At 41.9% G+C, this 144,179-nt stretch overlaps 4 protein-coding genes across 5 annotated transcripts; 1 reads left to right on the top strand and 3 right to left on the bottom strand.

Moving 5' to 3' along the window:
• Positions 1–49,438: 49,438 nt before the first annotated feature.
• On the bottom strand, positions 49,439–122,546 carry LOC308392619 (septin-7-like). 2 transcript variants are annotated; one of them, XM_080875712.1, is made up of 13 exons: positions 122,245–122,546; positions 114,827–114,926; positions 83,088–83,194; positions 75,272–75,372; positions 75,032–75,166; positions 67,000–67,117; positions 66,650–66,742; positions 64,276–64,372; positions 57,029–57,080; positions 55,891–56,016; positions 54,192–54,327; positions 53,687–53,832; positions 49,439–53,207 (listed from the first exon to the last, which is right to left on the bottom strand). In XM_080875712.1, the coding sequence occupies exons 1-13, from the start codon at positions 122,281–122,283 to the stop codon at positions 53,168–53,170; spliced, it is 1,290 nt and encodes a 429-aa protein (XP_080731838.1). In that variant the 5' UTR covers positions 122,284–122,546; the 3' UTR covers positions 49,439–53,167. The 2 variants fall into 2 exon arrangements, with proteins under 2 accessions (XP_080731838.1, XP_080731839.1); XM_080875713.1 differs by having other exon boundaries at positions 114,827–114,923.
• A 6,145-nt stretch (positions 122,547–128,691) lies between these two features.
• Positions 128,692–129,706, bottom strand: LOC308391852 (monocyte chemotactic protein 1B-like). Its single transcript, XM_080874607.1, has 3 exons — positions 129,577–129,706; positions 128,930–129,047; positions 128,692–128,840 (listed from the first exon to the last, which is right to left on the bottom strand). The coding sequence occupies exons 1-3, from the start codon at positions 129,641–129,643 to the stop codon at positions 128,726–128,728; spliced, it is 300 nt and encodes a 99-aa protein (XP_080730733.1). The 5' UTR covers positions 129,644–129,706; the 3' UTR covers positions 128,692–128,725.
• Positions 129,707–136,541: 6,835 nt separating this feature from the next.
• LOC308392500 (monocyte chemotactic protein 1B-like) lies at positions 136,542–137,714 on the top strand. The gene is made up of 3 exons (XM_080875569.1): positions 136,542–136,674; positions 137,341–137,458; positions 137,548–137,714. Exons 1-3 carry the CDS (start codon positions 136,608–136,610, stop codon positions 137,660–137,662), a joined length of 300 nt encoding a protein of 99 aa, XP_080731695.1. The 5' UTR covers positions 136,542–136,607; the 3' UTR covers positions 137,663–137,714.
• A 5,490-nt stretch (positions 137,715–143,204) lies between these two features.
• On the bottom strand, positions 143,205–144,045 carry LOC308392068 (monocyte chemotactic protein 1B-like; the record flags this gene model as incomplete). Its single annotated transcript, XM_080874914.1, has 3 exons — positions 143,205–143,319; positions 143,409–143,526; positions 143,979–144,045. The coding sequence occupies 3 exons, from the start codon at positions 144,043–144,045 to the stop codon at positions 143,205–143,207; spliced, it is 300 nt and encodes a 99-aa protein (XP_080731040.1).
• Between the last annotated feature and the right edge of the window lie 134 nt (positions 144,046–144,179).

Here is a 144,179-nt window from a genome sequence, read left to right as displayed (position 1 = left end):
CCTAGTCCACTGCTTAACTCAGGTTACTGATTGGCTATCTAGCAATTAACTTGTTTTAAACACAACAAGCCTGAGACCATGATCATAGCTCCTCCTGAACTATATGCTAAAATCAATCAGGTTCTTGCTTCTTTCTGTCCAACTGTTAAGTCAAATATTTGGAGTAATATTTGATTCTTCTCTGGGCCTTGACTCGCATGTAAAATCTTTGTTTTGTTCCTGTTTCTTTTATTTAATGAACATCTCTATCATATGGTCTTCTCAGCTGAACTAGAAAAAAATCTTCATGCATTTGTGTCATCACGTTTAGGTTATTGTAATGTCCTGTTTACCAGCTGGGACAAATCATCTCTTTCTCTCCTGAAGCTATACAAAATGCTGCGACCAGTCTTGTCACACATTCTAGCAAGCAAGCTCACATCACTCCTATTTTATATTCTTTACATTTGCTCCCAATATATTTTTTAATTCAATTTAAAATTCTTGTTTTAAGATACAGAGCAGTAAATGTCCAGACCCCAGATGATTTATCTCGGCTTAAAATACACTACTGCTCGTTGTCTCCATTCCCAGATTCAGAGTTTAGTGGTTGTTCCCCGTACGGGACTAAAGACTAGAGCAGACAGAGCGTTTCAGTCTGTGGCACCAAGAACAGTGGAACAGTCTACCACCACAACTACTTAAAAACTTTTCTGTTTAAACAGGATTTTTTGTTGTTGTTTGTTTTTATTTTATTTTAAAACGACCTATTAACCTTACCGTATTTTATTTAATCTTTTGTATTGTCTATTTAAGCTACTAATGTTCTTGTTTATTTTAGCCGTTTGTGTAAAGCGATTTGTGACCGCCTGTTTGTGAAAAGCGCTTAATAAATAAACTTTGAACACTTACTTTACTTACTCTGTCAGATTCATAATTAACAACAATTAAAACTTATTAATAACAATTAGTAAGTGTTTAAAATATTTTTCTTACTCAGGATTTCTTATTTATGTGTTCTGTTTTGCACTCGTGTTGGATTTTTCCCAGTTTTTACAGGATAGGAATATTTTTCAACATGTTATTATAACACGAGAAATTGTAGGTTTTTTATTTTACATGTTGGAGAAGTCATTAGAAGCAGATGCAGCACTGAGTAATCCTTGTTTCTCTGTTACAGCTAAGGCAGTGAATTCACCTGAGGTTTGCTGTTTTGAATTCTTTGACAAACGGATCCCAAAGGCGAACATCGTCTCTATCAACAAAACTCACAGTCAGTGCTCCACACCAGCATTTGTGTAAGTTTGTTTTTCATTGTCTCTTAGATACGATCACTAATATTTGCCAAGTAAGTCATGTATGATTATCCACATCAAAACTGTACCTCTGCTATTGACAGTAAAATATGTGAATATGAGAGCAAAATAATGATACTGATTTTTCTGCAGGATCAAGACACCCAAAAGGCTTTTCTGTGTGAAACAGGATGAGGATTGGGCAGTGAGAGAATTTGTCAAAAGAGCACAATAAATGCATCAAAAATCTGCCATGGCTCCAATAAATGTCACAAGCCAGAAATCATCGGTCACTGCATAAAACTGCTTTGTAGACTCGAGGCAATGCTGCAGTTTCAAACCTCTGCATAACTTACTCGCTTAAATACTGTAACTTTTAATGAAGGGAGAATGAATTTATTTTTTCTGTGTTTTCAAATGTTTACAAATCACAAATTCAGTTTAACTATTTGGGTAAAATTTTAAACCTCAGATAAATAAATTTCAGTATTTAGTATATGGACAAAAGTATTGGGACTATTGGGTGTTTTCAGTCTTTTTGCCACAGGTGAATGAAATCAAACATACTTAACAACGGGTCATTCTAAAGCACTCCGTGAGCTCGACTGTGGCACTTCATGACATTTCTTCCATCCTTGATCATCTGTAAATGATATTACAGCAAAGTGAAAGTGCTTAAGAACCACAGAAATACAAAACCACCTCCAGACTTAAAGTCTCCTTGCAGGTTTGATCCACTGTGGTTTCACTTCCTCTGCTATTTATCTCTTTACACACTCATTTTCCTGGCACTAATCTCTAATGCAGAGTTAAAAACAGTTTTAAATGGTTTTGATTCCTCAGACTTTCAGATTATTTCCAGATTCAAACGAAAATCGTGCACAAATTAGAGATGTTCTCATACTTTTGGATCCAGCTGTATATATAACAAGTAGTAAATCATTTTTCATCATTTTCATTTTTTTCACTGTCTTCATTGTTATGCAGCTACAGTATATCTGAAGCATTTATACATCACTCTGTATCGCTCTGCTTTATTCTTCATTAAAGTTGAATTTCATAAAACTAAACGACTCTGACTGTGAATGTAAAAGTGTGTTTTAATGGCCTAATTTTTTAAATTGATCTGAATGCTGGTTATAAAAGTTTTGTCAGTAGAGTTTGTACAGGTGAAGGTGAATGTGCACTATGGGACTAAGAAGACATTTTACAAACCCATTATCTGAAAAGGGAAAACTTTCCTGAGCTGCTCGAAAGTTAAACTTGTTTATCTGCACAAATGCTTTCTTACACAAGTGCAGTGTGAAAACTGAACAGACTATGTGGTGCTGCTAAGTGTGTTTTATTTAGCAGGTCAGATTTTTTTAAAGGTGTTATTTTCATATTCATAAATGAATAGGAGGAGTGGAGATTACTTTTGAAAAGAAAACCATGTTAGATGCTGATGCTATTTAAGTTATTTTGCAGACTTTGACAATCATCTACTTGTGCTTATTTATGTTAATAATTTATCTTACCTTTTATCATGATTATTTTGGATGTTAAATGTACTTTTTGCAGCAGTTCATTGTATGTAGACGTGATTAAGACAAAGTGTTGAAGTTCAAAGTGAGCATCAGAATGTGTTAGTGCCAGAGAGGCTGGTCTGAGTATTTCAGGCACATCAGATCTGCTGGGATTTTCCTCACACAACCATCTCTATGGTTTACAGGGAATGGTCTAAAAAAAGAGAAAATATCCAGTGCAGCTCTCAGGGGAAAAATGCTGCCTTGATGTCAGAGGTTGGAGTGTGTTTTTCAGGCTTTGCATATTTAAGCAGGACAATGTTAAACTGCTCACTGGATCTGTTACAACAACATGGCTTCATAACAGAAGAGTCAGAGTGCTGAACTTTCCTGCAGTCCAGACATTTCACCAGCTGAAACATTTAATCCCTCATGAAACAAAATATAAGACAAAGAAGAAGAGCTGAGCAGCTAGAATCCTCTCAGACAAGGATGGGACAACATTGCTCTCCCAAAACTCCAGCAGCTGCTCTCTTCAGCTCCCAGATGTTTGCAGACTGTTATTAAAGTAAAGCAGATGCTCAGAGTAGCAAACGTGGGCCTGTGATCTTGAAATCATTGCTTCTTTTTTTGTTTATATTTTTTTTGTTTACACAGCATTCCACATTTTACAAAATTTGGGTTGTAGTTGACCTTTGACCTTTCGGTGAAAAAAAAAAAAATCAAAAATACATAATTTCATTGCATACAGTTTTTGTGTATAGTCAGAATTAGTCAAAGCAACCTATAAAATAAAACACCACAAATAATTAGTTCATCCTTGAGTCCATGTTTGTCATATCTGAGGAAACTGGAGTATGTGACCCTGCCTGGAGCCGACAACAAAACATAAAAAGGTTACCTATTTCCCCTCAGCTGGCATCTGTAGGAAAATATACCCTTTTTTCAGATTTTCAGTCTTTTTCTAAGTAACACACACTAGTGGAAGAATGTGATTTTTAAATTATTTACAAAGGTCTATATGTTGTGGGGCAAGAAAACATCAAATAAAAAAAGATGATCAGGGTCACAGTTAATCAGAATCAGAATCAGAAATACTTTATTAATCTCGAAGGAAATTATGGGTTACAGCACGCTAAATGGCACATGCACACTTACAACGGAACCCTCTGACCAAACATACTTTACACATGCATCACATTGGGGAAACATGTCAGAGAGGTAGGCTGATAGGAAAAAAAAACTACGAAAATACACAACATGAGGTGAGAGGAGGAGAAAAAAAAACTCCACTCAGACTGAGCTCCTAATGGGAGAACAGTTTGATAACAAAAAAACCCACTCCCCACAGAAACACAAGACAAGCAACAGGGGTGGGTAAAGGGTGAGAGAGAGCCGGTGTAGTAAGCGCATCCGGTCCTGCAGCATATCTGCACTGGTCCAGTCGACCCGCCATCTTCCCGGGGTGGGGACAAGTATCGAAGGCGTTTGGAAAGGGAGGGGGGGTGAGTGTGTATCAGTGTATGTGTATGTGTTTGTGTGTGTCCTGAGTTACCTGAATAGTTACCAAATAGACTGAGCAAAGATGAAAGTTCATCAAACTAGATATTGTTTATTGCAATAAATTCACACTAATTATCTTCAAACTACCTGCAACCACGACTATATTACCGGAGAGCTGAAGTTAAGCTTGTTTGCTGTGGTCACAGGCTGACTTTTGTGTGTTTCAGACCAGTGATGATCTCAGTACAGTTGAGGTCAGAAGTCATGTGCATGAACATCATGGTTATTGAACCGTTCTTTTTCCAGAGTGATTTTACACCTTCAAATATTAACATACATCCACTTAAATCTTTTATTAGTGGTGCTGAAGGTTCTTCAGCGTCTTTCAACTACATAAGGCCTATTATCAACTGATTATGGTTGATTACATGATAGAAAACAGCACTCAGTAGATTCACCAATACTCAGAACAAAGTCCAAGGAGCTAAGAGCTGTTTGGCTACAATGACGGTATATTTGCAGAAATAAAGGTGAGGCTTTCTAACCAAAGAGCACTGGGTCAACTGCCACACATGGAGGTGCTAGCATCAGCTTTTAACCATAAGAAACCAAACAATTTAAATGAACTCTATCATTTCTGACAAAAAGTGGTCATATATTTGGCCAGAATTGTATCAGAAGCTTGATGGCTAATAAAAATGTGTGGTCGAGGTGCATCTTGGAGAGGATCGAATATTAGTGGCGTTTGGACTGCACCCAGTTCTTGTTTTTAAGCCATTCAAGATAATACGATGTACAATCATTCCAGCAAAGGAAAAGACCAGTTCAAAGAAATCATTAAAGTCCAAGTCCAGGATTACCATGATATTCATGCCTGTGATGAGTGTCTGCAAAACTTCTGACCACGACTGCATGTCTGCAGGGGACTGCACGGTCTTCAGATCAGGTTCACAGAGAGCACTGTGATGCTAGCTTGTCTATGAGAGGAATGAGAAAAATGTCAGTGTACACCTGTGAGGTAATGACTGTTATGTCTTCTGAACTTTTACCTGACGTGTCTCCCAAATCATAAAAAATCTGGGAAATTAGCTTATTTTCTTATATATGTGTTTCATCATCACTGACCATCAGCTTCAGCCCACTGCAAACGTATCTTCATCTGTTCAGGTTTCAGTGCTGGTTTTAATCGACCTGTCTGTGTGTAATTCCATTTCCTTCAGCACATTTGTTACAGCTCTGTCACACGCACTGAAACAATGACTCCTGTTTCTTTATTTTCTGTGTTTTCTTGTTTATTTTCTGTTTTCAGTGCTTTGAGTTTTCTGTGTAACCTACATGAAATCCAGTCATGTTCCAGAAATGACTGAGCATGCAGCTCGCGGTCCCCCTAGTGGTTGTGAGGGTTATCTGCATCCTTGTCCGCATGGAGGAAGAAACAGCTCTTCAGACCATGTGAACGGATGTCGGTGAGTTAGGATGAATTACGGTGCGCTCACAGTGTTCTTAAGTTTGAGCTGCCTGTTATTTGTACTCATTAACATGTAAACCAGCGGAGACACTGAAAATTTGTAAGATGGATTTTTTTTCTTGCTTCTTACTTTAAGCCAGAGCTGACTTCATGAAGAAGTTAATCCCGAGGACTCACAAGCCCTGCGTGTGATCTGCTAACCTGGCGCGTACAAATGTAATACCAGGGTCGTGCCAAAAAGCGTTTTCTAGCATTTGCCATCAAATATTAGGGGAATTTAAACTTCCATAAATGACTTGATAACAATCTAAGTCAAAAATATTTCTCATGAATGATATGAAGTCATTTTGAGTCAGAAACAACTTCCCTAACACAAACTAGACTACAACTGGACTTTTTTATAGTCTTTATTTATTTGGGTCATTTGGGTTTCATTGACATTAAAATGTGTTTTCAAGAGAGATCTACTCAAGAGGGACACAGAAAGTTTAAGAAATATATCATTGCAGTTCCATAAACATACTTTAAGTGACCAAAATGGACTGGATCGATTATAATCTAAAGTCATAAAGATACTACAAAAACAGGTCATTTCTTTATTTTATACATAACCCCTTTATTCTATTTACTGATATAAGTAAAAAAAATATCAGATGTAAAACACACAAACAAACCAAATAAACTCATTGAACCATCTGAAATCACTTTCTGGCACAGCACCAGCTGCTGCTGTTGACATGACAGGTAACATCCTTTTGACTTGCTCTCACCAGGATCTGCAGTTGTGCTGTAAACAAACAACGAAGCCCAATTTGAGCAGAATATCAACTGAAATGTTTAACAAACTAAAATAATAAAGTAGATCAGCCCCTTGGCTGGCAGCTGCCAGCAGACTAACGGCTCTGAAAGGTAAAATTAGCTGATAATCTCAAATGATCCAGCCTTAACACAGTCACAGCATTTTGTTTCAGGTAAAGTGTATTTAAAAACCTTCATGAAATGAGCTCTTTGTCTTCTTTCTGTCACAGCAACACAAGTCTCATTTTTGTTAATGACGAGCTGCGTTGTTGGAGCAGCTGTGTGTGAGTGTGTGTGTGAGTGCACTGTAACATCACAACATCAAGAACACTGTGCAGTTAAGCCTGTTTTTATTCTGTCCTGTCTCCAGTAGAAGAGTTGGCAAAATATAACATTAGAAAACAATGTCAGAAAATAATACTAAATGACACTGTTATCAACCCTTTTTATAAAGATACTGTTAAGGGTGCTATCACGAACTTTTTAGGTGCTTGACGGCCCCTAAAAACCTCTAAACTTGCCTGTGCTTGATATTTCCAGTCTGACCTACTTTGAGTATTCGTGATGTAAAACCAGTGCGTGCATGCAGAGTAAAGAGTTTGTGGAACGCTGGGCGGTTTGTTTGAGCTCGTTTTGTCAGATATTCCCAGCGATGTCGAGTCCCTCGAGCTTCCTGTTGTCTCGTGTTGCAGTAGTACCCACTCACCTAACCACCTACTGGGTTTTTGAACACTTTTCCACTTTGAATGTGCAGATAAGAACATGTGAGCAGACTTAAAGTGAGGTAATAGGACAGATCACCTCAGACATCTTCTGAAACATCTGCATCATCAGGTCTACAGAGGAGTCAACATGAGGACTCTCAGCTTCACAGTGGGACTGCTGCTCGTGCTGTTCGCTGCTGTGATGCCTCGTGTAAGTCTGTCAGCCTACTCTCTGCTCCAGACTCGAGGGAAATTCTACTGTAACCGCCAAACTCTGCATTTTTCCTCTAATTAAGTGAATAAAACAAACAACCAATCAAATCAAGAAATACTTTCAATTTCATGTATTTTCACTCCTGTGTCCCCACAGCAGGAAATGCAGTGCTCTGTATTAACCCTTTCATCCATCAATTATGGCAACCTCAATCAGGGTTTTTTTTTCTTAAGTATTTTTATTTATCTTTAGGCATGAAAAAAATCTTGTATCTGAACTTGTATGTGCATTTTTTTAAATGTGTACTTTTTTCATTTTTTAAAACATGGCAGGGTATGGAGTGACACATCAGTGTCCAGTGTAGTGGTTTATGTGCAAGTATACCATCAACACTGACACAAATACAATAAAACAGCCTTTGAATAGCTGTCCACTGTAGTGACCACTATGTGTGACAGGGTTAAAGTAAAAAACAAAAAACTTCACTGTAATCTTCACACATGCAAAGCAAAATGTGGGCATATTTTGGGCACCCTTGATTATAAAATCAGATTTAAGTGTTTTTTCCCTTAGTGTCTCTGTCTGGAAAAAGAAAACTATGTTTCTGTTGCCCCATTAGCTTTAATTATTTAAAACATATGAAAGTGTTTGTGATGTGTTGGATGTCTCCACGTACAGACACAGCCCTCAATCTGTTTTCCTCTCACAGCTCGTTTAGTTTGCTGTTATAAGTTCTTTGAAAACAGGATCCCAAAGTCACATATCCTCTCCGTCAGCAAAACCTACAGCCTTTGCTTAACACCGGCATTTGTGTAAGTCTGTGATTTACTGTCTTTTTGATACAGACACTAATATTTGCCAAAGTGATGTGTTATCCTCCACAGCGAAGCATTCAGTCAAATCTGTGACTTTGATCCAGAGTAATGATACAGATTTTTCTGCAGGATCGAGACACCCAGAGGGGAGTACTGTGTGAGGCAGACTGGGAAGTGGGCAAAGACTGAATTTATCAAACAAGAGATAAAGAAACAATTAACACATCAAGCACCTGCTGCAGCATCGATGAATAACTCGAGCAGAAATACATCAGCCACTCCATAAAGTCTCTTTGTAAACATGAAGAGCTGCTGAACCTCTGCATACTTTACCTGCTTAAATACTGTTAATATTACTGAAGAGAGGACACATTTATTGAGCACTGATTTCAGATCTTTCCATTAAAAATCACAATATTAAATTAATAATTTGGTTAAGATGTTAAATGTCAATATCGACATGTATGTCAGTAATAAAATTGATTAACAAATTGTACCTGATTCTTGTTTAAAATCATTAAAGATGCACCATTAAAGGTACAATCATTCCACCCTGGGAAAAGACTAGTTCAAAGAAGTCATTAAAGTCCAAAATGACCATGATATTCAGGATGATACTTCTGACCACACTCGTTGCAGTGACTCCCGGGCTAGGCGAGTAGCTTCTGCAGATCCTAGGAACAACATCCAATATCTCTGTCCAGAAGAGTGCAGTCCAAGGAACGGCTAAGATAACAGCCATTATTTCCTACAAAGTTTCACAATAAAAGCCCCGTTAAAAGAATAAAATGTTTGCAGGGCCACAGGGCTTTTAATTTGAAATCATCCAGGAAATCCAGATCCAGCGATTGTAAAAGAGCCGTGATGTTTAAGAGTGAATCAGGAGCTCTAAACTGAACTGTTTCCAGCTGTTTCGGCACAGCCTACAAACACAAGCTTCCCTGTCGCCAGAGTTTAATTGTATTTATGTTCTATATTTAGTTTTTAAACATTTAAGTTCATAACACTAAACACACAAATCTACACAAATGAGGTGATTTTAATTCTCTCCAACTGAGACTGAGCTTGTAGCTAGAGGTCCCCCTAGTGGCTGCGAGGGTTATCTGCATCCGTACAGTCTGCAGCTCTTCAGCAGACGATGTGAATAAACGTCAGTGAGTTAAGATGAATGACGGTGCTTTGACAATGTTGACAAATTAGACAAAATGTGAGGATGAAATTCCTGCTTACCAGGACCTAGGATCAAAGCAATAACAGACCATAACAGAACGTATCAAATGCCACGATTATGACATCAGGAAATGACTGTGATCCTGCTGAATGCCACAGGCAGAAATGCTTCAGGTTCTCCATGAAGCTACTTTATAAACCAGAATCGTTGCTGGAGTTTGAACCTTTTCATTCTTTACCTGCAGTCTTTTCATGTTTTCATGCTCCCTCTTAAAGGCTCTCACTTATTTTTGAGAGCTCTCCTGTTTCCTCTCTTCTCTTTATTCTCACTCTGATGTTGCCTCTGAGCTCATGCTGCTGGAGCTCTCTTCCTTCACTGTTGCCAAGTATTCCTCACAAGCTATCATCTGATTGTTGTGTTTTCCCTTTAATGTTATAGAGCTTGCAATGAAGTTTGCAATGAAGTTTGAGGAGTTTCTTGTCCCTGTCATGGTCCTGGGTCGGTGACCCAGCGCTTTTAGTTTGTTATCATTTTCTAGATGATGATTGTTTAAGTTCTGTGTTATTTTCGATCTGCCTCTAAGTCTGCGTCTGTACCTGTCTGTCTATGGTGTCTCCCCATCTGTTTGTGAATCTGTCTGTTTAGTTCAATGTCTTGTCTGGTTCCATGTATCTGAGTTTCCTGTTTTATTGTGAAGGTCCGTGTCATATGTGAGTGTGAAGCCTCGCAGTTTTGAACAAAGTGAAGCAATTCCTTGATAAAGATGCACTTCGTACTCTGTACTGTACTCTGGTTCTTCCATATCTTACATATTGTGTGGAAGTGTGGGGAAACACATATAAAAATACAACTAATCCATTAGTCACAGTACAGAAACAAGCACTGCGTATTATTCACAAGGCTGGTTATCTAGATCATACTCACAAATTCTTTCTTCAGGCAAAGTTACTTAAATTCCAGGATCTGGTTAATTACAATACATCCATAATTTTGTATAAAGCTTTTACTAAACTTTTACCGGCAAATTTACAAACTAGATTTGAAATTCGAGAAAAGGTTTATAATGTGAGAGGCTTTGGAGAATTCAAATTACCCAGAACTCGAACAACCCGTAAAGGTTTTTGTGTGTCTGTATGTGGTGTGAAAATCTGGAACAGTCTGAGTTTACAATTGAAACGATGCAAAAATATTCATAGATTTAAATTTCTCTACAAACAGTTGGTCTGGTCACAGTATACTCAATGATGCTTTTAGTGTGCTCTGTAATGTCTGTTCTCTTACCATTGCTGGTATGGATTCCAAAAAAAAAAAAGTGTGCGTATGTATGTACATATATGTACATGTGTGTGCAGATATATATGTATGTATATGTATGTGTGTTTGTTACTTGTAGTTATTACTGCCTGTTACCTGTGGTAATGCAATTTATAATTTATATATTCTGTATTCAGTTATGAAGGCTCTAATTGTTGTTTGCGAGCTGCCGCTTAGATGCTTGTATCTGCCCGGGGCTGTTGATGGGTCTGTATGCAATGATGGGCGTAGCTGCGGGAAGTTTGTTTTTTTTGTTGATGAGTGAGTATAGGGGTGGGATTTAATAAGTTTTCTTCGTCTCACTCCTTTTTCAGGCAATTTTTGTTTTTTGTTTTGTGCATTTTATGTTCAATATAGGTATTTGTTGTGCCTGAAAATGAACAAATAAATGAATGAAATGAATGAAATGAATGTGATCAGTTTACGTTTCCCCTGTCCCGTCAGCCCAGATTCCTCCCAGCTGTGTTGCCCTCCTGTCTCTCATCCCCTGATTACTGGTGTGTGTATTTAAGCTCTGTGTGTTCTCCTACCTGTTGCCGGTTCGTCTGTATTACTCAGTGTCAGTCTGTGTATCCACCGTGTCGTCTCCCTGTTGTTCATCGTCATCCTCCTCTGCTCGTTTTCATTCAGGTTTGTGCTCTGTAGTTTAGTTGTTTCCCAGTTTAGTTTAGTTCGTGCCCCGTTTGCTGTTTGTCCACATTCTTTTGTGTTCAATAAATCACCTTCACTCCTCTACGACTGCCTGCGCTTGGATCCTCATTTATTCCACACGGCTCGCCTCGGCAGCCGTGACAGTACGAACCGGCCACTATGGACCCAGCAGCAGTCAACCCGCCCGAGGAGCTCCAGGAGGACATTATTTACTCGGTGGACAGATTAATTAACTTATGGCTCGAGCATGAGGGGAGAGAATTCCGCCAAGGCATAGCTGTTCGGCTACAGCGCTTAGTTTCTGGTCTCCCCTGGTTGCTCAGCTCACTTCACCCGCTCACACAGAATTTCGTTCTGAACGAGCTTCATCTTCTCCCCCCTGCTACCACCCACTCTGCAACTCATGCTTCACTCCCTGACCCGACGGAGAGTGTCCTGCCCGGCCCGTCGGTCCAGCCTTCAAATGGGAAACGGCACTCACGCCGTCGACGCCCCTCGCCACAGTCGGACCCCAGGATATCAGAGCGGCCGACTGTGGTGAGTAAAAAGGATAACGGCTCCAATCTGAACTGTAAGACTTTTTCTTTTGGGGTTGTTCGGGGTGTGTCAGTGGGAGCTAATTCACAAAGCTTACCTACCTTCGTGATAACCGATCTCTCCCAGGTTGGCATTTTTAAGACTTCAGCGAAAGCAAAGGGCTGTTGTTCTTCTGAACCTGTTAAACCCATGTCAGCTAACCCAGGGTCTGCTAAAACTGTGGCATATATCCCAGAGACAATTAACACCAGCTCTGATAATACCAGGACTGTTTATTCTTTTGAACTGCAACCGGATGCTCAGTTAGCCGCCCGGCCTCAAGCTCAGTTAGCCGCCCGGCCTCAAGCTCAGTTAGCCGCCCGGCCTCAAGCTCAGTTAGCCGCCCGGCCTCAAGCTCAGTTAGCCGCCCGGCCTCAAGCTCAGTCTCCAATTCCACCACCGCCGTCACCCCAACCATTGTTTCAGTCACCCTCAGTTCAGCCTCCTGTTCAGCAGCCACTAGCCCTGCACCCTGTGTCACTTGCTACTCCGGTACAACAAGCCCAGTCAAATCAATCTAAAAGGAACTGGGTTTCATCCGTTTGTTCTAAGCAGAGCGTCAAACCTAATGATAATGTCAACATTCCTCAAAGGCTGGCCAGTTCTGAGACTGAGATGCACTCCAGGGCCTCCCCAGAGGCTGGGTTTCAGCCCCCATCAGACTCTGGACCCCTGGAGTTTAAGAAGCCAGCTGAGGACTGCACCCGGCTGTCGCTGCCTGAGCAGGGTCAATGCTCTGCGCAGCTGCAGGCCGCTATGTGTTTGCCAGAGGCCCGTGCGCCCGCTGGTCCTGTTCTGTCCCTGCCAGAGGCCAGAGGCCAGCCATCAGCTGCAGCCTCATCACCGGCTGCAGCCTCCGCCTCGCCTGGTCCGGCTGCAGCCTCCGCCTCGCCTGGTCCGGCTGCAGCCTCCGCCTCGCCTGGTCCGGCTGCAGCCTCCGCCTCGCCTGGTCCGGCTCCAGCTTCCGCCTCGCCTGGGGCTGCAGGGGCCACGCAGCCTTCAGGTCCCCTACTACCACCTCCACATCGTCGGTCATCTGCCAGGCCGCTTGTTGGGCATCTCCGCCACCGTGGACTCCCTCCTGAACGCCGACGTTGCCGCCCGCACGGTCGGCCCCCAGAACTGTTTCCACGCCACTGCCTACTGCGTGGCCGGCATCCGGACCTGCCCCGTTGCCATTCGCATGGTCGGCCTCCTGAACTTGACCATCTGGGCCCTTTTGGACTCTGTCCCTCCGTCCTGGGCCCCCTCCGCCCACCCTGGTCGGGTTGTTTTCTGTTTTATTTTGGTCCGTTTTTTCGTTTCTGCTGGGCTGTCTGGTGCCAGCCCTTGAGGGGGGGGGGTACTGTCATGGTCCTGGGTCGGTGACCCAGCGTTTTTAGTTTGTTATCATTTTCTAGATGATGATTGTTTAAGTTCTGTGTTATTTTCGATCTGCCTCTAAGTCTGCGTCTGTACCTGTCTGTCTATGGTGTCTCTCCATCTGTTTGTGAATCTGTCTGTTTAGTTCAATGTCTTGTCTGGTTCCATGTATCTGAGTTTCCTGTTTTATTGTGAAGGTCCGTGTCGTATGTGAGTGTGATCAGTTTACGTTTCCCCTGTCCCGTCAGCCCAGATTCCTCCCAGCTGTGTTGCCCTCCTGTCTCTCATCCCCTGATTACTGGTGTGTGTATTTAAGCTCTGTGTGTTCTCCTACCTGTTGCCGGTTTGTCTGTATTACTCAGTGTCAGTCTGTGTATCCACAGTGTCTTCTCCCTGCTGTTCATCGTCATCCTCCTCTGCTCGTTTTCATTCAGGTTTGTGCTCTGTAGTTTAGTTGTTTCCCAGTTTAGTTTAGTTCGTGCCCCGTTTGCTGTTTGTCCACATTCTTTTGTGTTCAATAAATGTCTATGGTGAATGTAGAACTATGTACAGGTGTTGACTTTACTAACAGCTGTAAATTAAAATCTTTTATAGCATTTAATATAGTAACAGGGCTACTTTAAAGACAAACTTGAGTCCAACCTGTATTTATGCAAATGAATCAAATTAAAACAAGAGAACTTTGATAAAGTTTGAAAACATAAAGCCTAACAGATTTAGAGTTAAAAAAAAAAAAAAGGTAAAATAAAATGAAGTAAAATAAAAAAATTTTTTTAGAAGATCAAACACAGAGCAGAGCTAGCAGCCTTGCTGTTGAAATAACTATTGTTCATTTAAATATTCATGTGCCTCTATATTTATTTGATTGAAAGAGCCACGTGTGTTTCTTCCTTGAGGTAACCGTTGCTGTGAATTAGGGCTACATACCTGATGAGACTTTATTTTGTTTTTCAAATGTCCCTTTGTTCTAAACTGGTGAGGTTTCTAAATATTTTCCATGAATACTGAAATATCCACTCGCTGCTGACTGTCTGTGCCTCAGATTCAACACGGTGCTTTAAGCATTCCTCTTATTTGGTCCATGTTGATGCGGCAGCATCACATACATCGCTGCAGATTTATCAGCTGCACATCCATGATATATATTTCCTGCTCCACCACATCTCAAAGATGCTCTACTGAACTGAGATGTGATGACTGTGGAAGCCATCTGAGTACAGTGAACAAACTTTCATGAAAACTTTCCAGAAAGATCATTTGAGCTTTATCCTGCTGAAAGCAGTCAAGGTCATAAAGGGATGGACACGATAGGCTGTGGTGTTTACATGATGCTCAGTTGGTGCTAAGAGGCCCAAAGTGTGTCAAGAAAATGTCCAGCAGTTTACACCACCTTGTGAGCCTACCATCCAAATAACACAGCAGAAAAAAAAAGCACCTTGAGGCGACTGGTGCTGTGATTTGGCGCTGTGTAAATTGAATTGAATTGAAATCAGACAGACTTACTCATACCAAGCTGATAGCAAGCAAGCTACTTACCAACTATCATAAACTTTAATAATAATTCAAACAAACTTGTTTCTCCCCTTTCTTTCTGACAGAAACACACAGACACGTAACACAGATCCCACTGACAGAGTCCTCTCAGAGAGGCAGACACTCAGGTAGCTCATATATAACTGAGTTAGTTTGCCAAACAGAATAGCAGTAGTTTCTATCTCTTAGGCCTAGAAAATAGAATAAAACAGCCTTTTATTGTCATTGTACATGCACAACAAAATTGTGGGTGCGCTGCACCAACTGTGCACAAGTAAAATATAAATAGTAGGACAGCAAGAATAAACAATAGACAAGAGTAATATATAAAGGTTAGAGTTACAGCATACAAAACAAGAAAAAAGTACAAATAGAACAGTTTTCAAACTGCTTGGAAGTAGTGCAAAGGACTTGGTCTGAGCAGAGTCTGTGTGTGGGTAGCCTGAGTGATAACAGGTACACAGACCATGGCTCACATTAGTGGGTCAAACAGGTGGTGAGCAGAGTGCAAGGGTCAAACAGTGCTGGGATAGCCCTGGTTTACCTGAGATAGGAGGAGCTAGTGATTGCCTCATGGGGTGGCAGAGGGCAGCCAATGATTTTTTGGGCAGTGTTAACTACCCTTATTGTTCTCAGTTTTGGCTTCTGCGTATCAAACACACAGGCAGTAGGAGAGCACGCTCTCCTCTGAGGAGTGGTAGCAGCATATGATGTTATGGTTAAGTACCTTTACAGTTCTCAAACTTTTCACAGTTAGTACCACCTAACCAAATATATGGCTATTAAGTACCACCATTATGACCGACATTAAAGTGCAGTAGTATGGGCGTATTTAACACCATGTACAGTTTACACAAGACAATCTAATTTCTTATATGAATGTTATTTATTTTAACTGTCATAAACAGGATGTGACAAGTGACAATAAAATCAGATTTAAGTATAACAAATGTACTGCATTAAAACATTCACAGCAGGTGGGATATCCAATCTTTGAATGATGACCTGATGAATCCTGCTTCTGGGTCCAAACTACTCTGTGTATATTAAGGCTATTGTGTTTTTAACATGTTTTAATGCTTCTGTATCTTGTTTTATTTAATCTGAACAAGCCCCTGAAACAAGGCAGTGATCACCGTCGGTCTCTCTCTGTTTTTATTACCATTATTCATTTTAAAGCTCAGTTTTTAAAACCATATCATGTAACTACAGCCCACCCCATGCAGCAGTATATTAATGACTAACCTTGATTATCTCAGTTGTTCTGACTGAAGTTTAGTCTGTTTATATCATCCCGACATGCGAAAAGGTTAGTGTTCATCCTCCAGCTTCACTGTGCTAATGTGTTTATATTATGCTAACCATAGCCATGTAGCTAGCCACCATGTAGCACATCATTATATACCAGGTAGCCCAACTTCAGTAACCCTAAAAACATCATTATTGACATTTATGTCGGAAGTGATAGCAGAACTGTTTAATTGTTTAGAAATCTCTCAATCAGAACATGGTATATTATTTAATCTTAAAAATTTTGGGGGCGACTTCCCGCATACCACTATAGGGAGCCCGCGTATCACCAGTAGTATGCGTACCACAGTTTGAGAACCACTGCTTTAGAGAAAATACACTATATTGCTAAAAGTATTTACTTTTCTGCCACCACATATGAACTTGAGTGACATCCCATTCTTCCACAATATTTGGTGCGCTGAAGCATTACGAGTTCCTTTCACTGGAACTAAGAGGCCGAGCACAGTGGATGAAAAACAACCCCACATCATAATGCTCTAGAGTCCAGTGCTGTCATGCTTTACACCACTACATCTGATGGTCAACATGGAAACTCATCAATCAAGCTCTCTACACACTGTTCTTGAAATAATCTTAAGGTCACAAGAAGTTTGGAAGTCTGTAGCGACTGAACGTCTCTAGATTATGCAGCTCAGTGCTGACTCCATGATATTACGTGGTCGTACTGTTTTGTGGCTGAGTTGCTCTGATTCGCTTCCACTTAGTTATAGTACCGCTACCAGCTGCCTGTGGAATATTCAACTAACTGTGATCTCAAGCAGGCAACTGTTTTCTTACAACACCTCCAAATGTATCATTCTGTGCAGTCTGAAATATGTCTATAATATGATCACATCAGGTGATTAACAGCACTCACAATTTTTAGCAACTGCTGTGATTATTATTTTAAAAAAAGAAAAGAGTTTGAGCCTTATGTGAGCTGGTCTGACATCTCTGACTGAGATGGTTTTTCTTCTTTAAATGATCCTTTAAATCTTAATCTTTTCTGCAGGATCAACACAGCCAGAGGGCTTTTCAGTGTGAGACAGACTGAGGAGTGGGCAATGAGAGTGGGGTGGGGTTGAGTTTCCATGACTGAGCAGCTCCTGCAGGTGTAATGCATGTGTGGCCCGGTACCTTTGTTATGCATTTTTACAGTTTTAGTTTCAGTCTAAAGTCCTGATGTAGGTCAAGCACATCGGAGAGCCAGCAGCCTTTGTATTTAAAGCCAAACGCTCCCAGAATAACTGCTGATCAGAGTCACATGTGCCAAAACTTGTGGTTGCTGTGAATTTGTGTTGCATAAATAAAACTGACCTGAGCTGAATATTACTTTGATGTGTTTTTGATGTGAAACTTGAAGTTTGCTCTTTAATGGGACAAAAACGTGTAAAAGAGAGTTTGTTTAGTTTTTTCACTTATAATGGTACTCTGTTTTAAACTGGGGAGGTGTTTGAATATTTTCCATGAAAACTGAATCATACAGGCCACTTTATTAGGTACAGATTGCTAGTACTCGGTTTAACACCATGTTCCTTCAGAGCTGTCATAATTCTTGGTGTCATAGATTCAACAAAGTGCTGAAAACTTTCCTCAGATTTTGGTCCATGTTGACATGACAGCATCACACACTTGCTGCAGCTGTATCTGCTGCACATTTGTGCTTGAATGCATTGCAGTTTTGTATGTTGCCATGTGACTGGCTGATTATTTGAGATAACGAGATTTTGAACAGGTGTACCTAATAAAGAGGCCAGTGAGTGTATATAAGAATGTAATTGATGATTAAGGAGGAGTACCGGTGACAAATATGTAATGAGAGGAGAGATTTAACAGGGGAAACAGGAGGACTGAATAATATGTATTAAAACATTAGTAAATCTGGATATTTGCAGCTTGACTTGATCTCAACGTCTGCAGTGCAAAGACGTCACCGAACACTGAGCGGTTTGTTTCAGCTTGTTTTATCAGAGGATCAGAGCTGTGGTGAGTCCCTGAATCTTCCTGTTATTGAAGCTTACAAGCACAGTTTGGTCAGTGCTGCAGTTTTCTCACAGTTAAACCTGCAGATAAGAACATACAGAGCTTTAAGCTGTGGGTGATGAGGACAGTGTTGGGTCTGTGTTTCCACAAACCCCGCTAATTCTAGAGACTTATTCATCATGAAGAAAACAAGACAGTCGATCGATCGATTATTTGCGCAAGGGAGGCCTCGTCTGTGTCCACCACGAAAATGACCCCCAGATCTGACCTCCTCCTGCTACCTTTTATTGAGAGACAGTTTACACAAAACACGTCAGAACAAAGCCACACCCCCTTGGTTCTAAGACAAAGCATTTTATGTATATGTGTGAACTTCTGTAAGAATGTGTGTGTGTGTGTGTGTGTGTGTATGTGTGTGTGTGTGTGTGTGTGTGTGTGTGTGTGTGTGTGTGTGTGTGTGTGTGTGTTAGACCTCCTGCTGACCAAAGGGTCGTAAACGTAGGAAGCCTACATCAAAAGAAGCAGATCTTCCAGATAGGATGTATCTGCAATAAAACATTACAGACCCCGACCAGAACCTCGAGAATCTGGGGGGAAGGACAGTGGAGTTTCATCAGTTAAAACACTGTACAAATGGTAAACATAAAAATGACAAACATCTAACAATTCAACTCTAACAGACAGATCACCTCAGACATCATCAGATCTACAGTGAAGTAAACATGAAGAGTCTCAGCGTCACAGTGGGACTGCTGCTCAGTGTTTACTCCTGCAATGCTGATTGTAAGTCTGTTAGCCTGCTTCCTGCTCCATGAGGAAAATGCCACTATTTAAAAAATAATAATAATTTCATCATTCAAATTGCAAATGGCTTCAGATATACTGTCTATATAATCAATATCTTCATTAAACTGGATAAATGTAAGTGTGTCTGTGTTTATTACCACGTTTATAATAAATATATTATAAATATGATCTCTGCCATCCAAATAACATCACAGCAATATTAGTAAGCTTGTTAGGTAGATAACACAGAAATAATCTTTAGTTGTGTTAATTAAATAAAAACTGCAGTTTCAGATTTTGCCAACTTCAATATTATATTGATCAGAAACACCAAAAAAGTGTGTTTTATACATATATATTTAAAACTCCCCCATCCTTCATGCTCCGGTCCTCTACCAGAGGCCTGGGAGCTTGAGGGTCCTGCGCAGTATCTTAGCTGTTCCCAGGACTGCGCTCTTCTGGACAGAGATCTCCGATGTTGTTCCCGGGATCTGCTGGAGCCACTCGCCTAGCTTGGGAGTCACCGCACCTAGTGCTCCGATTACCACGGGGACCACCGTTACCTTCACCCTCCACATCCTCTCGAGCTCTTCTCTGAGCCCTTGGCACTTCTCCAGCTTCTTGTGTTCTTTCTTCCTGATGTTGCTGTCTTTTGGTATCGCTACATCTGTCCCTACGTCACTACATCTGTCATTCTCCACCACCCTTGGGAAATGGTGGAGAATGACCTTGGAACTTTCAGGCCATTCGGATGTTCCTGTACACTATGCCGGCCACTTGGTTATGGCGTTCCCTGTATGCCTTGCCTGCTAGCATCTTGCACCCTGCTGTTATGTGCTGGATTGTCTCAGGGGCATCTTTACACAGCCTGCATCTGGGGTCCTACATGGTGTGATAGACCCCAGCCTCTATCTGCCATGACTAGTACCTCTGTGCTGTCTTTCAGTCCAGCTTTGTCCAGCCACTGGGAGGATTTCTGGAAGTCAGCCACCTCAGCTATCTGTCGGTGGTACATACCGTGCAGAGACCTGTCCTTCCATGATGGTTCCTCCTCTTCCTCCATTTTCTTGGGTTTCTGCTGAGGTATTCGATGACCACGCAGTCAGTTGAGGCCATCTTCCTGATGTCTTCGTGGATGTGTGCTGTCGATTGACGATTGATGGTTGTCGTAGTCAGTATCTCTAGACAGTCTTGTTAATGATCTCACTGGGGGGTTCAGGCCTATGCAGAACAGCAGTGGGGACAGAGCATCTCCTTGGTACATCCCGCATTTGATGGTGACTTCTGCTATTGGCTTAAAGTTGGCCTCTTGTGTTGTACACCACATCCCCATGACCCTAATGAAGGCTCTTAGGGTCCTGCTTTCTTGGATATCTGCCACTGTGATGACTACTGGACCCTTTTAAGGAGGTTGCTGTAGTCTCGTAGATCCACTAGACAATGAGCATTGCCGTTTTGGGTTGCGTCCTTCTCCTACATATGCTCTTCCAGTATTGCTCCGTGTGTGGGGGTGATGATATCTCCCCTCTGACCTGTCGTCCTGGATCCCCCTTGCTGTAGCATGTGTGTTGTGCCTCGTCAATCCCTAGCTTTGAGAGCAGACCCTTCTTCCGAATGTTGAAAAACTGAGCTACTAGCTGTTTCGCCATCAGTGCAGATGCTGGGTATTGAAGATTCCATAGGTCCCTCATCCTATTCATGTAGGATGCACTCAACTGGCCTTCCCAGCTGTTCTAATCCAGAGGGAAGTCACTATGAATCAAAGTTAAATAACTGTAATGGATCCACAGGTCAGGGAGGAAAAGATCCACCAGAGAGAGGAGACAATGTTAAATCCTTGTCCAAAGGAAAACAGCGTTTGAAATCCAAGTAAGTGTTAACACTGGAGTGTGAGCAGCTGAGGAAGGTAATCCAGGTTCAGTTGACGGATGAAGCAGCTTGCTTGTATGGGGATGAGGACTGAAGACAGGAGGTTCTTCAGCAGGCAGAATCAGACTCAAGGTGGGCGTCCAGCTGGCCACAACCTCAGCATTTTAAACCTTTTATTGCAGTTCCTTGGTTAAAGGTTGGCGTGATTGTGGCCTTTTGTAACACACACACACACACACACACACACACACACACACACACACACACACACACACACACACACACACACACACACATGCAGGCACACAAAGACAATGAATTTGTTTACATTTAATCAAAGCCAAAGACTTTCTCTAACTCTAACTGGAGTAATTTTGTAACTGACTCCAATCCAGCCTAGAAATATGGTGCATGCTAACATAATACATCCATAATACATATTATTGTGTGGAAAACCTGACTATGGCTATGCAAATACACTTTAATATTTTGTGTGCAGTAAATGATTTGAATAACCTGAACTGATGCACATCAGACATGTGCAGTTGTCTTATGAGTTGCCTTGTGATTCCTCTGCAGCCCAAATAAAGAAAAGTTATGTAGAAAATGATGATTTCTGAGTATTACTAAAGATTATGAAATGACAAGAAACAGGTAATGAAGGAAATTAATCAATGAGTGAAGCACAAAAATATCCGAATTGAATTGATCATCATCAGAGGCGGAGCCAGACATTTGAAACACCCGGGGCTTAGCCCAAAAGGGTAGTATGCATGTGGGATTATTTTTATTTTATTTTTTTTTTTGGTGCCATTTGCAATTTAATTAATTGCAAATGGCACCAAATTGTATTCAAAATTAAGCCACACTTATGGAGCTCCACAATTCTTTTCCTGGTGTTTTGGTTGACATCTCTTGATTTTCCCATGTCAAAGAAACAGGCTCTGTGTTTTGCCTTATATGCATCCACAGGTGTGCCACCAGTTTACTCACATGGACTCTACTAACCTATCGGAAGCTTCTTCAGCTCAGAATGGAATCATCTGGAGTTTCTTATTAATTAACAATAAACTTAGTGTACATGTACTCCTACATTTGATGAAAGTGATAAAAAATAGAAGCTCTGTCTCTCTTTATTCTGACATTTAACTAATTCAAAATATATTTCAATATTTATCTAAAACAAAAGTTTACTCTAAATTGATGTTGTACAGTAAAAATGTTTTATGTTTTCTCCCTAAAGTGTATGTAAATATCTGGTTACAAATGTGAATATCCTGCTGTGTACTGAAATCCCTCTTGTTTTGCATAGAAATATACTGAACAACATACAAAGCATAATATATAAAATAACATTTACCTGAGTTTTTTCTTTGAAAGAAGCCTCTAATGTCCATTCTTATATTTCAGTGCATTACTGAAACCGATTTAGTCGGGGAGGGTAAGAACTGAAAATATGAAATAAACACACGTAAGCTAAGACTCTAAAAAAAATAGCATTTGTTCGGCTTTTCATTTCGCCATTTGTTGATTCACTTGAAGAGCAAGTAACGTAATATTGGTCAAGTGATCAGTTTGATATCAATCTTTCGTGATGCACCGTCATATTTACATTATTTGTACGGTACGAATGATTTGCTTTGGTACCTGGTCAAACTTAAGCTCTCCTTAGTATGGCTGGCTCCGTTTCTCCAACAGCGCACTCACAGGCAGCAGCTGCCCCGCCCCCTCGCTCAGTCGCTTAGTGCCTGAGCTCGGATCATACCAATATCAGGGGGGGGGATTCACGCACAGTCGTAAATTCCCACAGTGTGCACTATGTGCTTCGAATATTGTGTGTACTTTTTGTTTTATACAGTTGTCAGCCAAGCATCTAACTATGAAAAAATTACACTCCGAAAGACCCCGGGCTTCTGACAAAACAACCTGGGCTTAAGCCCAGTAAGCCACCCCCACGCTCCGCCCCTGATCATCATAAGACCTTGATATTTGCAACTTGATCTACAAATTTGAGTGTATGTTATCAGATATATTGAGACCCTGAAACTTCCTGTTGTCTCATGGTACAGAAAAACCCCCCAATCTATTAACCACCTTTGACGTTGTTGATCATTTTTCCAGTTTCTTAGAATTAGTTTCAATATGCAGATGAGAACGAGACTTAAAGCAGGGTGATCGGAACGATCATTCAGACTGAAACATCAGCATCATCGGGTCTACAGTGAAGTCAGCATGAAGACTCTCAGCCTGACAGTGGGACTGCTGCTCGTGCTGTTCACCGTTTACCACAGCGATGCCTGTAAGTCTGCTTCTTGTACTTGTGTTAGATCAGTTTTTGAATTTCTGTCTTTCTCTTCATTCAGACACAGAGTGAGACAGAGCGAGGACATCAAACTCATATAAGTTCATGGTCATGAAGACCAGTGTTGATTTTAAGTGGGCTGGAAGTTCTTACCTGTCATTTTCTCATTCTTCAAAATCAGTTTGATTCCTTGCAGAAAAAGTGTGGTCACATGTCCGGCATGTCCTTTATTGAGACAGATTTTTTTCCTTAAATTTGTTTTTGTATCTTCTATCTATTTCTATCTTTCATGTCTTTGCTCAATGATCTGCCTCCAAGACATAAAATGAGAGCCTTCAAATGGTATCTTTCATTAAGATATAACAAATTGTATTTTGTTACCCGATGAGCATTAATCTTAATTATATCTGATATGTTGGAGAAGTCATTAAAAGCAAAAACAGCACAGAGTAATCCCTGTTTTTCTGTTACAGCTAAGGCAGGGAATTCACCCGACTTTTGCTGTTATGAATTCTTTGACAAACGCATCCCAAAGGCGAACATCGTCTCCATCGTGAAAACTCACAGTCAGTGCGCCACACCAGCATTTGTGTAAGTTTGTCTTTCACTGTCTCTTTGATACAATCACTAATGTTTGCCAAGAAATCATCTATAAGTAATGTAAGATCGTCCACATTGATGCCGTAACTCTGCTATTAGCCGTAAAATATGTGAATATGAGAGCAAAATAATGATACTGATTTTTCTGCAGGATCGAGACACCCAAAAGGCTTTTCTGTGTGAAACAGGATGAGGATTGGGCAGTGAGAGAATTTGTCAAAAGAGCACAATAAATGCATCAAAAATCTGCCATGGCTCCAATAAATGTCACAAGCCAGAAATCATCGGTCACTGCATAAAACTGCTTTGGAGACTCGAGGCAATGCTGCAGTTTCAAACCTCTGCATAACTTACTCGCTTAAATACTGTAACTTTTAATGAAGGGAGAATGAATTTATTTTTTCTGTGTTTTCAAATGTTTGCAAATCACAAATTCAGTTCAACTATTTGGGTAAAATTTTAAACCTCAGATAAATAAATTTCAGTATTTAGTATATGGACAAAAGTATTGGGACTCTTTGAATTCAGGTGTTTTCAGTGTTGTTGCGACAGGTGAATGAAATCAAACATACTTAACAACGGGTCATTCTAAAGCACTTCGTGAGCTCGACTGTGGCACTTCATGACATTTCTTCCATCCTTGATCATCTGTAAATGATATTACAGCAAAGTGAAAGTGCTTAAGAACCACAGAAATACAAAACCACCTCCAGACTTAAAGTCTCCTTGCAGGTTTGATCCACTGTGGTTTCACTTCCTCTGCTATTTATCTCCTTACACACTCATTTTCCTGGCACTAATCTCTAACACAAAATTAAAGACAGTTTTAAATGGTTTTGATTCCTCAGACTTTCAGATTATTTCCAGATTCAGATGAAAATTGTGCACAAATTAGAGATGTTCTCATACTTTTGGATCCAGCTGTATATATAACAAGTAGTAAATCATTTTTCATCATTTTCATTTTTTTCACTGTCTTCATTGTTATGCAGCTACAGTATATCTGAAGCATTTATACATCACTCTGTATCGCTCTGCTTTATTCTTCATTAAAGTTGCATTTCATAAAACTAAACGACTCTGACTGTGAATGTAAAAGTGTGTTTTAATGGCCTAATTTTTGAAATTGATCTGAATGCTGGTTATAAAAGTTTTGTCAGTAGAGTTTGTACAGGTGAAGGTGAATGTGCACTATGGGACTAAGAAGACATTTTACAAACCCATTATCTGAAAAGGGAAAACTTTCCTGAGCTGCTCGAAAGTTAAACTTGTTTATCTGCACAAATGCTTTCTTACACAAGTGCAGTGTGAAAACTGAACAGACTATGTGGTGCTGCTAAGTGTGTTTTATTTAGCAGGTGTTAAGGACAGTGGCAGTCCTAGCCTGTTTGGCAGGAAACAGGAAGTTAGTGTAGAGCTGTACAAGCATATTAATAAATACAGGAAACCAGACAGAAAAAGCGGAACTAGTAACATATAAGGAGTTGTTTATATCGAAACTATGTGTGACATGTAAAGTACCAAAATAACACCTATATGAGACACATTTTTAGCTTCTAATGTTAGAGATTCTGCAACTGGCTTTGGGCTGTGCAGGGCTCTCTCTTCCGGAAGATGATTGAATAAAGAATTATAAATGGTTTGACCACTGCTGAGTCGGGTTTTCTCTGTGCTATCATAGGGATCAAAGAATTGGGTTTAATACAGGTCAGATTTTTTAAAGGTTTTATTTTCATATTCATAAATGAATAGAAGGAGTGGTCCAGACCATTCATCAGTTGAAACATTTAACCCTTCATGAAACAAAATATAAGACAAAGAAGAAGAGTTGAGCAGCTAGAATCCTCTCAGACAAGGATGGGACAACATTGCTCTCCCAAAACTCCAGCAGCTGCTCTCTTCAGCTCCCAGATGTTAACACGCTATTATTAAAGTAAAGCAGATGCTCAGAGTAGCAATCGTGGCCTGTCACAGTTGTGAAAAACAGTTTGTTGATCTTGAAATCATTGCTTCCTTCTTTGTTTAGTTTTTTTGTTTACACACATTTTACAAAATTTGGGTTGTAGTTGACCTTTGACCTCTAGGATAAAAACCCCCAATAATACATACATTTTCATTGCATACAGTTTGTGTATAGTCAGAATTAGTCAAAGCAACCTATAAGTAAAAACTGGAGATTTAATATATCACTACTTAAAGATGAAGACTTTATTAAATACTTTAAAAAGGAATGGACTTCATATTTAGACTTTAATGACACTCCCGGAATATCTGCTTCTGTTCTATGGGAAGCAGGGAAAGCTGTGATGAGAGGTAAAATAATTTCTTTCTCATCACACAAAAAGAAAGAAGAAAACAAAAATATTCAGGAATTAGAAAAAAACATCAAATCACTAGAAGAAGCCTACGCGTCCCACCAAGATCAGGAAACATTGAACAAAATATGCAAAACAAAACTAGAATTAAATGAAACTATTAATAAAAAAACACAATTCCTTATACAAAGACTTCGCTTGCAGAATTTTGAACACAGTAACAAATCAGGTCGATTTCTAGCTAACCAGCTAAAAATAAATAAAGAAAAAACAACTATATGTGCTGCTAAAGATTTATCGGGGAACATAATATATGATCCTGGAAGAATAAACAACATTTTTAGGGATTTCTATGAAACTTTATACTCACCACAAATAAACCCATCTAAAAATGAAATTGATCTGTTTCTTGACAACGTAACTCTTCCAAAATTACTAGACAGTCAAGCAATGGAACTGGATTCGCCACTGACGCCAAGTGAACTCCAGGAAGCCCTGATAAGTATGCACAATAATAAGGCTCCAGGTCCAGACGGCTTCCCTGCAGAATTCTACAAAGAATTCTGGACAATTCTGGCACCAGTATTCCACGGAATGTTGCAGGAAATCGAGGAAAATGGCAGACTACCACCAAATATGAATTCTGCCAACATTAGTCTCCTGCTAAAACCAGGCAAAGACCCTTTATTTCCCTCAAGCTATCGTCCAATTTCTCTTTTAAATGTAGACCTTAAAATAATCTGCAAAGCTCTCTCAAAGAGATTAGAGAAAATAACCCCCCTCTTAATTCATCCTGACCAAACTGGTTTCATAAAAGGTCGGCACTCCTCAACAAACACTCGTAGATTACTTAATTTAATAGACTACTCATACGATAAAAACATCGAAGCCATAATATTATCTCTAGATGCAGAAAAAGCATTTGACAGAGTTAATTGGAAATTTTTATTCGCAACTTTACACAAATTTGGTTTTGGAAACTCTTTCATAAACTGGATAAGAATATTATACAATTCCCCAACGGCTCGTATCAGAACAAATGACCAGACATCCTCCAGTTTCTGTCTCCTGAGGGGCACCAGACAGGGATGCCCACTCTCCCGTTCACTTTTTGCAATTTTTATCGAACCTCTAGCAGCAGCATTTAGACAGGCTACAACAATTAAGGGCATAAAATGTAAGAACATAGAACATAAAATCAGTCTCTATGCGGATGATGTGTTGCTTTTTCTGCAAAACACACAAACCAACCTCTCTGAGGTAATTACTTTAATAAACTGGTTTTCAAGAGTTTCAGATTATTCAATTAACTGGCCAAAATCTACAGTTCTCCCCATTAACTGCTCCTTCCATAATTCTTCCTCTGCCCCACTGCAATCCGGAAATATTAAATATTTAGGTATTAATATCTCTCCTAAGCTTTCAGACTTAACTAAACTAAACCACATCCCACTTCTAAAGAAAGTAGAAGGCGATCTGACTAGATGGAAATCTTTACCCATATCACTCATGGGAAGGGTCGCCACTATAAAAATGATGATCTTGCCAAAAATAAATTACTTATTTTTGATGATCCCTAACAAACCATCACAAGATTGGTTCAGATCTCTGGATTCATATATTTCCAAATTCCTTTGGAAAGATAAACCCCCGCGTATTAGCTTAAAAACGCTACAAAGAACCAAGGAGGAGGATTAGATCTGCCTAATTTTCACCAATACTTCTTAGCCAACAGGCTTCAGTTCATCTCAGAATGGTCAAAACATACCTTCTTAGTTGAGCCCTGGCTAGATGTTGAACAGGCACTATGCAAGGATCTAGAGATTTCAGACCTACCATTTATTAGCTCAAACATCAAAAGACATGAATGCTTTAAAAGTATCAACATCAGCTTTTCTCTAACAGCATGGTGGGAGTTTCTAAAAATAACGGAGTCTTCATTAATCCCATGCAAACGTACACCTATCTGGAATAACCCTGACATATTACAAAACAATAATATGATTAATTTCCCAGAATGGAGTTGTAAAGGAATTAAATACTTAGAACATATATTAGAGGGAACAGAATTTATTCCATTTGACAGACTAGTTGAACAATATGGGATCAACAAGACAAGGTTTTTAGAATATCAACAAATTAAATCCATAGTAAAAAAGAAATTTAACCTCAGTCAAGTTGAATTACAAACACCACTAAGTGCGGCACATTTTCTTACTCTTAAATCCCCCAAATTATTATCTAAAATATACAGAACACTTTCTAAATTAGATGAATCAATATCCCTTCCTACTGCAAAGTGGGAAGCAGATTTATCAGTCAACCTAGACCAAAACTTCTGGTCTCAGATTTGCTTAAAAACTTTTAAATTAATTAAAAATCCCAGTCTGCAATTAATACAATACAAAATACTTCATAGAGTGCACTATACAGGTCATCGGATGTTCAAGATGGGCTTTACATCTTCCAACAACTGCTCACACTGTCAAGGCAATACACCAGACAATTACATCCACGCTCTTTGGTTCTGTCCACCAGTGCAAAAGTTTTGGCGCGAGATATGTGAAGACTTATCAAAATGTCTGAAATGTAACATTCCAACCTCCCCCTTAGTGTGTTTGTTGGGCAGCTTAGATAATGTCACTTCAGAAAAGAATATAGCCCATATGATCTTCACTGCCCTATGCATAGCCAAGAAAACAGTCCTCATGAACTGGAAAAATAAAAATAATCTTAATTCTAACCAATATAGAAATTATCTATTAGATTACATTAGTCTTGACACAGCCTCTGCCACCACATTAGATCAATTGCTCTGGGCCCCTTTTATCAGCTCCATCACCTAGTGGGGGTGGGGGGGTCATAGTTTGGTCCCGCCTTCACTGTTGTGATTGGTGAGGGGGTAGGGACAGGCTTAGGGCGTCGGGGGGTTCCCCGGAGGCATCTTCCTTGGGGGGCTCAACCCGGGGTAGCGGTCACGTCCGGTTGAGGGCTCTGTTGGCTCTCAGGTGACTGTTTCCTCGCGGCTGCGTGCAGCGGGGCTAGGGGAGGGTCTGTGCTGACGGACGTGGGTTACTGACCTGGCAACCTGGCTGCCCCTGGGTGGGTCCGGGATGGGCGTGAGGTTTTGGGGGCGCTCCGTCTCTGGGCTGGGGCCCGGGCCGGGCCTCGGGGGCTCGGGTCCTGGTTGGTGTGTTGCCGGGGTTGTGGGCGGGTGGGTGCATGGGGGCCCGGCCCTGGAGCAGGGTGCCGCCGGTGCATCGAGCCGCCTGGGGGGCTCTTCAACTGGTGGGGGGGATGGTCACATCTTGCAGGAGCTTTCTTCTCTCAGGAACTCTCTGCAGGAGGGGGAGATACAGGAGAGGTGGAGGAAGATCTCAGCCTGGGCGTTTACCGTCTTATGTAGTCTGGAAGATGTGTGGTTGGTGGGGTGGGTGCAGTTTTCTCTGTGGTGGGGTTGGGTGGACTGTCCAGGGCTCTGTGGAGCCGGGGGGCGCTACTGCACTGGGCCCCGGTCTGATGGGCCTGGGCCCCCCTTTCCCTGGCGGGTCGCGGAGGGTGGGAGTGCCTACTGGGGTCAGCGGGGGAGCTGGCCCCAGGGAGGGGTTACCTGCCCCTCCCTTCCTTCCCTCCCCATCTCCAGCTGCCTCCCTCTTCCCGCTCCTCCACAACCACCCACACATGCAGGGCCTTGGAGTAGGGGTATGTCACCAGGGTGCAGAGGAGGCTACCCCCCCCCCCCCCCCCCCCCCCCCGTCCCCCCCGTCCCCTTCTGGCTGCCTCTGCCTCAATTTTATCCCACAACTTAGACATTCACATTATTCACACTCTCATTACACATACATATAGGATCTTGGGGGTGGGCACAATCACGGAGTCCAAATCACCATCAGGGTGTACACCTCACCCCTGACGTCGTTGCCCACCTCTCAATTTTAAATACACTTAGTCATTGAGGGTTAGCAGGAGGGACTATGCGCTTACCTGCTGCTCCTTGGCAGGTAGCTCCATGCCCTCCTGGGTTTTAATTGCACCTTAGAACACATATGCATCAACACTACAATGAGCGGGTGGAGGGAGGTTTGGAGTCTTCTCCCACCCCCATTCTCTGCGGCCTGCTGGAGCGGGAGGGCTAGTAGGAGGAGTTGGCCGTCCGACTGCGGTCTGGGGTGTGGGGCCTCCCTGCTGCTGCGGAGTCGGGGGGGTCTGCCTCTCCCCACCGCAGGGAAAAGGGTAACACCACCTGGGTCTGGGTGCAATTCCCCCCTCCAGGGGCAAGGGTACCTAGACCCGGTTTGTAGAGTACGCTTGGGGAGTGTGATTGTGTGTACAGCGTCTCTTTATGTCTGTCTCCACGTTGGTTGAGTGTGGAGTGAGTGCATATGAGAGCATGAGGGTGGGAATGGATGTTTGTGTCTGTGTGTGCCTGTATGTCTGTGTCTATATGTCAGGTTGGGTATCAGACGCCACCTCTCTGGGGACACCTCAGGCCCTCCAAGGTTTGGAGGCCTATCTCCACCCACCACCACTTCCCCTGCCGGTGGCGGACTCCCTCAGGTGTCGGTGTGTTGGTGGTTCTTTGTGTCTGGGGGTGGGCGTCCGGGTGCACACCGGCTCACTCCTTGGCGGCCGCTTGTCGGGGCCTGGGGCCTGGGGCTCGCTCGGGCCCCTTTGGAGGTGGGGTGCCCCCGGCCTCTCGGCCTAGGGCTCGGTCACTCAGGCGCAGCTGGGGGCCGGCGGAGCTCACGGGCGCGTCACTGCAACTCCCCCTGACTTCTGCTCCGCGGCTGCTGGGCGAGCCCTCATCTGGGACTCTCCTCAGCTCTTATTGGGACAGTGGCGCGGCTGCCCCTCTGTTGGTCTTCCATGGTCTCTTGTGTTCTGGGGGCCTCTGGATGTCTGGAGTTTTGATCTCCTCCATACCCGCTTCACACCCTGGAGGACGGGGCTGTGGCTCCCCACACTCCCTAGCAGATCATTACATGGAGAAACCTTTGGAATGCAAGCATGCTGATCCACACAGGTATGCACACATGGGTATTCACAGACGCGGACTAAAGCTTTCTTGGCTGCTGCCTCAAAGCACACTGTGCGCTGTCTATCTTGCGTGCTGCACAATATCGTTTATTACTTAGTAAATACTGATATCTATGACTAGCTAGTTTATTGTGATGGTGCTTTGTTTTCTCTATTATTATGTTACTCTTTGTTGTTTGCTGTCTCCTCTGTTTGTTTTTTTTGTTTGTTTGTTTTTTTTTCTCCATACAGGTGACCCAGGAGTTTGTTTTTTTTTTTTCTCTCTCTTCCCCCCCCTTCTCACCGTCTCTTCTCCCCTTTGGTTTTCTTTCTTTCTCTCCCCCTCTCTCTCTCATTCATTCCCCCTGTCCTATTTATTAAAAAAAAAAAAAAAAAAATGACAAAGGATGAACTGAAGCTCTGCCATCACGTAATGTCGCATACTGCTGTTTCTGATGTCATTTAGAAAAAAAAAAAAAAAAAAAAAAAAAAAAGCAACCTATAAAATGAAACACCACAAATAATTAGTTCATCCTTGTGTCCATGTTTGTCACATCCTAGTGGGAGAACAGTTTGAGAACAGAAAAAAACACCCCAGCACAAAAAGCACATGACAGTCAATACACCACAGAAACACAAGACAAGCAACAGGGGTGGGTAAGTGTAAGAGAGAGCTGGTGTAGACAGCACATCCGGTCCTGCAGCATGTCTGCACTGGTCCAGTCGACCCGCCATCTGCCCCGGGAGGGGACAAGCATCGAAGGCGTTTGAAAAGGGAGGGGGGGTGAGTGTGTATCAGTGTATGTGTGTGTGTGTGTGTGTGTGTGTGTGTGTGTGTGTGTGTGTGTGTCCTGAGTTAGCTGATAGAGTGTCCTTCGCCCAGCCAGGCTAAGTAAACAGTCTTCCAGCCGACCCAGGTGGCCTTGCGTAGGATAGGAAGGAACAGTCTAAACACCGTCTGTTATCAGGGTGAGAATTTGTTATGTTCAGCTCCAACCTTGAGACCACAGCTGGCGCCAATATGGTAGCTGCATGAAATGATGGTGGTATTCCTTTAGTGCGAACAACTGCATGTCAATTTCACAGCCGATCTGGCAGGCCATCAGGTCTCTTAATCTCCTGTTGGAGAGCCGTGAGCTTCTCTGAGATCTTATCCATGCTGCGTTCAATGAGCCCATTTTGAGAAGTCACGACCCGTCCCATTGCTTCAATCACAGCATGCAGCCTTGTGGGGTTTTGAACAGCTAATTCTGCTTTCTTTAATCTTTGATAAGCCACCTCTGATCAGCAAGTTATCATGGTTCCGAAAAGGTAGATGTCTTTAATGTCCTTGATCGACAGTCCCGCCAGGCACACGACCCTCCAGTTATGCCAACCGTCCATGGTGTATCCGGCAGGGAACGTCCCTCCAGGACACTCGGGCTCTCCCGAGCCCAGGCTTCTCGTTGAGAAGTGGGTGTCAATTGCATTCAGGGACCAGTTGATCAAATCCATAATTCCTCTTTTAGGTTTTAGAGAACAGACTGTGAGAGTGTTGAGTCGTAGAGCAGTGAGCAGATGAATGCTTTAGCTTGGACAAGCAAATAGACTGAGCAAAAATGAAAGTTCATCAAACTTCTGTCATATTAGATATTGTTTATTGCAATAAATTCACACGAATTATCTTCAAACTACCAGCAGAGATCCCGGAGAGCTGAAGTTAAGCTTGTTTGCTGTGGTCACAGGCTGACTTTTGCGTGTTTCAGACCAGTGATGATCTCAGTAACTTCAGTACAGGTGTGGTCAGGATTCATGTGCATGAACATCATGGTTATTGAACCGTTCTTTTTCCAGAGTGATTTTACACCTTCAAATATTAACATACATCCACTTAAATCTTTTATTAGTGGTGCTGAAGGTTCTTCAGCGTCTTTCAACTACACAAGTGTGTTATCCTCCACAGTGAAGCATTCAGTCAAATCTGTGACTTTGATCCAGAGTAATGATACAGATTTTTCTGCAGGATTGAGACACTCAGAGGGGAGTACTGTGTGAGGCAGACTGTGAAATGACTCAATTTATCAAACAAGAGACAAAGAAGCAATTAACACTTCAAGCATCTGCTGCAGCATCGATGAATAACTCCAGCAGAAATACATCAGCCACTCCATAAAGTGTCTTTGTAAACATGAAGAGCTGCTGAACCTCTGCATACTTTACCTGCTTAAATACTGTTAATATTACTGAAGAGAGGTGCACTGATTTCAGATGTTTCCATTAAAAGTCATAATATTAGAGTCCCAATTTGGTTAAAACATTAAATGTCAGTGTTAACATGTATATCAGTATACATGTATATCTGTATATCTGTGTGTAATTCCCATTTCATTCAGCACGTCTTCCAGCTCTGTTGCACACACTGAAACACTGACTCCTCTTTCTTTATTTTTTGTTTGCTTTGTTGTCCATTTTCTGTTTTCAGTGCTTTGAGTTTTCTGTGTAACCTACATGAAATCCAGTCATGTTTTCAGAAATGCTCGATAAAAAAACAACAGGTGATTTTAATTCTCTCCAACTGAGACTGAGCTTGTAGCTAGAGGTCCCTCTATGGCTGCGAGGGTTATCTGCATCTGTACAGTCAGCAGCTCTTCAGCAGATGATGTGAATAAATGTCAGTGAGTTAAGATGAATGACGGTGCTTTGACAATGTTCCCCAGTTTGACAAATTAGACAAAATGTGAGGATGAAATTCCTGCTGACCAGGACCTAGGATCAAAGCACTGTGTCAACTGTGAAGTAGACAATAAAATAACTTATCAAATGCCACAATTAGGACATCATGAAGTTACTGGGATCCTGCTGAATGCCAACGACAGAAATGCTTCAGGCTCCTTATGAGGCTGCTTTTTAAAGCTAGAATAGTTGCTGGAGTTTGAACCTTTTCATTCTCTACCTGCAGTGTTTTCATGTTTTCATTCTCCCGCTTCAGGGCTCTGTCTTGTCTTTAAGAGCTCTCCTGTTTCCTCTCTTCTCTTTACCCTCACCCTGACATTGCCTCTGAGCTCATGCTTCTGGAGCTGTCTTCCTGTTAAAAGAGGTTTCTTTCTTCTGCATTTCACTGTTCACTGTTAGGACTCTTTACAGGTGTTGATTTTACTAACAAGTGTAAATTAAAATCTTTTAGAGCGTGTGAGCGGGTGGATTATTGTATGGCATTTAATAAATTGACAGGGCTACTATAAAGACAACCTTGAGTTCAACCTGTGTTTGTGCAAGTGAATCAAATTACAAGATGAGACTTTGTTTTGTTTTTCAAATTTCAAATGTCCCTTTGTTCTAAACTGGTCAGGTTTATGAATATTTTCCATTAATACTGAAATATACACTCACTGCTCACTCTCTGTGACTCAGGTATAACAAGGTGATTTAACATTCCTCTTATTCTTTGGTCCATGTTGATGCGGCAGCATCACATACATTACTGCAGATTTATCAGCTGCACATTCATGATATATATTTCCTGCTCCACCACATCTCAAAGATGCTCTATTGAACTGAGATGTGATGACTGTGGAGGCCATTTGAGTACAGTGAACAAACTTTCATGTCCCAGAAACCAGTTTAAGATCATTTGAGTTTTATGGCAAGGTGTGTTATCCTGCTGAAAGCAGTCATTACAAGGTCATAAAGGGATGGACATGATAGGCTGTGGTGTTTAGATGATGCTCAGTTGGTGCTAAGAGGCCCAAAGTGATTGGGGTACAAAGGTCAAACAGGGCTGTGATGGCCCTGGTTTTCCTGAGATAGGAGGAGCTAGTGATTGCCTCCGGGGGTGGCAGAGGGCAGCCCATGATTTTTTGGGCAGTGGTAATTACCCTCTGTGCAGCCTTCCTGTTCTCAGTTGTGGCCTCTGCGTACCAAACACCCACGCTCTCCACTGAGGAGCGGTAGCACCTTTACACAGAATAAACTATATTGCCAAGACAATTCACTCGTCTGCCATCATACACATATGAACTTAAGTGACTTCTCATTCTTAATTCATAGGGTTTAATATAATACCGGCCACCCTGTGCAGCTATAACAGATTCAACTTTTTGGAAGGCTTTTCGCAAGGTGATTTTATACACCTGATTTGGATTGGTGAGTCAATACTTTTGGCAAAATAGTGTATTTGATTACTAAAAATTTAATGCTGACCTGTCCAGGGTGTGCCCTGCCTCTCCCCCTAAGACTGCTGGGATAGACCCTCGACCCTGACAAGAATAAGCGGAAGAGAATGGATAGATGAAAATTTAATGTCAAAAGCTTGTCTGTATGTTTAAGTGGATGGAAATTTTGAAGAAGACATACGTTATTAGCAGCAGTAATTGTTTGAAATTTTTGTGTGTTTCTCCTCATTCAAACATGGAGAGCAAAGTAAGTAAGTAAAATTTTATTTGGACTGCACCTTTCAAGATAAAAATCACAAAGTGCTTCACAGAAAAGCTAAAACAGAAAAACAGAAATCAACCAAAAGCAAGTTTAAAAAGATGAGTTTTTAGCTGTTTTTTAAATGAAACCACTGAGGTGTAACGTGGGAGTATTTAGAAGACTTGGTCAGAAGCTTTGCGGCAGCATTCTGAACATCTTGCAGACGATCCACAGAGGCTTTACATAAACACGTGAACAAAGAATTACAATAATCCAAACGAGATGAGACAAATGCATGGATGACCATTTCTAGTTCTGAGCGTGACACAATGGGACTCAGCTTAGCAATATTTTATAAATGATAAAAACAGGAGCAAACCAATAAATTAGCATGAGTGTCCAAAGTCAGAGCAGAGTCAAAAGTTACACCAAGGTTCCTGATAGACGGTTTGGCAAATGTAGCAAGAGGGCCTAAGTTTTCCATAACCATAGGTACCAATTTTTTGGGAGCACAAACAAGGACTTCAGTTTTCTCCTCATTTAGCTGAAGAAAGTTATCAGCCATCCATCCCCTAATGGAATCTAAGCACCTATGAAAAATCTGTAGTTTGAAAACATCTTGGGGCTTAAAGGAGATATACAACTGAATATCATCTGCATAGCAGTGTTAAGAAATATCTTTAAAAGTGCTCAATAAGTGCTGAAGAGGGAGTATGTACAGCAAAAACAATAAAGGCCCCAAAACAGAGCCTTGTGGCACACCATATTCAAGAGAAGTAGAAGAGGAACTGTACTTAGAGGTAGGTTCAGAAAAATATCGTTCACACAGATAGGATGCCAACCAGTCCAAAGCAGACCCTGATATACCCAGCCAATGTCTCAGCCTATATCAGCAAGGCAGAGCATTCTCCTGCATCATAATTCATCAGGATGTCACTGGAGACCCTAATAAGTGCAGTTTCAGTAGAATAAGCTCTACAAAAACCAGACTGGAATTTATCCAGAATGCTGTATTCATCTAGAACAGCTATAAGCTGCTTAGCCTCAACCTTTTCTAAAATCTTAGCAATGAACGGTAATTTTGAAATCGGTCTGTAGCTACTAGAAGCGTCAAGCTTTGGGTTTTTTTTTAACAGTGGGTGAATAACAGCATTCTTACAATAACCGTGGACCTGACCAGAAACCAATGAAGTTACAGATGTTTATCAAATCGTCTCAGAGCAACACAAAGTCTGAAAACTCTCCATAGAAAGTCAATGGAGAGTTTGTTCAAAATCACAGCTGGAACTCTCTAATGAGAGGCATTTTCAAATCGTCATATCTCCTTAACAAAGCAAAGTTAAGGCATGAGGCTTGTGCCAATTCATCTTCAGACAGTGCTGACACTCACAGTCAGAGCAGTTTTTACAGTCATCTTACCGTTGAGCCATAAATTACGTTTGTTTGAGGGGTGGAAATCTGTCCTCCTCTCAGTTTTCAAACTCCGAAAATTAAGCCGTTTCTTCTCTCGTCATATCTCGGCGACGGTGGTACAAAGTCAAAGTACACCAAAGTCCACTGATTCACCCAGTAAAAGAATTATGCTTCTATGCCACCTAGTTTTTGAGTTACACAATGTTTTGTAACTTCAAAAAACGGCGTTCTTCGCCTCTCACCGCGATCTAATTCTGACTGCTCATCAATCTGTTTCCCAGGCACCCGCTCTCTTTCCAGGTGGCGCAATTGGTAATGACACGGCTCTGCAGCCTAAAGGTCGTGTGTTCAATTCCACCTTGTTCAACATTTTTTTTTCACTACAAATTTATACACTATCACAGACCTGTCATTTATATTGCTAATTTATTACAATTCTGCAAAGTTTTAAGATTTTAGCAGCTTTTCTAATATGGACCTCAGATTCTTGTTAACGCTCCATGGCAATTCTGCTTATTCACCTCTTCTGCAAAATTTTCAGCCTTTTCACCTCTTATCAGCACAAATCTCAGCTGTTTTCAGAAAAAATCTCTTTTGAGCAGAAATTCTGCTCATTCACATCTTTTCAGCAGTTTTCACCTGTTTTCAGCAGAAATTCTGCTGATTCACCTCTTTTCTGCAAAGTTTTCAGCCTTTTCACCTCTTATCAGCACAATTCTCAGCAGCTCCTGCTCATTTCAGCAAAATTGTCAGTCGCTCCACCTTTTCTGTATGAGAATAAGTTTGGCTCAGTGAGATGAGTAGCTGCCTTGAGACCAGGAGGGCCAGGTTCGAATCCTGCTCATGGCAAAAAAAATTTTCACCACTTTTCAGCAAAGATTTCTCCGTCTTTACCCCTTTCAGTAGAATTTTTGGCTTTTCACCACTTTTCAGCAAAAAATTTTTGCTTCTTCACCTGTTTTCAGCAGAATTTTCAGTTTCTTCACCACCATATAACTGTTTGCAAGTTTTAAACTTTTTCAGCTTTTTCAGCAGGCAACTTCAGCGTTAAGGCATCCACACAGCATTTTCGCAGGAAATGCAAATTTTTCTAGTTGAGCATTGCATGGCACATCCGACATACTGTTTTACTTTTGTCTTTCAGGGTCATGCTTCACATGAAATCCAAAATAGGTCTAGCTTGCGATGCGCTCAGTGGATCTGCACTCGACAGTGCAGCCTAGGTGGAGTAATCGAACGCAGATCCACCGACCACTCAACACAGACAGCATCGTCAGAAGAAAAGTTGATAAAATAAATAAAAAAATTTGTATTGTTCGATACATATGCGTACTGCACTGTATCGAACGGTTCAATATCGATACGAGTATTGTTGCACCCCTAATAAATATATATATATATAGCTGGATAGCATAGTGGTTAGACTACACGCCTTTGGAACAGAGGATCGCAAGTTCGATTCCTGCCTGGGGCGTCTGTATCCAGTAAGGGTCCTAAGGCTAGACCCCCTATGCTAAGCAAGCCTACCGCAGACATGAGCGAGACAAATAAATATGAAGGCATGCCGGCTCGGACGTCGCCCGGATCAACAAGGTCCGCGTCAGGTGTTGAGGAACCAGGGCACCCTGACGAAAAGTGGGCTACTGGACCTATGGATTCTTCGATACTCAACATCCACAATGACGGCGAAACAACTAGTAGCTCAGTGTTCCAACATTCGAAAGAAGGGACTGCTCTCACAGCTAGAGATTGACGAGGTACAACACAAATGCTACGGCAAGGAGGGGTCAGGGCGGCGATATCATCCCCCCCACCCGAGATTGGGTACATAGCCCCAAGTACGATAGGAGAAGGATCGTTGAGTGCGAGAGGAACTGACCTGAAAAATAGGATCATGGCCAAGCTTGAAACCTGCATCCCCCGTAGCCGGTTACCAAGATTACGTGAAGTACCCTCAGAAGGTCTGCTAGATGATGTTAATGCAGCACTACGGGCAATACCTACGACCACGATTACCGACACTAACAAGCTGATCTACAATACGGGATCAGTGAGATGCTTGGCTACAAGTTGAACAGCGACAAGGGGCAGTACCCTCCATGGAGAAGGAGGCTAGAGGGCAAGATCAAAGTAGCACGGAGGGAGGTTAGCCAACTAACGGAGTTGCAGCAAGGTGCGACAAATAAGGTGCCTAAGAAATACAGCAACCTGTCCATACCTGAGGCCTTGGAAACTGCCAAGCAAAGACTCACAGCCTTGGCCAGCCACTTGAGGAGGTACACCAGAGAGATAGAAGGCAGGAGAATAAACCAGCTGTTCTCCACAGAACCAGCAAAGGTGTACTCTCAGTGGCAAGGGAACAATAAGAGAACAGCACCACCAAGGCTGGAGACGGAGCAATACTGGAAGAGCATATGGGAGAAGGACGCAACCCATAACGGCAATGCTAGAGGATCTGAGGGCAGACCACAGCGACCTCCCTGAACAGGGTCCAGTAACCATCACAGTGGCAGATATCCAAGAAAGGGTCTCCAGTATGAAGAGTTGGACAGCACCAGGGCCCGACATGGTTCACGCCTACTGGCTGAAGAAGCTGACTGCACTCCACGAGCGTCTGGCAGCACAAATGAACCAGCTGCTAGTTAACGAGAGACACCCGGAATGGCTAACTGAAGGCCGGACGGTCCTGATCCCCAAGGACCCCAAGAAGGGACCGGTCCCCTCCAACTACCGACCAATAACCTGCCTCAGTACTACATGGAAGCTCCTGTCAGGCATCATATCGGCTAAGATGAACAGGCACATGGGTCAATACATGAGCGGGACACAGAAAGGAATTGGCAAGAATACCAGAGGCGCAAAACACCAGCTACTGGTAGACAGAACAATCAGCCGAGACTGCAAGACCAGACTGACCAACCTGTGCACTGCCTGGATTGATTACAAGAAGGCCTATGACTCAATGCCCCACAGCTGGATACTGGAATGCCTAGAATTGTACAAGATCAATGGGACCCTAAGAGCCTTCATCAGGAACTCAATGGGGATGTGGCGTACAACACTAGAGGCCAACTCCAAGCCCATAGCACAAGTTACCATCAAGTGCGGGATCTACCAAGGAGATGCTCTGTCCCCACTGCTGTTCTGCATAGGCCTGAACCCCCTCAGTGAGATCATTAACAAGACTGGCTACGGATACCGACTACGGAACGGAGCAGTTGTCAGCCACCTCCTGTACATGGATGACATCAAGCTGTATGCCAAGAGTGAACGAGACATCGATTCACTGATCCACACTACCAGGCTATACAGCAATGACATTGGAATGTCGTTCGGACTGGAGAAGTGTAGTCGGATGGTATCAAAGAGAGGGAAGGTAGTCAGAACTGAGGGGATTGAACTACCAGAAGGCAACACTGCAGACATAGAGGACAGTTACAAGTACCTGGGGATCCCGCAGGCAAATGGGAACCATGAAGAGGCCGCTAGAAAGGCTGCAACCACCAAGTACCTGCAGAGGGTCAGGCAAGTCCTGAGAAGTCAGCTGAATGGTAAGAACAAGATCCGGGCCATCAACACGTACGCCCTGCCCGTGATCAGGTACCCTGCTGGGGTAATAGGCTGGCCAAAGGAGGAGATAGAAGCTACTGACATAAAGACAAGAAAGCTCCTTACCATGCATGGAGGGTTTCACCCCAAGTCCAGCACCCTGAGGCTGTACGCTAAGCGGAAGGAAGGGGGCCGGGGACTGGTGAGTGTCAGCACCACAGTCCAGGATGAGACAAGGAACATCCAAGAATACATTGGGAAGATGGCCCCAACTGACCGAGTGCTCAGTGAATACCTCAGACAGCAGAAACCCAAGAAAGAGGAGGGAGACGAGGAACCATCATGGAAGGACAGGCCCCTGCACGGTATGTACCACCGGCAGATAGAGGAGGTGGCTGATATCCAGAAATCCTACCAGTGGCTGGACAAAGCTGGACTGAAAGACAGCACAGAGGCACTAATCATGGCAGCACAAGAACAAGCTCTGAGCACAAGATCCATAGAGGCTGGGGTCTATCACACCAGGCAAGACCCCAGGTGTAGGCTGTGTAAAGATGCCCCAGAGACAATCCAGCACATAACAGCAGGGTGCAAGATGCTAGCAGGCAAGGCATACATGGAATGCCATAACCAAGTGGCCGGCATAGTGTACAGGAACATCTGTGCCGAGTATAACCTGGAAGTCCCGAGGTCAAAATGGGAGATGCCCCCAAGGGTGGTGGAGAATGACCGAGCTAACATCCTGTGGGACTTCCAGATACAGACAGACAAAATGGTGGTGGCTAACCAACCGGACATAGTGGTGGTAGACAAACAGAAGAAGACGGCCGTAGTGATTGATGTAGCGGTTCCGAATGACAGCAATATCAGGAAGAAGGAACACGAGAAGCTGGAGAAATACCAAGGGCTCAGAGAAGAGCTCGAGAGGATGTGGAGGGTGAAGGTAACAGTGGTCCCCGTGGTAATCGGAGCACTAGGTGCGGTGACTCCCAAGCTAGGCGAGTGGCTCCAGCAGATCCCGGGAACAACATCGGAGATCTCTGTCCAGAAGAGCGCAGTCCTGGGAACAGCTAAGATACTGCGCAGGACCCTCAAGCTCCCAGGCCTCTGGTAGAGGACCTGAGCTTGAAGGATAAACCGCCCGCAGGGGCGTGCTGGGTGTTTTTATATATACGTATATATGGGTTGCCATTATGGGCAACTTTACACATGTATGTATATATATAATATTAAGCTTTCCCTAGCTAGGGATGGCTTAGTTGGGGCAGGCAGGCATAGCTCAGTGGGTAGAGTAGTCGCCCCATGGTCAGGTGATCGAATCCACCAAACGGCTACCCAGAGGTACCCCTGAGCAAGGTACCGTCCCTACACACTGCTCCCTGGGCACCTGATTAGTGGCTACCCACTGCTTCACTGAGTGAATGGGTCAAATGCAGAGAGAGTAATTTCCCCATGAGCATCAATGAAGTATTCATTATTATATATATAATACACTTTTTTGGTGTTTCTGATCGATATCATATTAAGGTTGTCAAAATATGAAACTGCAGTTTTTATTTAACACAAATGAAGATTATTTCGATGTCTACTTAATGAGGTTACTAATATTGGGTGATTTTATTTAGATGGTAACAATTATGTTTATAATATTTTTATCATAAATGTGGTAATACACACAGACACACATTTATGCTGTTTAATGAAGATATTGATAATACAGACAATATATCTGAAGCCATTTGCAATTTAAATAATGAAATTATTTAAAAAAAAAACTTTAGTGTCATTTTCATCATGTCTGAACAGACTTACAATCAGCATTGCAGGAGTAAACACTGAGCAGCAGTCCCACTGTGAAGCTGAGACTCTTCATGTTTACTTCACTGTAGATCTGATGATGTCTGAGGTGATCTGTCCTCATCACCCACAGCTTAAAGCTCTGTATGTTCTTATGTGCAGGTTTAACTGTGAGAAAACTGCAGCACCGACCAAACTGTGCTTGTAAGCTTCAATAACAGGAAGATTCAGGGACTCACCACAGCTCTGATCCTCTGATAAAACAAGCTGAAACAAACCGCTCAGTGTTCGGTGACGTCTTTGCACTGCAGACTTTCAGATCAAGTCAAGCTGCAAATATCCAGATTTACTAATGTTTTAATACATATTATTCAGTCCTCCTGAAAAAAATAACTCCCCCCAGACTGAGCTCCAACAGGTCAGTTTGAGAACAGAAAAAAACACCTCTGCACATAGCACATGAAAAACTCTTAATACACCAAAGAAACACATGACAAGCAACAGGGGTGGGTAAAGGGTGAGAGACAGCCCATTTAGACAGTACATCCAGGCCTGCAGCCTGTGCGCTGGTCTCCTTGATCCACCGTCAGCATCGGAAGGGAATAAGCATCGAAGGCGTTTGGAAAGGGAGGGGGGATGAGTGTGTGCATATCAGTGTATATGTATGTGTGTGCGTGTCCAGAGTTCAGCTGAGACAGTGTCCTTCGCCCTGCTAGGCTAAGTAAACAGTCTTCCAGCCAACCCAGGTGGCCTTGCATGGAATGGGAAGGAACAGACTAAACACAGTCGTTATCAGGGAGTTTTTGTTCGGCTCCAGCCTTGAGACTGCAGGTGGCGCCAAAGGGATATCCGCATGAAGTGATGGTGGTTTTTACTTTAGTACGAACAGCTCATATGAATTTCAAAGCAGTTCTACAGTCCAACACTGGTCTCTCAATCTCCCGTTGGAGAGCCACGAGCTTCGCCATACTTGCGTTCTGTGATGTTGTCATTTCTTGTGCTCAAGGAGCCGATTCTGAGAACTCACGGCAGTGTGCCTCCCCGAGATGTCATCCAATTTGCGCCCAGAGATGTTATTCTGAGCTAGCCCTTCCGAGATGTATCCAGTCTGCAGTCAGAGATCATATTCTGAGTATTCACAGCAGCCGTAGCCTCTCCAAGATCTTATCCATGCTGACTCAATGAGCCCATTTTGAGAAACTCACGCCTCTCCCATCGTTCCAATCCCAGCAGGCAGCCTTGTGGGGGTTTGAACAGCCGGTTCCGCTTTCTTAATTCTTCGATAAGTCAGGGCCAAGCCAGCTCCGAACAGCCAGAACCCTGTTACCATGGTTCCAAATAGGTAGATATCTTCAGCACTCAGGCTCACCCAAGCCCAAACTTCTCGTTGAGAAAGGGGTGTCAATTGCATTTAGGGACCAGTTGAGTACTTCCGCTCCTGGCCGCCACCCAACTCACATTGCACCCGACCGCTACAGTGCCTCCTGCGGGTGGTGGGCCTGCAGGAAGATGGACCCATGTCCCTTTTTCGGGCTGTGCCCGGCCTCTTTATTAGGTTAGCCGCTGCTCCTCCACATCGAAAGGAGCCAGTTGAGGTGGTTCGGGCATCTGACAAGGATGCCCCTGTGGTGGCTACCGCGGTCCACGCTTGTACTGGTTTTACAGATGGTTTTTGTCTTTGAATTAGAGGTTTATAAGCAGGGATCAGGGACAGAGAGAGATGGTCAGAGAGTCCAAGATGAGCTGTTTATTAATTGAGCGCTGGAGTAGCTCCATGGCTGACTTAGCATTAGCTTGCGGCGGAACATAAACTGCTATTATTGTGACCGCTGTGAGCTCTCTCGGCAAGTAGAAGGGTCTACACCGAACTATCATGTACTCTATGTCTGGGCAGCAGTGGACGACTTTAACTGTGGTGTTGGTACACCAGTTATTGTTCACATACACTAGCAGAAGAGGTTAAAACTTCTGAAATACTTTCTGCAGCTTTATGGAGTGACCCATTCTTTCATTCATCTGTGTCACGATAGATTTTCATGTGTTAATCACAACAGTGGTTTCATTTTCTCTCTCCTGTTTATCAGATGCCCACTCCTTAGTCTTTCTCACACAGAAAAGCCCTCTGGATGTTTGATCCTGCAGAAAAGATTAAGATTAAAGGATCATTTAAAGAAGAAAAACCATCTCAGTCAGACCAGCTCACACAAGGCTCCAGTTCTTTTCTTTTTAACCTTGCATAGTGGTGTTAAGTCAGTCAACTCTTGTCAGCTTTTACCAGTCCAGTCAGTTCCTAATTTTTCATTCATTACTGATAGTAGAATCTCCTGTCGCATTAGGTTTCCACCGTCAGCAATATGACGCCATTTCAAAAAGAAAAAGAAGAATTTAGACTGGATTACCTTAATTTAATTTTGAAAAAAATTCACTTTGTGACCGTTCCCAACAACATATTGTGTAGCGCTTTCTGTTCAAATCGTTCAGATCTGCTTAAATGACAGAGATGTTATTTCACTGCAGGGCAACCTGCAAGTGGCAAATAAAGCTTTGATTGATTGATTGATTAACAGTGCATATTACACCGAGTGGTTTGTTTGAGCGTTTTATCAGATATATTGAGTCCCCGAAACTTCCTGTTGTCTCATGGTACAGAAAAACCCCAATCTATTAACCACCTTTAGGGTTGTTGATCATTTTTCCACTTTCTTAGAATTCGTTTCAATATGCAGATGAGAACGAGACTTAAAGCAGGGTGATTGGAACGATCATTCAGACATCTTCTGAAACATCAGGATCATCAGGTCTACAGTGAAGTCAGCATGAAGACTCTCAGCCTGACAGTGGGACTGCTGCTCGTGCTGTTCACCGTTTACCACAGCGATGCCTGTAAGTCTGCTTCTTGTACTTGTGTTAGATCAGTTTTTGAATTTCTGTCTTTCTCTTCATTCAGACACAGAGTGAGACAGAGCGAGGACATCAAACTCATATAAGTTCATGGTCATGAAGACCAGTGTTGATCTCAAGTGGGCTGGAAGTTCTTACCTGTAATTTTCTCACTCTTCAAAGTCAGATTGAATCCTTGCGGAAGAAGTGTGGTCACATGTCCGGCATGTCCTTTATTGAGACAGATTTTTTTTTCCTTAAATTTGTTTTTCTATTTTCTGTCTATTTCTCTTTTATTTCTTTGCTTAATAATCTTGGTCCAAGAAATAAAATAGGAGCCTTTAAACTGTATCTTTCATCAAGATAAAACAGATTGTATTTAGTTGCCTGAAGGAGCATTAACCTTAATTATATCTGGTATGTTGGAGAAGTCATTAGAAGCAGACGCAGCACTGAGTAATCCCTGTTTTTCTGTTACAGCTAAGAAAGTGAATACTCCTGACTCTTGCTGTTTTCGCTTCTTTGACAAACGGATCCCAAAGGCGAACATCGTGTCCATCGTGAAAACTCACAGACAATGCCCCACACCAGCATTTGTGTAAGTTTGTCTTTCACTGTCTCTTTGATACAATCACTAATGTTTGCCAAGTCATTTATGATCGTCCACACTGAAGGTGTAACTCTTTTATTAACAGTAAAATCTGTAAAAATAAGAGCAAAATAATGATACTGATTTTTCTACAGGATCAAGACACCCAGAGGGCTTTTCTGTGTGAAACAGACTGCAGAGTGGGCAATGGAACAATTTGTGAAACAAGAGAGAGAGTACATTCCCCCTGTACCTCAAGAGCCAACTGGGCGTCCCAGCTCTCTTAACACAGAGGGGAGTCACCATGAATCAAAGTTAAGTAATAATAAAGGATCAACAGTGACTGAAGAACATCAAGACAAACTAACAAGTTTTTGTTAGATCTGCTTGAAATGACAGGATGTGTGCTGTAAAACACACAGACAATCTAAAGTATAGTGATTACTCATCACACAAACATTTAAATAGAAATTAAAATTTTAAACAATTCATTTTCTTGTCATTGATAAGTGATTGCAGCTTTACTGTTTGTTTTTATTGCTCTATAAAACTCTGAAATCATCCAGAAATGCTGCAAATATTTGACTTATTACAGTTTTTCTCGATTGCTAAAACACATTTCTTGAAACTATGCCTCATATTCTCACAACAGTAAACACAAATCCATAACATCTCACTCAATTTCCCAAACATCCTATTTCCAGGTCAAAATGAAGCTCTACACTCAAAACTATTCACTCTTGCTGAAAAACCAAACTTTGCCCTCAGACATCAAACACAAGCCCTCAAAAACACACACACACTACAACAGAGTTTTGCACACTGGTACAATTAATTCAAAACAATAGTTCCAAAACAATTAGGTTGCTTATGGTTCTCCCCTTCAAAAACCTTTTCACATGATAGACACAAAAGACGCAACCAATGTATGTACAGTGGCACATTTTTATTCATGTACTATACAGTACAACACACACCAAAAAACATTATTCCACCTCAGCATCTTGTCTTTGGTCTGGGTCAGGCCAGAGAATCTCATCCACATCACAGGCTATATTGGCCCCAGCCAGGCAGCGGGGGTAAAATCCTCTTGCATGCCTGATCCACCCCTGGCATGCATCTACTGATATGTCTAGGCAGGCCTCTTCCATGGCCTGAAGGAGGTGAACACGGACATAAGGTTCTCGGTCATACACTTTCCACCGCCATGCCGAAAATAACTCCTCTATCGGGTTTAGAAAGGGAGAGTATGCAGGCAGAAAGATATTAGAAAACCTTGGGTTATTGGTAAACCAGTCACGAACCAGAGCAGCGCGATGGAAGCTGACGTTATCCCACACAACAACGTAGTGAGGCTGCTCTGGCTGTGCTGGTTCCCTGTAGTCCAGCTGGAACATATGTTGTCTTAAACCATCAAGAAAAGCAAGGAGAAGCATAGTGTTATAGGGTCCTAGTACGGCATGGCGGTGGAGTACCCCTCGTTGGCTGATGGCTGCGCACATAGTGACATTCCCCCCACGCTGACCAGGGACATTTACAATAGCCCGATGGCCAATTATGTTCCTCCCCCTTTTCCTTCTTTTGGTCAGGTTAAAACCTGCCTCATCCACAAAGATTATTTCATGGGGAACAGGCCGTCCTTCAATCTCAAAGATTCTCTGCAAAACACATAACACAGTAGAGTCAATCGGTACCCTGAACCACAGTTCAAGAGTGCTGAAATGGCAGCATAAACTGCCATGCTATGATGGTACACAATACTTTATACAATATCCAAACTCATACCTGAACATATTCCACACGTTGGTTTTTCACTCTGTCAGAGTTTCGTTCGAAAGGGACTCGGTATGCCTGTTTCATCCGGAATTGATTCTTTCGGAGGATGCGGTCAATTGTGGAGAGGCTGATGGCATTTATGCCTCGAAAAAGATGATCATCCTCAATCACTCTCCTTTGAATCTCTTGCAGGCGGATTACATTATTTGCAATTACCATGTTTACAAGTTCCCTCTCTTGCCCCTCCGACAAAAGCCTTAACCTGCCTCCACCAGGTGGTCGTCTCTGTGTCCTACAAAAATAGAAGCACTCATTACTGTAACTGTCACACATTCGAAGGTTCTGATTGGTGTGTGATAAATTTTGACTCCTAGTGTTTCCACCTGGTTAATTGTGTGCTAATTGAGCTCAAGCTATGCTGACTTAAGTTAACATTATTGAATGCTAGTGCTTTCTAAATGACTACATGGTGTAAGCACTGAAAAATGTAGGGATTTGTGTGTAGAGTTTTGCAGTAACAGTTCACCAAATTTGACTCATGTGTCAAAGCAGGGAATAGTGTTTATAGTTCAGGGAAATGGGTGAGCTTTTTGAAAAATAGCGTTACGGTTTTGAAATTTTAGTTTAAAAGCCTGGTTATAGTGTTTAAGCAATCGAGAAAAACTGTAAAATATCATGTGTTTTCTGACTGTATAAAAAGAAGTGCACACATTGGGACTTATAGCACAACTTTTCAACTGTAATATTAACCACGGGTCACTGAGCAGCCTCCAGTATGTACACAATATATATGCATTACTATCATAAACAAATCCATACAGGTAGTATGCCATATGATGAAGACGTAAGCTTTGTGTCCTTTGCTATAAATGCAGTCTGAAAAACTAAAACATTTAAGAAAACTACAAGGGAATTAAAGAGTCTTTCTTCAGGTGTACATAGAGCATTATTAATACAATCATTATAATATGAAAAAGAAACAAGTCTGGAAAATTTTCAATTCAGAATTTTTATCAGTGAATTTGTAGCAATGAGCAGCAGAAAGCTGTCTGGACACTTTAACTCTGAAGGTTTGAAATCCAAAATGGAAAAAGTAGCTCATGCTATAAGGTGTAAACAGATTTTAGGTTTCCTGTCACAAATGTGGGCACGTCTAACATTCAGACCGATAAACACACTCAGAGAGCAACTGTGAGTTCAGCATATTTCCCGAGGAAACTTTGGCATGCAGCCTGGAGCAGCCAGGGACCTGTTTGTCTCTGAGATACAGACAGGTAAACCCAACTGTTTAATAAATGGATCAGTGGTACCAGCAGTCTGCATGGCTACATGATTTATTGTGGGCCGATCTGACAGTTCTCAATGAGATGGTTTTTCTTCGGCCCCCCCGTTTCAGCACATCCTATTCCTCCTTTACTGCTTCTTTAATACAAAAACTAATGCAGTGGTGTCCAAACCCAGGCCTGAAGGGCCGGTATCCTGCAGGTTTTAGATGTGTCCTTGATCCAAAACAGCTGATTTAAATGGGTAAATTACCTTCTCAACATGTCTTGAAGTTCTCCAGAGGCCTGCTAATGAACTAATCATTTGGTTCAGGTGCGCTGACCCAGGGTGAAATTTAAAACCTGCAGGACACTGGCCATTGAAGCCTGGAGTTGGCCAAGCCTGCACTGTTTGCCACAGTAATGTGTTATCCTCCACAGTGAAGCTGTAACTCCTCTATTAACAGAAAAATATATGAATGAAGTCAGGATATTTATTTTATTTTTTGCACCAATTTCATTTTTTGAGTTTACAATCATAATATCAGTTTGATAACTTGGGTATAATGTTGAATGAAAAATTTCAGTAGTAATCCATCCATTCGTTCTCTTCTCTTCATCCATTCAGTGCTGGGGGGAGGGGCTGCCTTTAGTTATTATGGACAAAAGTATTGGGACATACTGGTCCTCTATGATTAATACTTCAAAAGAAATCCATACACACGATGGGAGTTCTAGCATAACTTTTTCAACTTTAATTTTAACCATGTACAGTTAGAGACAGAACACATGAGGAAACAAAGAGGAGAAGCAGAAAACTGTTTGTATATGTAAATATATATAAAGAAAATATTACAAAACATAAGAAGAAAAAAGTATCTAACATGTTGTTATTGGATGGGTGAGTCGTTCCCAAGCATTTCAAAGTAAAATTCCATCACTTTCTTGAACTTGTAGGACCAGAGAATTCAACAGAAGGGCCCTGAGAAGGCGCGCTCATTGGCAAAGATGCAAACAGTTTATATGCGATCATATAGATGTATGGAAATGTTTCTAGGGCGAGTTTTACGCTCCAAGTTCTGTTCTAAGTACAAATTGTGGTTCATTCCAGACATATATTTATATATAAAAAAGAATAACCAAATACAAACAAAGAGGAAAAAAGAGCCACCGAGCAGCCTCCAGTATGTACACAATATATAAGCATTACCATCATAAACAAATCAATATGGTAATATGAAATATGCTTAAGTATAAGCTTCGTCCCTTTTGCTCTAAATGCAGTTGGAGAAACTACCATATTTTTCGGACCAAAAGGTGAACTGTCGACGAACGGTAAGGCGCACCGGATTATAAGGCGCTTCTTCTCCTGACTGAAGTTTGGTCTGTTTACAGCATCCTGCCATGCCATTGCATTTATTCCTAACCATCGGGAACCCTCAAGTTAACTTATCGAGTGGAAAAAAGTTAACGTTCATCCTCCAGCTTCACTGTTTATGTTACGCTAACATAGCTCACTAGCAATCACGTAGCACATCATTATATACCAGCTAGTCCAACTTCAGTAACCCTACAAACGTCACTGCTGTTTAGTTTTCTCTCTTTGTTTATGTTGGGAGTGTAAGCAGAGCTGTAGGTTTTAATTTCCTCAGAAATCTCTCAGTCAGAACATGGTTCCTGCTAACATCTAACTACGGTAAATTTAATAAATTGTTTTCATGGATGCCTGGATGTTAAACTTAATTGTTACACGTGGTAAAGCAACAACGCTGATCATTAATTTATTAAAGATGAAATAATTTAGGCTGTTTTAACTCTCAGTGATCTCGCAGTGTTCGTTTGACTTTGGGACCTGAAGTGGACGGAGTTTAGGACCCAGATTACTCCGTGAGGCTCCTGACTATGGTAGCTGTAATGCTCTGACAATCCATTAAAGGTGCGGGTTCCTAGCTTACCAAAGTCGTACTAAAACATATTTTGACAGATATTTGAGCGCCGTCTACCACATAAAATCAGCTCGAGGTCAGTGAGCACAACCAGAATTCACCGGATTATAAGGTGCATTGTTGATTTTTGATAAAAATTAAACATTAAAGGATTTTAAGTGTGCCTTATAGTGCGAAAAATACGGTAATCTAAATGTAGATGACCACGGCAATACCGACGACATGAACATGCTTTGCAGCATACTTTATTTTATTACTTCTCAAACGCATGGTTGCTGTTACAAAGACACAGCTGCAGCTCTCCTGCTGCCAGATCAACATACCAAGAACCCCAATCACAGGAACCAGTACAGATTTTAAGTGGACGGGGAATGACTGCGGATGCCGTGCAGGTGTCCACCCTCCCTGCACGGCACCGCAAACCACGCCTAGCCACACTAAAACATTTAAGAAAACTACAAGGGAATTAAAGAGTCTTTCTTCAACTGTATATAGAGTATTAATATAATCGTCATATGAAAATAAAACATGACAACTCTGGGAAAGCTCCTGAACATGTCATCTATATAACCTGTTTAACAGAGGGCTGGCGTTTTGTTGCGTGCACAAGCTGTTTGGAACATATACATATATAATAATCTAAAATAAAGCCAAACACAAAGTTTTGGCTGTTTTTGGCAAACGTCTTCGTAAAAGGAAGGTGAAAGGAAGATTTCAGCTTTCTGATGAGTCGTCCCTTTGGTGGTTGGACCCAAAAGGAAAAATGTCACAGAATCGTGAACATCAGGGTTTCGGGTCTAAGACAACATCCATCACTCACGTTACAATATAAAACATCTTTATTAGCACTGTAACCTGTAAAGTTTTCAGACACCGATCAGGCTTTTTGCATATTGTCGTTTATTCAAAAATAGTTAACACACACTGCAATGACGATATCTTGGCTGCTGTGACACACATGACTTCCTCCCCTCCAGACTGCAAGCTTTAGATCCGAACACATCCTCAGACAAAACATTTAGTAAAGAAACTCTTACAGCAGCATCCAATCTGAAGGCCCGGTCCACCGACAGCCACAAATCTGGCAAATCTTTCAAAATAAATCTCTGTATTTGTACCTGGACACTAAAATTTTGAAGGTACAGAGTCCAAAATAGAGAGTAGTTTTTGCTAGGAAGCTGTTAACAGATATTTAAGTTTTCTGTCACAAAGGAGAGCGGCCTTTATGTTTGTAGATCACTGAATATATAATAACACTGCTAAATGACCTCAAAATGACTTTTTTTGGGTGACTTAAAAGAAAACAAGAAGTATTAAAAGATGCATTTGGAACAGGAGAAAAGTGTATTTACTAATAAAGCTATTCAAAGTACAGGAGGCAAATTTTAATAGATTCGTTTTAATTTGTAATTTCTATATTACTCAGATGCATTTGCTCATGTTAAAAATGTGTTTTGCTTGTTTTGTGTGTCTGACGAGATAAAGTTCTTTAACTTAAAACATGTAATTGCTAACACGTGAACGAGCTCTGGAATGTAAACCAACTCTGCATCGTTTTATTTTTACTTAAAAGCTAAAAAACTACACTTTTATTCTAAGATTTTTTTTAATTGGACAAAGTAATTTTATTGCAGGGCTGAATTTGCTAATGAGAAAAGTCTGAGAAGCACTTTTACTAAAATATTATTTAAAACATGTATTTAGTGATGGGAGATGTGTTGTGATCACGCTCCATTTCAAACAGCTACTAATGTTAACAGGTACCTAACAATCACAGTTCACCTTCACACTGTCTTTATTGAACGGCACACGGGAACGAGCCAGTATTTCAGTAAAATGCTGCCGGGACGTTTTCAGGCAGTCAAGCATGTTAGCTTGAACGCTATGCTAGCGTGACCAGTTTAGTTTTTGGCAGTTTGCGGTGAGACCGGGCCTCCGCTCCACCTGACCTCTCTCCTCAGACCCAGAATCATTCTGTTGCCTTCCCTCACGTACACTTTACCTTCTCCTCACAGCTTTAGTGTGCACACGCCTGTTAAATCTTTAGAACAGTAAAAGAAAGAGTTGGTATATCTGCAGATCTATGAATACTTAGCGAACATACAACTACTACTTGTGAACGATGGCTATGCATGGTCCCTGCCATGTGTTAACGCCGCACTGAAAACTCAGAGGAACTCAAACTTCTCCTTGTCAGGAAATATAGGAAAATAGAATTTCACAAACACATGCATTCCCCATGGAAACAGACAGGTTTAAAGAGATACAGTAAAACCCTGCAGAGAGACGAGCGTGTGAGCTGTTTTGTGTGTGTGTGTGTGTGTGTGTGTGTGTGTGTGTGTGTGTGTGTGTGTGTGTGTGTACATATATATGTGTGTGTGTAAATGGCTTCCACAGAGAGTTGTTATGCCATGTGTTATGTTCTGTTGTGTGTTCTGAGGACCACGTTACAATGTGAACTTCAGACAGGATCAAAGGAAACAAGTTTGGAGCGAGCAGTCGCGTCTCTCTTCAGAAGATCTTTCCTTTCTTCTTGTTCTTCTCCATCGTCCTGTGAGCAGAGAATGAGAACACGAGATCAAGTCAACAGAAACAAAAACGCAAGCTTCAGACTTTATTAGTGAAATGTGGATATGCCATATTTAATTATTATTTCTCTCCATTTTCCATTTTGTTTGATTTTTATTTTAAAATGTCTGAATAATGAAGAGGCCTAAAACTAGTAAAACTAACTCCACATTTGTTCTAATGAATTTGTCTGTGTCCAGCATTAAAAAAAATTAAAAGCCTCAATACTTTTATATAACACTGAACTAAAAAACTTGAGCTTTAAAGTTCAAGTGCTGCTTTTTTCGAGTAAGAATCCATAAATTAAATAAGCAAGATTTCAAGTGTGGTTCAATAATCAAATACACAATCTGTAATGTTGCAAGACCAGAACACATGATCTGTGATCGCTGGACTAAAAAGACGTGGCTCAGAGCGTTAACCTTCGGTGACAGTGTCGGGTCAGATGTGAGTGTTACTCACTTGGATGCGTCCAGCTTCTGCTGCTCGAGGATTCTCTGCTGAGCCTCCCAGTTGGCCTTCTCCTCCTCAAACACTCGCCTCTTCTCCTCCAGCTCTTTGTACTGCGCCTCCAGGTTCCTCTTCATCTGTTCGTGGCGTCGCTCCAGCTGAAGGTCGAAACATTTGACAGAGACGGGAAAGGAAAATGAGCGACGGTAGCTTCTAAAGCTCCAGGATGGAAAGAGTCGATCACAGCTGTCACAGGAGGCTCAAGTAAAAGATCCAAGTGAGCTGCAGAGCACTGAGCTCTCAGCACTAGTGTAGTAAACACCCCGGTAATAACAATTTACAACGGTCAGCTAATCGCAATCAAGAATGCTAATTGGTCATGTTATAAATAAAAATATAAACCTACTAGAAAGTTTTAAGAATACAAGTAATAATAATAATAATAATAATAATAATAATAATAATAATAATAATATTACAATTATGTAGTTATGTGTACATGGTTTCTCAAACTAACCTCAGCCTCTGAGTCCTTCAGTTTCTGCTTCTTCTCCTTAACCTTCATCTCAAACACCTGTTCCATTTCTGCCTCCATCTTCTTCATTTTCATCACATGCTCCCTGCGCTCCTCCTCCATCTGAGCCAGGGGACTCCTGCAGAAACAGAAAGAGGTTAGAGGCTTGATGTTGTTTAATGTTGTTCCTCAGCCCTTAGAGCGGTAAACTCCTCCACTCGCAGAGAAGCTGCTGCACTTCTGTGCATGACTAATGAATTTTTATGAAACAAAGAGCAAAGACAAATGAAGCCAATTTAGTTTCTCTTGAGTTGTAGCCTGAGACTCTTTTTATGCTGGAGTAATAATGATAAAAGGTAAAGATATACTTTCTTTCTGTTCCTATCATATACAGAATTACTGTGACAACAGCTGCTTCCACATCTGTAGCAGTTTGCTCTGTGCCCTTACCAGTGTTGGGTAAGTTACTTTAAATTAGTAACTTAGTTACATTACTAGTTACTTCTATCAAAAGTAACTCAGTTAATTCAAGTTACTCGTTACTTTCAAAGTAACTAGTTACTAGGGAAAGTAACTTTGGTTTTACTCAGAATTCTCTTGTTAATGTGTTGCTTCCATAACTTTGCCAGTCTTCTAGCTTGCTTACTTGCCACAAGTGCACTGTGCCACCTACCAATAGCAAGGAAAAGATAATGTGCACATTTCCACGAGGCAAATCCCACGCCTGGACCGCCACCATGATTCTAGCCTAAGTCACAGCGTCATGTGCGCCTTTTACATCCAACACAAAAACTGCAGTCGTGGTGCTTTCGATTGTACTCAGAACTCGGAAATTCTGCCTTCTGAATAGGAAGATGTAGGTAACACCAGACTGCAGATGAGCTGCATACAGGGCTGGACTGGGACAAAAAAAAAAAAAAAATCAGCCTGGGCATTTTGACTAGAGACTGGCCCACCATTATAGTAAAAATCATAAAGCCTTTGAATGAAAATAAACGCTGTTCTGACAGTGATGTACACTGTTCTGATGGTATATATGCATCAATCTATCAATCATTTGTTGTAAGACTCAGATAATTATTTTTTAAAAGCTAGATATTTTAAATGAGAATAAGAAAGAAAAGTATTTCTTTGTGCCCCCCTTTCCCTGTTAATGCCCTACATGCCCCCCTGGCAACACTTTGCTAGACCCGCCCCTGCACAGTTACCAGCTGTCAGCTACATAAAAAAGGATCCTGGTGTTATTTGTCTCTCAGAAACAGTTCATAACTTCCCTTCAACTCATTCATGTCACCTAAAAGGTAAACCTGTTTCTCCATCACCTGTTCAGCTCTGATGAACAGCTGTATAGAAACTCCGTCATGGTAGCTAGTACGCAGTACGAAAAAGTCAGCATAACGAAAATAAACTCCACCTATATCTGACCCATATAGACTGCAGGTCATAACTTTTTACCTGAAGTTCAGTTCACCTGACACTCGGGTCTCTCCTCCACTTGCTAATGTTACTGAATCTGTGGAAGCTCTGCGATAGCCACCAATCTAAATCCCAGTAACAACGTGTTCCTGATTTTGGCATAATAACTAGTTACCGTGCTCGTTACCACAATAATAACGTAGTTACTGTAACGCGTTACTTAATAAAGCGTTAGTCCCAACACTGGCCCTTACAGACTGATGGTCTATTTCTGGCTGGGCCTTACTTGGTGAGCTGTCCCTTGGTCTTGGAGGTGTCCACACCATTACACGTGACAGCAGCAAGTTTCTTACTGCGGTAGTTCTCGTAGTGGACATTGTTGGTGACGTCCTTCAGATCCTGCATATGGGTCCTATGGAAGGGGGAGAAAAGAAGAAGAGACGTCTTAAATATAAAGAGATCAAACTGAAAAAACTTTTTCACAGGACTATATCATCCTGTGCTTTGAACCACTATAGCATTCTGTTGTAGATTTGCTGCTGTACTTGGGATCATTTCCTGATATATGACTCAATTTAGGCCAAGCTTCAGCTGTCAGGCAGACTCTGGAACACTTTGGTATACAAATCATCGACAACTCGATGAAGCCCAAATCATCAGCCCTCCACCACCGTGCTGATGGTTGTATGAGGCGTTTGGGCCGACACACCGTTTGGTTTTTGCTAAAGGTGTCGCTGTGAATTATACAGAAGTCTAAGCCGTACTGCCACACTCTTTCTAGAGCAAAAAGGTTGTCTCCTGACAACCCTTAGACACAAATCGTACTTGTTCGGTCTTTTCCCCAATTGTACTGTAATGAACTTTAATGTTTAACTTTCTAACTGAGGCCTGTATATTGAGATAGCACTCCTGTTTCTCTAGTTTCTCTGAGTATTGCACAGTCTGAGCTTGGGCTGAATTTGCTGGGACGTCGACTCGCGAGAAGACTGTGGCATTATTCAGTACACGCGAATTCTCAAGACCAGCAACCTACCAAAACTTCTGCTTTTATAGAGGTGCTCACACTTGCTGATGACTTAATTAAGTGCATTTGAGTACCAGCACCTGGCTGTAAAAAACTTTTTATTTTTTATTTTAAATGGCTTTAAATTTGACATGTACATACTCTGGTTAAGGTGTAATGAAAAATTAGATCACCGAATAAGTTTCAAATTTACACAAACTGCAGATCTCTTCATTCACACACCAGGAGGAGCTGCAGAAAGATATTTAAACAGTTGCTACATCCACACAGCTGATCCAGTCTATATCCAGTCTAAAGTAGAGTCAGAGGATAATTCTGGCTTCTAGTGGCCACTGTGGATCTTACAAACTCTATATAACATTGCATTTGTCAAAGTGAATCTGGGGAGTAAATTGTGCACCTGATCAGCATGTTGCGCAGCACAGTGAAGTCGCAGTGTTCCCCATTCTCGACTGAAACACACAGGAAGTGAGAGGAAAACAGAGGGAGAGAGAGACAAAGATCAGAATCATTACAAATGAAGAGTTCTCACTGTAACAATCACAGTAATTATCACTATGTCTTAAGCTAGAAATGAATCTCAAGCATCATTATCTACATATTTTTACACTCCATGGCTGTCTAACTGCTGAGTAACTGAGTAATCAGCTGTCACCCTGATATGATGATACAGAAGCAGTCCCAGCAGAATGTCATCAAATTAAGTGTGTTATTATATCAAACATATTCAGTACAGTGATACAGTGAAAAAAAGATTAAAACTATTAATACAAATACACACAAACAGATGCAACATGTTGTAAAGTTCATTCACCCAGCGGTTACAGAGGGAGGGGTACACGGACAGCGAGGCATTTTCAGGCGTACTCGGTTTAAAAGGGGGAGAAATAAAGGTGTGGTAAAGTATCAGTAGAAGTGGCAGACTGATTTAAAAAAACAAAACAAAACAAAAAACAAAGGGTGGGAAGATATCAGGCCATGATCACATAGGATGTAGATGCTCCAACTACAGATACTTCCACATCACATACTCTGTATTGCAAATTTAATGCCTGAAAATTTTGCTTTTACATTTTTTTCCCCACTATTAACTACCTAGCAGTGGGTAGGTGCTACCGCCTCGTACTGACTGCTACTTTGTCCCTTTCTGCTCCGTACTGAAGACGGCAAGCACGGAGGATGGAAAGTGTGGAGAAACCTCTGAACGTTATGAGCCCACCATCCTGGGACCTGTAGTGGGCTTTATCTGAGACACAGACACTCTGTTTAACCCTAAAGTCTTACATCTAAGTGATTAGCAAATCATCAGCACTCAAAGCTTCATCTCTGCTGCTGCGGCTGGAAGTGAGATGGGCTATGAGAGCGAACTGCAAGAGTAATCCTGCAAACCAAAGAAATAATCTGAAAGACGCCAAATATGCAGGATTTAGTGTTAACTCTCTGTGGGTACATCACTACGAACAGGCATCTTCACATTTAGTCTGCCTCCTATCTGACCACAGCCTTTTACAAACGGACCCAGAGACACCACGCAGCTAGAACAAACTACAGCTCCTGGTCAAAAACAGCAAACATAAGTGATGTCATTTCGACATGGTACAGTTAGATGACTGTGAGTTTCAGCTCAACAACAAAAGACAAGGTTACGAGGTCAGATGGGATTCTGGAAAAGAACTGCAGATAAACTGCTGCTGAAGATGTATATGGTAGATCTCCAAGCCTCCTCTTCATCAAACGTGCTGCTCCTTTATTGGCTCGCCTTCACCCCACTTCGCAGTCAATCATCATCAGGGGAGTGAACAAGGAGGACACCTTACCATTGATGAAACTTAAGCAGTCCCGCCTCTTGGCCTCCCAAGCCAGCCATTGACCTCCTGTCTCTTCTAGAGGAGGGAGCTCTGACGGAGGGGAGGGGTACGGTTTTTCAGTTACTGTCTGCGCCCAGCAGGGGGCTAAATCTGGGTCTGGAGCAGCTGGGTTTACGGCTCACACTTGGCCCATAACAGGCCTGCTTTTTGGCCCAGATTCAGCCCAGATTTGGCCCTGATCAACACCAAAACCTGCATGTGTCCAAGCTGACTGGCTAAAGAGCGCAGGGCTTGTAGAGGGAGTGTGGCGGTTGAAAGGAGCAGGGTGTTATATGAAGTTCTCTGCATGACCAGTTGGGGGCGAAAGTCTCAGAGAGGGGACAAGTAGAGGAGCTACGTGGGATCAAAGGTCATAGGAAAAAAATAAAACAATTGCAATTGATTCGTTTTATTATTGATGAATGGCAGAAAACACCTGATGCATATTGTAGATTTTTATGATAATTCGTGTGATTTTTGTTCTTTATTAGTCAATCAGAATATGATGGATGTTAACAGTGCATCAGGTATTTTGAGCCTGAGTGCTCTGTCTAATTGGAGTGTTTATTTAGGCCATGATGATGAACTGCATTGGCTTAATGAAACAAGAGCAAACAACCTTTAATCTCCAACATGCATTAAGTGTGTGTGCAAACACGTTCACAGCCTTAGATTAAAATTCCAAGTACGCTAATGAGTGAGAGTTCATGATACCAAGCCACATGTTACCTTAATGACTTAAATAAGCTGCTACATGCCCTTCTGCAAATTTCTAACTCTCTATTATCTGCTCATGAACCTATAAGCAATGTGTTATAATGGTGGCTCCCAGTCCTTGTTCCGATGATACAATAAGGCCTGCAGACAATCCTCAGCCCACACCAGCCATTTCATCTCTTAGTGAAAGGAACCTTGTGGTGAAGACTCAGCAGTTTGTTTGACACCATCGGAGCAAAGACGGAAACCACAGTGTTAGAGTGATGTTTCGATTACAGCTGGAGCTTCAGCACCAAACAGCCTCTAGTTTTCTCCATGATTATTCACAGCATCAGACCTGGGACAAAGCTTTACATCTGCTGGTAGATTTGAAAGGAAATTGAGAGGAAATATCTTTAAATGCATCATAAAGTAGGTTGTGGTTACTTTGACCAATAGACTGGTCAATATTTAGAGTAGAGTGGGATCTGGGAACATATGAGTATCTTTAAAAAAAGGAACTTGGTGTCATAAGAAACACAAGCAGTCAGTCATATGAGCTTTAAACCTGTGGTTTCTAACATTTACTTCTAGCAGAGTGTTTTCAATATAACGTTTAGCTTGTATGAGAACTTGTCTCATACAGGGAGAAAGAAAAATGCCCTGTTTGCATTATACTGAACCTAAAAATGCTTTTCATTGACTTAATGAACAATGTCCTTAGCATGGAGCTGAAGCTGCTTTGGAATGAATCTGTGTGTTACCATTGCTGGTTACCACACGATTTACACTGACATTAATTGACGATAAGATAACCTTAACAGTTCCAAGGAAGCTGACTCCAATACTTAACCATAGTTTCGGTTTAGAATTCACACCTTTACCACAGCAGAAAGTCCTGGACTTTGTCTGCTTGGTTTCAGAATTCATTTGGAACCAGACCTTAATCATATCTTCACATTTTTTAAAGGCTCAGGGTTTGAGATTTCAGAAATCTGTAAGTTTATTGCAAACCAAACTGTGCAGTATAGGTCCACCAGACCTAGGTTCACTAGAGTGTCAATTATGTAGCCTATACAATTATAATACCTAGTAAATCATAGGCTTTGATGCCATTCATCCATTTTCCGCCACTTTTCCAGTTCAGGATTACACTTGGACTGGAGTCCATCTCAGATTTCATAGGGTGAGAGAGGGGGTACATATTGGAGAAGTTGCCAGTCTGTCGCAGGCTAATACACAGAGACAGACAAGCATTCATACTTAAAGTCACACCCAAAGGTGATTTATGCTGTCTCTGGACTATGCGAGGAAGCTGAGGCACTCACACAGACCCCATTAAGGCATGAGGAGAACATGCAAACTATACAGGAAGGCCTCAGCCAGCTGGTGGATTTGAATCCAGGACATTTTTGCTGTGAAGTGACAGTGCTAAGCACTGCAGCCCCATGCTGCCAGGCCACGACGGCTGGAGGGTGCAGAAAACCGAAAACGTCTGCTAACTCAACTAAAGCTGGCATCCCAGACATTTGGTTTTGCACGTGTTGCTCCATCTGTTCTGTCTGGGTTGGTTATGTTTTCCCCACAACAGTCTTACTAATTAGCATCTCATTTAATGCTTCTTTGTTATGGATGTAAATATGTTATGCCAGCAGCCAAACTGCGATATGGCAATCTTAAAAATTAAACACTGTCGGATTTGCTAGGCCAAGGGCCCAAGGCCATCACATCGCACAATGCAGGACTATCACTTCTGAGCCACGACCAAAGACCTTGTTGTGCAGCCTTTAAGCAGGTCATCTTTTGCCTTCATAGTGCATACCCGACTTTGGTTCAGCATATTTTAAAGTCAGGTATACTTATTTGAGCCTGATTGCAAATAAAGTGGTTTAGAGAACCTGGGTAAGCATAATCTTTTCAAAATGAGCCCAATCATCTCACCGTTTGTGTTTCTTAACTTGCTAAATGTCACACTGTTCCCAGATTTTAGTAATTATGTTGGGGCAACAACAACTGATTAATGGATACAATATATAGTCAAAAATATCACAATGATTTAAGTAGTAATTAATTTAAATTATGTTCCATTTTTAAAGTTGGATTTCAAATTCTGAGATCAGATAACATAAATAATCAGTCATGCGACTCCCTGGTAGATCACTAGACCTCTTGCCCCATGTTAATAACTAGCATACAGCATGATTATGAACACTCAAAGTGACATAATAAGGCTTATGTAGCCTTGCTCATCTGACTTAAGTCAGTCTGGATCAAGAATTTCAAAATCATTTTACATTGTGGGCCACATGCAGCCAACTTTGGGCTTCTGTTGACCGGACCAATGAAACTCCAGTTCCTGTGTTTTGTTAGTGGCCATTGGGGAGACTGTTATCAATAGAAAAAGGTGCAAGACTTGTGAAAATGCAGATACGTCCAACATTTAAGTCTTTCTTTACATTTTCCAAAGCCATCCAATTGGTGGGAATGGAGTCTTTGCCAGGCTGATTCTGGCCCCCAAGCCTTATATTTGATGCCCCCGGTCTCAATTATTTTGTGTTTAAAGCAATCTGCTTGCTGGCCATTATTTTGCTAGTGGACATTCTAGATTGCAGGTGCTTGTATAACCCTCTTGTAGATTTCCCACTCAAAATGTTTGAGTGAAACAAGCACTGTTGGTGTCATCTTTCTCCTTCATTACACTGCCCTGAAGTTAACATTAGAAACATTCCTGATCTGTTGAATGATAAGGTGAGTGAGTGAGTGAGATATTTAGTTTTAATTCTTTCCTCGACAATGTTCTCAGATTTTTGGGGGGTTCCAAATACCAAAAAACCCTAAAACTGTAAATATGTTAGTTCATATAACTGGCTCACTGTAGGGTCTGATATGAATGTCTTACAGATTCTTTAAGTGGGTATCTCTAAGTTTCTATCAAGAACCAGGTTGCTTTTTCTAGAGGCTAATTCAGACTAAGTATTAACAAAGAGCGTAGGGGCGAGAGTCTACCAGGAACACATGAATGTGTTTGGTGGGTGTTTCAAAATAATTGTCAACATTTCTTTTTGTGCTTTCAAAATAAGGTGAGTGTTTGGAAGATATTAAGAAAGCCCAAGTCTGATTAGAGAATTGGTTTGACCATCAGCCTAATGATGAGAGAGCACAGCAACAGAAAAGTGGAAGGAAAGGAGGAATGGGCAGATACTGGCAGGAGGGAGGAGGGGATATACTTTAGGGAAGGAAGAGTGGGGGAGAAAAATGAGGCTGAAATAAAGTGAAAGATGGCTTTGTTTACCAAAAATGCCCTCTGTCAGTCATGGAACAGAATAGACAAAGAAAAAAAAAAAGAAAAGAAAAAAAGAGAGAAAAGAATGAAATAGTGAAAGACTGATAAACGGTCAACCACAGAGAATAAAACTGTATATTACTTTATGTATAAATATATATAGTGAGAAAGATATATGTACAGCAAATTACCTTCCAGAACACAAATCAAAGTGAACAAGCCAGTAAGAGCAAGAAGAGTTCATTGCGGCTATCGGTGACACCCCAAATTACACCTATTCCTCCTTTTCCAGAATCCCTATGGGGTCTAACACTAGCAAAAGGAGTTGTGGTTTTGTGTGTGTACTGAAGGGAGGAGAGGTAGGTGTACAAGGTAAGAATGTAGAAACAACCAACCAGATAACCTTTTACTTGTCAAAATGTAATTGGGATCCCAACAGATTCAAGTACATTCACACAGTCCTGGCAGTATGTGTGACTTCATGTATATGCAGTTCTGGGGGTAGTGTACAAAGTCTTGTATTAACAATGTATTAATCAGAGTTTAAAACCCTGCAAAACCAAATTATAATTGATGTATTAAAGACAGCCCAAACCTTCACTTCTACATAAATGCTTAACAGGACCTGGACTTCATTGCCGTTCAATCTACAGGAGTTGTTTGCAATGACAGAGAATATAAAAGTCCCAGTTTTATCCCTAGGGTTTTGGAAAGTACAACTCTAAGAACAATTAGACTCTAGTGGGGAAAAAAAAACAACAAACTGGTTCCTCTGGTGGAAAAACAAGTAGAAAAAGTTCTTAGACTCCAGAGCAACGTGTGGTCAGAATGTGGCTATATGTGGACTTGTTGTGTCTGATGAAGCAAAGCCGTGGTTTGAGCAAGGTCCAAGGGTTGGCAGTGAACACACTTTTTGCTGATCTCCCAGGCACTTCCCATTGGTAGGTTAATTGATGATATAATGTCTTCTATGAATGGTGAAAAATCTTCATTAGAGCTAGTTGATACTGCTGTTGACAAACAGGTCTCATCTTATTGGAGGCGTTTTGGCTACTCAATGGCCCCCAACTTAGTGGATGAAGTTGGTCCTAGAGGTTAAGTCTGAGTCTTGAAGATTCCAGTTGATACTCAGGTACAAAAGACCCAAACCTGACTAGGTCTCAAGTCTACTCTAACTGGGTTGGGAGGGATCTTGTTTGTGTGTCAGTTTGATCAATGCCACAGGGTTCCTTTCAGCTCACAAAAGGTACTATTCTTTTATTTATAGTTTGCAGGAGGTGGAAACAAGAGCTTTAGTGATTAGCAAAGTTCTTAGAAAGGCAAAGGCTTTTAAGAAAGACCTCTCTAAGAAATTTTCACATTACACAACGTGATATTTTGTCTTTTATGGGTTGCATTTGATCATTTATGAACAGATTTCCTTGTTTACATTTTGACAAGTCGTTGTGTTAGCTGGTAGTTAACACACTGAGTAGGTACAGGGGGTTGTTGTGGAGAACATGCACCGTGTTCCACACTCAGAAATATCATGCTTCATCCATTCCAAAAATAGAGAACACTGTTATTGCTGGACGCTCTCAAACACCATCAACCTTCAAACACCATGCTCCAGCCTTCTTTCTCACATCAGTCATTGTCTGACCAAAGTGCAGTGACATACAGCAACTCTTAAAACCAGATGAGAGATGAAAATAATCGTCATTGCTGCAAATCATAAAAGGTTTCAAGGGCCTACATTTGTTTTCTAGGTCATTTTACAGATTTCCGGTTTGGCTACGGAATGAAAACTTGCTTTCCAGCACAGGATCCGAGTCAACCTACCTTCTGCCACACCCCATGGGTACTGACGACCTCTGACCTTCTTGCCGTTCACTTCAATAACGACATTGCTGCCAACCACTGCCAGCGGCATTTTTTCCTGGAGAACAAACAAGTTGAGCATTGTTTTAGTTCAGGGCCCTTTCTCAATTCTAAGTAGGCAAGTACGTACTTGCGTTCTCGGCGAGACCGGACTTGCCGAGACCGCACGGGAGTACAGACTTGCCGAGAACGCGAGCACGGACTCGCGATTTGTACAATTGGAACACCAGCGTACTTGATGATGTCACAGGTCCGGAGTTTTTACTGCCGTCCCCTCTTAATTTAACTGTGATTAATATGTTATGAAGCTTAACTTTAATCACAGCCAAACCAATTTACTCAGGAACAAATAAAACACTGAAATAAACCAAACACTAACATTTAGAAGTGATCTAAGTGACTTATATATCATGTTTAACCTCAGTAGCGAAATCTCTATTAATAAAAATAGTGTACATGTATGTCTTAATACAATAGACAGCTGCTGGGGTTTGTTTAACCCGAGTAGCAAAAAGACCGTGGGGGGTTTGAAAACGATGTGCCGGGTAGGGATGGGTATTGATAAGATTTTCACGATTCAGATTCCATTTTCGATTCTTTTTAACGATTCGATTCATTATTGATTCTCTTATCGATTCTTATTTTTAAAAAGGAGAACACTAAGGTCGATTAGCTTAGAACTTTGTTTTATATCTTCTCTTTGAACATCCTCCATCCTCTAGCTTCACTGTCCTAATGTTATGCTAACATAGCTGTGTCGCTAGCAATCACGTAGCACAACATTATATACACCAGGTAGTCCAACTTCAGTAACCCTACAAACGTCACTGCTGTTTAGTTTTCTGTCTTCATTTATGTTGGAAGTGGTAGCAGTTAGAATTAGTTTCAAAAATCTCTCAATCAGAACATGGCATGTCATGTTTAGGTGGAAACTAGCGAGCTAACTTCCTGTTAACTTCTAACTCCGTTAAATTGAATAACTTCTTTTCATGGATGCATGGATGTTAAACTTAATTGTTACACCTGCTAAAGCAGCAACGCTGATGATTTTATTAAAGATGAAAGAATTTAGACCGTTTTTAACTCTTAGTGTTCGTTTGACTTTGGGACCTGAAGCAGACGGAGTTTTGGACCCAGATTACTCCGCGAAGTTCCTCACTACGGCAGCCGTAATACTGTGACAATCCATCAAAACATTATTTAAACAGATTTCTGCACGCCAAAATGGTTTGAGGTCAGTAAGCACAACCAGAATTCATACATAAGGCACACTCTTGATTTTTGAGAAAATTAAAGGATTTTAAGTGTGCCTTATAGTGTGGAAAATACGTTATACAGAAGCAAAGAATATATCGCGATATATATTGTTACCGCACATGCTTCAAATTATATCGCGATATGGATTTTAGGCCATATCGCCCAGCCCTACTACAAATAAAGAGAATAAATTTGCCATAAAGGAATATAAGTGAAATTTAGCTTTAAAGCTGGTGTGACTTCACATCTAACTGTTGTAACGAGTCAGGTGCGTTTCCCGCCGAACAGCAAGCATCAACACTCACTGAAGCTTTAGTGGTCACCTTCATCACATTCATACTTCTGTCAAGTTTTCATTCTTTTTCACTGTGATCATTATATCATCTCATTTTGTCAAAGTCATCAGTCAAAAGTGGAGAAATGATCAGCAAAACCATAAGGACCTATTTTCTAACATTTACATAATTAATATGCATTTTCTGTTGACACGTTTTCCCAAAAGTCAGCTAGCGTATCTCAAAACTGTAATGAAAATCTAAAAGCCAATGCAGGAACCGGCTAGCTATCATCTGCTGATGTGTCAGAATTTGTCTGGAGGCAATGGTCAGTGTTTCCAGACTTGCTGGCAAAGGTTTATAATGCAAATATAAAGCCAAACTGTTTCCAGACAAACTGTTGGTGTCAAAATTGCATTTTAGCAAACTCTTTTGTCGATTTGCTTTCCACATGGACCATTTGACGCTTAGAATCAAAAGTCTGCTCAAACACAACAGTTTTTGGATGACAAATGGAAACCAGGAAGCATCCGGTACCAGAAATCTCACTTCTTATTTACCTTTTCTGTATATTCATATATGCATGACAACAGTGACTGCGTCAGGGAGTTATGTGCATGACAGTCACCAAAGTTCATCAGTCTGTCTTTAAATCTGATGAGCAGTTATTCAATCAGCCTAAGTGAGATAGCAGCAGCTATATGTGGACCTTGAACAAAGGACACACCGATCTTTGGTTGTCCCTGCGGAGATCAATCGGAAAACCCTGAGTCAAGCTTGAAAAGAACTGCATCCTTCATTACCTTGATCTTCCGGACCAGCTTATTGTCCTCATCCTCGTCTACATCTGGAAACTCGTATATTTTAATCTTGTGCTCTTGAATCTCTTTCATAATCTGAAGAGAGAAAGTGATCAGTTACCAACAGATCTGCATACACAGAGCTAAGATATCACATTAGCTTCACTTGTATTGGGTGTACGATACACAATGTTGCTTAGTTTAACATTACTGAATGGAAGGAGGCCCAAATGTGTGCATGCCACTGTATGTGCTGCTTGTAGAAAGTAAAGATGATGGCACATATGCAACAGCTCAGTTTCTCAGTATGCCTTAGTTAGCACCTTTAATGTGACACAAATGTGCAGAAATACCTGTTTTTTAAAAAGATGGCACTCCTCAGGCGTCAGTGTGTCAGCCTTTGCGATGAGAGGTATGACATTGACTTTATCATGGAGCCTTTTCATAAATTCTATATCAAGAGGTTTTAGGCTGAAGAGGAGACAGAGAAGGAAAAGCATGAGGAGGACAGATAGCTACTGGCCGAGGATGCTCATCATGTGCTGAGTGAATAAACCATTTTCCTTTGAAGACTGAGTTAGAGAAATATTTGCTTCGTCCCTTTGCATGCTGGATTTCTCTTTACTCTCAGAGGCTGAATATCTACAGACTAAGACAGGGGTAGGCAACTCCAGGCCTCGAGAGCCGGTGTCCTGCAGGTTTTATATGTGTCCTTGATCCAACACAGCTCATTTAAATGGCTAAATTAGCTCCTCAACATGTCTTGAAGTTCTCCAGAGGTCTGGTAATGAACTAATCATTTGATTCAGGTGTGGTGACCCAGGGTGAGATCTAAAACCTGCAGGACACTGGCTCTCGAGGACTAATGTTCCCTATCCCTGGACTAAGACTAGAGGATGGAAAAAAAATGCTAAAATACAGCATCCATGAAACTGTACAGGGAGTGCAGAATTATTAGGCAAATGAGTATTTTGTCCACATCATCCTCTTCATGCATGTTGTCTTACTCCAAGCTGTATAGGCTCGAAAGCCTACTACCAATTAAGCATATTAGGTGATGTGCATCTCTGTAATGAGAAGGGGTGTGGTCTAATGACATCAACACATTATATCAGGTGTGCATAATTATTAGGCAACGTCCTTTCCTTTGGCAAAATGGGTCAAAAGAAGGACTTGACAGGCTCAGAAAAGTCAAAAATAGTGAGATATCTTGCAGAGGGATGCAGCAGTCTCAAAATTGCAAAGCTTCTGAAGCGTGATCATCGAACAATCAAGCGTTTCATTCAAAATAGTCAACAGGGTCACAAGAAGCGTGTGGAAAAACCAAGGCGCAAAATAACTGCCCATGAACTGAGAAAAGTCAAGCGTGCAGCTGCCAAGATGCCACTTGCCACCAGTTTGGCCATATTTCAAAGCTGCAACATCACTGGAGTGCCCAAAAGCACAAGGTGTGCAATACTCAGAGACATGGCCAAGGTAAGAAAGGCTGAAAGACGACCACCACTGAACAAGACACACAAGCTGAAACGTCAAGACTGGGCCAAGAAATATCTCAAGACTGGTTTTTCTAAGGTTTTATGGACTGATGAAATGAGAGTGAGTCTTGATGGGCCAGATGGATGGGCCCGTGGCTGGATTGGTAAAGGGCAGAGAGCTCCAGTCCGACTCAGACGCCAGCAAGGTGGAGGTGGAGTACTGGTTTGGGCTGGTGTCATCAAAGATGAGCTTGTGGGGCCTTTTCGGGTTGAGGATGGAGTCAAGCTCAACTCCCAGTCCTACTGCCAGTTTCTGGAAGACACCTTCTTCAAGCAGTGGTACAGGAAGAAGTCTGCATCCTTCAAGAAAAACATGATTTTCATGCAGGACAATGCTCCATCACACGCGTCCAAGTACTCCACAGCGTGGCTGGCAAGAAAGGGTATAAAAGCAGAAAAACTAATGACATGGCCTCCTTGTTCACCTGATCTGAACCCCATTGAGAACCTGTGGTCCATCATCAAATGTGAGATTTACAAGGAGGGAAAACAGTACACCTCTCTGAACAGTGTCTGGGAGGCTGTGGTTGCTGCTGCACGCAATGTTGATGGTGAACAGATCAAAACACTGACAGAATCCATGGATGGCAGGCTTTTGAGTGTCCTTGCAAAGAAAGGTGGCTATATTGGTCGCTGATTTGTTTTTGTTTTGTTTTTGAATGTCAGAAATGTATATTTGTGAATGTGGAGATGTTATATTGGTTTCACTGGTAAAAATAAATAATTGAAATGGGTATATATTTGTTTTAGTATTTTAGTATTTAGTATTTATTTATTTATTGTCATTGTCAAGAACAATGAAATTGCGTTTGGGGCTTCCATACAACCCAAAAAAAAGAAGAAAATAATAAATACCCCTTAAAACCCAAGTGTACATATTTAACCCAGTGTGACTCCAATGCAATAAGACAATCCTTAGCAATAATGTTTGTAGAAATTCAGACAAAGACCTGAGAAACATGACAAAATACAACAATGCAACCCATTCAATATTATTGTACTGTGAGATATGATATCAGATATGATAGTTATCTATTTAAGAAAGAGGGGGGGGGGGGGGGGGGGGCAGGAGGGGGAAGAGAATAAAGATATGATGCACCAATGCAGACCAGTTCATTGCTATTAAGAAGTTGGATATGGTTATTGTCCGTGAGAGGGGGGCAGAGAGTTCAGGAGCCTCACAGCCTGTGGATACAGGCTGTTGGCCAGTCTGGATGTTCTGGCCTGTATAGACCTGTACCTTCTCCCTGAGGGCAGCAGATGGAAAAGGTGGCGCGCAGGGTGATGTTGGTCCCGCAGGATACTGTGCACCCTCCTCAGACAGCGAGTGGGGAAGATATTACTGATCTCTGGCAGACTTGTTCCAATAATTCTGCCAGCTTCTTTCACCACCCGCTGGAGTGCTTGCTGATCGGCCTTGGTGCAGCTGGGGAACCACACTAGAAATCCATACGTCAGAACGCTGCTGATGGCACAGTTGTAGAAGTTCAACATCAGAGATCTGGGAATGTGTGCGCTCCGCAGTCTCCTCAGGTAGTAGAGGCGCTGTTGGGCCTTCCGTACAACTGAGGTGATATGGTTGCCCCAGGACAGGTCCTCGGTCACAGTTACCCCCAAGAATTTAAAACTGCTCACCCTCTCCACCGCCTCACTGCCAATGAAGAGAGGCAGATGGTTGTTATGACCCCTCTTCCGGAAATCTACAATGATCTCCTTGGTCTTTTTGGTGTTTAAGACCAAGTTATTGTCGTGGCACCATGACTCTAGTTGTTGCACCTCTGTCCTATAGTTTGTCTCATCATTGTTGGAAATAAGTCCGAGCACTGTAGTGTCATCTGCAAACTTAACAATGAGATTGGACGCGCAGGAGGAAATACAGTCATGAGTGAAGAGAGTGTATAGCAGAGGGCTCAGAACACACCCCTGAGGGGCACCGGTGTTGACCACAAGGGTGGAAGAGGTGTTCTTACCCACTCTGACACTCTGTCTACGGTTAGTGAGGAAGTCCACAATCCAGTTGCACAGAGAGGAGTTAAGTCCCAGTTGGTGGAGTTTGGGACGGAGTTTGTATGGCCGGATGGTATTAAAAGCCGAGCTGTAGTCTACAAAGAGGAGCCGTGCATAGGTGTTCCTGTGTTCCAAGTGCTTCAGTAATGTGTGCAGCACTGTGGCGATCGCATCCTCGGTTGACCGGTTCTCCCTGTATGCAAACTGGTGCGAGTCCAGGGATGGTGGAAAAGCAGCTCTGATGTGTTTAATGACCAGTCTCTCCAGGCATTTGGCGGGAATGGGGGTGAGTGCCACAGGTCTGAAATCGTTCAGACATGTGACATTTGACTGTTTTGGGATGGGAACGATGGTTGCTGCTTTGAAACATGATGGTACCAGTGAACAGGACAACGAGGTGTTATATATAGAGGTGAAGACGTCCGCCAGGTCCGCAGCACAGTCTTTTAGCACCCGGCCCAGCACTCCATCCGGCCCGGCCGCCTTCCTGGTGTTAATGCTCCGGAACACACGCCTCAGCTCATGAGTGCTCAGGACCGGAGCAGGGTCGGTTGAGGGGAGAGGGGACAGGACAGGGTCGGTGTTCTCCCTGTCAAAACGGGCATAAAAGAGATTTAGATCCTCAGCCAGAGTAGAACTGTCGGCTGAGGGTGATGGTGTTCTTCTTTTGTAGTCCGTGATAGCCCTGATGCCCTCCCAGACCTGCCTTGGGTTTGTGTTGTTCTCAAACCTGGCCTCGATACGCCTCCTGTGCTGCTGCTTGGCAGTCTTGATGCCTCTTCTCAGGTTGGCCCTGGCAGCACTGTATGCCTCCTGGTCCCCGGATTTGAAAGCGTTGTTCCTTGTTCGAATAAGTTGTTGAACTCCGTGTGTCATCCAGGGTGGATTATTAGGGAACACACGGAATCGTTTCCAAGTTGTTACATTGTCCACACAGAAACAGATGTAGTCCAAGACAGTGGAGGTGTAACTGTCCAATGCGACACGATTGTCAGTGTCCTGCACCTTGAATACATCCCAGTCTGTGCAGTGGAAACAGTCCTGAAGCATCGGAATAGCATCCTGCGGCCATGTTCTCACGGTTTTGGTTGTAATCCCAGTGCTCTTGATCTTTTGTGTGTATATTGGGTGTAGCAGAAGGGAGAGATGGTCTGACAGACCCAGGTGGGGATAAGCCTGGGCTCTGTACGCATTCGCCATGTTGGTGTACACCTGGTCCAACGTTCTATCTCCTCTGGTAGCACACTTCACATTACGGTGGAAATTGTGAAGTACAGATTTCAGGTCCGCGTGGTTAAAATCCCCAGCCGCAATAAAGACACTGTCCGGGTGTGCTACCAGGCTGTTATTGATGCTGCTGCTCAATTGTGCTAACGCTAGCTTAGCATTAGCATCTGGTGGAATGTAAACAGCGCAGATGTAAACGGCAGAAAATTCCCGAGGGAGATAGAATGGTTTTTTGTTAAGTTGCCTAATAATTATGCACAGTAATAGTCACCTGCACACACAGATATCCCCCTAAAATAGCTAAAACTAAAAACTACTTCCAAAAACATTCAGCTTTGATATTAATGAGTTTTTTGGGTTCATTGAGAACATGGTTGTTGTTCAATAATAAAATTATTCCTCAAAAATACAACTTGCCTAATAATTCTGCACTCCCTGTAAATTATATACAGTTCATTGGGGCTGATGTGTCAGTTCATGAAGCTGTGGTTGAATAGCATTACATTATTTTAAGTGGGTCAGCAGCTGTATTTGGCTGCGTGACTCACCACATGAATGAGGAATCAACTCACAAGACTGAATCTAAAGAAAATACCACAGTGTGCCTCTTTAGTTCAGAGCAGTTCAGTGGGTCACCAGCAGAGGGCCACACAAAACTGTACAATACATGTAGCCCACAGCAAGTGACTGTCAGGGAGCCACAGGGTCTTCACCTCTGAATGCCAAGCTGTGCGGGCACACAGTCAGTCCTAACAGAACAAACCACATTTGTATTATCAGCTGTTGGAGTGGAAGATTTTCTTGTTTTTTTGCCATTTTCTGAATGTAAATTCAAAATGGCGACCGTCCTCGACACTCTCAGTTGCCGGTGCAGTGACTTGTGTTAGAGATGTTGGACAAATTTTCAGCCAAAATCCTAAAGGATGTGCACTTGTCCTCTCTGCTGCAGCCTCTACCCTTCCTCAGTGAGCAACACCAGAAAACACTTACTTAGAAAGCAAGTCCACTACTCAGTACTGCCAACAACTGACCGGAACAACAGAGTCCAATACAATCCTCTCATGAGGACAACAAAACAAACACTGCGATGGCTTCAGAGTCTACTTTGTTGTCATTTTACATTTAAGTATACAATATAAACACTGTTGTAATAGTTCTTGTACAATGTACATGACATACAATAGAAGTCAGATTAAAATAGAGAAGCCAAATGCTTCCAGGCTACCACAGTAGAAATGCATTCAAGGTGACCATTAGAATCCACTCCTCATGCTACAGAGTCCATAACCTTGATCCTTCTGAGGCCCCCTTTCCAAAATATAGCTGGGAAATACCTTATGTGAAATTCCTAATCACATCACAAACATTGAGGGTCTGTCGTGAATGCAGTAATCATTAATTTTTCCTTTTCTCTCTCAGTTTGTTTACAATGTTAGCTGTCAGCCCACTACATCAGTGTTCCAGTGGACTGATAGTAAATTAATGGAGTATAATACTAAATAGCCCCCTGTATAATGTGCAGGTTAAAGGCTCATTATGTAGTTTAACCTTTCTGGGGAAAACTATTCAACGTAAAATAGAATCGCACACAATAAGTTTAGCATTGCATTCAAAACTATAATACAGTTATTATTCTGCCAGCTCAATGGATTACCACTGTCTACATGAAAGCACTTTATATATCTGCAAATGCTTTTTGCTGCGTGTTGAGTTGAATTAGTTGTCCCATGAAAGAGGCCAGCAAAACAGCTGCTGGGCGGCTCAGCGAGTGAGGACAGCTTTGGATATAATGCTGCTGCACCAGAGGAGAGCTGGAGTGAAGGCAGCCCCAGATAACACTGGAGTCAGAGTGTCTGGTTAGAGCAGGAGACTCGAAGGGCATTTCTGTGAAGTCAAAATCCGAAATCTCCCACACACTGACACCGATTAATCAAACCAGCATGAGCGGCACTTTGTCTACAGAAAGCTGGACTCACTGTCAGAACTCTTGTAGTTACTCCGGGGAACTAAAACATCACAGAGAGGACAGGTCTGGAAATAAGTATGCAGTTTACTTCTAAAGCAGGATTTATAGGATTTCACATTTTACAGCCACATGTGAGTGACTTTTGGAGGCAGCAGTGTGGAAACGGGCCTTCTGGAGCTTGTTGCAGATCATTTAAAAGTGGTAAAGAGTCTGCTGGAAATGTAGGCAGATTCCTCTGGGGTGACAGTAAAAGCGTAATTAAGTGATGCATCTTCTCAGTGAAGTGGACAATTTACTGACTTGTCTCTGACTTTAAACTTAGAACACTGCTCAAAGAATACAAGAAGCTGTGGTGTGGCAGAACCATTTATGTTGTAAAATTCACATGTTAAAATCTGATCTGTTATTGATGATAAACAAACTGCAGCAGTTGTTTAACAAAGAAAACCAAAATGTGCGTCTCCAGTTGCAGGATGACCTGTCGTTTGCTCAACCATGTACTAATGCTTGTTTCTCGATGGTTAGGAGAAAAGCATAAAGCATCCACCGTTTTCTTTATGTTGGAGGCAGCAGGAACAGAATACCTGAACAGACCGTTTTGTGCATGATTACACTTTAAGGGGAGAGATAAGACCGGCTTATTTAACATTTAATGAACTTTTCAACTGCTTGTGTGCTTTTCTCATAATTCAAGAAAGATTGTCATTTCTGTCGGGAGTAAATTATACCTGGAACATGTGTTGTGGGGCCTCCATATCCTTCCTTCTGTATAACTGTAAAACCAAAGGATACAGTAGCAGGAAGGCCCCAGCACAGAATAGAGCTGGCATTAATGATAATAATATGACACTGATTTAGACAGAAACCATGTGAAATGTGGTCCTGAGGTGAAGTTGGGTTCTAAATTGCTTGCTGAACAACTAAAACAACAGGTAAAGCAGCCTCAACATAAAAACCCATGTGAGACTTGCCCATCTGATGTCTAGAAGGGAATCCGCTGAGCCTTCAGCTGATGTAGGATGGCACAAATTGCAGCTGATCTGACAAGTGAGCCCGACTTTGCTGGATGATCGATTGAAGACTGTTTATTTTCATAGACAGGTTTCCTGTCTTTGTCACTGCCTCAATGCAGTTAAGGTGCATCATGGAGGCACTTAAAGCTGAGCTAAAATGATCAGAAAATGTCAGAGTGTGTTTTGACATTCACAGACAGCAACATGTTTCACACATTTTATGCTTTGGGCTGCTGAAATATTTAACAAATTAGTGTTATTTTAAACACACTGCATGCCAATCAACTCTGCAGGTTTAGATCCATCGCCAAAGCCTGAGAGGTGCGCGCACACACACGGACGCTAACGTAAGACAGTATGGCACGTCTGAGTTTAAAGCGCTGTTCCTGGGAGCTGCTGCGAGTCTCCACTCTGAGTGATTCAGTGATGGAGATCAGGAAACTCTACTGAGCATGAGCAGAACTGGTTTGTATGTGGGTCACAAATACTGGCTGGCAGGCTCCTCTTTTATGAGACAGACAGACACTCAAGTACATCCTTTCCAGTTATATGCAGACAGCATCACTGCCACCTTTCGAACATTTCATGTCTCTTAATTACATCTGCATCTTATTATATCATCTTATGCAGCACCCACCCGTGTCCAGATGGTGCTATAAAATATAGACAGCAGTGGACTCTGTTGTCCGGCATGGACCTGCGGTTGACCCTCGACTCAGCATTCAGGAAGTCCTCGCATTTGCTGTCAATGTAATTAATGACAGGCTGCCAGCTGGGAACATGGAAAGATGATGTCAGAGAGAGTGGACTGTACAACAAAGAGCATATGATTGCTTGGTAGAATCAAATTGTGCATGTCTTCGTGGGCAATCCTCACCAGTTGCTGTTGTCGACTGCATCGCCAAACCCTGGTGTGTCCACGATGGTTAGGGTTAGTTGGACTCCTCCCTCCTTTATCAAAACTTTACTCTGTTCCACCTGAAACACAAACATTCACACCCTTCAGAACTCTTGGGATCTCAGCCTTGCCTTACAGTATTTATAAAGTGTTTCCATTAGCTGCAATAACTTCACACTTTCAAAGGCAAGGCAAGGCAAGTTTATTTGTATAGCACAATTCAACAACAAGGTGATTCAAAGTGCTTTACAGAGACATTAGAAACAAGAACAAATAAAAAGCATGATTTAAAATTGAATAAAACAAGCAAATAAACTAACTAACTAATTAACAAACAAACAAACAACAGTATATAAAATCAAAACAGATAAAATCAGAACAGTAGATAAAATCAGTAGTTAAATGTAAGTTTTGAAATTTAAGCTTAAAGTGTGGATTTGGTGCTTTATTCAAATGCAGCTGAGAACAGGTGAGTCTTCAACCTGGATTTAAATAAACTGAGTGTTTCAGCTGATCTGAGGCTTTCTGGGAGTTTGTTCCAGATATAAGGAGCATAAAAGCTGAATGCAGCTTCTCCGTGTCTGGTTCTGACTCTGGGAACTGATAAAAGACCGGATCCAGATGACCTGAGGGATCTGGATGGTTCATACTGGGTCAGGAGGTCATTGATGTATTTTGGTCCTAAACCATTCAGAGCTTTATAGGCCAGCATCAGAACTTTAAAGTCTATCCTCTGACGGAATATATTTGACAGCATGTATCTGCCCACACATGTTGGACTACATACACTGCACAGCAGGTCCTCCCACACAGCCGAAACCGATCTGCTGGTTGAGTGTGTGTACAATACGAGTGAAGTTCTTTTCCTTCCTCTCAGCACTGTGTGTGTGTGTGTGTGTGTGTGTGTGTGTGTGTGTGTGTGTGTGTGTGTGTGTGTGTGTGTGTCAACTTAAGTCAAAACCACTGTCTTCCAAAGAAGAGTTCAATTTCCATGGAGGCAATGAGAGCAGCTGCACGACCCAGCACAGAACAAAACAGACATCAGTGACAGCAGATTATGACAGTGGTTCAGCGAGATACGGCGTGAAAGGACCTGGGTGATGATGGGTTGTAAAGAGGCTTGCACATACGCAACAACTGTGGGCATGCTGAACATGAAGAGTAGTGTCAAAAGAATGTGTAAAAATGTACCATCTGAGCCTTCAGCTTCTATGTGCTGGCATCGAGATCAGCTGATTACAGCTAAACTGGTCCTTGAAGTGTGCCTGAACTTTACTACACTCAAATTCCTTACTGTGCATGGTATCAGTTCCATTGAAAACAGCACCTCAATGAAACTGCAACTCTAAGGTTTGCGCACAGTTTAAAGGGGAGCTCAGAGTTCGGCAACTGCCCAGCACACGTTGGCATTCTAAACCAACTTAAACAGAGCACCCAATGTGCGATTTGCCAATAGGCTGTGTGTGTCACTTACGTCAGCTGATCTGCCACTGAATGTGACTTAGTGAAGCCTGTCAATAAATGTAAAGTAAAACAAATACAGCAGAGTTCCCATTTGTCTTAATAGTTAAACATGGTTAAAAATAGAGCATGGGGGTATTTTTAAGCTGAGCCAAAAGGTGATTTTATGATAGAAATAATATTTATTACACATACTGGAGAGTCCAGCAGATGATAAAGGCGTTTAGACTTTTCTTCTCCCATCTTTACATCCACTCTAGCATGCCATGAGTGCATATGTCACTGTATGAAAGCCTTTTTACACAACAGCCATGTATGCACACTGAGTTTGGGTGTTCACTCAATGCAGCTGATTTTAATTTAATGTTTAATTACATATGCCAAAAAGTGAAGCCATCACTGCAAACTGTTCATCATAGTCTGCAGTCACATACGTTCCCATTCAGTCCCAGAGATCCATCCATTTCCTGAAGCTCGCCAGCTGTTCCCCCACTTCGTCGCATAGTTTCACAGGACCATGTAGTTATTTTAGGATCGCCCCTTTAAGTCAAACTACAGCCCTCTCACTGTAACACAAACATTCTTTAGCTTCCACAAACCTTCAGATAATCTGTCTGGCTTTACAGCTGACCATATATACATAAATATATTTTTTTTTTTTACACATCTGACCTTAATTGTGCAGCCAGGCATGTGTGTTAAATCTGTGTCTGTATTGTAAGTGTTTGCGCATGACATGTCAGCCCTTCTCAAAACCAAATCTGCCATTTCCACTGTTTCTGTGAAGAAAAACAGATTGGGAGAAAACCTCAAAAATGCCGTCGGCCTCAACACCATCATTTAAAAGAAATCTGATCTGTGGGGAATGTGAGCGAGCGACAAAACATGGGAGATTGTTCTGCAATATAAATACTCTGACCCGGTCTCTCCCCCTCAGCCTCAGACCACAGCGGCTCCTTTCCAACGTATGCACACTAACTGCTGCTTGGAGGAGAGCCTGCTTGCCCACGTTGCGCTCATGGGGCTCACATGAGGTATGATGAGCGCAATAGAGTGAGAGAAAGCTTGAAGCAAAAGGTTCTTAATGTTTTCAGTCTCGTCAAAACAGAGTAAATTTAGCACCGCCTTGGTGCGTCGTCTGGATCACAACAGACCTGCACAAAGATGCAGAATCACAGCTGCCTGAGCGGCTCCTGTCATTTATAATTTAGGCCAAGTGTGCAGTACAATCGAACGTCACAAAATGAACAGGACTTTCAAATTGATGCAGTGGAGAAATTTAAACCTAATGAGGAAATGAAAAGAGTCTGCAAACTTTAAAGAAAAGAAGCTGAAAATACACAGCGCTTTGACTGAACGATTGTCAGTTTGTAAAGAATACAGGACAGATTTAGAAGTGTAGATACTGAGATTTTTACTTACTTTAATTTGAAATAGCAAACCATCTCAGAGTTTGTTCAGTTTCCCAGACTATAGTATGTATTATAGATGCATTGCAAACCCAAAATAGTGTTGATACTGGAACATACAGATTTCAGATCTGAAGTCTGTATCTTACTGCGAGTCTGCCTTTGACTTCATACATAAAATGCAGAGGTTTAAATGGGTTTACTCAAGAGACTGAGAGCTGACCCAAGGACTCACAGATCTCAGGTCTGTTTTCTAATAAGTGTAAAAAGTGACTGGATCATCCTGCCATATTTTATGAATAGCACCGTCTTGACTAAATTCGGTGTGACGTATCAGTGACTTCCTACAAAAAACTACTTCCTCTATAACAGGGGTGGGCAACTCCAGGCCTCGAGGGCCGGTGTCCCTGCAGGTTTTAGATGTGTCCTCGAACCAACACAGCTGATTTAAATGGCTAAATTAGCTCCTCAACATGTCCTGAAGTTCTCCAGAGGCCTGGTAACAAACTAATCATGTGATTCAGGTGTGTTGACCCAAGGTGAGATCTAAAACCTGCAGAACACCGGCCCCTGGGGCCTGGAATTGCCCACCCCTGCTCTATAACATAAGGCACCTCTATGCACCTCGGTCTGAATGGAACAACATTGTTATTTTAGGTTCAGAGACATAAGTTTAACTTGAGATTATATTTGGACATCTTTGGCACTCAGTCATCTCCGTTTTGCCAGATAAATTTGGTTGGTTATCTCTAGCTGCACTCCATGCTGCATTGAACTAAAAAAAAGGAATGAGTAACTTGGCATTATAAAGCATTAAAATTTGCCAAAGGCTAAAAGTCAACATCAACTTAAGTCCAGTTTAATAATTATTGTTTAATGGTAAATGCACAAAAATCTATTTTCTGGTTCAGAGATTGTCTATACCCGTCCTGATCCACAGCCTTGACTTGCGTACCTCCTTGCATTTAGACAACATTTGACATAATGTGCTCATTTGTTACGAGTTTTGGAGAGCAAAACCTTCTGTGACCAGGACGACTATCAGAGTCAAAGTCAGATATAAAGATACCTTAGCCTTCTCCATCTTGGAATATATGGCTTACGGTTAGCTTACTGTGAGTTAACAGGTCCCTATTTTCCAAAATGCTGCCGAGTCTGTGCCTTTGGCAAAGTAAAACATCTGCTATCCAACTGTGTTTGCTTTTAATCCTGACTTTTCCAACCTTTTGCTTCATTCCTTCCCATGCACTTCCTGTCTGTCTTCACTTTCATCATCCACCAAAGGCTTCACACAACTACACCAACTGCCACTTCATGGGGACTTTTTCTTCTGCAGATGGTGCTAGCTAACGTACATTGGAATGATACAATAGTGTTCACCTACACTGATTTAAAAAAAAAAGTCCAAAGACGGTAAAGCGAAAACGGCGGTTAACTTGTCTCAATTAACATTTTAACCTCTCTCACCCACTCAGCTGCCAGCCACCCATTTAGAGTTGTAAATGTTAAGTTCACATTAATCCCAGTATATGGAATTTTCCCCTATGACATACCTATATGGAAATCTTAAGACTTCATAAGTAATATGGTAGTGGGAATCGAATTATAGTGCAAAGCGGCGTGTGGAGATGAATTCTCATCTTTTAAGTAGTGGTTGAGGGTGGGGTGGGAGGGTGTTACATTTCATGGGAACATTCCTGCCCTGCTATTGACCCTCTCAGACCCAAGGGGGAAATTCAGCCCTGATCCCCTGTTTTTCTTTGTCTCTCCCCTCATCACATCTACCCCATCACCCTCCTCGAGGTTTATATGCTCTTTAGTTTTACAAAGCTCCACCTTTTCCTCACTCATCGCCATGTTGCTTCTGTCCGTCTTCTCCTGCCACCACCATCTCATCTCTTTCCGTCTTAGTTCATCACACTGTCCCACATCTCCATCTTCTGCTTTTTCCTCTTTCCCAAACTGCTTCTCCTTTGCCCCTTTTACTCCAGACACAGTCTCCCTCCTCCACTTCAATTTGCCATTACCATAAAAGGACAAAACTAGGTCCAGTGGCGTTGTTGTTTGCCTCGTAGTTCCTCCATCCTGCATTCTCATTCTCCTTTTCCATTATACTCTCTTCCTCCACAGCAGAATCCTGCTCCCCTCTTAGCCTTCCATCCCTACTAACATGTCAATTTTAACAAACCTGGCTGATAATGCAGGAGCAAGAAAAGCCTTCAGAATGACCAGACCAGATGTTCTCAATTAATTTGTCAGAAAACAAGAAACTTCATCCCTTTCAGTGCCTGTGCTTATCTGTCATGTTTTTCTTTTTCTTTTTTTTACTGAAGACACCAGTTAAGACTTTGAACGTGCTGGTGCAAAAAAAAAGTCAACTCTTGGATTTAATAACTGGTCTAACGTCTACATATACGGCACAACTTTTACTTTGTAGGTGAACATTCAACCTGCATTCCATCAAGTTTAACTGTACCTGACTTTTTTTCTTTACACTTTATAGTTCAGGTTGGCCTCACACACCGAGGTCGAGTTTGCAAACACTGAGACCTAACCACGAGCTCCACAAGGGTCTTTGAACTGCTCACCAAAACAACTACCAAATTCAAATAGTTTCCCCCTCACGCTCAAGTACACTTTTTGTTGGCCAGAATGAATGAGATTACTTTCAGGGGCTCCTAACATATGGTGTGGTCACACTGATGCTTACTTTTAACACCCAGAAATCATCATTTTTCCGAGGGAATGAGTACTACGTGAAGAATTTGTTTTTAGATATTAGGAGATATCACTGACACTGGAATGTAAATGACAAAATGCCTTGAGTAACGGCTGTGGGAGGACTTAAAATGTCTCCATTAACAAGGTTATTTTCCTTCAAACTGGCTTGAGAAACAACACTTTCTTGTAAGACATCTGTTCATTTCATGGTTTCCTAATCCTCATCCCAGTATTTGCTGTCGCTGCTGGAATTTAGAACATAGAAGAAATCGACATCAAGCATCAAACTCTTGCAGGAAAAAGGTGAACGGTGATCTCACAGTCTTAGCACATATAGTGCCTTTGTTTATATGACTATCAACTATAAGAAGACATGGGGTTGTACAGAGACCATTAACAAAAACTCAAAACATCTCTACACTGGACCTGAAGCTAAAAATGAACTGATGGCAACTGAGGTCTGACCCATATAGGGTTAGGGTGAGAATTAACACTACCATGGGTTATTAGGTTATACCTAACCCTGTGTTTAAAAGAAAGTAAAGTACATTTAGTTAAAAAGTATTGTTTTAATGTGCTTTAGTTATAAAACAAAATTCAAAACCCAGAAATCACATGTGATGTAAAGTGTAAAGGAAACAGGGGTTAAGGTTAAGGATGGACCGATCCAATATTACGTATCGGTCCGATACGAACCTAAATTACTGGATCGGATATCTGAGAGAAATAAAAAATGTAATCCGATCCATTAAATATCACAAAAGCACCTCACAAAACTTGTGACATGGCGTAACTCCGCTCATAACTTTAGCACGTCGAGCAGTATGTGTCACATGATAGAGCGGCTGTGGCGTGTGAGACCTCTCAGCGATCTGGTTGAGCATTTGGAGCCTCGCTACCAACCCGGCATTTCATCTCCGAGAAAGTGATCCCAGAGAGAAGTAAAGCAAGTGTGTAAGTTCATCTCTGAATGTTTGTAAAGCATTCCAGCGTTAAGCTTAACAACCGATATATGGAGCGACTGCCTCTCTCCCTCCCTCTCCTGCTGCTACTTCGATCATGAAACTGATCAATGATCGGTTAAGTCTAATATACCCTAGTAAGCAATAGTACTTTTTCTTTTGGGAAGGTACCATCTGTGCAGTCTGCAATTCTGTTGAAGAAAGATGTTGAATCATGTTGGCCAGTCAGAACATCCAGACTGGCCAACAGCCTGTATCCACAGGCTGTGAGGCTCCTGAACTCTCTGCCCCCCTCTCACGGACAATAACCATATCCAACTTCTTAATAGCAATGAACTGGTCTGCATTGGTGCATCATATCTTTATTCTCTTCCCCCTCCTGCCCCCCCCCCTTTCTTAAATAGATAACTATCATATCTGATATCATATCTCACAGTACAATAATATTGAATGGGTTGCATTGTTGTATTTTGTCATGTTTCTCAGGTCTTTGTCTGAATTTCTACAAACATTATTGCTAAGGATTGTCTTATTGCATTGGAGTCACACTGGGTTAAATATGTACACTTGGGTTTTAAGGGGTATTTATTATTTTCTTCTTTTTTTGGGGTTGTATGGAAGCCCCAAACGCAATTTCATTGTTCTTGACAATGACAATAAATAAATAAATACTAAATACTAATCTATTTAATTATTGTAGAAAAATAATTGATTTCTGTGCATTTTTTTAAAATAACGCGTGCATTAAATTAAGGTTGATTACGCCGATAAAGCATCACGAGGCGGAGGGTGGTTCCCTGTTTTTATTTTTTTTGCTGGGAGTTTGCAACCCTATTAGTTAGGTTGTTTAATATTTCTGCTAAGTGCTCTTTAAAATACCAGAACAGGGAGGATGGAGGATTTAAGTTTATTAGATTGATCAGTGTTGCTGAACTATGAAATATTTTGGGTGCAGTATATTTTTTGCATACAGGTATAACAGAATAGGTTTAGTGTTTTTGTTTTTTTAAAACTTGAGTATGAATTTATACAAAATGCAGCAAGATATTTAAAAAACTGTTTTATTGATTAAAAATACACTATATCGGATTCATAACGGTATCGGCAGATATCCAAATTTATAATATCGGTCATAAAAAAGTGGTGTTGTGCCATCTATAGTTAAGGTTACAGATCTTGTCATCAATGGTGACCTAGACTTCATAGGATTCATTTACTGGGCAAAAAGCTGAAAAAGCTCACTTGAACAGTCTTTTTAATCCTGTGGGAGGGGCCAGGGTAGTCCTTAGAGTAGAGGTCAGTCAGGAACAGGGAGTTGATGAGAGTCGATTTCCCGAGACCAGACTCACCTGAGGACAAAAGCACAAGTTAAGCAACGTTATATAATCTTACTGTTTTCTAAGTACAACCAGCTGAACACATGACAAAAAGGACTTTACATAACGCATGTATAAAAGCATGTGCATGCACTGAACACAATATTGAGATGGCCTGAAGAGACATGGATGCAGTGCAGATAATAAAGCAGATTCACTGTCTGTAAGGGGAAAGGTCAGAGACTGATCTGCCAGCATGAAAAGCTTTCAGATGGAGGGAATAAAACATTTCCTCTCCATCTCCTGCTGACTTTCTCTCTCACCCACCCCCCGTTTATCTACTCTTCCTCTGTCCTCCTCGCTCAGTGCGTCCTTCAAGTATAAATCTCTCTATTTCGGTCCTCACAGTGCCAACTTTCCATTCCCTTCTCCCATACTGACGGCACAGAAGCTGCACAAACATTTACTTGACAAAGAGCACAGTCAGTCCAAACATACACATTGCATATGCTCGCCCTCTCCATCACACAGGCCTATGATTAATAGCTGAGCATCTGGCTTGCGTCTCATGAAAAGGCACTGGAGGAGTGTTTGGTTGGAGGGAAGGAGGGCTGCCTGTCCCAGCAAGACCTCTGACCGACTCCCACGACACAATTTCAGGCTTTGAAAACTGGAGTAATCTGTGGCCAAACATCAATCTGGGCTGGGTACACAGTAGCTTGAGGGGGTTTCCAAAAAGGACACATCAGAAACAGACCAAGATTAGAGTACTGGACAAAAAAAGGTTACCGAGCAAAAATTAAAATTCTGAATCAGATCTATCAGGTAAGAGAATTTAAAGGTGCTACGAGAAAACCAGAACACATCCAGTTTACAAAGAATGGCAAAAATGTGTCGACGCGTGTTATTATTTAGCCATCTGCAGATCATTTTCCAGATGTTTTGTTCATAGAGGTCAGAGGACGCTTGTAATCTTGCAACATCTATAAAATGTCTTTTTTAAGTTGTCCAACAATCTGAAACCCTTAAATTTCAGTTAGCAGACACGTGACTCACAGAATTTCCTCAAGTTGTCCTTTAAAAACATGCCACCAAATCAATTAACTCACTGATGTTTCAGCTCCAGCATTGTTGTCTTTATGTGATTCCAAGTAGGTGGAAACATGTCTATGACTTTTCTGTTACCCGGTGTTGACATTGATGTGTGTGCTTTTTCAGTGTTTCCTGCACATATACATACCAACGTCCAAGCATCCAAGTAAAGTATTCTATAATCCATTTTACCATTTTCCTCTATAAAAAACTCTTTACTCGAATTTAAAATTGCTAGCGGCTGCACAAAGAGGCCTTTTCTCATGTTTAATAAGCAGATGTTTACGCAGTTTTTACTTGACAAATCACAGAGTGGTCAACAATACTGATGTAATGTTATTAGTATAGAAATAGGTATTTTTCACACCATTTACATATTTAAAAAAATGCTTTGGGTAGAACTGAGAACTGATCCAAATGTATACCACGTTTCTGTGTCATTATATAGACTGACAGGTCTGAATTTTCAACTCCATTTAAAGACAAAATCAAATATCAATACTAGTTCTAAACAGACCAAACAGAATATCAACGTCACTATCAAAGCGTGCTGAATTACTGCCTCTGACTTTAAATCTGCGTTGAAAGGAGCAGCTGAGAAAACCGTGTATAGTGCAGTACAGTCCACTGAGCTCTTACATACAGCATCTGTGTGCAGCCTGAAAGCAGGAAGCTGGAGTATTTCCATTTTAATGTGAGTCAGATGTTGCTCCAGTAATTCTTGATTGATAAGCAATTTTCCAGTAACGTCCGCTAAAAGTAAAGTCTGCTGTAAAAAGTCTCAGGCTCCTGTGTCATTCAAATACTTTCTTTTTGCAAACCGTTGACAACAAACCAAGTGTTCATTACATGTCAGAAGCTTTAAAACCACAGACCCCAATGAAGGGTTTCAGCTCAAAGTTTTCCATCATTTTTTCCCCTCGTATGACTCCTTTCATCCTCTAAACAAACCACCTGCTGGGGGTTAAATCTGCATGGGTTCATTCTTACTGCTCATAGGACAGCTGTGCATATCATCAGGCTACGCCGAGAGGGTGTAATGCTTTGCTGGATTGCATTCTTTACCCCCTCTTAACCCCACGGTCGCCCCTGTGTGTATTTGCTCAGCTATGATTGACATTCTGACAATGACGCGAGTTGGGAATCCAGTTTGTCTGCTGCAGCTTCCTCTGCTACACCACGCCCAACTCACTCATTTGAAGAAACATTTTTTTAAGCTAGCAAGCATGCCATCACCAGCTGCACTTTAAGATGACAGCGCTGGAGTCTGTGCACTCACTGCACTAACTGCTTTAATCATTCTCTGTGTTTATAGTTTTCGGTTAATAACTAAATAAAAAAATTGGTGTCCCTTTTTGTGTGTGCATCCCACCGCCACAGAGAAAGTGTTATTATGTGGAAAAGAATGCATGTCCTTTGGGAACTCAGCGCTGCCAGTCTGCAGCTCTGAATTCAGTTGAATCTTTATTGCATCAGTTGGTTTTGTTAGTCAGGCACTAATGTTTTGGTGCAAACAGCGTATCCAGAGCCTATTGTGTGATGGATGCACTTCATACAAGGAACTAAACAGTTATTGTTATGCATGACACTGAAATGACATCTTGATACTGATAAAGCAGTATTGCCATGTGTTTTGCACAATGAGACACTCCATTCAACTCATCCTGCCAGACAATGTGAGGCAGAATCACCGTACAGTAGTTGTTATAGGTAGACAAATATTTGACCCTCCGTATCACACAATCCGACTAATTTTTCTACAATTTTATCAGGCTGTTCAGCCTGTGTGAAAGCAGTGTCCTCTGGCATTTGTGGACAGAAAAAAGTCATAGGTCAGAGGTTTCAGTTTCTCTTCCTGGCAGCCTCCGTCTGTGGTCTGTCCAGCCTGAGGGGCAGATGTGACAATGAGGTGCGTCACAAGTAAAGATGGAACTCTTCACACAGCTCACCTAAAATTGCTGAGACTCTGTGCTAACATTTCAGTGGGTCCTCAGCAAACATCACGCTGGCTCGACAAAACCAAACAGGCCTCACAAACACTTGAACGATGAGCGCAAACACTGCAGGGAGCTGCAAGTCAGCTGGGCTCAACTCACATTCAAGTTAAGGGCAACACCCATGTGTGTGGATCGAAGCTGCAGGGAATCAATATTTAGAGCCAAGAGTGAATATTTAGAGAGAATTTGCAATATTTGCTTCTTTTTTCTATTTTATTGTAGGAAACTCATCAAATAAAGCCAACACACTCCCAAATGACATGCAGAAATGTCAGCTGTACACAGCAGAAGTGAAAGACTAGCTGAAAATGACAGCTCCATTCTTCTGATTGTTTTAGTTACTGCCACAGCCTAAACCTCCCCTAAAGGCAGGTCCATCCCAATTAGCCTTCCTCGTGCAGCTTTAATTAAATATTGGTTCCACATGACAAGTTGAAGTGCAGTGCCAGCTCTCTGTAAATGGATTAGTGACCTAAACTTCAGTGATGGATGGCTGACCCCCACAGCTCTTCCCTGCTGTTTCTCTTCCTCTCCATCTCTCTCCAGCCCAGCCTGTTGGCCCCATTTCTCCTCTCTGTCCTTGCTGTCATCTCGACCTCCATCATCATTTAAAGGTTGCTTATTTTTCAGTGATACCAGAATCTTTAACTCTCACATCTAAATGTAAATTATGTAAAGTACCCTACAATGCCAGTTGCTCAGTACTGGACTGCTACCTTGGCACTATCCTGCTACTGATTTTGGGGCCAGTTTTTGTAATGTTGCTGACTGAGACGGTCTGTGGGTCTATTTATGCCATAGGCCATACTTTGCCAAAGTACACCACAGTCATGAATTTAATACCTCCACTAGGGCTGGGCCATATTATACCGTTCACGGTAATACCGGTATAATGTTAGGCAACGATAGGAAAATGAAATATCGCGATAGAATGGGAGTAAAACGCGCATGCGCAGTGCCTTTGTTTTCATACGCACATGGCCGATTGTTGAGTGAAACAGATGAACCAGAATTGGTTTGTAAAAATGGTGCAACTTCAGTGATGTGGAACTGATTTGGTGTTTGTCCGTCAGATACACGACAAAGCACATTTTTTTGCAGAACATGCAAGCGGCCGTCGTTATTGTCGTATTTGTCGGACTAAGATGCTCTTAAATCTGGGAGTAATCTGGGTCCTAAACTCCGTATGCTTCAGGTCAAACAACACTGCAGCATCACTGAGCGTTAAAAACTGTCTAAATTCTTTCATCTTTAATAAAACGATCAGCATTGCTGCTTTACCAGGTGTAACTATAAAGTTTAACTTCCAGGCATCCATGAAAACAAAAGTTATTACATTTAACGGAGTTAGAAGTTAGCAGGAAGCTAGCGGAAGTTAGCTCGCTAGTTTCGCTAGTTACCTAAGCATGATATTGCATGTTCTGACTGAGAGATTTCTGAAAAAAAATCAAACGTACAGCTCTGCTATCACTTCCAACATAAAAATGAAGACAGGAAACTAAACAGCAGTGAAGTTTGTAGGGTTACTGAAGTTGGGCTAGCTGGTATATAATGATGTGCTACGTGATCGCTAGCGACACAGCTATGTTAGCATAACATAAACAGTGAAGCTGGAGGACGAACACTAACACTTTTCCACTTATAAAAGTTAACGTTAAGGTTCTTCATGGTTAGAGACAAATGCAATCGCATGGCAGGATGCTGTAAACGGACCAAACTTCAGTCAGGAGAACAACTGAGATAATCCATCCACAATACGAGGTTAGTCATTAATATACTGCAACATGGGAATAGAGCAGCTGCCAGAGAATTCAACATTAATGAATCAATGGTACAGAAGTGGAGGAAGCAAGAAGAATGAGTTTAATCAAGTTTGATTTATCTGACTGCTTTGTTTCGCTTAATGTGCCTTATAATCCTGTGCACCTTATGGTCCGAAAAATGCGTACTGCACACTGCAGTTTAATGTTGCAAAGCACCTCTTTTTAACTTCAGTGGATATTATACATGGTTATGCTCAGGATATGTCAGCCCATTTCTACTGGAAATGCCTTTTGGTTAAACTTTCAGCAAGGAATTTGCATTTGCACTGTTACATTTTTATAAAGCTTTAATGTACATAAAAACCAGCTTCTTGTTTAAGTGAAAATAAATGGAAGGTTGTCTTTTTGCGCTAGTAATGTTGTGGAGTTGTATTTTGTCTCGCATCAATTATATCGTCGGTTATATCGTTATCGCAAATTTTCAAATATATATCGTGATAAATATTTTTGGCCATATCGCCCTGCTCTAACCTCCACCACTGGTGAGTGGCTGTGCCTGATGATGCTGAATATCCAGCAATATCTAAGACTTCAAGGGGAGGCACCGGGACTCCAAAATCCTGAACTTATTTCCAGGTTTTTGGACTCATTCACGGGGTAATTTATTGACTGATGATTTGAACATTTATTGCCCAGGTACCACTGGCATACCTGCAGAGTGCACAGTAGCACTCTACAGGATTAATGTACTTACTAAAAGGCCTGCATATTAAACATGTGTTCACTGAGTTAAGGCAGGCTGGACTGCTAGAGAGACAAAAACAAACAAACACACAAATGGTCAGAGTGGCTTTCCCATGGGATTCCTGACATTCCTCCTCCTCTTTCTCTCTTTGGATCTCAGCTTCTCTCATTCTGCCCTGAGGCTGCAGCTGGCCTCCTAACATCCTGACAGGCCTGCTAACTAACACACAGCACAAACACGCATACACCTCTAACAGACATGTGCGAGGCCTCAACCAGAAAGTGTGAAAACGGGATATCTGGGAAACATAGTGGTGTAAAGGAAAGAACAGCCAGACAGACAGGCATATGAGGAGAGTTGGAAAACTGCAGTCACTCGTGAGGCTCAGCGGGACTAACTGTAACAGGGGGACAAACAGGGGAAAAGGTCAGTGTATTGGCAAGTGATAAAGATCTGCAAGTTTAGCAGACTGAGAGATCCAGAGCCCAAACTAAACCGTGTCAGCACCCAGTCTGACTGCAGCGAATGGGCGCAGCACACTTTCTTCTGATTTCATCATTTTAAATTTAGAAAAGGGCGTGTAGCGCTGCGATCCACCGAGCCCAAGACTAAATCTGACAGAATCGGCACGTGCTGGGTCACAGCAGGCATGTGCGTCTCAAAATAGAGACGGAGGGAACGGGAGCACAGCAGAGGGGAAGAATGAGCAAAACGAGGCCTGCCTGCAGTGGTTTGACTGAGCATGCATGAACACGCACATGTGCGCGACCCCAGCCAGTCGCACCAACACACATGCGTACGCAGAGTAGCAAGCAGTGAATGCACTGGGTGCTGCGCCCAGAGGCGCTGAGGCAGGTTTGTAAACAGACTGCCGTCCTGCTCTAACACGGTTGGCTAAATGCATATTACACTAACCACAGATCCAGGACAGAGATCAGGCTGGAAAAAAATGAACTTGAGAGTGTGACATCATTCTGCAACTTTCAGCCTGCTCAGAGAAACAACAGCAGAGTTTCAGGGAACCATCATGTACTCTTGAAACCGCAGGACCTTTCTCACTACATGTTTCTGTGTCCTCTGTGATGACCAGTAGAAGTACTGGTAAAAATCCAAGAGAAATGTAAACTGCACCGTGATATCCAAAATATATGACACTGTGACTTTAAGAAACGAACACCTGTGAGGCTGAAAAGCCAAACAGGAAACCTTGAAGCTTGAGGAATTTGCTGTTGAAGCTGTCGCCTGATGCTCCTCGAGTATGACCTATGAGAACCCATCAGTCCAGGGTGTCTCCTTTACAACCATGAAGCACAGCTGTGTGTAGCCTTGAATGCATTTTACATGATGTGCAGGCACAATAAAAGCAACACCTGTACAATTTAATCATCCATTTCAACTCCCTGTCTGGATTTGAACTATGAATGAAAAAAAGTAGCTCATATTTTATGTCTTTTTCCGCAGCCTCCAACTACAGGAAGAGACATTTCTGGACCAGATGGAGCACAAAATCCCCTTAATGTTTGTACTGAGTTTGCCAGCACTCTCTTTGGGAAAATGCCTAAGGAGCAACGCCCAAAACGACTTAGAGAAAGGATTCCAAGTGCCTAAGTGCTTTAGACACTTATGTTACCATTACATAGGTGTCTGTAATGGTATTCTATGGCCAAAATGCAAACATCAAAATCCATCTACATACAGTCTCTGGCTCCAAATATTTTCAACAGCAGGATGTTTGAATATTATATACATTACTGCAATTATATGTTTAAATTAGAGCTGGGCGATATGAGATTTTTTCATATCACGATATGTTTTTTTCATTTCAGGCGATAACAATATCTATCACGATATAAGCCAAATAACTATATTTGTAAGATTTAAATGTGCCGTTGCTCACAAGTAAAATGTGAAATAATCAGCAGCTTGTTTTGATTTAAATATTTATTTCCCATAATAAGTTCAACAGGGTAGATGTACTTAAGGAACATGAGACTTTTTCAGATAAATAAAGGCAAATATTGCAAACTACACAAAAGGCAGCCGCTAAAGCGTTTAAGTTTCAAAATAGAACAAACGAAACAGACTAAATTGTCAATTCCACTTAGAAACAAAATATTAATTCTAAAAATAAATCTTAGTTTGTTTTACAGAAGAACAGACAAAACTGACTAACTTTTGTCAATATCAAATAAACTGAGAACTAAAAGGAAATTCTCAATCTCTCCTTGTTGTATAGCTGAGCTTTTCAAACAGTTTTAACAGTTACTTTAGTCTGACAAAAGCCGAATGACGAATTAGCGCTTCCAGTCAGAGACTGAGGCTACGTCCACACGTACACGGGTATTTTTGAAAACGGAGATTTTCCGTTTTCGCTTTAAAAAAATAATCCCGTCCACACATAAAGGCAGAAATGAAGGAAAACGCTGCTATGAACATGCCAAAGCAGCAGGTGGCGCTAGATTCCTAACCGTGCAGAAATGTTGGCCAATCAGAAGTCTAGAAGCCTCGGTGGGAAATAGTAAACAAAGCTGGGGCATAGAAGCAGAACCGAGTCGTATGTAGGGATGGGTATCGTTTAGGTTTTATCCGATACCGGTGCCAAATCGGTACTTTTGAAACCGTGCCGGTGCTCAAACGGTGCTCAAACCGGTGCTTAAAGAATAGAGAACACAAAATTGGTCCAAAAACCTCTCATGCTCAGCTGGTTTTTTGTAAAAAGATGACAATGTTAGCCTTTTCTGCAGCTATGGGGTATATATGGTATCACTCTTGGCTGGAAGCAGTGCTTAAACAATGGAAAAAAAACACAAACTTTGTCCAAAAACCTCTCATGTTTAACTGTTTTCCACTTTTTCTTTGGTCATTTTAGCCTTTTTGGCCAGGGTGAAGGGAGTATCTGCCATCAAACAAGAAGACAGCCGCATGTAGCTATGATGATGTTTGCTAGTTCACCTTACATGCATTAATGTAATAACGTGGTTAGCCTACTCAACGTAAATTACACACGAACAACATTTAGCTACTCACGCAGAGAAGAACGGCTGCTGCTGCCATCATCATCCGTCATCATTTATGCTACACTGGCAGGGCTAGGGGCCAGGACTCTCCTCTTCGTGTTTTTGGGGGATGTTGCATAACAGGCAACCCACCCGCAGTAGATGTGCTCGGTGTGAGGTCTCGCAGCAAGCTATCAAATACGGCGCATTTCTGGGCTTTTAAAAAAAACGCTATGCGTCGCCAGGTGTTTCATCGGATTTGAGGTGTTACCTCCTTTGACAGTATCACAGTATCAGCTTAAAGCACTTGTTGCAGGCTGCTGAGTTTGCTCTAAAAGAACGTACGTACCTGGGCCCGCCTACTATTCTCGGAAACGTAAAATGATTGGCTAGAAGTGTATCACAGCTCAGGGAAAAAAAAGCACCGAAATAAAGCACCGAAATGTGCGCTGCTTTTCGGTCTGGTTACTACCGTTTATGTCAGAACCGGTGCCATGGACACCGGTACCCATCCCTAGTCGTATGTGTGGACGGACAGTAACTGTGTGTATATGTAAGCATTTAAACACTGCAGAGAGTAGAATTAACAGTAACAGTATTGTAGAAATTCATTTCACCGAAACAATAACGTGGCGCACAGTGTGACGCATGCACCAGTTTATTGTATTTCCAGACTTGCTTTCGGCACAATTTACAGTGCACGCTACTCTGTTTTTTGTCAGACTTGAATAGGGCTGAACGATTATGGAAAATAATCTAATTGCGATTTTTTGCCCCAATATTGCGATTGCGATGCGATATGCGATTATTTTTTAAGGTCTTTGTCTTCTGTATTATTAAACAAAGACAAGCAATACATCATATAGTATGGCCAATACTATATTACATTAATTTTAAACTGTTCTTTCCTGGAAGACAGACCTCTGTTATGATGACATGAGGTGATGCATGAATTGATGACTGACATTTTTATTTAACTTCTTCAATCACAACAGTATATTTGAACATACACAATAGTTTATTTTTAGCTTACAAACATCTGAGCATAAAGTGCTGACAAGGAACCCTGGTGTAAACATTAAAATGAAAGTCAGTACAATGTGCAGATTGCAGAAATATACATAAACAAAATCAGTGGCTTTACCACACTCAGTTTTTCGACATCTGTGAACTACTAGACAGTCATTCAATTAAAAAATAATATTAAATAAATAAAACTAATAAATAAAAAATACACACATCTTACTGATCTTTGCAGTCAGTAACATTACACATAAAGTGCAAACATAATAGCAATTGTATAAACACACACACAAACACGCCTTTAAAGTTTAAAGGCGTGAAATTGGACGGTCTAGTTCTGATTAGCGTCACCGCTGTCTCGGTGGAGTTTAATAAACTCGGCCGTCTGCTTCTTGCTATCTAAAATATAACCAGACACTGGTGTAAATTCTCGACTGTCTCATACTTCTGTTTAATAAGTTTTCTGTTTGACGTTTAGTCAGCTGTGTGAAAACCAAGGAGGAACCCACCCGGGGGATTAATAAAGTTTTATTTTATCTAATCTAATAACTTTAATCTCAGCCAAACCGATTTACTCACGAACAAACAAAACACTGAAAAAAGCCCAACAATAACATTTTTAGGTTGTCTAAGTGACTTATATATTACGTTTAACCCGAGCAGCGAAACTCCGCGGTGATCTGAAAATGATGTGCCGGGAGTTGTGCCGTTCTCGGCCGCATCAGTAACCCTCGAGCTCCCGGCTAGCTGTCGAGCTGGTGGGTAGCAGACGCCTCTGAAAACGTCGAAGCACTTTTGCAAATATGGGATATCTTGATAAACCGAGCAGATATTTGATGTTTACACAACTACTTTCTCGCCTGAAAATATGTTAAAAGTTTATTTTGTGACCCAGAAAGATTAGTATGAGTAATTTTAAAACTTAGTAGCGGCCGCCATTGCTGGAAACTGGAGTTTGGCTGTGCCGCGCTATGAATTCTGGGATATGGTAGTAATTTGGACAGCCTTCGGCACGTCGCTGTGACGTAATCGGTCTACAAATGCGGCCTCAGGAGGATGCAGCCCATGAATTTGGACATGTCCAGAGTATAATCGCAGCCTTTGCGGTTAGAAAATTGCACTTGATCATGTCGCGATATTATCGCAAATGCGATATATCGTTCAGCCCTAGACTTGAAATAGCCGAAATACCTTCACACTACGGAACTTCTTTGGCTCTTCCGTTCGACAATCTCTCCGGCATTGGAACCATCATCTGTTTTCTCTTCGGTCACGCTCGGTTGATTTTTCTAGTCGGCACACTCATTTCCTCCATTACGCGCTGGCTCCATTACCTGCTGGCCGCTTCCCAAACAAACACACGTGCGGCTTGGCACACGACGTGACGCTGCGGCTGTGATTGGTTCGGCTCTGCGCTACTTAATTTGGATTGGCTGACCTTTTTTTTTTTTTTTTTTTTTTTTTAAGAGGACAAGAGCGGCGAGGTCTATCGCGATAGCTTAATTTCTCTATCGAGCAAAAGTTATATCGCGATACATATCGTTATCGTTCTATCGCCCAGCTCTAGTTTAAATCCAAGACATTTCAGAATAAATCTTTAGGTCAAAATTAAATAAGAAATAAGCCTCAACATCATAGTTCAGTCTTGCTTCTTCGTGTGGTGCTTTACAGGGTTTCCCAGCAATCACTTTGGCTTGTCAGAGCAGGAAAAGCACAGGTGTTACCACCAACGGTTGCTCACTTCCATTCTGCTGAGCCAATAAACAGTGGTGCAGCAAACCTGCATGCACTACAGTCAGATACACTGTGTGATGCAAGCATTGCTATAGTGATTAATTGTGCCTGTAGGAACATGTCAAAGGGACAACAGCTCAATTATACTTTTCCCATGAAAACATGACAGTGTTGGAACAAGTCCCATCTTTATCTACTGACTTCATCATTTTAATTTATTTACTTCTATTTAACTAAAGTGCTTCCCACATTATTTAAACTGTTTACATTTGATACTAGTCTCTATATTCTCAGTATCTCAATGTTTGGGAGAAATCCTCAACAACGAAATGATGAGAAAGTACTTTACAACAGTGGGGAAAAAAACCCTTTTAGCAGGAAGAGACTTCAGCAGAACCAGGCTGAGGGTGGGGCAGCCATCTGCCGTGACTGGTTAGTGGGTGAGGGGAAAGAGGAATGAAAAACAAAGGAGGACAACATAGTGATACAGTGGGTTTCCTATCAATAAACTCATACCTTTCTACTTCGGGCCACAGCGACCGCTGTGATTTTTTTTTGCTAATATTAGAGATTAGTTTGTAAAATATATCATTCTACTCCCAGGAGACTGGTCCATATTTGTAACTGGTCATATGCTGCAAACACTGGGCCTCTCCTATAAAGGTGCTTTGAGGTAGACTGGAAAACTTGGGTTGACCTATCAAGTTAATAATTACCTGCACATAACCACTTAGCTGGACTGCTGCCGTTTGGCTAGCAAAGCCATGTAAGCATGTTCAACCTGCTTCACATTACAGGCTTTTAGCAGTGTCAATAATAATAAAATTACCTCGGCTGACAGCCACAACCAAACCAAATGTTTGATTTGACTGACGGGAGCACAAACTGAAGCATGTGACCTGAACCTGCAGGACAGTGCATCATTTCCACATGACTGTCTTTTTGGTAAATTGCATGAATAAATGGGTTCTTAATAAGAGTTAACATCATTATTGTGTGAGTGAATGTGTGCGTGTTTAGTGTCTATCAATGCATCTGGTTAAGCCAGCAGATTAACCGGCCCAAAGCTGTCTTTCAACCACTGCCTTCTGCAAGGTCAGTCGGCAAGGCGGTCAATCCAAAGCCTGCAGACGGTCTTATCTGGACACGCGTACTGCACAGCGTTACTACACACACAGGCTTAGAGGAACACAACAACAAAGGCAGAGACAGCAGGACACACAGGCAAACAGTTTTACGATGCGGATCAGTGAGGCAGATACTGCTTTTGATCTGTTAAAGAGATTCAGGCTCATCCATCTGCTTCAGTCGCTGCCACTGACCACTAGTAACAAGTGACTTAATTTCCTTCATGGATTCCTATTATAAGCAGCTGAAACCATGCGAGAAAGCTGCGACCTGAGAATGTGGAGAACTTTGTTGTGGGAAGCTTTTAAACCCATCTACGTTAGCTCATATCAAACTTCGCCACTCCTGAGTTCAGACTCTTAAAGGGCTTTTGATGTGCTCTCCTCCTGAGCAGCTCTGGGAAAGCAGAGGAGCGATGCTGGTAAGTAGTGGCCTTGTTAGGCATCAGAAGCAGCGTGAAACAGGCATCGCTTCCCCTCTCCTCTGAGCTCTCCTCAGTTCGCGTCTGACTCCTAGCTCTGTTCAGCTCTCTGCACTGGCGCTGGATCTTGCTAAGCTTTCCAGGAGTTCCTATTCAATCTGCCAGCTGGACAAAAAGGCAGGAAGCACTCCCACCACCCACCCCCTCGGTGAGCGGCAGGACTGGGAAGGGAAAGACAGAGTTTGACAGAGAGCAGAAAGAACTGAGAGGACAGAAGAATTTAAAAAAAAAAGAGAGAGAGAGAGAAGAGCAGTTTCTGGTGGCGTCCCTTCTCAGGGAGTGACTGACTGACAGCAGAACAAACAGAGCTGCTTCCTGGTAGAGCAGGGCGATATGGCCAAAAATATTTATCACGATATATATTTGAAAATTTGCGATAATGATATAACTGACGATATAATTGATGCGAGACAAAATACAACTCCACAACCTTCCATTTATTTTCACTTAAACAAGAAGCTGGTTTTTATGTACATTAAAGCTTTATAAAAATGTAACAGTGCAAATGCAAATTCCTTGCTGAAAGTTTAACCAAAAGGCATTTCCAGTAGAAATGGGCTGACATATCCTGAGCATAACCATGTATAATATCCACTGAAGTTAAAAAGAGGTGCATTGCAACATTAAACTGCAGTGTGCAGTACGCATTTTTCGGACCATAAGGTGCACGGGATTATAAGGCACATTAAAGGAAACAAAGCAGTCAGATAAATCAAACTTTATTAAACTCATTCTTCTTGCTTCCTCCACTTCTGTACCATTGATTCATTAATGTTGAATTCTCTGGCAGCTGCTCTATTCCCATGTTGTTGCAGTATATTAATGACTAACCTCGTATTGTGGATGGATTGTCTCAGTTGTTCTCCTGACTGAAGTTTGGTCCGTTTACAGCATCCTGCCATGCGATTGCATTTGTCTCTAACTATCAGGAACCTTAACGTTAACTTTTATAAGTGGAAAAGTGTTAGTGTTCGTCCTCCAGCTTCACTGTTTATGTTATGCTAACATAGCTGTGTCGCTAGCCATCACGTAGCACATCATTATATACCAGCTAGCCCAACTTCAGTAACCCTACAAACGTCACTGCTGTTTAGTTTCCTGTCTTCATTTATGTTGGAAGTGATAGCAGAGCTGTACGTTTGAATTTTTTCAGAAATCTCTCCGTCAGAACGTGCTATATCATGCTTAGGTAACTAGCGAAACTAGCGAGCTAACTTCCGCTAGCTTCCTGCTAACTTCTAACTCCGTTAAATGTAATAACTTTTGTTTTCATGGATGCCTGGAAGTTAAACTTCATAGTTACACCTGGTAAAGCAGCAATGCTGATCGTTTTATTAAAGATGAAAGAATTTAGACAGTTTTTAACTCTCAGTGATGCTGCAGTGTTCTTTTGACCTGAAGCATACGGAGTTTAGGACCCAGATTACTCCCAGATTTCAGAGCATCTTAGTCTGACAAATACGACAATAACGACAGCCGCTTGCATGTTCTGCAAAAAATGTGCTTTGTCGTGTATCTGACGGACAAACACCAAACCAGTTCCACATCACTGAAGTTGCACCATTTTTACAAACCAATTCTGGTTTCACTCAACAATCGGCCATGTGCATATGAAAACAAAGGCACTGCACATGCGCGTTTTACTCATATTCTATCGCGATATTTCATTTTCCTATCGTTGCCTAACATTATACCGGTATTACCGTGAACGGTATAATATGGCCCAGCCCTACTTCCTGGCCTGACACGCACAAGACATGTAACACACAAATTAGTTTTTCGGGTTGGGTTGGGTCATTTAAAACTTGCCCATAAAGTGCTTATCTTCTGTGTCAGTCCTCCAACCATCAAATTTCTAAAGCAAGTCCAAACTAACACTTTACAAAAACTATTTTCAAAACACTGAAATCAATAGAATAGTGCTTTACTCCACTGTGGATTTACATTGACATTGTGGAAAAAGGTGACAGTGTCTTTGCCTGGTGTGAAAACTTTAACATTACTGTTCCAGAAGGAGCTTCTAATATCTCTTCACTCTTGCACTGTCACCAGTTTATCCTGACTTTGCATAGCTGGGGGTCTGTGATTTTAGACTGCTCAACATCAGGCTTTACACTTCAGACTTCTGTTATAATTCGCACGATTGCCATCTACAGAAGTTCTCAGATGATACAGCCATCATTGGATGCGTATCAGACGGGAATGATCAGGAATACAGGGGGGTCATCAGTGACTTTGTTGGCTGGTGTGAGACCAACGTACTCCAAATCAACGCCGGCAAGACAAAGGAGATGATCATAGACTTCAGGAGGAAGTCACTATCGCTAAATCTAAGTAAAACTAAAATTATCTTATTTGGGAATTCCCTTAGAAATGCACAAGTGCAGATTCATGTAGATGGTGTGGAAATTGAAAGAGTACTTGAACATAAGTTTCTTGGTGTGATTATAGATGATAAATTAAACTGGAAGTCTCATATAAATCATATACATAACAAAATTTCAAGAAGTGTCTCAATCTTGAGTAAAGTAAAACACATTCTGGACCACAAATCACTCCACATTCTCTATTGTTCCCTGATTGCACCGTATTTGAATTACTGTGCAGAGGTTTGGGGCAATACTTACAAATGTTCGCTATCATCAATCTTTATATTACAAAAAAGGGCCATAAGGATAATCCATAAAACTGGTTACAGAGATCATACAAATCCACTATTCTTAAAATCAAAAATTCTAAAATTCACAGATCTGGTTCATTTTCTCACAGCACAAATTATATATAAAGCAATAAATAACCTGCTTCTTGACAATATTCTAAAAATGTTTTCTAAAAGGGAACGGGGATACAATTTGAGGGGGGAATTAAATTTAAAACATCCTCGTATCCGTACAACATTAAAAAGTTTTTGCATCTCTGTGTGTGGAGTGAAGCTGTGGAACAGACTAAGTAAAGATATGAAGCAATGTCCAAGCATGGCGCAGTTTAAAAAGCGGTTTAAGGATATGGTTTTTACAGAGTACAGGGAAAAGGTAGAGATTTGATAGGGTGTTCTTGTCTAATATTTTCATGTGTGTGCGCATGCACGGGTTTGTTGGTATGGGTGTGTGTGTGTGTATGTGTATATATATATATATATATATATATATATATATATATATATATATATATATATATATATATATATATATATATATATATATATATATATATATATATATATATATATATATATATATATATATATATATATATATAGCAGCTGGATAGCGTAGTGGTTAAACTACACGCCTTTGGAACAGAGGATCGCAAGTTCGATTCCTGCCTGGGGCGTCTGTATCCAGTAAGGGTCCTAAGGCTAGACCCCCTATGCTAAGCAAGCCTACCGCAGACATGAGCGAGACAGATAAATATGAAGGCATGCCGGCTCGGACGTCGCCCGGATCAACAAGGTCCGCGTCAGGTGTTGAGGAACCAGGGCACCCTGACGAAAAGTGGGCTACTGGAACAAGAAGGCATCGGTGGGCAAGGGACGAAAACAGGGCGTTGTTGGAATGCTACTACGCAAGTAACCCCGGCGGAAGGGGCTACATGAATAGGATGAGGGACCTATGGATTCTTCGATACCCAACATCCACAATGACGGCGAAACAACTAGTAGCTCAGTGTTCCAACATTCGAAAGAAGGGACTGCTCTCACAGCTAGAGATTGACGAGGTACAACACAAATGCTACGGGCAAGGAGGAGTCAGGACGCCAGGTCAGGGGGGAGATATCATCACCCCCACCCGAGATTGGGTACATAGCCCCAAGTGCGATAGGAGAAGGATCGTTGAGTGCGAGAGGAACTGACCTGAAAAATAGGATCATGGCCAAGCTTGAAACCTGGATCCCCCGTAGCCGGTTACCAAGATTACGTGAAGTACCCTCAGAAGGTCTGCTAGATGATGTTAATGCAGCACTACGGGCAATACCTACAACCACGATTACCGACACTAACAAGCTGATCTACAATACGGCAGCAGTGATCAGTGAGATGCTTGGCTACAAGTTGAACAGCCACAAGGGGCAGTACCCTCCATGGAGAAGGAGGCTAGAGGGCAAGATCAAAGTAGCACGGAGGGAGGTTAGCCAACTAACAGAGTTGCAGAAAGGTGCGACAAATAAGGTGCCTAAGAAATACAGCAAGCTGTCCATACCTGAGGCCTTGGAAACTGCCAAGCAAAGACTCACAGCCTTGGCCAGCCGCTTGAGGAGGTACACCAGAGAGATAGAAGGCAGGAGAATAAACCAGCTGTTCTCCACAGAACCAGCAAAGGTGTACTCTCAGTGGCAAGGGAACAATAAGAGAACAGCACCACCAAGGCTGGAGACGGAGCAATACTGGAAGAGCATATGGGAGAAGGACGCAACCCATAACGGCAATGCTCAGTGGCTAGTGGATCTGAGGGCAGACCACAGCGACCTCCCTGAACAGGGTCCAGTAACCATCACAGTGGCAGATATCCAAGAAAGGGTCTCCAGTATGAAGAGTTGGACAGCACCAGGGCCCGACATGGTTCACGCCTACTGGCTGAAGAAGCTGACTGCACTCCACGAGCGTCTGGCAGCACAAATGAACCAGCTGCTAGTTAACGAGAGACACCCGGAATGGCTAACTGAAGGCCGGACGGTCCTGATCCCCAAGGACCCCAAGAAGGGACCGGTCCCCTCCAACTACCGACCAATAACCTGCCTCAGTACTACATGGAAGCTCCTGTCAGGCATCATATCGGCTAAGATGAACAGGCACATGGGTCAATACATGAGCGGGACACAGAAAGGAATTGGCAAGAATACCAGAGGTGCAAAACACCAGCTACTGGTAGACAGAACAATCAGCCGAGACTGCAAGACCAGACTGACCAACCTGTGCACTGCCTGGATTGATTACAAGAAGGCCTATGACTCAATGCCCCACAGCTGGATACTGGAATGCCTAGAATTGTACAAGATCAATGGGACCCTAAGAGCCTTCATCAGGAACTCAATGGGGATGTGGCGTACAACACTAGAGGCCAACTCCAAGCCCATAGCACAAGTTACCATCAAGTGCGGGATCTACCAAGGAGATGCTCTGTCCCCACTGCTGTTCTGCATAGGCCTGAACCCCCTCAGTGAGATCATTAACAAGACTGGCTACGGATACCGACTACAGAACGGAGCAGTTGTCAGCCACCTCCTGTACATGGATGACATCAAGCTGTATGCCAAGAGTGAACGAGACATCGATTCACTGATCCACACTACCAGGCTATACAGCAATGACATTGGAATGTCGTTCGGACTGGAGAAGTGTAGCCGGATGGTAACAAAGAGAGGGAAGGTAGTCAGAACTGAGGGGATTGAACTACCAGAAGGCAACATTGCAGACATAGAGGACAGTTACAAGTACCTGGGGATCCCGCAGGCAAATGGGAACCATGAAGAGGCCGCTAGAAAGGCTGCAACCACCAAGTACCTGCAGAGGGTCAGGCAAGTCCTGAGGAGTCAGCTGAATGGTAAGAACAAGATCCGGGCCATCAACACATACGCCCTGCCCGTGATCAGGTACCCTGCTGGGGTAATAGGCTGGCCAAAGGAGGAGATAGAAGCCACTGACATAAAGACAAGAAAGCTCCTGACCATGCATGGAGGGTTTCACCCCAAGTCCAGCACCCTGAGGCTGTACGCTAAGCGGAAGGAAGGGGGCCGGGGACTGGTGAGTGTCAGCACCACAGTCCAGGATGAGACAAGGAACATCCAAGAATACATTGGGAAGATGGCCCCAACTGACCGAGTGCTCAGTGAATACCTCAGGCAGCAGAAACCCAAGAAAGAGGAGGGAGACGAGGAACCATCATGGAAGGACAGGCCCCTGCACGGTATGTACCACCGGCAGATAGAGGAGGTGGCTGATATCCAGAAATCCTACCAGTGGCTGGACAAAGCTGGACTGAAAGACAGCACAGAGGCACTAATCATGGCAGCACAAGAACAAGCTCTGAGTACAAGATCCATAGAGGCTGGGGTCTATCACACCAGGCAAGACCCCAGGTGCAGGCTGTGTAAAGATGCCCCAGAGACAATCCAGCACATAACAGCAGGGTGCAAGATGCTAGCAGGCAAGGCATACATGGAACGCCATAACCAAGTGGCCGGCATAGTGTACAGGAACATCTGTGCCGAGTATAACCTAGAAGTCCCGAGGTCAAAATGGGAGATGCCCCCAAGGGTGGTGGAGAATGACCGAGCTAAGATCCTGTGGGACTTCCAGATACAGACGGACAAAATGGTGGTGGCTAACCAACCGGACATAGTGGTGGTAGACAAACAGAAGAAGACGGCCGTAGTGATCGATGTAGCGGTTCCGAATGACAGCAATATCAGGAAGAAGGAACACGAGAAGCTGGAGAAATACCAAGGGCTCAGAGAAGAGCTCGAGAGGATGTGGAGGGTGAAGGTAACGGTGGTCCCCGTGGTAATCGGAGCACTAGGTGCGGTGACTCCCAAGCTAGGCGAGTGGCTCCAGCAGATCCCGGGAATAACATCGGAGATCTCTGTCCAGAAGAGCGCAGTCCTGGGAACAGCTAAGATACTGCGCAGGACCCTCAAGCTCCCAGGCCTCTGGTAGAGGACCCGAGCTTGAAGGATAAACCGCCCGCAGGGGCGTGCTGGGTGTTTTTTATATATATATATATATATATATATATATATATATATATATATATATATATATATATATATATATATATATATATAAATAATTGTAGGTTGTGTATCCTTGAGGTGTTAATGGGGTTATTGAAAATGTGTATATGTGCGTATGTGTGTATATACGTATGTATGGATAGATAGAAACATATATGTGTATATATTAAAAAAAAAATTACACATAACATATAATGTAATTGCAAGGAGGTATTTCTGTAGTCTATTGATACTAGATAGTGGAAAAGGGGTGGGATTAAATAAGCTTATGCTTCTTCCTGCTCCTTTTTGAACATGGACGTTATTTGGAGTTGTGGTTGCTCGTTTTCCTTTTGTTTGCTTTGTTCATTTGTCTCTTTTAATTCTATTTTTTTTATACTTTTTCAACATGTTCAAAATAAAGATTCAATCAATCAAACCCCCTACAACACCGGTGAACATCCAAGGGAAAGACATTGAGATAGTGGACTCTTATAAGTACCTGGGTGTTCACCTCAAAAATAAACTGGACTGAACTACAAATAGGGCTGCCACAAACGATTATTTTGATAGTCGACTAGTCACCGATTATTTTTGCGATTAGTCGACTAATCAGATCATCATCCATTGGACGTACAGCGTACAGCTTATTGCACCAGCAGCATCTGGTCTTATATAACTATCATTAGCTTACAGCTTGAAGTGTTTGTGCTAACTAAAAATAAAGACAAGATGGTAGTTTATTTTTAATGAAATTTGCAGATTGTTTCGGTGAAGTTTAATAAACTCCTTGCTTTCTAAAATATAACAGGACACCGGAGTATATTCTCCAGCGTCTCACACTTCTGATAATCAGCTGTCTGCTTGACAGTTTTAGCTGTGCAAAAACTATAACTTTAATCTCAGCCAAACCGATTTACTCAGGAACAAATAAAATACTAAAGAAAGCCAAACAATAACATTTTTAAGTTATCTAAGTGACTTATATATATATATATATATATATATATATATATATATATATATATATATATTTATTTAACCTGACTAGCGAAAGACGGCGGTGGGTTTGAAAACGATTTGCCGGGAGTCCGGTGTTCTCACGGCTCTAGTTAGCCTTGCCCCCGCCTAGCTAACGAGCTAGTGGGTAACAGACGTCTCCGAAAACGTCGGAGCGCTTTTGAAAATATGTGGTGTCTTGATAAACTGAGCAGATATTTGAGGTTTACACAGCTACATTCTCGCCTGAAAATATGTTAAACGTTTATTTTGTGACCCAGAAAGAATAATAAGAGTAAAGTTAAAACTAACTAGCTGCCGCCCAGTGGCGTGTCTAGAAAATTTTTGTTGGGGGGGCCAGGTAGGGGCACAGATTTGGAGAAGGGTGGCAGATGTAATTGGCAGATAATGTTTAAAAAAAAAATTCTACCAACCGTTAACCATAATTCAATAATCCTATAAACCTAATAACCAAATGCACTTTTAACTCTTATTAGAATGAGATTTTAACCACTACGGTGCAAAGTTTTTAGATACTGCGTTGATAAAGTACAAGAGATACAATCAGTGCTTTGTCAGTGTTTACTCAGCATTCAAGGACAGCAATATTTGCATAGTATTTTTACTGACATATAGTGCACATATGTTTTGGACAAAAACATTTTTGAATATTAAAATACGAACATTTGTAACATACAATTGACAAATTAGCCAGTTCCAATGTAAAACTTTATCTGCCTGTTAAAAAAAGAAGATAATCTTCTCACAAACTGGTGTTTGATTTTGAAACAGGAAAAAAGTGGGGAAACAACTGAAAAGACTAACATTTGAATAAAACCTGAAAGCAAGTAAATACTTTCTATGCTGCCTTATGGTAAACTTTGGTAATATTGATAAAGAACAGCACTGGCTGATGATGAAATACAGTCAGCTGGCATGGTGACACTGCCAGTATAACCTGCAGGGCTGGACTGGGACAAAGAAATTGGGCATTTTCACTACAGGCCGACCCACCAGGTAGTAAAGCCATAAAGACTTTGACTGAAAACAAACCCTGTTGTGACAGTGATGTACACTGTCTTGTTGGTATATGTATGATTTCTATACATTTTACGTCAGATAAAAACTTTGGTTGTAAGATTTAGATAATTATTTAATAAAAACTAGGTATTTTAAATGAGAATAAGAAAGAAAAGTATTTCTTTGTGCCTTTCCCTGTTAATGCCCTACCTGGCCCCCTGGCAAAACTTTCCTAGATCCACCCCTGCACAGTTACCAGCTGTCAGCTACATAAAAAAGGATCCTGGTGTTATTTGCCTCTCAGAAACAGTTCAAAACTTCCCTTCAACTCATTCATGTGACCTAAAAGGTAAACCTGTTTCTCCATCACCTGTTCAGCTCTGATGATTCAGTAAGGACATCTCCTGGTTTCATGTTTCCCTCTCACCAGATATCCAAACCGACATAATGACCAGCAGCTTTACAGCTGTGGCTCCAGCAAACATCAGCTGATACTAGAAATTAATATTAAATACATTCTAACAACAGCTGATCAAGCTTAAACGTGCTGCTGTTGTTTAGCGCAACATCTGCTGGTTTCCTGTTTCTGGTGCAAAGTGGGCGATAAATAAACAAGAGAGAAAAGCCGATCAGCTGATCATTGATCAGTTTCATGATTGAAGTAGCAACAGGAGAGGCAGGGGGAGAGAATGAGAGAAGAAGAGGCAGCTGTGCAGCGTAAAGACAGAATAACTCCAGCTTTGTGTCTTTTTCCATTCTAGCTAAAGTTCGGGACAAACTGCATCTCTTCTCAGCTCAATACGAAACGTGTAATATTTTCTCTGAATGAGGGACCATTCCATTTTTAAGGAGCCGTTGGCAACTCTACTAACCTTATGAATAAAATAAAGTTCACTATCAGTAACATCATAGCACCCACCCAGCTGTATAAAAACTCTGTCAAGCTGGCTAGAACGCAGTATGAGTTATTGCAACTGACAGTAAAAAGTCAGCACAATGAAAATAAACTCCACCTAAACTTAGTTTGTATCTGACCCAGATAGACTGCAGGTCATGACTTCTTACCTGAAGTTCAGTTCACCTGACACTCGGACTGGTGGCCGCCTCGGGTCTCTCCTCCTGCCTCCCCTTCCCTCATCCACCTGCTGGCCTCTGTGGAAGCCCCGCCATAGCCACCACCAAACAACGGAGTTATTTCTACACATCGACCTGCATCTGGCCAATCCACCACCTCTCATTGTTCATGCCATTACAAAAAAAATAAAAAATAAGTCACCAGGCATATGCCCGGTATGCCCGATGGCCAGTCCAGCTATGTTAACCTGCAACCAAATCTGCAGCTCCATACAGCAATGTTACGACTTAGATTACATCTTATAACTCATAACTCGTATGTTAGCTGCCCTCAGTAGCATACTGTCTGAAATATTCCACGGCTGCAATAATTCTTTAAGTGTTATTTTTTTCCTTGGTATTCTAATTTCACCTTAGTTTACTAAACTCAACAAACTTAATATTACTTACCGGGACATTTATTCTGTCCTCATTTTCTTTCACCGAAAAATTGTTTCCTGCAGTGCTGTCTTTCGTGCTTCGCTCTCCTACCTTTGCTAACCTGATGCACATAGCGCAGAAGCCGATGCTGCATTCACTTACACTCGGATATCTGAGCGTCACCGTGAAAACATAATCGGACATTTGATATTTGATTGAATTTTATTGTTTTGCCTTTGGGGTGGCACCTGGGGTGGCCAGTCTGGTTGGGGGGGTGGCCTGTGCCCCCCCAGGCCACCCCGCTGGACACGCCATTGCTGCCGCCATTGTTGACAACTGCGCTGGGCTGCGCTATGAATTCTGGGACACAGCTTCTTCTTCTTCGGGGTTTAACGGCAGCTGGCATCCTTGTACATGCAGTGCTGCCATCTTCTGTTTCAGTCCGTTATTACACTCTTAAATCCTACTACTCATTCCTGCGTCCTTTGTGATCTTACAAAGCTTCAAACGATGCGTCGACTATTAAATTAGTCGTCGACGATTTTAATAGTCGACATAATCGTGACTAGTCGACTAATCGTGGCAGCCCTAACTACAAATACAGACATCCTGTATAAGAAGGGCCAGAGTCGACTCCACCTGCTGAGGAGACTGAGGTCCTTCGGAGTCTGCAGGACTCTGTTAAGGACATTCTATGACACTGTGGTAGCATCTGCCCTTTTCTATGCAGTGGCCTGCTGGGGGAGTGGCTGCACGGACAGGGACAGGAGCAGGATTGACAAACTGGTGCGGAGGTCTAGCTCCGTGCTGGGATGTCCCCTGGAGTCTGTGGAGGTGGTTGGCGAGAGGAGGATGTTAGTAAAGCTGACATCCATCACGAACAACCCACATCACCCACTGCATGAGTATGTGAGTGGGCTGAGCAGCTCCTTTAGTCAGAGACTGAAACACCCTCGCTGCAGGAAGGAGCGCTTTCGCAGATCATTCATCCCAACAGCAGTTAGACTCTATAACTCCTCAATCACGATGTCATAAGTCACTGGACACTGAACATCCACGGTCACCACTTCATGCATAATGGACCTTCCATGTGTACGGACATGTGCAGGTATATGTGTATGTATATGTATACTAGGGGTGCAACGATATTCGTATCGATATTGAACCGTTCGATACAGTGCTTTCGGTTCGGTACGCATATGTATCGAACAATACAACATTTGTAATTTATTTTATCAACTTTCCTTCTGACGATGCTGTCTGTGTTGAGCGCTCAGTGAATCTGCGTTCGACTACTCCGCCTAGGCTGCACTGTCGAGCGCAGATCCACTGAGCGCTCAACACAGACAGCATCGTCAGAAGGAAGAGCGCAGGGCAAGCTAGCGAGACAGAAGTTAAGCTCTCCTTGCAACATGGCAAATTGAACCTCCCCCACCCTCATTCAGATCTGGCGTTTAGAATTATTTTGGTTTTCATGTGACGTATGACCCTGAAGGTAAGCCTTGGACAAAAGTAAAACAGTATGTTGGATGTGCCACGCAATGCTTAATTACATGGGTGGGAACTAGTGTGTTAGCGCAGTTAGCTCGTTAACGTGTTGGCCGTCTAGCCTAAGGTCATTTCAACGAGATTAACCTGAAAGCACTAGTGGGAACACAACGAATATGACTGCACATTTACATGATCCTAGTGCAAAGACAAGCGGAAGCAGACAAAAACGACAAGCATGCATGCTACAAACTTTACCCGAGTCATTTAGACAGCAGTTAGCACATGATTCTCCTTATGGGGACCTGATATGTTTAATATGCTGCTAAGAATATAGCCCAGAAGAAGCGTATAGTATAGCTTTTAGTTTGGAAAGAGCCATTTCTCTGTAATAAACTCTCTTTTCCAAAGATGAGTGATTCCTCAATCAGATACAGGGCTCGCAATATCGCTAGCCCGACGTCCCGGGGCTAGCGATTTTTTCCAGCCGGGCTACCAAAAACTATCTCTGCCCTGCCCGTCGGGCTATTGTAGGAAGGAAAAATATATGTCAATGCTTTTGCATTCTTTTGGAAATGTAGCTGGGTAATTATGTCATTGGCATCGGTGAGCCACTGTCAATATGTGACATATTGAAATCGCGTTTGAATTTGCGCTTGTTTTTTGCTTTCACTTTGTAATCGCGCGAACTGTGTATAGAGAGCGACAGCACTGATCTGTGAGTGATGATAATTTGCGCACCAATTCCTCTGACATCGTCTTATCAATCGTTAGCTTACTATGCAAACATGACGAGTGAAATCTCCCGCAGCAAGCTTAAACATGTGAGAGGATGCAGAGAAACGCTGAGCTTATGTGAGTGCGTGTGTAAAAGCAGCAGGATTTATATTTGACTACGATGACCTGGATGACTGAGAACCTTCACAGACAGATATATATTTTAGTTCTGCTGAGCCAAATAAGACAGGTCAGGGTGAAGAAGTGACAGCCAAAGAAAAGCTTACCACAAAACGGAAAAGTTATGACAAATCAGACTATAAGGCAAAAAGAAAGTGCAGCTTTATGGTTTCATGGACAAAAGAATTTCTGTGGCTGCAATATGATGAGCTAAATAACCAGGGCTGCACATAAGTGGTCCGCAGGTGCGCATTCGCTGTCAAAATAAAAAACACGCACAAGGGTTAGGGTTAAATTTAAAAACTGTACTTTTGAGTTAAAATATATATTTATAATTTTAATAAATGACAAATTAAAAGGCATGAACATTTTTTTTGTATCGAAAAAATATCGAACCGTGACACCAAAGTATCGAACCGAACCGTGAATTTTGTGTATCGTTGCACCCCTAATGTATACATATGTATATTTAGTGTGTACATGTCTATACATAGGAATAGTAGTGGTACAATAGTTATGTCAAGCTATATAGTTTATGTCTTCCATATTTCCAACCATATCCATAATCACATACTGTGTATGCTACCATTGTATATAGTGTATTATCTTACTTTTTTTCATCGATTGTACTTATTTGTATTTTTGTATTTCCTTCTGATGTCTGTACCTGAGCTGAGGTGACGCAAAAATTTCCCTGTTGTGGGATCAATAAAGTCTTATCTTATCAAAAATTGCAAGTAACAAATATCTGTTAACCTGGGTAAGGTTATTTTAACCCCTCTCTCCTATGATCTGTGGGGGGGGGGGGGGGGGGGGGGGGGGGGGAGGAACAGAAAAAAGACTCAAGGTGAAACAGAGCAGAGGAGAGATTTCTTTTTCCTTTATTCCCCAAATAAATAAAATAAAAACCGAATTTCATTTAAAAAAAAAAAAAAAAAAATCTCTGTCAGTGCGCCCCAGGCTACAATGTAGCTTGCCATCACCCGTGTGTGAATGTGTGTGTGAATGGGTGGATGACAGGTTGTGTAAAGCGCTTTGGGGTCCTTAGGGACTAGAAAAGCGCTATACAAATACAGGCCATTTACCATTTAATAGATTAAGAGTGTAATATTTACTTAAAATTCTTTTTGGGGGGGTTTCATTTTTGTTTCTAAGGTCAAGCCTTAACAATAAGCTCAAGTGTTTGCTTGCACTACTGGAATCTGAGCAAGTGAGCTGCAGGCATCAGCCCAGTCGTCTAATATTTCACCATCTGTCTTTCCAAAAGTGCGGCAGAACAATGCAGGGCCTCAGAGGCCAGCTGAGCTTTCACACTTCGTGACAATGCCAAGTACAGCAGAACTGAAGCCAACCTTTAGTCTCAGACTGTAGCTCCAGTTGGCTGCTCGTCAAGTCAAAACATAATCAGCTCTTCTGTCTCTCTTTCTAACACTGGTATTTCCTTTTTTTCCCCTCTGCAACTTCTCCATTAAAATACATTGTTCTGTGATCGTGACTTTTATGAGCCTCATATTTGGTCGAGTCCGCATTTTATGATGCAGACGCAAATGTTTAACCTACTGCTCTGGAAATCTGTTCAGGGTAACAGTAGAAGTAAACGCCTAACATGACTATGTTAACAGATATAACAACAGAAGCTGCAAAAAGTGTTGAAACTGCATGAGCCAACCTCAATTACAAGTGGCCCTGCATATTTAATTGGTACTTTTAACCCGTTAAGCTCTTTATCTGGGTAGACAGAAACACACTAGTTGCTGTTTCAGCAACACTATGGATTAATCCAGAGTCTCAGCAGGTCCTTCCTGTCACATTTTTTTTCTCCAGTGCGTGTATGCAGTACCATACCAAAAACCTCCCTGTGATAAGATTCTTCGCCTTCAGAGCCTCGTCCCCAAAACCAACAAGTATTCGTGTGTAACTGAATCGTAATTAGCCAGTATTAATAAGATGTATTTTTTTTTTCTTTTTTGTGTGTTTTCTTTTTAAGATTTCAAAAATGATAATTATGATGCAATTTTTTACCAGTAACCCTGATAAATCGGGTAAAACATGATGTACTAGAATTTGTGATCAGTGTCTTTGCACTCTGTGCTGTTTAAATAAAACAAGCGTTTTCAGACAACAGTGTGATGAATACAGGAACAGACTGCAGCTGAGAAACTTTCCACTGAACTTTCTCTTTAAAACGTGCTCGCTAGTTATGTGTGAAATTTATATGCTGCTGCATGCTAAGAAATCTGAGACGCGACGGAGGGGCCCGCGTGTGAGAAACCCTGAAACAGGATGGTGCTGATTGTGGATCTTTGTGGCCCTCTCCCAAACTGTCACTCGACTGCTCCTCCACAGTGGCTGTTTACTAAACAGGAAACTAAAACCCCCAGACTGAGACAATAATGAGTGGACGCCTCTTTGCGTTAATGTCTCTCTCCATTCACTGAACAGCTCGGGGTCACCACAGGCTACAGAGTTAGATTTATGACCTCTTAAAACATTTTAAAAGTTGTTCAGTTTAAGACAAAAACAAAGAATATTTCTAAAGCACAACAAGAAATATTTTTCCCCAAAAGTCAAATCAGTAGCAAAACAGAGCAACAGCGATTGGTTACCAATATTGACTTGCTTTTAGTTACTATGAGTTAGAAATGAGTCCATTCTTCAGTCTGCTAAAGACGATTCCTTTTCAGGAAGCCACTAAGAGCGTTTCCCAAAATTTTGGAATTTTTCCTTTAAGATCGACTCATATTGTAAGTTTCATTTCCCTGTTGTGGCCAAATAAGGAAGTTCGGCTACACAGAGCTAAGCACTAACGTCAGATGGTATTATTTACTTTAGGGTTAGAGATGGGGTAATAAAGCTGGAGAACGCAGAGAGACAAACTAACACTCCTGACAAAGAAGTATGCAAAACAAGAGAAACTGAAGCACACAGATAAGGCATGTGGATGTTTTTTTGAAGACTGGCAGTGATGAGAAACATGATTATTCTGCACTGTTGTTGTGCTGTTGCACGTTATTATATTCTAGTGTCCTGTTGCTGTATATACACAGTATATTGTATCTGAGAATCAGTATAAAGATAGAAAAGAATCAGCAACAAAACACCTACAGCCAGACAGATGTGTAGCTAAGTTATAGTAGCCGGCAAACTAGACACACGGCTATTACAGTAGAAACAAATCTGAATCTTTGTGTTGTGCCATTATATGCCCGAGTTAGGATTGCACTGGCTGGTGAAAAAAAACTTGGTGAAAAAGTGACCTTTTACATATTTAGCATTATGTGAAAAATACATAGCAAAATGTGTGACAGCTGAACAAACATGGAGGACATATTTACAACAACAACAAAAGTCGTATCTGTTACAATCAAAATAACTGTGGACCACCTTCTGCTTCAGATCTATATAGACAATCCAAGCCATTGTTCCACCACTCCCCTGTCCACTTCCCCTGCTCTGTAATGCAGTTAGCCACATTTTTCACCAGACATCCTGCAGCTTACTTTCCAAATGAAGTCATCCAAAACACACTGATGTGTCATTGTGCGTCCTGGCCAGAGGAACGTGAGAAAACCCTTGTGGGAAACTGTGGAAATCCATCTTTTACTAAGGTGACAGACACACTTTCTTCATCACTGAACAACACCTCGAAGCCACATCTTGCAGGAGCTTTCCTCTCCTCAGGAACTCTCTCTGCAGGAGGGGGAGATACAGGAGAGGTGGAGGAAGATCTCAGCCTGGGCGTTTACTGTCTTATGTAGTCTGGAAGATGAGTGGATGGTGGGGTGGGTGCAGTTTTCTCTGTGGTGGGGTTGGGTGGACTGTCCCGGGCTCTGTGGGGCCGGGGGGCGCTGCTGCACTGGGCCCCGGTCTGGATGGGCCTGGGCCCTTTCCCTGGCGGGTCGCGGAGTATGGGAGTGCCTACTGGGGTCAGCGGGGGAGCTGGCCCCAGGGAGGGGTTACCTGCCCCTCCCTTCCTTCCCTCCCCATCTCCAGCTGCCTCCCTCTTCCCGCTCCACCACAACCACCCACACATGCAGGGCCTTGGAGTAGGGGTATGTCACCAGGGTGCAGAGGAGGCTACCCCCCCCCCCCCTCTGTCCCCTTCTGGCTGCCTCTGCCTCAATTTTATCCCACAACTTAGACATTCACATTATTCACACTCTCATTACACATACATATAGGATCTTGGGGGTGGGCACAATCACGGAGTCCAAATTACCATCAGGGTGTACACCTCACCCCTGGCGTCGTTGCCCACCTCTCAATTTTAAATACACTTAGACATTGAGGGCTATCAGGAGGGACTATGCGCTTACCTGCTGCTCTCTGGCAGGTAGCTCCATGCCCTCCTGGGTTTTAATTGCACCTTAGAACACACATGCATCAACACTACAATGAGCGGGTGGAGGGAGGTTTGGAGTCTTCTCTCACCCCCGTTCTCTGCGGCCTGCTGGAGCGGGAGGGCTAGGAGGAGATGGCCGTCCGACTGCGGTCTGGGGCCTCCCTGCTGCTACGGAGTCGGGGTGGTCTGCCTCTCCCCACTGCAGGGAAAAGGGTAACACCACCAGGGTCTGGGTGCAGTTCCCCCCTCCAGGGGCAAGGGTACCTAGACCCGGTTTGTAGAGTACGCTTGGGGAGTGTGATCGTGTGTACAGCGTCTCTTTATGTCTGTCTCCACGTTGGTTGAGTGTGGAGTAAGTGCATATGAGAGCATGAGGGTGGGAATGGATGTTTGTGTCTGTGTGTGCCTGTATGTCTGTGTCTATATGTCAGGTTGGGTATCAGACGCCACCTCTCTGGGGACACCTCAGGCCCTCCAAGGTTTGGAGGCCTATCTCCACCCACCACCACTTCCCCTGCCAGTGGCGGACTCCCTCAGGTGTCGGTGCGTTGGTGGTTCTTTGTGTCTGGGGGTGGGCGTCCAGGTACACACCGGCTCACTCCTTGGCGGCCGCTTATCGGGGCCTGGAGCCTGGGGCTCGCTTGGGCCCCTTCGGAGGTGGGGTGCCCCCGGCCTCTCGGCCTGGGGCTCGGTCACTCAGGCACAGCTGGGGGCCGGCGGAGCTCATGGGCGCGTCACTGCAACTCCCCCTGGCTTCTGCTCCGCGGCTGCTGAGTGAGCCCTCATCTGGGACTCTCCTCAGCTCTTACTGGGACAGTGGCGCGGCTGCCCCTTTGTTGGTCTTCCATGGTCTCTTGTGTTCTGGGGGCCTCTGGATGTCTGGAGTTTTGATCTCCTCCATACCCGCTTCACACCCCGGAGGACGGGGCTGTGGCCCCCCCACACTCCCTAGCAGATCGTTACATGGAGAAACCTTTGGAATACAAGCGCGCTGATCCACACAGGTATGCACACGGGTGTTCACTGCTCGTAGACCCAAATTACACCTTTCTTGGCTGCTACTTCGAAGCACATCTGTCCTGCGTGCTGCCCAACAACATTGAATATTTAGTATTTACTGCTGTTTACACTTAGCTAGATTAATGCGATGGTGTTGTGTTTAGTATGTTGCTTTGTTTTTTTTGCTTGTTTTCTATTCTTCTCTCAACAGGTGATCCAGGAGATTTTTATTTTTTTTCTCCCCCCCTTTCTCACTGTCCCTCTCCCCTTCTGTTTTTCCTTTCCTTCCTCTTTCTTTCTCCCTTTCCTATCCCTCACTCATGTCTGTCCCGTCTGTAACATCTGAAAATAAAATATAATAAATAATAAAAACAAAGATCGACCAAATGGACCAATACGGCAATGCCACGATGATTCATTTGGCAAAGTAAATCCATTGGGTATCCTTGTTGGTCTTCAGACAACAATTCTGACGGCTAAAGAACCAAATGGGACAGGCAAAAAAAACAACAAAAAAAAAAAAAACAACAACACCTCGAAGCCTTTAACTGCCTTTTAAACTGTCAACTCTTCATCCTGAGCAGCTGAATGTGACATGTATGGGATGCCACACATGTTTTACTGTCTTTGAACCTGTGCTGATGACTCATGCATGCAGCAATGAAAAACACACAGCAGTGGCAGGTGTACACACAATAGAAGCAAACATGCACATGAGTGTCCTCACTTACAGTCAAGGTGTTGATGTTTCCAACTTACCTACAACCATTAATGTGAACTCAAACCCTCTTTTGACAGACTTCCGATACACCTGGTTGGGGAGGTTGGCAAAGCCCACGTAGCCCTCTAGGTTCCGCTGCTGAAACAAAAAACACACATTCTGTCAAAGAGATCAACAGCATGAATCAATAACACACTCAGACTCTTAAACACGCATCAGAATAAATATATGTTTAGAATAGCTGGAGCTTTATGCACTTGTTAAGACAAACAGCTGGATTTGGACACACAAGGTGACACAAATCTTGCTTTTGTAAACCTGTTACTAGAATTTTCCTGTGCTACAGTGGCAGAGCCTCTAAGAGATGAAGTACAGCTGGGTTCAATACATAAAGACTGTTATAAGGGGAACAGAAGTGAGTGGAAGAAGAGAGAAATAACAGGTTTTCTCTTCGATGGAAAGAGGAAGTCGAGTCAATTCTGTCAAAGTCCATGAAAAATGAAAGTGGAAAACACCAATACACGAGGCCAATCATTTCCTCAATAAACACAAGAACACACAAACAAAGAGAATGAAGACAAGCAAAGGAAGAAGGTCCTACGTGAATAGTGTCCATCATGTCCCGCATGAAAGACCGGTCGTACTGAAGGCAGGCCAGATCACTGATCTCCCTCTACCTCTCCGTATCTCCCAGCCTGCTGTCAAAATAAAACCCCGCCCTCCAAACACATCGATTGCTGACCTCTGAGGCTGCCAGGCGTGGCACTGATGGAAAGTGCAGCACTGAGAGGTCTGCTGGGGGTTAAAAACCACCCACAGCTAAAGTCAGCAGCCCTTTCTCCATTCCATAAACACTTTAACCATTTTTAGAAAAGTGTCAAAATTTGTGTGTTTCTCTTTCTGGAACCATTTGGAAAATTAGCCCACTGAATTTTCAAAATGGACTGCATCATTGCCAGTGTAGGAAACAGCTATTTTTATTGCAGAAATTTAACCACTCGATCAATTTCAGATGTTTTGCTCCTGAATTTCTTGTTTTTGACTTAACTAGTCAGTAACTAGTGTCAACTGTCCCAGCTGACTCTTGGTAAAAGGCAGAGAACGCCTCAGAAAGACTGAAACAGAGAGTGATAACCATTTCCTGCCACATCTACTTTTGAATCAACTGTTGACCTCAGAGTGACGCTCTTCTTTAAGCCCCTCCAACCCAGAACCAGACACCACCATTATAATTACATTTGCTAACTTTAGTATCTACAGTGATATCATGCACTCTGACATTCAAGCTGTCATATATTGAAAGAGTTGTTCCATCCAATCTACTTCTTTTCCACATTAGATGTGAAGAAGATTCAAACAACAACTTGCTGCAAATCCTGAGCTACAGGTTTTAACAGCAAGGGCGTTTGTAGTAGAATCACCTATTGTATCGATTTCAAAATCCTAGGTGAGTTCCTTCTTGAGTTATCGCAATCACAGGATTTTCCGAAATCTTGACCTCTGGCTTTGAGGTCGCTGAGATTCAAACTTGTCCGAGAATTTTAGTACATACACCTATGGTATACATTTGAAGCTCATTCCTTCTTTCTCAAGTAATCACATTCACAAACTTGGGTGTAAACATTGCCCACCCACCCAACGACAACACTCAATTAACCAGAAAGTGCCACAAACCCAGCCAGAAGATCTGTGAGCTAAAACAAAAATTTCAACTTACATCAGTCCCAAATTATTTAGAGACAAAATTTAGATATGGTACAGGAAAAAAAGCTTCTTTGTGACTGCAGTCAAATGATTCATACCATGTTGATTTCAGCTTTTTTTAGTACATTTACTAACATTTTTAGTGCTTGTGTCCATTTATGAAAAACTCCTCTGGAGTATTAAGTTATCTGCTGCAAACCCTTAAATTTACAAACCCTTGAAAATTTACAAAAATTAATTTGATGACATATTTGAAGTGCAACAGTTTTATGTTAAACTCTTTTATGTTAAGTTTTATGTTAAGTCACTGCAAAGGCTAGATGATTTGTCACAAAATGGACGCCTCCATTCCACAAGCAAAACAATGTGCCTGGAGTTTCATGTTTTTAAAATGCTGGACAAACACTATAATAAATTGTATTAATGGTAAGTATAAATGGTCTGATTCTTACATAGTGCTCTTCTACTCTCCCGGAGTACTCAAAGCGTTCTATACAACATGCTGGCTGTAGCTATATTTTTACATTTATAACTACAAAAATGACACACATCAGGTTCCTGTTCCTCGGGGAAACTTCCTGCCACGGATCTAACCTGATATTAACACGGTACAAGCCTTAGATCTGTGATATTCAGAAAACTAAGTTACACACCACCATCAACAGTGGATATTAACAGCTCACAGACAGCAGCAAAAAAAAAAAAGAAAAAAAAAAGGAAGCAATCTATGCAAATAATCAATACTAGGGATGAACACAGGTCGACAGCAGGCTTAACTACTCTGAACTTGCCTGAAGCACTTTCCAGTGTTTCCATGCCTGAGTCACACAGACGCTAGTAGAGTGTGTGTTACATACGCAGCATTGATCTTCACAGCACCAAACAGAGAAAAACACATCTGAGCCACATGGCCTGAGTAAAGCTGTGTGAAAAAGAATGGTAAATGGTAAATGGCCTGTATTTATATAGCGCTTTTACTAGTCCCTAAGGACCCCAAAGCGCTTTACATATCCAGTCATCCACCCATTCACACACACATTCACACACTGGTGATGGCAAGCTACATTGTAGCCACAGCCACCCTGGGGCGCACTGACAGAGGCGAGGCTGCCGGACACTGGCGCCACCGGGCCCTCTGACCACCACCAGTAGGCAACGGGTGAAGTGTCTTGCCCAAGGACACAACGACCGAGACTGTCCGAGCCGGGGCTCGAACCGGCAACCTTCCGATTACAAGGCGAACTCCTAACTCTTGAGCCACGATCGCCCCTAGAAGAAGCATGGAACGCTGATCTCATGCGCTATAGTCATCCACGAGTGCAAATTCATGCAAGCATGACGATATAAAGATATAGAGAAGCAAGAAAGGAATGATGAAGGACAACAGCAAAAGACACATCAGTGTGGTACTTTAATCCACTCGTTTGACTCTCTCGTTCTCCAAATATACAGTGGATATCTCTGTGCAAAGTGCTCCAGGGTATCACTCTGTGCTACAGTGACAAGAGGGCAGCCAGTAATATCCACTTCCAGTTCATAATTCAAAAGGGCTGCTTTAGAATACAAAGAAGAATAGACGTATATAAACCGTGTATACACTGTTTATGAAAGATGGATGTTATTACGAGGATGTCAGCAGGCGGTTCTGGAATACATATTCTGAAGCTAATATTAGCAAGCTACATCTATAAACTGCATGGATGAAAAGCACTTACATCCATACTTGTTAATTAGCACTAACAGACTAATTACACTAAATACTACCATTTTAACTTTGGGAGAAGTGAAGCACAAACTTCTTGGAGTGTCTGTTCCTCACAGAAAGCCATGTTTGTCACATAATTAGAAAGAAAAGCAAACTCAAAACACCAATAGCAGAAACAGTGGACAGCTTAACAGAGGTGACACCTAACAGTCATATCCGTTTTTGCAAAAACACTTCTGGTCCTATAAAAGTCTATACAGCCTCTGACCTCTGAAAAAAGAATCCACCCCTCACTCATCACATCTGGTTTCAGAACCAGGAAGCTTCATAAGGAGATTTGTGTCCATATTTTACAATCTTTCATGTTTGATCTTATATTTATCTCTTTTTAGTATGCCATGCTTAAGTGTACCTGCTGTTAGCAGGAGGGACAACGCAGCATGGAGGAACTTGAGAGTAAAAGGCCTGTAGTTTTGTGTCGCTTTTCTTATTAACTCACATGAACAACAAAGTGTAGTCAAGCAAGCTGATTGAAAGGGTCAGACTGCCTTCACTAGGGCAGGGCGATATGACCAAAAATATTTATCACGATATACATTTGAAAATTTGCGATAACGATATAACTGACGATATAATTGACACTAGACAAAATACTTTACAACTCCACAACTTTATTAGTGCAAAAAAACCCCATCAATGTATTTTCACTTAAACAAGCAGCTGTTTTTTTATGTGCATTAAACTTATATAAAAATGTAACAGTGCAAATTCCTTGCTAACAGTTTAACCAAAAGGCATTTCCAGTGGAAATTGGCCAACATATCCTCAGCATAACCATGTATAATATCCACAAAACTTAAGAGGTTATACACACACAATACGGTAACATTATGTTGAAGCACAGTACGTATCACTCCGCGAGGCTCCTGCCTACGATAGCCGTAATGCTCCGACAATCCATCAAGCGGTGCGGCTTCGTAGCTTAGCAAAGTCGCAGTAAAACATTTGAGATTTTCGAGCGCCATGTACATAAAATCGTTTCGAGGTCAGTAAACACAACCAGAGTTCATACATAAGGCACACGGGATTATAAGGGCACTGTCAAGTTTCAGAAAAATCAAAGGATTGATTTTAAGTGTGCCGTACTTTCCAAACAACACGGTAAAAACGACGGCCCGCTAGCATGCGCTACGAAAAATAGTGCTTTGTTGTGTATCTGACGGACGAGAGCCAAACCAGTTCCACACCACTGAAGTTGCAGCATTTTTACAAACCAATTCTGGTTCATCGGTTTCATTTAACGATCCACTTTCGCCCTTCTCATTCTGCGTGGCCGCCATGTGCGTATGTAAACAAAGGCACTACGCATGCGCGTTTTACCCATATTCTATCGCGATATTTCATTTTCCTATCGTTGCCCAAAATTACTATTACTATTACCGCGAACGGTATGATATAGCCCAGCCCTAGCCTTCACCCTCTATTCCACTTCATCACTGTGGTTATGTTCAGTCTATGGTCTGATTTAGAATCTAGATCCTACAACGTAACCTACATAAGTGGCCAACGTCATTGCCGGCATTTATGCTGATGCATCATGTGTTAAGTACTGTGTAGTTGTGTCCCGATGTTTTATTTACGTTGCCAGCAGACAGAAACAAATAAAATGCTGGGACTTCCCCCTCCAGGGTCCCCACTCTTGTAGCCATTTTTCTTTTTCCCCTGGGGGCACTTCACAGTATGCTCCCTCACATCCATTAGGGATAGTTTCAGTAACCTACCTCCAGACATATGCGAGTACTCCTGCTGATGCTATAATTATTATTTCTTCTTCCAGGGAGGTACGTCAGGTTATGGCAACTGTTTAAGAAGGTTCCTCAGTTAAGTGGAAGATTTCACTCTGAAGTGTAAACCAGCAGAAACATTTGCTAGCAAACTTTAATCACACTTACAGTAACATAATGAGATCAACTTGATGTTTAATAATTCACATCACCTGACTCTTAGAGCTCCATTGCACACCTGATGTGTTTGTGTGTGATGGGATGCACTCACAGTGAGAATAGAGAAAGGAGAGCCTAGCATGTCCATAAGTATTAGCTGTATACAGATAAAGATTCTCACGCTGTGCTAAAATTAAACAAATGCAGGAAAAACAGGTGATTCTGATTTTAGTTTATTTATTAGTTATAATAAATCCACATTCAGTAAATTTATATTCTTGGATGTCTTCGGTTCATTTTATTTTTACAAAGATAGGAAAACAATGTTCCCTCGTGGTGAGGTATACAGCTCACTAATTTAACACTAGCTCTGAATTAGAACTCAGTATCAGCTCATACCCAAAACCAAGGCATCTCTACTGCATCAGACAAGTAAAAAAGTTGGGTAAGTGTATCTCTGTTATTACCTTGCTTGAATGAAGCATAACAGGGCTGCTGCCAAAGTGTGTGGCTGCCTGCCAGATGAGAGTAAGTTCCAGCTGCTGCCCACACCCAAATCTGCCACTGGTTACATAAGATACCACCTATGATGGTTGATCTGTTTCCATGTAGCTCACACAGCACACTGCAGTGGATCTTTAACTATATGGAAGCATGTATTAGTGAAAACCAGTCAGCATTTAGCTCACAAAAAAAGTGTGAGTGGGTGGTTAGCGGAGAGTCTGTGGATCAGATGGGACACTACATGAATAAAATAGTATGCATGCACTATCATACATCACATTTCCGCATAATATTCACATTGGTGTAACAGCTGCAGTGTGGCTATTTCTGACGAGAAAGTGACTAACTGAGCAACAGGCAAGGGACTGTAAAGAAGGAAGTAATGGGGGATGAGAGAGGAAGGCTAGTCAGTCCATACCATTCATACTACCCCATCCCCCAGTCTAACCCAGTGGTGATAGTAGCTGCTTGGTTCACTGACATCATCTGTGATGCCAAGTCCACCCCCTCATGCATGCAGCAGCTGATGCTGTGGCCCTCTCACTGCCTCCTCAGCTGTTTTCAACTTCAATATTAATGCATTGTGTGCTAAATAATGCATCGCTTAAACGTTGATTCATATGAGCACAGTGAATGTATGTTTTCTTTGATTATTTTTTAGCACCGTGCACACTTTTATGCCTGGGGGAGTCACTGCCAATCACCTCGTACTGGATTACAGAAACAGATGCGGCAGAAATACAATGTGTGCTGTGTTGTGTGGTGAGCAGGGACTCATTGCTAAATCTAAGTGTCAGTTTAAAATGCCCTGAACAAAGCCAACAACATGCAAATAAAGAGGACTGAAAGGGCCACAGCCCCACTGACCCGAGGGTCAGGGCCACTGTGCCAAAGCTGTTGTTAAGAATATTAAAAAGTGATATTTCTTTAAGGGACTCTAGCATGGAAAAGCAAACCGATCTGAGTCTCACAGTCGCAGCGTTTAAAAATTAGACAAGTAACTCTGTGTAAATACTCCTAAAAGAAACCCCACTAAGCCCATCTCTTTGTGCACACAGCGATAATTGACACCAGACCACGTACCCCCCGATACGTGCTGCTCTGTTATGGGAGCTCTCAAGCCAGGCTCTGTTCAAAACAGTGACATTTTATAAGCAACACCATAATTGCGCTGTCCAAAAGGTAAATTGACACAGAATCCACCTCCACATATTAAAACAAATTAAAGTCATTGTTCGTCATTCAAACATCGCTTCATTTATAAAACGAGGCTACACAGGAGGAATGAGGCGTGATTCGCTTTAAAATGATGCCATATAGTGAAGTACTTATTATATGGTCAATCAAATTTAACGCCGGAGTGTTCACCACATTATATTCATATCGCAGGAGATGAAAATTACGTCTTAGTCAAAGGCTGGTATTTGTAAAAATCCGAACCACCCTAAAACGGAACATTTTTTTAACGGAGCCTGGTCTGCAATCCTCCAAGTCAATACCAGCGGAGCCAGAAACCCACGGTAACGGTTGAGGAGTTTATTATAATAAGTTTATTTGGCGGAAAAAGCCACAGACGTGTTGTGAAGAGTGGTGTACTTACAGCGATGCTGGGAACCGCGGTTTCTGGTCGCTCGATCATCGTGAAGCCGAACTGTTACCACCCAGCCTTCAACGGACACTCACCGAGGCATAAACCGACAAACGTCCGAGAGGGTAACGAAACAACGAGATGCTCACGGCTTTCTCACTAAATAGCCGTCTTTTGGTTCAAGAAAAAAATAGCAGTGCGTCTAAAAATGAATGAATGCGGTTACAGTAGATATGGCCGCTGACGGACACAACGGATGGGAGCACGGTGAAGCGAAAACGCTCCAACGGTCGCTTTTCCACAGGCGGAACACCAACGGGATTTATGCAAGGCCACATCCGGTTGGGAATTTCAGAATAAGACGAGGAGCGCGCCTATCCGATTGTTCAGTCTGACGTCACTAGCCGTGTCTGGGTCTAAACTCTGCTGCAGGTCCATATATCAAACGATCACTATGGCATTACTGAGAGTTGAAAAACTGTCTAAAGTCTTTCATCTTTAATAAAATGATCAGCGTTCTGCTCTACCGGGTGTAACAATTGAGTTTAACATCCAGGCATCCATGAAAACGGAATTTATGACATTTAACGGAGTTAGAAGTTAGCAGGAAGTTAGCTCGCTAGCTTCTATCCAAATACAATATAGCATGTCCTGACTGCAGGGTTTTGGAAACAAATTAAAACGTACAGCTCTGTTATCACTTCCAGCATAAATGAAGACAGAAAACTAAATAGCAGTGACGTTTGTAGGGTTACTGAAGTTTGGCTAGCTGGTATATAATGATGTGCTACGTGCTTGCGACACAGCTATGTTAGCATAATATAAACAAGCTAACTTTTTTTCCCACTCGATAAAAGTTAACGTGAGTGTTCTCGGTGGTCAGGAACAAATGTAATCGCATGGCAGGATGCTGTAAAAGGACCAAGCTTCAGCCAGGAGAACAACTGAGATAATCCATCCACAATACGAGGTTAGTCATTCATATACTGCTGCATGGGCTGGGCTGTTGTTACATCCTAAGGTTTTAAAAACTGAGCTTAAATAAATGATTAGTGGTAATAAAAGCCGAGGGAGGTCAGCAGTGATCACTGACTGTTTTAGGAGCCTTTTGAGATTAAATAGAAGAAAATACATAACATTAAACATGTTAACAACACAAAAGCCATATTAAATGCAGACTACTTTAGACCCGGAAGTAGGATTCGTCGCGTCATCACTGAACAACCGGATACCGTGTATGGCGCTCGTGTGTTTTTGGATTTTATTAAAAAAAGTATCCGCTAATCGGCTTGTTAGTTTAGATACTTTTTAACAACTATATCAACAATAAAAAGACAAGCATTATTTGAACATCACTAGCACTGTCACAGATAAAAACACAACAAATAAGCGTACATAATTATACATCTAAACACAGAGTCAAGCACAGGGTTTTTCATTTATTCTTGTATACAGACGCCTATACACACATGTAGAAAGAACAAAAGGGCATAAATAATGGGCAAAACTATGAAGAAACGCTAACCTATAGAAAATAGTTTTTAGCAGTCATTTAAAATGAACCACAGATTCTGCCTATCAGATGTGTGCTGATGAATGCTGTACCAAAGTTCGGTAATCTTATTTAATTTTATTCTTTCCCTATTTGTCTGAATCAACCTTCCTACAGCATCATTTTGACAACTGATACGGTTAGGTGCGAAACTTCCGGTATCCCGCTAGCAGTGTCTTCATAACTTGACCCTCCCGCAAGAAATCCAGATCCGCCTTCCTATTGGCCAAACACAAATATGATGGGCCTCTAATTGTGTTTGTGGGGCCTTCATGTGCTGGAGGCAAAAATTTGCTTTCTTCACAAACCCTGGACACTAACCAAGCACCAGCAAACAACAAAAAGAAGTGAGAGAAACTGTGAAACAAAGTGTACTTAGAACCACCACAGGCTTATGAGTTAGTAATTGCAAGCAGCAATCAATAAATCTTTTAAATTTTTATTCAGTAACATCATTCTTGTGGATAACTCTCATTTTGATTATACAGTGCTAATGGTCTTGTGGTGAATGTCATAACAAACAGGAATTTTTCCATGTGCTCACCCCTACTTGATTTTTAGCTGCACTCATGAATAGATTACGAAAGGGGCCAATGGCACACAAACAAAGGGGGCTGCAGGTCAGTGGGGCCCCCGTACAATAGTGTGACTGTTACATTTTGTCAAAGTCAGTAACTAATCAAATCACAAATCAAATCAAATCACTTTTTATTGTCACATCACATGTGCAGGCACACTGGCACAGCACATGCGAGTGAAATTCTTGTGTGCGAGCCCCACAAGCAACAGAGATGTGCAAACACAACAACACAAACGAGCAAAATACAAGAATGGCCAACCTGAAACTAATAAATATATGTACAATATATAATAGTGTATGCATTTCTGGATGTGTATACTAAATATTTTCCTACGTGTGTGTGTGTGTGTGTGTGTGTGTGTGTGTGTGTGTGTATACACATTTTTACAAATTAAATAGTAAAAAAAATAAATAAAATAATAATAATAATAATAATAATAATAATAATAATAAAATATATAAAATATACAGAGTTGAATATGTGCAAAACAAGTGGCATTTATATACAGTGTGGAGTGCATAATGTTGAAGTTCCAGTAGTGAAGCTGAGGTGTCTATGACGTGTTCAGCAGTCTGATGGCCTGGTGGAAGAAGCTGTCTCTCAGTCTGCTGGTACGGGACCGGATGCTGCAGAACCTCCTTCCTGATGGAAGCAGTCTGAACAGTTTATGGCTGGGGTGACTGGAGTCCTTGATGATCCTCCCCGCTTTCCTCAGGCAGCGCTTCCTGTAGATGTCTTGGAGGGAGGGAAGCTCACCTCCAATTATCCGTTCAGAGCACCGCACTACTCGCTGGAGAGCTTTGCAGTTGTAGGCGGTGCTGTTGCCATACCAGGTGCCATACCAACTAAAAGTACACAAAGTACACAAAACAATTGCAGTGATTTTAAAGTATCATAAAGCACTCATACTACCTGACAGATTCCTGGTTGTTTATGGGGATCTGCAGGGCTCTATGGTAGGACTGATCGAACCTCTTTACATCATGCATGCTTCTCTTTGCCAACATTATTACTATACTATACTATAGAAAAAAAAAAAACAGATACCCAAGAGTAGAATGGGAGGCAGACCCCTCAGCTATCAGGTCCCTCTCCTGTGGAACCAGCTCCCAATTTGGCTTTAGAAGACAGAGAGCCTTTCTACTTTTATACTCAACTATTGTATTCTCATTTACTTCATAAATTTTCACTGCTGCTGCTCCCAGTATGGGTGTCTGCTTCCACACAGACGGGTGGGGCTGGGGGGGTGGGCTTTTACATAGCTGCACTCAAGAGACCAATTGTCTCTGAATGCATCCAGTAAATCAAAGTGATTAGATGTGTGGAATGAAAAACAGCAGGGCTGACCTCTCTTTGTCTCAGACACAAGCAATAAGCTGTAAGTAAGTGCAGTGTGTCTTTGAAGCTTCTTATCAGAACCTTTCTGACAGTTTAGTCAATGAAAATCAAAAGAGCTTGAGTTCAGGCGTTCGTATTGTGGTGGCTTGGATAGTTGCACACTCTAGTGGGAAACAAAGAAACTGCCATTAATTCTTTAGAAAGTAAAGGAGGCCATGGCTCTTTTTAACACATTTAAGTTTATATCTACTTGGCCCACTTTTCAATTCAATTCAGTTCAATTGCAGTTATTTATATAGCGCCAAATCACAACAACAGTCGCCTCAAACCGCTTTATATTGCTCAGTAGATCGTACAATAATACATACAGAGAAAAACCCATCAATCATATGACCCCTTATGAGCAAGCACTTTGGCGACATTGGGAAGGAAAAACTCAGCAGAACCAGGTTCAGGGAGGGGCGGGGCCATCTGCTTTGACCAGTTAGGGTGAGAGAAGGAAAACAGGATAAAGACATGCTGTGGAAGAGAGACAGAGATTAATAACAAGTACAATTCAATGCAGAGAGGTCTATTAACACATAGTGAGTGAGAAAGGTGACTGGAAAGGAAAAACTCAATGCATCATGGGAATCCCCCGGCAGCCTACGTCTATTGCAGCATAACTAAGGGAGGATTCAGGGTCACCTGGTCCAGCCCTAACTATATGCTTTAGCAAAAAGGAAAGTTTTAAGCCTAATCTTAAAAGTAGAGATAGTGTCTGTCTCCTGAATCCAAACTGGAAGCTGGTTCCACAGAAGAGGGGCCTGAAAACTGAAGGGTCTCCCTCCCATTCTACTTTTAAATACTCTAGGAACAACAAGTAGGCCTGCAGAGTGAGAGCGAAGTGCTCTAATAGGGTGATCTGGTACTACAAGGTCATTGAGATAAGATGGGGCCTGATTATTTAAGACCTTGTATGTGAGGAGCAGGATTTTGAATTCATTCTGGATTTAACAGGAAGCCAATGAAGGGAAGCCAAAACAGGAGAAATCTGCTCTCTCTTTCTAGTCCCTGTTAGCACTCTTGCTGCAGCATTTTGGATTAACTGGAGGCTTCTAAGGGAGGTTTTAGGACATCCTGATAATAATGAATTGCAGTCGTCCAGCCTGGAAGTAAAAAAACATGCATGAACTAGTTTTTCAGCATCACTCTGTTACAGGATATGTCTAATTTTAGAGATGTTGCGAAAATGGAAGAAAGCAGTCTTACATATTTGTTTAATATATGCATTGAAGGACATGTCCTGGTCAAAAATGACTCCAAGGTTCCTACAGTGTTACTGGAGGCCAAGGTAATGCCATCCAGAGTAAGAATCTGGTTAGATACCATATTTCTAAGATTTTCAGGGCCGAGTACAATAATTTCAGTTTTATCTGAATTAAGAAGCAGAAAGTTAGCGGCCATCCAGGTCTTTATGTCTTTAAGACATTCCTGCAGTTTAACTCATTGGTGTGTGTTATCTGGCTTCATAGACAGATCTATGTCATCTGCATAGTAGTGAAAATGTATGCTATGTCTTCTAATGATGCTGCCTAAGGGAAGCATGTATAATGTAAACATGCTTCCACAGGGTTCTTAGCACTGAACCCTGTGGAACTCCATAACTGACCGTAGTGTGTGAAGAGGACTCTCCATTTACATGCACAAATTGGAGTCTATTAATTAGATATGATACAAACCACTGCAGCACAGTACCTGAGATACCCACAACGTGCTCTAATCGTGCTAATAGAATATTATGTTCAACAGTATTGAATGCTGCACTAAGGTCTAACAGGACAAGCACAGAGATGAGTCCACTGTCAGAGGCCATAAGAAGATCATTTGTAACCTTCACTAAAGCTGTTTCTGTGCTGTGATGAGCTCTGAAACCTGACTGAAACTCTTCAAATAAGCCATTCCTCTGCAGATGATCTGTTAGCTGTTTGACAACTACTCTTTCAAGGAACACTTGCTCCTTGCAAAGAATATTGTTATTCAGGAAGTGATCGGTATTGAAGTTTTTAATTCTGTACACTGTAAATTTACAGGAGTGCTGGCATCATGACCCAGCTCTAACTAAGCAGCAAAGCACGAGCATGACCAAGAGCTTTGAACTGATGCTAACTTAATATAGCAACCAATCTGCACATCACAGGATGTGATCTGTTTAGCTGGGCTCTCTGGTGTTCCTTTGGAAAACCAGCAGTTTCTTTACCGTTTATTTAAGTGGCACAAATTGTTACTTTATGAGAAAAAAAACTAAAAAAAACTGCAAAGACAAACTTTCATTTATTCTTTAATTTTAATTTAGGACTCAACTTAGTAGTAGCATGCAAAAAACAAAGTGTTTACAAACACTAACCAAACTGCCCATAGGGATACTGGAGATGTATACAGTTCCAGTCTGGAAGAAGACTCACAATGACAAAGTTTCACTGATCCTTTATCCTTTATTTTAAAGTGAAGTTTTCAGCACAATCATAAAAACACAAATACTTAAGTTTTACATCAAAACCAAGCGAACTGTCCACAGTGCAGGAACAGTGCTGCAGCCCATAGCTTATACTCTGCTGTTTACTGATGACACCATGTGGAGGTGGGAGGCACTGCTCTTTCACAAAGAACAGCTTCTCAAGTCATTTCAGATTACACTCCAAAGTATCACAGTGCTTACGGTCAGACTTTCAGTGTTGTATTAAGCAAAAACACTCGTTATTCAGTATAATAAGATAAATATTCAAAGTCAGAAATGTAAAAATATTAAATATCAGTATTAAAAGAACGACAGAGTAAACAAACAAAGAAATGTTTGGATTGCAGGAAATTATTCCTATTTGCAAATGAATCTCATAATTATGTCTTTAAGTATAAGAATATCTGATACAGATTCAGCATGTAGACAGAAGAGCTGCTGTTTGGTTATACAAACTTCCAGCATTTAAACATATAAACTGTCCAGCTTTTGTCCATGAAGGCTCTTCCAAAGTAGTTTCCATGGTTACAGGTTGGATGTCTGTCCTGAGACGGCTTTGGCATCCAGGTAGCTGATGAGCTGCTTCACCCAGGGGGCTGAAGGTCTGACACACAGCTGTCGGCCTGCCACTGTGTTCAGCCTGAAGGTTCACAGAAAGAGGAGAGTCAGAGGATGGAGGGGCAGGTTTGGTGATGGTGGTGATGTGTGTTTGTGAGGTTGTGTACTTACAGGATGGCGGACTTGGAGCAGCGCTGGCTGGTCTTGACGTAGCTGACCACTTTTCCTTTAGGCACTTCCTGGTCATTGAAGCGGAAGCAGCACTTTTTTGGGCCAGCACCGCGCATACCTGCAAACAAACAGGAACAAGTTAACAACTGAGCCACTGACACAGCACCACATCATCTGCTTCCTGGTTTTTGTTCCGATTCAGTTTCCTGCTGGCTGGTGTGAGGTCACATCTGATACTGTATGTTTAGTTGATGACACTGTGCAACTGCTCATTTGTTCCCCTGAGTTATGAAGTGGTCAGATTTGTCATGTGACCTGTCCTCTGTTTACTGTATCTATGAAGTAATATGTTAATATTAAGTTTAATGCTGCATTAACATTAATTATTTTACTTTCAGATTTGTTCAGCTCTGCTGTTTTCATTAGAAATTATTGTCTAGTCATTGCCAACATTTAGATATATAATCATCACTTTGAGTTATTATTTTCACATTGCACATTTGAATGTCCTGAGACTTGTGTGTGCTTTATTTTGTTTTTTGTTTGTTTTATATATACGTTGAATTGAATTAATATTACATTTAAAGGAGAAAGAAATTGTTATTCATCACACAGTGTAAAGGTCAGATCATTAAAACGAGCCTTACCCTCAGTCAGAGCGATGACAGCCAGCATGAGCACAACCACAGACAGAGCGAGACGAGGAGCGGCCATCCTGAAGTTTGTTTGTTGGCTTCGTGTTGCAGCAGTGGATTAAAGTCTCAGCTGAGCTCTGTCGGCTTGTTCTCTGTGCTGTGTCACTGCTGTCCACCTGCTTCACATTTATACAGTTGGAAGAAGAAGCGGGGCAGACCCTGTTGTGCACCTTGGAAAAATTTGTGACGTGTCGAGTTTCACTAAAACAGGGAACTGTTCAGTTTCCCTTTTCACTACGCCTCTCTCAAATGGGACCAAAGTAGATCTCTCTGGTCTGTCCAACTTCCTATGTGCTTTCTATTCTGACACCACAGACCTTTCATTGCTGATGCAGTGTGAAACAGTTAAGTGTCTATATAGGACATATCAGTATTCAGACATGTATTTGTTCAACCCCGTGGAGTTTCCCCTATATATGGATCAATATGGACTTAGCTGCCTGCTGCGTCCTCTTTATGCTAAGAGCAGTCCCACCTTTCAGCCACTCTGCACATTTCGAGCTTTCTTAGGGTAAACTTTTATTCTGAGTCGATTCCCGTGTCTGAGTCCAGCTGTTGTGAAACTGTAACAGCAACATAAGTGATACTTGTTTTACAGTATTGGAGCGCTCTCATAGGGCAACTTTATATGAAGAAGAGCAGAAACAAATGTTCCTCAGATTTCAACCTTTTTCTCTCGATGTGGCTGAAACACAGTCTGGTGAACATCCAGACAATCAGTTAATAGAAGAAGATGAAATGGGTTGAAGATGGACTTCAGGAGATTTCAGGAGTGAAAAGTCCTGAAATCACCAAAGCATTTGCTCATAGCAGGTCATGTGACTGTGGGGGTTTCTGTGTTTACCTTGTATTATTGTAGGGTCTTTATCTTATAAAATAAAGCGCTTCAAAGCAACTGTTGTTGTGATTTGGCGCTATATAAATAAAGTTGAATTTAACTGCTTTAAACCTGCATTTCTTCTAATGACCAACAGGTGGAGCCACTCCTGTGGTTTCAGAAAGAAGTCTGCTATAAACGTCACTGTAGCTGCTTTCTTGTGTGACCTCAGTAAAAAGTTTCCTGGTGGTTTGATGGTCTCAGCTGATATTTTCAAGTCCTCCGAAATATCACATAATGTTCATTTTGTACGTTGTGGTTTCCACTAGTGTAACAAGGATCATAAAGTCAGGTGTGTTTTAGGGTGGGCTTAGCTTGTGTGGTTGATAAATGCTGAAAACTGACAAAAGTCTCAGCTTCATGCTTCACACATGCAGAACTATCACTGGGTGATGTCTGGGTGGCTGTGCCCACCTGGTGTATTTGTTTAATATACAGTCTGTGGATAAACTAGTACTAAAAACTGTCTGTGCTGAATTTTTAACATGTACAGAAAAGCAGCAGGGACAATGTGCATCACCCTCACAATGTTGTGTAACAGGTGACATTTGTCATGCACATCTGCACGCAGGCTAACTCCATCCATCACCTCTCTCTCTCTCTCTTCTTTTCACCGTCACCACTGAAAACAAGAAGAGACTGAGAGTTGATCCATGATGTAATCCCGCCTCCACCCTCAACCGGTCCGTCCCTCCTACCACACACCTCACCACTCTCTTGCTTTCGTCATACATGTCCTGCTCCACCCTCACATACTTCTCTGCCACTGCAGACTTCCTCACACAGCACCACAGTTCATCTCTTGGCATTCAGTCATATGGTTTGTCTAGATTCACAAAGACACAGTGCAACTCCTTCTCTGTCCTTCTCATCTCCTGTACTACTGACTACTTTCTTCATGTCTCTACCTCATCACTTACTGGTGAGTCTATTATTAGAAACCTTAAGTTAGAGACTTTGTGAGCTCAATCGATTGTATTCCACATGAGTATCCAGCGTTTGGACAGGAAGCAGAGATGCAGTTGTAGATGGCTCTGCAACTTCTCTCCTTCTGTCATCCTCCAACAACCCATCGCCATAAAGTCTGTTTCTGCTCCCAGTCCACCTAATTATAGACCCAGTTTTAACTTTCCTCTTATTTCACAAAATCTGAAGAAATCCATCAAAATGAGATCTAATCAGATGATGTCTTAGAGCACAGCAAAATCATGTTAATAATTTGGTTCATTTCCTCCACATTACAAAGGTAAGTTAAAGGATAAATGTCCTACAGGCCTTTCTGGATGGCATAGGGACAGTGAATGAGTCCAGGCTAGGCTGGACCTCTGATGGTGTTCTTGGCTTTTAAGGCTCCACCTGAGATTGATTGCACACAGTTTGGCCACCAGCTGTTTTTATGATGTGCTGGAGAGCTCTCCTGTTCAGAGACATGCAACTAATGTACCATGCTGTGATGCAGTATGATGACAGATGCTGTGGTGGACCTCTGAAAACTGACCAGCACACAGACCTGTGGTGATTAGTAGAAACGTAGCTTTTCAATTTCAATTTCTTTTATTTATACAGCGCCAAATAACAACAACAGTCCCCTCAAGGTGCTTTATATTGTAAGGTAGACTCTACAATAATAGATACAGAGAAAAATGTAACAATCATGTGATCCCCTATGAGCAAGCACTTTGGCGACAGTGGGAAGGAAAAACTCCCTTTCAAACCTAATCTTAAAAGTAGAGATAGTGTCTGTCTCCTGAATCCAAACTGGAAGCTGGTTCCACAGAAGAGGGGCCTGAAAACTGAAGGCTCTGCCTCCCATTCTACTTTTAAATACTCTAGGAACAACAAGTAGGCCTGCAGAGCGAGAGCGAAGTGCTCTAATAGGGTGATATGGTACTACAAGGTCATTAAGATAAGATGGGGCCTGATTATTTAAGACCTTGTATGTGAGGAGCAGGATTTTGAATTCTGGTTGTAACAGGGAGCCAATGAAGGGAAGCCAAAACAGGAGAAATCTGCTCTCTCTTTCTAGTCCCTGTCAGGACTCTTGCTGCAGCATTTTGGATTAACTGGAGGCTTTTCAGGGAGTTTTTAGGACATCCTGATAATAATGAATTACACTAGTCCAGCCTGGAAGTAATAAATGCATGAAGTAGTTTTTCAGCATCACTCTGAGACAGGATATTTCTAATTTTAGAGATGTTTCAAAAATGGAAGAAAGCAGTCTTACATATTTGTTTAATATGTGCGTTGAAGGACATGTCCTGATCAAAAATGACTTCAAGGTTCTTGGCTTTGCTTTGTGTCATTTAACAAACTCAGCAACATGTTTAAAACTGAGTTTAAAATTCTAAGCGTGTGTAATGGGCAGAAAAAATACATTCTCGTCCACTAGAGGGCAGTACAGCCACGTGCTCTAATTAAATTGGTAGCAAAGTAAAACTTTTTCCAGTAAAACTGAAGAAGACGAAAAAGAAATTACATAATAGTCAGGCTGCGAGAGAGACAGCGCAATGCCTCATAGCAATAGATAAATATTTGAAAAGGAAAAAAGTAGTCAGTCTGACCTGGGTTCTGGAGAAATTCCGGCCCAGATGAAGACCCTAGCACGAGAAGAAAGCAAAAAAGTTATACTGATGATCAAAATGCTTTTTGTGACATTTTTGTTTGGTGGTGTGCTGTGTGATTTTTCTAATGTGAAATATCTGCTGTGGCTCCAAAAGGTTCGGAAACACTGCTATAAGGTGTTGTATCACATCAAAATGATTATTGCTGTGCTTCTGTTTTACACTGAATGATGGGGAAATATTGTTTGTTTTCTGCAAAATTACAATGAAAATGCACACTATTTAAAATGACTTACAGTGTAATGATTTCCTTGAATTACTTTTGGAGAATTACGTCCTTAGGCATGGGACGTATTATAAACTATTACCAAATCTGTCTAGCCGGGGTCAGCATATCACAAATATATACATATTCGTTTTTCAGCATCATTCTGAGACAAGATGTTTCTAATATACAGACATCTAGTGTAATGCAATTGATTGTACACTGCTGTGTAGTCCATTGTTTTTAAATTATGTGTTATCAAAAATGATTTCAGGAAACACTGTTAAATGTGCAGTTTCTATGCCATATGTGAGGACATGATCCAGAGTGTGGGATCATTTCCAGTTTAAGAAAAGCCAATTGAGTCTAATAAAAAGTTAAATGAGGTTTTGAAATTGTCGTTTTCAACATCTACACAGATATTAAAATAACCTGCACTATTTATTTGATCATAACTGAGTGGTAACACGGGTAAAATGCGGAGAAATCAGAGAGTAACTCTGAGTAAGAGCTAGAGGGATGGTAGATTATTACAACAAAAAATGTTTTTTTGAGTTTTTCAGGAAGGGTGGACAAAGGTCAGAGTCAGGCTTTCAAATGAATTAAAACTGTCTGTCCGTCTTTGGTTGATTAATAGGCTAAAATGAAAGATTACTGCCTCTCCTCCTCCTCTGCCTGTGCGTTGAGGACTGACAGTTAGCTGGGATTTTTTGGTGGATTCTGAGCAGACAGTCTATATGTGGATGGGGTGTTGGGGGAATAACAGGAGGTGGGACACTGCAGAGAGGCGTGTAAGATTCCAGCTCTGCTTCCTGGTTGCATCTCTGGATAGTCACGTTTTGGGGTGCTTAATAAAAGCACTCATTTTTCTCAAAATAAGAGCTGCTCCATCTACAGTGAGATGGATGACGTCTCTCCTAATAATAGCAGAGGTTCCCTAGAAAGTTTCACAATTTTCTGTGAAGCCAAAGTCGCTTTCTGGACAGACAGCCAGCAATTTATGGAGAATACGCACTCCTTGTCTGACTGTGCGGGGGGCCGGAAAAAAATTACAAGCTCCAGTACTGTTTTATGAAAGATACAAACTGACTCATTAATAAAAACTGATTTTTATTTCCCTTTTTATAACTAGAGAAGGAAAGAAGGACTATCGACTAGAGATGGACCGATCTGATATTACGTATCGGTATCGGTCCGATACTGACCTAAATTACTGGATCGGATATCGGAGAAAAATAAAAAATGTAATCCGATCCATTAAATATCATGAAAGCACCTCACAAAACTTGCAACAGGCCGTAACTCGCCTCAGAACGTTAGCACTTGGAGCAGTATGCATCACGTGATAGAGCGGCTGTGGCATGCGGGACCTGTCGGTGGTCTGGATAGCATGTGGAGCTTCGCTAGCAACCTGGCATTTCATCTCCGACAAAGTTATCCCCGAGAGAAGTAAAGCAAGTGTGTAAGTCCATCTCTGAATGTTTGTAAAGCATTCCTGCGTTAAGCTTAACGAGCGACTGCCTCTCGCTCTCCGGCTGCTACTTCAATCGTGAAACTGCTTAATGATCAGCTGATCGGCTTTTCTGTCGCGAGTCCGTCTTTGTTTTTGGCCCACTTTGCACCAGAAAGAGGAAACCAGCGGCTGAACAACAGCAGCACGTTTAAGCTTGATCAGCTGTTGTTAGAATTTATTTAATATTACTTTCTACTCGAGGATCTTTTTCTACGTAGCTGACGCTGGTAACTGTGCAGGGGCGGATCTAGCAAAGTTTAGCCAGGGGGGCCGATAGGGCATTAACTGGGAAAAGGGGGCACAAAGACATACTTTTCTTTCTTATTCTCATTTAAAATGTCTAGCTTTTAATAAATAATTATTTGACACCCAAAGTTTTAATTTGATGTAAAATGAATAAAGTCAATTACTGTATATAGTGACTATTAAGTCTAATATACCCTAGTAAGCTATAGTACTTTTTCCTTTGGGAAGGTACCATCTGTGCAGTCTGCAATTTTGTTGAAGAAAGATGTTGAATCTATTTAATATTTCTTGAAAAATAATTGATTTCTGTGCATTTTTTTCACACTTCATCAAATTAAGGTTGATTACGTCGATTAAGCATCATGAGGTGGAGCGTGAGGGGTGGTTCCCTATTTTTTATTTTTTTATTTTTGTTGTTGCTGGGAGTTGGAACCCTATTAGTTAGGTTTCTTAATATTTACGCTAAGTACTCTTTAAAATACCAGAATAGTGAGGATGGTGTAGGTTTAAGTTTATTAGATTGATCAGTATTGCTGAACTATGAAATATTTTTTTTGTATACAGGTATAACAGAATAGCTTTAGTGTAGTTGTTGTTTTAAACTTGAGTATGAACTTGCAGACTTGCAAAATGCAGCAAGATATTTAAAAAAACAGTTTTGTTGATTAAAAAACACTATATCGGATTCATATCGGTATCGGCAGATATCCAAATTTATGATATCGGTATCGGTATCGGACATAAAAAAGTGGTATCGTGCCATCTCTACTATCGACTGGCTAGGCAGAGAGGCCAATCTGGAAAGGATGTGCAGCAGATTAGGGTGATGAAGGAAAGAGATGGAAATGTACTGATAGGTGAAGAGGGGTGCTGAGAAGAAGGAAGGAGTACTTTGAGGCTGAAAAAAGAAGAAAATGAGGTAGAGCGAAGTAGAAAGATGAATAACCGTTAGTTATTCAGAAGGTAAAGAGGATCAGTAAGAAGGAAATGCCGGCAGCTGTGAAGAGAATGAAGAGTGGAAAGGAGGTTGGTGCAGATGACATTACTGTGGAGATATGGAGACTGATTAAAGAGAGGGCAGTGGACTTTTTAACCAGATTGTGATTGAGAGGATTCATGAGAAGCTGCAGTAAGTACAACTTATTAAACTGACCTTTGGCACCTTTGTTTTGTCTGAAAACTCATATGTCTGATATAAAGACACTTAACTGTTTCACACTGTATCAACAATGAAAGGTCTGTGGTGTCAGAATAGAAAGCACATAGGAAGTTGGACAGACCAGAGGTCCCATTTGAGAGAGGCGTAGTGAAAAGGGAAACTGAACAGTTCCCTGTTTTAGTGAAACTCGACTCGTCACAAACTTTCCAAGATGCACAACAGGGTCTGCCCCGCTTCTTCTTCCAACTGTATAAATGTGAAGCAGGTGGACAGCAGTGACACAGCACAGAGAACAAGCCGACAGAGCTCAGCTGAGACTTTAATCCACTGTTGCAACACGAAGCCAACAAACAAACTTCAGGATGGCCGCTCCTCGTCTCGCTCTGTCTGTGGTTGTGCTCATGCTGGCTGTCATCGCTCTGACTGAGGGTAAGGCTCGTTTTAATGATCTGACCTTTACACTGTGTGATGAATAACAATTTGAAATTAATATTAATATGATATTCAGCGTTTATACGTAACAATAAAAAATGTTTTTTTTTATTTTTAATTGAGAAAAACAAAAACAAATCACTCAAATCATTAATTTTATTACAAAGCAACAATAATTCTTGGCTGTTTTATTTACAAACTAATAGACCATTAATAGCAAGCTATTGATTTTATTTTTGATAAACAATGTATGAAACTTTTCTTCAATCTTTTTCATTCATAGGAGTTACTAGAAAGAAATTCTATTTCTGAAGCTAAAGTCATGAACCATTAAAGCTGTAGCATTCAGTAGTTTGTCTAAGATAAAGAGTCCATTCTAATGTGCAATATGAAAATAATTAATGTTAATGCAGCATTAAACTTAATATTAACATATTACTTCATAGATACAGTAAACAGAGGACAGGTCACATGACAAATCTGACCACTTCATAACTCAGGGGAACAAATGAGCAGTTGCACAGTGTCGTCAACTAAACATACAGTATCAGATGTGACCTCACACCAGCCAGCAGGAAACTGAATCGGTACAAAAACCAGGAAGCAGATGATGTGGTGCTGTGTCAGTGGCTCAGTTGTTAACTTGTTCCTGTTTGTTTGCAGGTATGCGCGGTGCTGGCCCAAAAAAGTGCTGCTTCCGCTTCAATGACCAGGAAGTGCCTAAAGGAAGAGTGGTCAGCTACGTCAAGACCAGCCAGCGCTGCTCCAAGCCCGCCATCCTGTAAGTACACAACCTCACAAACACACATCACCACCATCACCAAACCTGCCCCTCCATCCTCTGACTCTCCTCTTTCTGTGAACCTTCAGGCTGAACACAGTGGCAGGCCGACAGCTGTGTGTCAGACCTTCAGCCCCCTGGGTGAAGCAGCTCATCAGCTACCTGGATGCCAAAGCCGTCCCAGGAGAGACATCCAACCTGTAACCATGGAAACTACTGTGGAAGAGCCTTCATGGACAAAAGCTGGACAGTTTATATGTTTAAATGCTGGCAGTTTGTATAACCAAACAGCAGCTCTTCTGTCTACATGCTGAATCTGTATCAGATATTCTTATACTTAAAGACATAATTATGAGATTCATTTGCAAATAGGAATAATTTCCTGCAATCCAAACATTTCTTTGTTTGTTTATTCTGTCGTTCTTTTAATACTGATATTTAATATTTTTACATTTCTGACTTTGATTATTTATCTTATTATACTGAATAACGAGTGTTTTTGCTTAATACAACACTGAAAGTCTGACCGTAAGCACTGTGATACTTTGGAGTGTAATCTGAAATGACTTGAGAAGCTGTTCTTTGTGAAAGAGCAGTGCCTCCCACCTCCACATGGTGTCATCAGTAAACAGCAGAGTATAAGCTATGGGCTGCAGCACTGTTCCTGCACTGTGGACAGTTCGCTTGGTTTTGATGTAAAACTTAAGTATTTGTGTTTTTATGATTGTGCTGAAAACTTCACTTTAAAATAAAGGATAAAGGATCAGTGAAACTTTGTCATTGTGAGTCTTCTTACAGAGTGTAACAGCTCGTGTCACATAAACAGACAATGAAACAACTACTGATGTCCTTTGCAGGTGTAGAGTTCAACCTTCACTTGTTCAAAATAAAGAGAAATAACATTTAACCAAATCCTTGTTTGCTTGTGATTCCGATGCCCTTTTTCAATTCTCAATTACACAAGTCCGTTCTCGCGTTCTTGCTAAGTCCGGACTTTATGATAACGTGAGTACGGACTGGAGATTTGTACCATTGGAACACCAGCGTACTTGATGATGTCACATTTCCGGAATTTTTACTGCCTTCCCCTCTTAATTTAACTGTGATTAATATGTTATGAAGCTTAACTTTAATCTCAGCTAAACCGATTTCCTCAGGAACAAATAAAATACTGAAATAAACCAAACATTAACATTTTAAGTTATATAAGACACTTATATATTATGTTTAACCGGAGTAGCGAAAGACAGCGGGGGGTGGAGTCCGCTGTTTTCGCTGGGCTCTAATGAGCCTTGACCTCCCGGTCTGCTATCGAGCTGGCGGGTAACAGATTTCTCCGAAACGTCAGAGCACTTTTGCGAATATGTGATGTCTTGATAAACTGAGCTGTGCTTATCTGTGCTCAGTGTTGGGAAGGTTACTTTTAAAATGTATTCCATTACAGAATACAGATTACATGCCCCAAAATGTATTCTGTAACGTATTCCGTTACGTTACTCAATGACAGTAACGTATTCTGAATACTTTGGATTACTTAATATATTATCATGCTTTTTACAACTACGTGAATGTACTATTGCTGTGTGATTTATTACTATTACTGAAGGTCCGCGACTCCGAGCTGTAGTAAAGGGACCCCTGACTAATACGGCGGGGTCCCTGTCGGCTCATAGCCGAAAAATAGCTTTACTTTGTTGTGTGGGTCAACTTTTCTTGCGGGAGACAGAGAGAGGCGTTGAAAGACTGCTCCAACTGAACTTATTGTTTTCGGAGGAAAACACGAACACGGTGTACAGTCGAGTCTTAATAGCTTACTTACAACTGGGCTCGTCAGGCACTCTTCTTGGCTGAAGTGGTTATTATTATATTTACATGCTTCCAGCTCCCGTTTTTCCTCGATGACAACTCCTACCGTTCCACTCCCCTTTTTCGACCTCCTCGCGCTCACAGACCCATAACGTGTATGGCAGTCCATTCTCCCTGCAACACGGACTACACTGCCCATGATGCTTCATTCTTTAGAGCTATGCTTGTAGCATTCTGCCTGTTAGCTTAGCACAACAACAACAACGAAAAGGCGCTCTCTCACCCAGGAAACACACAGTCGCAGAGAGAGAGAGAGAGAGCGTCGCCCTGTAACCATGGCAACCGTAACGCTGCCGCCTGGAACAACAGCACGTAGCTGTCAAACAAAACCCAAACAGTCCTGACCCGCGACAAATTGAAACAGGAAAGTACCGCAGTGTAATCCATTTATTTCAACAAAGTAACTGTATTCTGAATACCACCTTTTTAAACGGTAACTGTAACGGAATACAGTTACTCATATTTTGTATTTTAAATACGTAACGGCGGTACATGTATTCCGTTACTCCCCAACACTGTCTGTGCTTCTCCACCAATGCTGCATTTGAGTTTTGATCGAAATTCTGTGGTATTTAACTCACCAAGTCCACACACAACACTCCCCACTCCAAAGCCTAACATTTTACACTAGGTGACAAATCGTCAGTATTTTACGCTCCTGCGCACCCAACATGTCCATATTTTCCCAGATTGGAAAAATGAGGAAACATGAGAACCATTTGGAATGAATCTTCACATGTACGTTCGTTTTACTTATCATTAAAGTCCTGGTTAAGGTTAGATCGGTTAGATAAGATTATGGTTATGGGTTAGGGATAAGGTTAGGGTTAGGGCTGCAATACACGGCTGGGACGTGGATTACCACAGGAGCGTCATTCTGCTGGATTTCATCCATAAGCCGGCACGTGGCATAAGAATGCGGAAGGTCACCTTTCGGGTGCCTCAGGAACGTCTCGGGACTTGACAAATCGACACTATATTATGCCTAGGCAGTGTGAACGGGCTGCAACACAAGTCACCACTGATGCATGCCCAATAAAACGGGTGGAGCAAGAAGACATCAGGGAATTTTTTGCTTTCTCGGCTTGATGCGTACTTTGCGGGTTTCCAAATTCATGGGCTTCGTCCTCCTGAGGCCGCATGTGTAGGCCAATTATGTAACAGCAATGCAACAAAGGCTGTCCAATTTCGTAGACTCCTCCAAATGCAAGTGACAAATACATCCTCCTTTTCCCCAGATTTGAAGGATGGGTCAGGTGTATCCTTCGTGGCCCACCATGTCCCAGAATTCATAGTGCGGCCCAGCCAATTCCAGTTTCCAACAATGGTGGCCGCCACTAAGTTTTAATATTACTGTTATTATTCTTTCTGGGTCACAAAATAAACTTTTAAGATATTTTCAGGCAAGAATGTAGCTATGTAAACTTCAAATATCTGCTCAGTTTATCAAGGCATCATATTTGCAACATTTTCGGAGACTGATATAGAAGTATACATATATATATATATATATATATATATATATATATATATATATATATACAGTGTTGGGAAGGTTACTTTTAAAATGTATTCCATTACAGAATACAGATTACATGCCCCAAAATGTATTCTGTAACGTATTCCGTTACGTTGCTCAATGACAGTAACGTATTCTGAATACTTTGGATTACTTAATATATTATCATGCTTTTTACAACAACGTGAATGTACTATTGCTGTGTGATTTATTACTATTACTGAAGGTCCGCGACTCCGAGCTGTAGTAAAGGGACCCCTGACTAATACGGCGGGGTCCCTGTCGGCTCGTAGCCGAAAAATAGCTTTACTTTGTTGTGTGGGTTAACTTTTCTTGCGAGGGACAGAGAGAGGCGTTGAAAGGCTGCTCCAACGGAACTTATTGTTTCGGAGGAAAACACGAACACGGTGTACAGTCGAGTCTTAATAGCTTACTTACAACTGGGCTCGTCAGGCACTCTTCTTGGCTGAAGTGGTTATTATTATATTTACATGCTTCCAGCTCCCGTTTTTGCTCGATGACAACTCGTACTTTGCCTTTTTCTCCCTCCCTCGCTCACAGACACATTAACGTGTATGGCAGTCCATTCTCCCTGCAGCACGGACTACACTACCTATGATGCTACATTCTTTAGCTATGCTTGTAGCATTCTGCCTGTTAGCTTAGCACAACAACAACAACAACAAAAGGGGCTCTCTCACCCAGGAATCACACAGTCGCAGAGAGAGAGAGAGAGAGTGTCGCCCTGTAACCATGGCAACCGTAACGCTGCCGCCTGGAACAACAGCACGTAGCTGTCAAACAAAACCCAAACAGTCCTGACCCACCACAATATGAACCAGGAAAGTACCGCAGTGTAATCCATTTATTTCAACAAAGTAACTGTATTCTGAATACCACCTTTTTAAACGGTAACTGTAACGGAATACAGTTACTCATATTTTGTATTTTAAATACGTAACGGCGGTACATGTATTCCGTTACTCCCCAACACTGTACATATATATATATATATATATATATATATATATATATATATATGTATATGTAAAAGTCACTTAGGTAACTTAAAAATGTTCTTGATTGGCTGTTTTCAGTGTTTAATTTCTTTGTGAGTAAATCGGTTTGGCTGAGATTACAGCTGAATAAACAGAAAAGTGATTAAAGAGAAGTGTGAGATGATCGAGGATTTACGCCAGTGTCCTGTTATATTTTAGACATCGAGGAGGAGACGGCTGAGTTTATTAAACTCCAGCTGGTGACGCAAATCTGAAGGCTAGACCGTCCAGTTTCACAGCCTCTCACTTCCGGCCCGGCCTTCGGAGGACACGGCCACCGCGGTCTATTTGGGCCGGGTCCTCCGAAGGCCGGGTAGGCCGGAAGGATGCAGGAGGATGCAGCCTATAAATTTGGACACCCCCTTTGAATTGGAACACTACTTGGTCTGATGACGTATCACGAGGCCACGAGACCGCAAATACGCACAAGTACGCATATTGAGACAGGCCCTTATAGTACGAATCAGGTGGAACTAGATAATCTGCCACAGCGCACCGGATCATTTCTCACAGCACACCTATGTGCCACGGCAAAGTGTGTGGGAAACAGTGCCTTATAGGACCCACTGGAGGGCTGCAAGAACACTTAACACAAATCCCTCAACGTGATCTTCAGCGAGAGGATATCATATTATCAGTACTATCATAAGTTGCTCTGGTGTCTATTTAAGTGACATGAGTTGTTGCAGTATGCAACAAAACACAGGATGACAAAGACAAACTTTAGCTGATCCTGTAACTTTAATTTAAGGAGTACACTTAGTAGCATAAGCATGCAAAACAAAAAATGTTTACTCAGACTTTACATATAAACCAAACAAACTGTCCACAGTGCAGGAACAGTGCTGCAGCCTATAGCTTATACTCTGCTGTTTACTGATGACACCATGTGGAGGTGGGAGGCACTGCTCTTTCACAAAGAACAGCTTCTCAAGTCATTTCAGATTACACTTCAAAGTATCACAGTGCTTACGGTCAGACTTTCAGTGTTGTATTAAGCAAAAACACACTTGTTTTGTAAAATATCATAAAACATTCATAGTCAGAAATGTTAAATATCAGTATTAAAAGAATGGCAGTGTAAACAAGCACACACACAAAATCGTTGGACTGCAGAAAGATCATTCGTAAATTTTTTGACCCAGTGGAAACCTGTACTCAGGATGTAGCTATAACATTATGAGGTACAGATTCAGCATGAAGAAGAGCTGCTGTTTGGTTATAGCTTAAAAACTGCCAGCATTTAAACATATAAACTGTCCAGCTTTTGTCCATGAAGGCTCTTCCAAAGTAGTTTCCATGGTTACAGGTTGGATGTCTCTCCTGGGACGGCTTTGGCATCCAGGTAGCTGATGAGCTGCTTCACCCAGGGGGCTGAAGGTCTGACACACAGCTGTCGGCCTGCCACTGTGTTCAGCCTGAAGGTTCACAGAAAGAGGAGAGTCAGAGGATGGAGGGGCAGGTTTGGTGATGGTGGTGATGTGTGTTTGTGAGGTTGTGTACTTACAGGATGGCGGGCTTGGAGCAGCGCTGGCTGGTCTTGACGTAGCTGACCACTTTTCCTTTAGGCACTTCCTGGTCATTGAAGCGGAAGCAGCACTTTTTTGGGCCAGTACCGCGCATACCTGCAAACAAACAGGAACAAGTTAACAACTGAGCCACTGACACAGCACCACATCATCTGCTTCTTGGTTTTTGTTCCGATTCAGTTTCCTGCTGGCTGGTGTGAGGTCACATCTGATACTGTATGTTTAGTTGACGACACTGTGCAACTGCTCATTTGTTCCCCTGAGTTATGAAGTGGTCAGATTTGTCATGTGACCTGTCCTCTCGTAACTATCTCTATGAAGTGATATGTTAATATTATTTGCTGCATTAATTCTGTGTGTGTGTTTTAATATTTTTGGAAAAATAGCGACTACTCATCACCAGTAATACAGGAAATCACACTAATGATTTACTATATGTCTTTGCATTTTTAATACATGTATATTCAGGACTAGATCTCAATATTTACTATTTGTTTTGGCTTCTATACCCAAAAATGTAAAAGTCTCTTAATTAAAACGAGCCTTACCCTCAGTCAGAGCGATGACAGCCAGCATGAGCACAACCACAGACAGAGCGAGACGAGGAGCGGCCATCCTGAAGTTTGTTTGTTGGCTTCGTGTTGCAACAGTGGATTAAAGTCTCAGCTGAGCTCTGTCGGCTTGTTCTCTGTGTTGTGTCACTGCTGTCCACCTGCTTCACATTTATACAGTTGGAAGAAGAAGCGGGG

Source organism: Rhamphochromis sp. 'chilingali', assembly GCF_963969265.1.
Source record: "Rhamphochromis sp. 'chilingali' genome assembly, chromosome: 2".
Classification (NCBI taxonomy): domain Eukaryota; kingdom Metazoa; phylum Chordata; class Actinopteri; order Cichliformes; family Cichlidae; genus Rhamphochromis; species Rhamphochromis sp. 'chilingali'.
Note: the sequence above shows the minus strand (reverse complement) of the source record. Positions and strands in the feature narration are given on the sequence as shown.

Excerpts from the sequence above, each read along its gene's own strand:
- LOC308392500 (XM_080875569.1), top strand. The coding sequence starts at position 136,608 with ATGGCCGCTCCTCGTCTCGCTCTGTCTGTGGTTGTGCTCATGCTGGCT. Across the intron at positions 136,675-137,340 it reads TGTCATCGCTCTGACTGAGG|GTATGCGCGGTGCTGGCCCA; the intron begins GTAAGGCTCGTT and ends GTTTGTTTGCAG. Across the intron at positions 137,459-137,547 it reads TGCTCCAAGCCCGCCATCCT|GCTGAACACAGTGGCAGGCC; the intron begins GTAAGTACACAA and ends GTGAACCTTCAG.
- LOC308392619 (XM_080875712.1), bottom strand. The coding sequence starts at position 122,283 with ATGATCGAGCGACCAGAAACCGCGGTTCCCAGCATCGCT. Across the intron at positions 75,373-83,087 it reads GGATTAAAAAGACTGTTCAA|GTGGAACAGAGTAAAGTTTT; the intron begins GTGAGCTTTTTC and ends TTTGTGTTTCAG. Across the intron at positions 56,017-57,028 it reads CTGCGCAACATGCTGATCAG|GACCCATATGCAGGATCTGA; the intron begins GTGCACAATTTA and ends CCCCTTCCATAG.
- LOC308391852 (XM_080874607.1), bottom strand. The coding sequence starts at position 129,643 with ATGGCCGCTCCTCGTCTCGCTCTGTCTGTGGTTGTGCTCATGCTGGCT. Across the intron at positions 129,048-129,576 it reads TGTCATCGCTCTGACTGAGG|GTATGCGCGGTGCTGGCCCA; the intron begins GTAAGGCTCGTT and ends GTTTGTTTGCAG. Across the intron at positions 128,841-128,929 it reads TGCTCCAAGTCCGCCATCCT|GCTGAACACAGTGGCAGGCC; the intron begins GTAAGTACACAA and ends GTGAACCTTCAG.